This window comes from Rattus norvegicus, chromosome 2, assembly GCF_021556685.1.
Source record: "Rattus norvegicus strain SHRSP/BbbUtx chromosome 2, alternate assembly SHRSP_T2T, whole genome shotgun sequence".
In the NCBI taxonomy this organism is placed as follows: Eukaryota; Metazoa; Chordata; class Mammalia; order Rodentia; family Muridae; genus Rattus; species Rattus norvegicus.
In genome coordinates, this window is record NC_141535.1 from 155,102,218 (window position 1) to 155,246,396 (window position 144,179).

The 144,179-nt window shown below is 42.5% G+C and overlaps 2 protein-coding genes, 1 long non-coding RNA gene and 1 pseudogene across 4 annotated transcripts in view; 3 read left to right on the forward strand and 1 right to left on the reverse strand.

Annotated features, from left to right (window-relative positions):
• Positions 1-28,382, reverse strand: part of Kpna4 (karyopherin subunit alpha 4) — a 55,089-nt gene extending 26,707 nt beyond the window's left edge. Inside the window, exons 1-5 of the mRNA NM_001014793.1 lie at positions 28,311-28,382; positions 1,886-1,930; positions 961-1,050; positions 823-852; positions 676-728 (exon numbers count right to left, since the gene is read on the reverse strand). Coding sequence (NP_001014793.1) covers positions 676-728; positions 823-852; positions 961-1,050; positions 1,886-1,930; positions 28,311-28,379 — 287 coding nt within the window. The 5' untranslated portion in view covers positions 28,380-28,382. The remainder of the gene's footprint in view (positions 1-675; positions 729-822; positions 853-960; positions 1,051-1,885; positions 1,931-28,310) is intronic.
• A 19,715-nt stretch (positions 28,383-48,097) lies between these two features.
• Tox3l1 (TOX high mobility group box family member 3 like 1) lies at positions 48,098-80,533 on the forward strand. Its single transcript, NR_131117.1, is given in 3 exon segments — positions 48,098-48,171; positions 56,154-56,298; positions 80,055-80,533. It is a non-coding gene; the product is annotated as a TOX high mobility group box family member 3 like 1 (long non-coding RNA).
• A 13,589-nt stretch (positions 80,534-94,122) lies between these two features.
• LOC120100841 (guanine nucleotide exchange factor MSS4-like) lies at positions 94,123-95,137 on the forward strand (annotated as a pseudogene). Its single transcript, XR_015671842.1, has one exon. The product of XR_015671842.1 is annotated as a guanine nucleotide exchange factor MSS4-like (transcript).
• Positions 95,138-116,795: 21,658 nt separating this feature from the next.
• On the forward strand, positions 116,796-118,036 carry Arl14 (ARF like GTPase 14). Its single transcript, NM_001399763.1, is given in 1 exon segment — positions 116,796-118,036. A coding segment is annotated over 1 exon segment (579 nt). The 5' UTR covers positions 116,796-116,911; the 3' UTR covers positions 117,491-118,036.
• Positions 118,037-144,179: the final 26,143 nt, after the last annotated feature.

Below are 144,179 nucleotides of genomic sequence, written 5' to 3' on the forward strand. Positions count from 1 at the left end.
ATTTTGCATGAATAATCCATCTATATCAATATACAAAGAAATCATGTTTTTTAAAACAGTATAACTATGTTATCCTCGATATACTAGTTAATTCAGAGATCTTTCTCAATAATAAACCATGTGTGAGTGTGTGTGTGTGTGTGTGTGTGTGCATGTGTATTAATATATGTGTGGATGCACATATATGTGAAAGCCAGAGATCAACCTCAGAATCCATTCCTCAGGAGTCAGCCTTCCTGTTTTTAACAGGTTTCTCAGTGACTATGCTGACTGGTCAGGGGAGCCCCAAGGATATTCTATTTTCCACTTGCAGTCCTAGGATCACAGGTCAGCACTACATGTTCAGCTTTTGACATGGATTCTGGGGGCTTAACTTGGGTCCTCGTGCTCACACAGTAAGTACTTTCTAGACTGAGCTTTCTCCTTAGCTCCTCACTAAGTTTTTCTGACTTTTTCCAAAAAAAGTATGACAACACAGGTTTCACAACTAAAATGTGCAAAATGACTTGGCATTTCTGGCCTTAAAACAACAGCCACAACAAACCTAGCATATATGCAGCAATATATCTTAATGCATGCTTACGACTCGGTTCACTGTGGGGTGTAAGTACTGTTAGAAGACTTAGCTAACTTAAACAGGGGTCTGAAGAACTTGAATTTGATCATGTAACTCACCTAGCAGCTTGAACTGCACTTAATTGAATTCCTTGGTTATCACTTGAAGCATTCTGTGAAAAAAAAGTAAAGCAATTTATCACAAGGATATACAATTAGTTGTTTAGTTTAGAAAGTACAAAGAGAGGAGAATAAAACCCAACTTACTTGAACAATAGCTTCTAGAGAGGTATTTTGCTGGCAAGAAGTTAAAGAGAAAACAAAGTTAAAAGGTAATATTCAAATATTGTGTTTATAGAAAATCTTTCACTAAAAGTTTTAGATTATCAGAAAAGCATAACTTACCACTCTATAATCACCGTCTATATCAGAGTCTTCACAGATATCTTCTTGTGGTACATTCCTTCTCTTTAAGAGATGTTCATCTCTTTTATTCTGTAAGAGATAATAAGTCAAAGAATTTCAGAAAAGCAGTTAACTATTTTCATATAAAAGTAACCCTGTACCTACAAACTGAAAAAGCGCCTTTTAAACTTAAAAACAAATGCAAAAAAATGAAGTCAAACACCAACTTAACACTCATCTAAATGGATCCCAGTCACAAACATTCATTTCCAATGAACTGTGAACTATTGTAAAAACAAAATAAAATAGTTTTATTAAAATGAATAGTGTGCAGTTTAAGTCAGAATCAAATATATACATACATACATATACATTCATACATACATATAAATATACTCAAAAGTACTAAGCCATTTTACACATCATTTGGAAGTATGTCTTTATCACCTCAAAGCAAAAGTTGGGCAGTTGAAAATTAGGCAAAAATCAACAAAAATCAAGGATCATTTGAAATTTATTTGAAATGTTTTGGAGCAAACAAAAAATTATATTCAACTTTAGTCTACTTTCATATTTTAAAAGTAATATGATAAAATTAATATGTAATAAGTTACCAAGACAGAACTATTACCATTAATAGAACTACTTAGTTCAACTTGTATCTCATATCTATTATTGGGAAGTGGGTAAGCTCTATTCTGCCACTGTTTTCAATAGCTTTTCAGGCTTAGTTAAAACAGTAACAAAACTTGTTTGGAAGAAAAAGAAATGCTAAGCACCTGAGATTGAACAAAAAGCTTAACTATATAATACAATTTCATTATAAAACAGGTTGTATGTTTTACAAAAGATAAAATTCTTAGTATTTTCTATATATGCTGTTATTAGAATTATTTCTGAAAATACCAATAGTGGCTATACTTACCTTTCTTAATTCAACTACAACTTCATTTCGTTGTCTTCTCATAGTCTACAAAGAGTAAAAATAAATAAATAAAATATATATAAAACCCATATTAATCATCCAGAAAAAGCAGTTTTTTGTTTCCATCTCCTATACATTAACCTTTCTCTAACTGCATTTTCTGATCTTTCATAAACATATTCCAAATAGATGGTTGATTCATCCTTTCATTTGCACAGATACAAAATCTAAAGCCATGTTTTCATGGACTATGTAGTCACTTATCCAAAATCTTCCTACCTTTCATTATCTCTTCTGCAAAGTCTTCCAGCCAACTTATTCTCTCTCCAAGACCATTGCAAATGCCTCCTAATAAATGTCTCTCTTGTTCTTCTTTTTAAAAATATTTATTGTATGTGCATGTGTGCACATGCACACCTAAATGTATATGTATGTGTACCACGTGTGTAGGAGCCCAGAGATGTAGGAAGACTGTATCAGATCCCCTAGAACTGACTGGAGTTAAAGGCAGTTGTTAGCTGCCATGCCAGTGCTAGGAATAGACCCTAGGTCCTTTGTGTGTGTAAGCAAGAGCTCTTAACCCTTGGGCTAACTCTCTGATCCTGTCTTGCTCGTCCTTCCTAGCCTATGCTTATCAGAGCCTGTCATCTTTTGGTATAGTATTTTTAAACACACACACACACACACACACACACACACACACACGCACGCACGCACACCGGACACCGGGGGGGGGGGGAGCTCGCTCGCACTCATGCACGTTCAAGTGAGCAATATTGGTACACAGCATTTCCAGGATGGATCAAGATTGTTTTAGACTTAATATCTCTCTGTACTTCTGTTTCTTCATCTACAAAATGGTAGGATAGGAGGATTTTTTTTTTCCCTTCTATTTTTTTGGTGGGTGGATTTTTGCAACAGCATCTCACTGTGTATTCTTGGTTGGCCTGGAACTCACCATGCTGACCAGGTTGGCCTAGAACTCACAAAGACCTGCCTGTCACTACTTAGAGTGCTGGCATGTGACACCACTCTATCACTGAGCTTTATCTCCCATACTTTTTTGCTTTTAAGACAGTGTCTTACTTCCCAGGATAACCTTGAACTCACCCATGCCCACTCTGAAATGTTGTCCTCTCACCTTAGTCTTACAAGTTGGGATTTACAGGGCTGTGCTACCAGACCCTCAGCATACTTACATTTACAGTAAGGCTTAAATAAGTGAATACGTGACTCAGATGCTTCCTGTGAGGTGGTCTTATCATTACTGTTACGCCCTCAGGTTGGCATGCTCCCCCACCATCTGCACTGTTCAGTTTTTTGAGTCATTCACCAACTCTCCATATCTAATACGATCCTTTATCAATCTTATTTTCTTCATGTCATGTATCATATTCTAAACTACTACACAATTTAATTGCTTATTGGCAACCCCCACTACAATAGTAATCCTTTCTCCATGTAAGATAACAAGGATAAGCATTATTTCTTCTCAATTGTCTTAATTTTATTTGTGCAAAAACCTTGGTTCCAATTTTTGATCACATTACTTTATTCTGTGGTCTTCTGATTTTTTGGTACAGATAAGAATTTTAATAATTACTAAATTAAAAGCTGCTAACAAAATAAGTATTGCAAAATTAATAATAAGCTATGAAATACTGAGAATTTTAAGATCTAGCATCTCAACCTGAAAAAGAACTCTATTCTCTTACATATTCATACAAATGTGAAAACTGAAGCTTGTATTACTAGTTCCAAAACAGGATTAGAATCTAGTATCATACAAAGCCCTTAGCAGTAAGATGTTTTCCAAACATCTGGAAGTAAAATTCAAGTCAACTTGAAAGTCTAAGGCTCATAATTAAAGTAAAAGCAATTTCTGTAATGTGAAAATCTTGAAACCCAAAATCCTCTAAAAATCCAAATTTGGAATGTTGACAAGTCTGAAATGACAAACTATACACCACAAACTGTCTCATGTTCAAAATTATTTGACACATTATATAACTTTATCATTTAGCTAATGAATATATATCACATGAAATATAAATGAATTTCATGTTTGAATTTTGGTCTTATTTTAAATGTACACAAAATTTTGAAAAGGTAAAGAAAGATATTCTGGCCCCATGCATCTTGGATGAAAGATATTCAACTTGACCAATAAGCTTTGCTTATTGTAATACAAAACAAACAACTCTATAACAAAAACTATGTTCTCATGTAGACTATTGTACCTCTAACATGAATTACATAAAGAATGCATTCAAAATGGTTACTAAGACAGACTTCTGAGGGACAGTGGTATTAAATGCCTGGGAAGGTTTCATTAATAAGCACTGCACCTTAAAGAAAACAGGAGTGTAATGAACTTAACTTTCTTCATATTAGGGACTATCATATAAGTCCCTCCTATACCATAATATATTCTATTTATTAAAGTTTGAGGTTTTAATAATTTAGAATTAAAAATGAAAACCAAAATACCTCAAACTCAAGGCTAGCCTGGACTATATAATCAAATCTGTCTCAAAACCCAATTGATCTACTTGCCCCTACCAAACAAAACAAAACAAAACAAAAAAACAAAAAACAAAAAACCCCCAAAACAGAGAAAGCCACTGATAAGAATGGACTCAGTTTAACAATGCAGTAACAACATACAATTCCAAAAGACTACCAAACTTGCTAGAGGCGTATTTATAAACCATAGCGCTAAGCAAAGGATAAATGAGGAAAGGAAGAGGGACTGTAGTAGAAGGTTGCAGTAAAACTTTAGTTCAGAACTTTAAAATTTATAATTTTTAAATTTGTCATACAGTTACAAAATCTTAAATTGAAGCAAAAGAAAACAATTATAAAAAGTTTAAGCAATTGTTTCTTAAAGAATTCAAAGTGTTATTTCTTTCTCAAAGGTATGCATGTTTTTTTAATTAAAAAATATTGGGGGTTGGGGATTTAGCTCAGTGGTAGAGCACTTGCCTAGCAAGCAGAAGGCCCTGGGTTCGGTCCTCAGTTCTGGAAAAAAAAATTTTTTTCCATGTTTATATCATTATGCTTGGGATTTAATATGTTCCCTGCTCTTAATAGAATACAAGGTCTAATACCTTTCAGCTAATAGCTATTTAATTTCCAGTTAGTGACTACCTAACTCCTGTTAATTTTCAAGTCACTTTTTAACCACCCTTCTCTGAATCTCTAAAAGTAATTCATAGTATAACACAGTGTAAAAATTTTGGTATTTAAACTTTTCTTGGGCAAAACCAAGATTTATAGTAATTAGAACTTATTCTCTTTAGAGAAAAAAATTTAAAACATTTTAAGTTAGTCATATAAAGAATCAAAAAAATTATACTTTGATTTTCCTTCAGTATGTTACTCATATCTCAGGGAGGTTAACTTAGGTAATATTAAAACAAATGAAAACAAAAAATTAAAATATTAAGTCCAGACAGAAGTGGCCCACGTCTTTCATCACAATACTTAGGAGGCAGAGGCAAAAGGATCTCTGAGTTTGAGGCCAGCCTGCTCTATAGAGTGAGTTCCAGGACAGAGAAACCCTGTCTCTGAAAAAGAAGAAAAATTTTGTGTATAATGGAATACATTTTAATGGACTGTAATAAAGACTACATTATTCAAAATTTGTTAACCATCAAGCTTCACACTTAAAATTAACCAACTGTACAGCTACTAAAAATTTAACATATGTAAATATACATATGCCTCCCCACCCAAAACATTAATATATCACCATTTCTAATCTGTTAGAAAGGATTTATTCCACCAAGTATATTTACAGACACCTATAGTATCAGTAATCTGGATTCAAGGCAAGAAGGCTTGTAAGTCGAAGGCCAGACTAGGCTACATAATGAGAGTATCTCAAAAACAAAACCACAATTCAAGAAAAGCTTATTAACCTTCTTTTGAAAAGCACTAAAGGGGCTGGGGATTTAGCTCAGTGGTAGAGCGCTTACCTAGGAAGCGCAAGGCCCTGGGTTCGGTCCCCAGCTCCGAGAAAAAAAAAAAAAAAAAAAAAAAAGCACTAAAAATACAAAGATGGACCAGATACAGCCATACCCTTAAGAAGGCAGTGCTCAAGCTAGTGAGATGGTTCGGTGACTATAATCATTTGCCAACAAGCTAAGAATTTTAGTTGGATCCCTGGGATCTATATAATGGAAGGAAAGAATCAACTTCACAAGCTGTCCTCTGAAACAAGTGATGCACATGCACACATACAATATAAAAAGTTTTTTTTAAAGATGGTTGTATTTGTATGACAGAAAAATATAGTTTGCAAAGTATTAAGACCTAACATTTAGCAAATACTGTACCATGCAAACATATGACTCAATTTTATTTATTTAATAAATTAACACACATGCACAGGATTGTAGTACACACAATTAAAGTAGAAGAATTTCCAGCTCTAGAACACAGTAACATCTTTAAACAGAAACACAAACCTAAGGTAGTTTAACAGAAATACTTGCTCTTTTTATTCTTTGAGATAGCATCTCACTATGTAATCTTGGCTAGCCTCGAAAGTGTAAGAAATTCACCTGCCTCTTCTTACCCAGTGCTGTGATTAAAGGTTATCCATGCCTGGTCTAAAAGGTAAATAGTTAAGATGACAGATGAGCTAAATTCGTGACCAAATGATTTAGATGAAGATGTTCCAAACATATATGTGTGTGTGTGTGTGTGTGTGTGTGTGTGTGTGTGTATGGGTATATTATATACATACACACATATTTAATTATTATTATTTACAAAAAGAAGCTAAGATAAAATAAGGCATATGCAGCCAAGAGTGGTGTTACACACTGTAATCCAGCACTAAAAAGGCCAAGAAATCAGGAAGATGAGCTGATCTCAGTTCAAGACAATCTGGGTAACACGGGGAAATACCCTATCTCAAATGAAGTACACACAGACAAAAAAATAATGTTCAACATTCTTAACTATTAGGGAAATGCAAAAAAAAAAAAAAAATCAAGGTTACATTGGGATTCCATCTCACCCCATGGCTATCAACAAGAAAACCAAAACAACAAATGCTGATTAGGATGTACGGAATATGGAACACTTAATACATTGTTGGTGAGAATATTAACTGTCACTATGGAGGGGGTTGGAGAGATGGTTCAGTGGTTGAGAGTACTGGCTTTTCTAGAGGACCCAGATTCAATTCCTAGTGCCTACATGGTAATTCTTAAGTGTCTGTAGGTCCAGTTCCAGGACATCTGGTGCCCTCACAGAGATATACATGCAGGCAAAACACTCACGCACATAAAGAAAAAAAAAAACCTGACACTATGGAAATTAGTGTGGAGGTTCTAAGAAAAAAAAATCAACATACATGTTATATGATCTAGCTATACTATTTGTGGGTATGTACCCACAAAATCAAAGTCAGCTTACTATGAATCCCCAGGTACCCATGTTTACTGCTGCACTTTTACCAAATGCCAAGTCACAGAATCAGTTTCAGTATCATCAACAGATCAATGTATAAAGCCAAACTAGTATACATACACAATGAAGTTTGAGTCAACCAAAACAGGATGAAATTGTGTTGTCTGCAGGAAAATGAGTTGAACTAGAGATTATATTACATGCAATAAATAAGTCAATATTTGTCACAATGACAAATATTGCATGTTCATTTTTTCTCATCTATATAATTTAGGACAGAAGGAAAGGGACATGAGATTCAAAAGGGTATCTATAACATGGGAGAGGGAAAGAGAAATGAATGGGTAGTAGCAAATCCAATCAAAGCACATGTATACATTATGGAAATAAAGCCTATTGCTTTTACAATTCATATACACTAGTCTTTAAAAGGTGTTATGTGCAGGATCTATGGAAGAATGTCAGATGTGAAGAATGGAGGGAAACAAGAGCCCATCAGTTTAATGAAAAGTCAAGTATACTTTGTTTCATTGCAAGTCTCAGCCCAAAGAAGCATGAGCATAGAAACATTTTGTGAGCACAGGTTATTTACCCAATTAATATGGTCAACCAAGAGGTAGTGGAAGACTAAGTTTTTGATGCCTATAATTATACATAGATCATTTCAAAGTATGGCATGTAGAACTATTTCCTATATTGCTTTAATAACTTGCCAATGCTAAATGGCTTCCTGCACTGAACAAGCTCTATACTTTTATCCTTTCACTTTTATTGAGAAGAAATTTGAATTCGATCCTCATACTAATAATGTGCACTAATTAGAAACTTAGTATCTCTACCTATAAATACTATTTTTGAGAAATTAAACTATGGTCTGAAAATAACTAAACTTTTTCCTCATTGAATAGTCTTAGTGAAGGGTTACAGTGGGAGTTTTCTCCACAGTAGTTACCACTGACTCACCAGAGTTGACACTTAACACTATTGGAACTTGAAACTTGGAATACTGTGCTGTTGGAGAAACCAGAAAGTGGCCATGAAAGCAATGGCAGTGACTGAGGACAACAAAGAAATGCACTAGGCTAAACAGAGTAGGATGAATGGATGAACAAGACTTTACTGTTTGCAAGAATGTTCATTTTCTTTAACGTTTTCAATGTTTCTAATAGAAGAAACAAAAGTTAGTGAACTGTTATGACTAGTTGAAGAAAACTCAACACATGGGAAATGACAGTGGGAAAAATTACTACAAATACACTAGGAAGTGAAATCAGATTAATCAAACTAAGGAAGTCAGGGGAACCCAAGAACACAAGATGGACAAATCTTATTTCTCTGCTGATCTAGTGCATTCTTAGATGAGAAAAACAACTCTAAGTTTTAAAAAAGAAACAATGTTAAACTGTGCACAGCAGTTCATGCCTATGATGTCAGTACCAGGAAGAATAAAACAGGAAGACTGCCTTGAGTTCAAGGTTAGCCTGAGCAACATAATGAGACTGCTTCAAGAACAAAAAGCCCAACACTCTGAGAATGGAGAGATGACTCATCCACTAGAGCACTGGCGGAGAAGTCAGGTTTGATTCCTAGCACCTACTTTATCTCACACCCATGCCTAACTGTAGTTTCAGGAGATACAGTGCCATCTCCTGACTTCCACAGGCACTAGGCACACACATGGTACACATAAATACATAATAAATAAATCTAAAACAAAGAAACAAATCAAAAACATCCACTTAAACAAAACATTTAAAAGTCAGGCATGATGGCATAATCTCAGCACTTACAAGGCAGAGGAGGCAAGAGGACACTGCAAGGGTAGGGCCAGTCTGGTCCAGGATAAAATGGCTATCCATAACAAAACAGCCCTCACATTGAATAATTATAGTAAAATATGAAAATCAAGACATCAAGGAATGCTTCCCTCTTATAAGAACAAAAAAAAACTTAAATTCAAGACGCTCTTATGAAAAAGTATGTTTTAAGGCTTTAATATATTTACAGCTGCAAAACAGCAATGTGTCTTCTCTAGGTCCTGCTTTTAAGTGAACATATATAATAAAATCAATAAAGGCATGCATGTAAAAGGAAAAAGAAGGAAGCAAAAACAGAAAGCAAAAAAATATGCCATTAACAACTTGTAGGCCAGAGGTTGAGGAATCCCGTTTATGTGACTGCTAAAAGCCATACTGATTGAGTGATTTTATAAGGTGTCCCTGGTAACTGCTCTCATCTCACGGGTCATCTCAACCTGTTTCTCTAGATGGAGGAAATGAGCAAACTGCCAAACATAACAGAGTATTTCATGGGTGCCTCTGTGGTCTCCTCCCTTGGGATTTTGTTTTTTTTTCACTCAGTCCCTCAAACTTGCATTCTGTCCCTGAAAGTATGGTTTTTGGAGTTCCTGGGCAAAGCTGGTCATTTCCTTGGATAACCTTTCGGAATTGCTCAAAATGGGCTGTTGCATGTCCTAGAGACCTCATCAGAGTAAATTTTCCTTTCTAATTGCTTCTATTCATTATTTTTAAATAAAAAATAGTTTTAACTATTATGTGTATGGGGTTTCTGACTGCAGGTTTGTCTGCACACCATTTTCATGTGTGGCTCCTATAGAGGTCAGAAGAGGGTGCCTGACTCCTTGGAACTGGAGTTATAGATGGTTATGAAGCCACCATGTGGATGCTGAGAACTGAACCTGGATCCTCTCTGGAAGAGCAGCCAGTGCTCTTAACCACCAAGCCATCTCTCTAGCTCCTCTTAATAAATAATTTTAATTAAATAACACTATAGGATTTTGTAAAAGAATAAAAGTCATTTACTTTAAATTATTTCATTTTAGAGAGTCAGGAACAGATTTTCTTAAGAATATCAAGTCTTAGATATCCTGGATCTAGTCCAATATTTTTTATAACACACCACAACTCTTTCTACCCAAGGTCCACCTGTAGTATATATCTCTTCAAACAAGCTAAACTTTCCTGCTATTAGCCCTTAATATTCATCTACTTTTAAAACATTATTTATCTTTCTTTGTGATTTTACATCCAACTTTAATAGCCAAATCTTCATTAAGAGGTAAACTACTGAATTATTTTGTTTAAGAATGGTTTAAAAAGCATTCTACAGGAACTAGAGAAATGGCTCAGTGGTTATGAATATGTACTGCTTTTCTAGAGGATCCAAGTTCAGTCCCCAACACTCATGTCAGAAAGCTCACTACTGGCCCCTTTAGGATACCTGAGCGCATGCGTGTGCACACTCAGCTTTTTTTTTTTTTTAAGAGTACTTTTATTTTTCCATAAATGTTCATTAATCCTCTACCTATAAGTCAGCATTTAAGGAGTTATTAGGAACATAATGATAAAATTTATATTTTAGTGGGATAAGACAAATAAAATGGAATATAAAGTATATTAAATAGGCTAAATATTAGAAAAATATGAAGCTGAAAAGTTATGTGCATAATGACAGAGCATTCAGGGTAGATAGAGCAACAATAAGGGAAAAAAAGAAACTTATGAAAGAAAAAAAGCAAGGTAAGGAATCTAAGATAACCACCATGGAATAAATAGGGGAGAAAGAAAACAAATGGCCAACCACTGTAAAGATTTTGGCATTTACTTTGTACTAAGAAGCCAATGCTAGACTGTGAGCAACAGAGAGCTAAATTCTGTCTTAGGGGGTAAAAAAATCTAACAGGTAGCCACACCTTTAATGCCAGCACTTGGGAGGCAGAAGCAGCAGGATCCAACTTCAAAGGCCAGCCTGATTTACAGAGCAAGTTCTAGGATATCCAGGGCTACACAGAGAAACCCTGTCTCAAAACCAAAAAAGGAGAAAGAGATCTTCCTAGCTTCTATATTAAGCTGCAGTACTCCAGGACAGAGACCTGAGTGGGACCATGAAATCTAAAGTATTTACATTAAAGCACACCCACACCCCTGCTTCACATACACACATCATGAATGCAATGGGATGATGGCACTAATGTTTTGGCTCAAGCAACTTTAGACAGAAATGTAATTAACTAACATAGAGGAGAATTAATGATTACCAGTAGGTCCAGGGAGTGGTGTGGGTTATGTCATTTTTGAACTTGTTAAATTTAAAATGCTTACGATGCATAAAAATAACATGTCAAAATAATCAAATGAATCTAGAGTTCAATAAAGTTGGGAGTAGCCAGGCATAACAGTACCTGCCTGCATCCCCAGCACTCAGAAGGCTGAAGTAGGAGGACTGAAAGTTCTAAGCTAGCCTAGCCATTATAGTGAGACCATGTCTCAAAATTTCAAAATAAAAGAGTCAAAACAAAAAGAGAGAAAGGGAGACTGGATGATATCAATGTAGAAGGCTGTCAGTACAAAAATACTACTTAAGACCATGTAACTTAAGAGATCACCTATGGTACAAATACAGTACCAAATGGTAGGTATACCTCTTAAGAGGTAGAAGAGTAAAGAAGGAATAGTCAGGACTGTTCTGGAGCCACTCAGAAAAAAAGAAAAAAGAAAAGAGAAGAAAAGAAGAGAGGAAAGGAGAGATGGGTTTTTCCCATAAGAGCATAGTGATATCAAATAATTCGCTGATAAAGACTACGGGACCTGTGAGGTGGCTCAGTAGGCGAATGCTACACACAAGCCTGGCAGCCTCAGGTTTATCTCTGGAACCCATGCAAAAGTAGAAACAACAAACTCTGTAACACTGTCCTCTAACTTCTAGATGATATGCATGGATGTGTGGTGAAGCATGTGGGTGCATGTATATGCACATATTTCACATGCAAAATAATGTTTTAAAAATAAAGATGAGGACTGAAAACTACTCATTTCTAGATATACATTAAAAGTACCAAACAGATAATTAACATAAGAATAAAGATTCCAAACCCATCATCTGCCATGACTTATCGTCTATTTCTGCTATTATTTATTCCTACCACTAGACAGACATTCAAGTCCCTTAAAATATTGCTCAGGGTTTAAGAGTTGCCAACTCATATTCCATTCACTATGCTATAGTATAACTGAGTGAATTAGAGAATAAAATTTAGGTATCTGGAAAACACTAAAATTTTTCAATAAAAACACCCCCTTCACTTTCCAGCCTACCCTTGATTTCTTGGAACCACACTGCAAACAGAGTCTCATTTCACTTTCACTCCTTGAATACTGTGAACAGTACTGCTGTGGATATGGGTACACAGAAATCTTGCTTTCAGCTTACCTAAGTATATACACCTAGAAGCAGAATTGCTACATCATACGGTATTTCTATTTTAGTCTGAGGAACACCACCTTTCTAAAGCACCGTACCACTTTTCATTGTTATCAACAGTGCACAAAGATTTCAAATTCTCCATAACTTTACCAACACAACTTTCTTTTTTTTTCCTTTTAAAAATGTGTCCAAGATTATCTTTTATCTACTTGTTTTAATTTTTTTTCTTTTTTTTTTCTTTTTTCTTTTTTTTGGAGCTGGGGACCGAACTCAGAACCCAAGCGCTCTACCACTGAGCTAAATCCCCAACCCCTTTAATTTTTATATTACCTTTGCATGGGCACATGTCCGTGCCCATGCATGAACATGTGGCAGCCCGTGTGTGGAGGTCAGAGCACAACTTGTGGTCATTGGTTATTTCCTCTACCATGGGGGAGCTCATGGTCATTAGACTTGCTGCTCAGCATTCCATGGGACCCATGTTTGACTTTTTACAGTAGCAATCCTAGCTTCTTCATGTACCAAGTTCACCCTATAGATGTCCACTTGTAAATTCTATACCTTATTATTGTTTTAAATAAAAAAGATCCCTTCCAACTTTGATAGACACTATTTCAGAATAAAAGAAAGAAAAACCAAGTTTCTACATACTACCTTCTCAGAAAGAGGAAAATATAAACCTGATTTTTTTAAAAAAAAAATCTCATTTAATTACTAATCCTCACCAGACACATATTTTTTTCCTCTCTAAAAATCTTTTCATTCAGGCATAGCGGCATACAATTATAATACAGGTAATTAGGAGGCTAAGGCAAGATGATCTCGGATTCAAAACCAGCCTGGACAACTTAGTTAAGTCCTACCTCAAAAATGAATAAATATAAACTATTTCCTTTAGTGTTAACTCTATGGCTGGCTCATTAAAGCATGCTTCAAGTCCTGTTCAAGAGCTGACAGAGGAGGTCACTTGAACTCAAAAGTTCAAGGATGGTATTGGCAGGACAGGGAGTGCCACAACTGTCTGAAGCTTGACAACAATCGAGGGAAGCTGACATGGAGTAAGCACACAAATCCCTGTAACTTTAAGGAGAGGGAAAAGGCATTCTGACAGCTGAAGTAGCTTGTGTGAAGGGCCTTAAGATTACAATTGTCTAAGAGCTAGAGGAAAATAAAAGATACAGGTAGGAAAAGTAGATAAAGACCAAATCCGAAGGGCTTGAAGGTCTCAACTGGGCACTCAGAAGCTAAATGTGACACATACAAAACTATTAAAGCAGGGGAGCATGGTTTTGTGTTTGATTGTTTTGCACTGCTGGGTATGAAGCCCAGTACCCTAAACATGCTAGGTCAACACTCACCACTGAGGACTACTCCTCAGCCTGAATTTACTTAAAAAAAAAAAAAAAAAAAAAAAAAAAAAACAGCCCTGGGTATTTTCTGAATTGGAGAATGGCAATCTCAAAACAAACAAACCCCTTTGTAGACAGGACAGTAAAGAATCAATAACGATCTGCAACACTGTAACATTTGTAGCAAGTGAACAGAAAAGAATGAAACAAATCACCATAAGTATCAATCCTTTCTGAAAGAAACTACTTTTCACTGATGCTTCCTGAAGGTTCCTCATGTGAAATGCTCCCTGTACTCCCTACTTCAACTGACTGGCAGGGGATTAGGAGAAAAGTACCTGATAGCCCAGAAAAGCCAATCTACAAACAGAGCAACAGAAGACAGGCAAGCAGGCAGGCAAATTGATAGACTGGTCTGCTTTAACTTGGGCAGAGTTTATGATTCAGTTAAACTATCTTTAGTAACTTAACACATTTTAACTAATACTAAGACTAAGATAGTCTGAGGAAAAATGAATAGCTCACTTGGCAGCAGGTAAGCAGTATGCTAAACATACATGAATTCTCACAACCTTACTTTACTATCATAGCTAAGACCCCAATCTAAATAAAGGAGGTCTCCCTATTATTACTTAAAAGTTCAGTCAAAACAAATCCCAAAAAAGGTGGGATTCTAATTTTTTTAAAGCATTTAATTTTTTAAAAAGATTTATTTATTCGTTTTACTTATATGAGTACACTGTAGCTGTCTTCAGTCACACCAGAAGAAGGTTTCGGATCCCATTACCGATGGTTGTGAGCCACCATGTGGTTGCTGGGAATTGAACTCAGGACCTCTGGAAGAACAGTCGGGTGCTCTTAACTGCTGAGCCATCTCTCCAACTCCGGGATTCTAATTTGTTATGAAAATATTAAACTTTCCTAATGTTGTGTAGCTAGTAAGATGTAATCCTTAGTCTTCTAGTTCTAGACATCAAGCTTTCTATTCAAGGGAAGAGTTAACAAATAAAAAACATTAAGGACTGCCTTTCCCTTCACACTGAAGGTTTGTTAAGGAAATAAAGCAGTTTACTACAACTCTAGCCCACAGAAGCTAACTACTCTCACATGGTCAACCCAAGCCCAGGGCTGAGAGAACCTGACCTGAATACGAATTAAGCCCATGTTGTCCACTGCTTTTAGGCTCATGCTTCTAACAGAATCTCAGACACAGATGGTGAATAATTATCTGCAGAACGAATGCATACAATAAAGAAAAGTAAAAACCAGTGACAGAGCTGCTAGCACAAATTCAACTGTGACTACTAGGTAGTAGAAATTGTCATGACCCCAAAGTATTCTTTTAATTAATCTTTCTTTGTTATCATAATACCATTACTGGAATAACAGTCCCATACCATAGTTTACTCACCAAAATGCAATGCAGTGAGTTTTCATGACTGCTACCATCTAACTCCTAGTGACTTTCATCACCACAAACAGTCCTATACCTAAAGCATTTTCCTCATGTCCACTATCCTAACTTTTAGCAGCCAGTAATTACTTTCTGTCTTCATTGAGTTACTTATTCCAGACATTTAACACTATATTATGAAGTATCTGTGCTGTCCATGCCACCACCACCTTCTCAACACATCTTCCAAAATCTTTAGAATTTCTAGATAAGAGTGTCTTTAGAAGTCAGGTGGCATATATCATACCTACAACCCAGAAATCAGGAGACCGAGGCAGGGGCATCATAAGTTGATAAACTGGAGGCCAGCCTTGGTTACAAAAGGAGATTGTGCTCAAACAGAATGTCAGGCAAGTGTGGTGGCACATGCCATTTCAGTCCAGCAGGCAGAGAAACCCTGTTTCAAAACAACAACAAAACCAACCAACCAAGAATGCCATTAGAATGCTTATATGACAGTGGATTAGCATATGATGAGCATACTCAGAGGTTTGGGACTTAACTTCATCATCATTATTATTTGCAGATTTGTTAATCAAACCTAGCGCATTGCCCCGGCCAAGAGGCAGAACCTTTTCATCTTTACATCCCAGCTTCTGGGTAAAAAAGAGTTCTAAAGTGATCACCAACCACCAATAAACTTAAGCATGCTTATGTATGTAAATGATGTGTATAAACCAACACCCCCAACCCTAACAACAATTATCTGGTATGTTTTAGGAGCTGAGTATGCAGCAATACCTGAAGAGTAGCACATTGGCAGAGGTCATGAAAGCTCTGGCCCTTCTCATATAACTCTTCCGTCCACTTGGCTGTTCAATTAATTGTAGCCTTTTAATATATGTAACTATTTCCCCTAAGTCTGTGAGCTACTTTAACAAAGTAATTGAACCAGAGGAGGGTACCCATGGAAAACTGGATTTACAGCTAGGGGATCAATCAGAAGGCAAATAGCATATGAAAAGTGGAGCATATCTTTGGGGACAAAAGTGTGCGTGTGGGGTAATCTATGTAGTATATTCTAGACAGCTTCTGAAACTGATTTAGAGGACATCGAGCTGATATGTACTAAAAAAAATGCTTTAGAGATTAATATTAAAAAAAATCCCCTTCCCCCAAATTTATGAAATCTCAAATCTGGTACCAGAAGTATTGCATGTAGAGCAGTTATGCTGTATCTGTATTCATAAATGGGATTGTGGTTTGTTTGGTTTTGATTGACTTCTTACAGGAAGCATTTTTTAAGGTTATATCCATACTGTTACTTACATCAGCACTCATCCCTAGTCTCTGACTATAATCAAAATGCCAGCTGTTGCTTGGATTTATCTGATTATAAGAACAAGCTCTCCTATTATGCTTGGAACTATTTTCAGCTGGTTCTTTTCCCTAAAACAATTACATAATTTAAAATCAGCTTCTTCTGCTTGGAGCTATTGGGCATTTCAATTTTAATATCACCAAAAAGATCACATTAGACCACTAGAGCGCCAAGCCACTTGGGTTTCCATAGTATCTACTGAAGAACCAGGTATGATGTGACTATGTTGAAAGATTAGATTAACATTTTGCTTCTTTTTGTGGACTACCAAAAGTTAAAAGTGGTTAAACAGGTAGGTCAAATAGCAATAAGTCAGGGCCATCTATATTGACTATGCAGAGACCACTCGACATAGGAATTCCAGGGTACAACTCTCAAACAGATTTATAGAATTGCTACTTGGAGGAACTACAAACATACCCATTAAAATTAAAGCAGGCAACAGAAGCAGCAACAGGGTCAACTGACACAGCTTGGTTGGGAGAGTAATAATGGAAGGACACCAACACAGTTTACAACATCCTCCATTTTTGTAAAAGGGAAGAAGAATTTGTTTTGGTTCAAGAGATACAGCCCATCATAACAGAGGGCATGATGGCTAAGACAGACTCAGTAGGCAGCAATAAGAAAACCTGCTTTAAAAAAACAAAACAAGGGTTGGGGATTTAGCTCAGTGGTAGAGCGCTTGCCTAGCAAGCACAAGGCCCTGGGTTCGGTCCCCAGCTCTGAAAAAAAGAAAAGAAAAAAACAAAAACAAAAACAAAAAACCATACCCTTTTTAAAAGAAGATCAATAAATTTGATAAACCAACCAGGATAATGAGTGCAAGTATGTACACCATAGTGTCAGAATTGACAGCTGAAAGGGCAGGTGGGACTTGAAGGGGGCGGCAGAGATGAATTGGTCCAAAACACAAATTTGCCAGAATAACTAAATTGTTCCAGTGGGCCCCCACGTATTCAACACCTTGAGTCAATTACCTTCCTGAAACGTGACATCCAATTGCCTGGACAGCTGAACACAAGCCCTATCCAGTCAGATGCTTAAACTCAGGATGGGGGTGTGGCCTTTAAGAGTTCATGCCTAGAGTGCACAAAGCCCTGGGTTCAATCCCCCAGCACTTCAAAAATCTAGCATAATAGCACATACCTGTAGCCCCAGTCCTGGGAGGGGAAAACATCAGATTTCAAGCTCATCCCTATAACCTGGAATACCTGACCTGAGGCTGTCAAGATTTTTTTTCTAAAAAGATGTTTTTGAGATTTTTATGTATATTAGTGTTTGACTACACATGTCTGTGTGTGCAGTGCCCACAGAGGCCAGAAGAGGGCATTAGATTTCCCCCGACTGAAGTTACAGACGGTTGTGACCCACCATGTGTTTGCTGGGAATTGAACCCAGGCTGCTCTTAACTGCTGAGCCATGGCCCCAGACTTAAGTTGTTTTTCTTAAAAGGGAATAATCCTAGATCCATCAGAGATCATAAGAGCAGAGGCTTTTCTTCCAGTCTAAATCTGAGTGCAAGAGCCCATGTTCTCTTAACTGCTAAGGGTCTCTTCATGCCCCTCCCTCACTGCATTGTGAGAAGGAAGACCATTCTCAGCAGGCTGCAAACATTCCAGAAAATGTAGCCATTGCTTTGAAGGGAAGCATAGTTACTCTGAAGGGCCCCAGAGGAACTTGAACTGCAGAGACTTATCACTCAGGCTCTTTAGGAAAGGGAGAGTCGAGGCTCTGGGTTGCAGGGTGTTACAGAATGCTCTGGAGGGTGTTAACACTCTACACCCTAAGAGCTGGGAATGTTCTCTTCCCCATCAACATGGTCATGGAAGAGAAAGTCACAAATTTATCCACAGGGGGTGTGTGAAGACAGGTGTTGCCTGATCAGCCCTCAACCCCAGAAAGGTGAGGTGATGAAGTTCAGCAGTTACAAACAGATGGTCAGTGGAGCCTGCTGCCCAAGTCCCAGAGCCTATGTGGTGGAGAAAAAGAACAAGTTCCCTCTCCTACATGCCCACACTGACAAGTAAATGCTTTCAAATCATTTTTTAAAGAAAGAAAAAAGTATCACAAAAAATTGCTTTTTTAGTGTTAAAAAGTATGTTCATAATCAAATTAGGAAACACTATATTATCATAGGATTTTGGGTTTAGTTAATAAAAATTCAATGAAGCAACTAGTAAAATGTAATTTACATTAATATTACAAGTTGAAAAAACAAAACAAGAAGACAGGGTCTTAATTGTGTATAACAGATTGGTTTTCCCGTGTTCCCGTCTGTGATCTCCTGAATGCAGAGATTATAGGTGTGCACAGCACATGGAGTTTACATTACATTTAAAGTAAAAGTGAAAAGCAACCAAACTTTGTTCTGATATTATTTTTCAAGAGTCAAGCTACTCGTATTAACAGTAAATGTCTATGACTTGCAAATCATACTAGACAGTGTGAATTAGAAGTGTTTTCTAATGCTATACAGATGGCTCAGTGGGTAAGAGCACTAGCTGATCTTCTATCTAGTTCAATTTCCATCACTTACATGGCTCCTTAAAGCCATGTGTAACTCTAGTCCCAGGCAATCTGATGCCCTATTCAGACACTGTACAATGTGGTATGCAGACATACATGAAGTATAAAAAACACCCATACACATAAAACAAAATACTGTTTTCTGGTTAAACTTACACTCTTGTGGGAAAGCAGCAACAAAATCTACATAAAACATTAAGCTGGGTGGTGGTGGTGGTGGCAGCGGCAGCAGCAGCATATTCACTAAAATATCAGCACTGGGAAGCAGAGTCAGACCGATAGGATATACTGTCCAGGACAGCCAGGACTGTACAGAGAAACCCTGTCTCAAAAAAACACAAACAAAGCCTGATGATCTAAGACCAATTTCCCTAAACCCACCTGCTAGAAGGGGAGACTCAACTCTTTCAAACTGCCCACTGATCTGACATGCCTGCTGTGGCAAACATGCATCCATGTACATATATACACTCATACACATAAAATAAAGATAACAAAATCTCAAGTCTATAGTAATTACAAGTAACAGATATCTGTAACAAAAGCAATGCTAATAAGTTACAAATGTGATATAAAAGTATGGTCCAAGGGGTCAGGAGTCCTGAGACATTTAAAACAATTTTTTTAAAGGTCAAAACTATCTTTCTGACAAAACATACATTAATATGTGTGTGCGTTGATGTATGGGTACATATATAAATGTTAACATTGCACTGATGTAAAGGGGTTAAAACTGCTAGTGTTCTAGCATAAACTAGGATAAACCAGCATTATGGTGTAATGCTGTCACTGTATTTCAGTTAGGCCAAGTTACTGAAGAATGTCCTTGGGCCTGGAGAATGACTCAGCAGTTAAAAACTCTGGCTGCTTTTCCAGAGGAATTGGGTTCAATTCTCCGTACCCACACAGCTACTTATAAGCATCTGCCACTCCAATCCCAGGGGATACAACTCCCTCTTCTGGCTTTCAGCAGCACCAGACATACACAGAGCACAGACATAACATACATGGAGACAAAGCACCCATACTCTTTGATGCCACGTATGGTAGTATATACCTTTAATTTCAGCACTTGGGCGGTGAGGCCAGCCTGATCTACATAATGTACATAGTGAATTCTAGGCAAGGGAGGGCTACTTGGCAAGTTACATACCAGCAAAGGCTACACAGTGAGACCTTGCCTTAACGCGCACGGAACTTTTATCAACTACTGACCTTTTCTAACTATGTGACAGTAGTATTCATAAATCACTCCTGCAGCAATATCTACAATCAGATGTAGAAAAAGTAGTTGGACAATTAGATTGTGAATTGAACTAACCATTTTTTCCCCAAGAAAGACCATTTTTCACTTGAAAGAATGACAGAGAAATTATGGTTATTTTGATTCAGTGTCTGGCAGATTTAGTAAGCCTGTGGCTTCAAGGAAAACAATCTACAGTATTTACTGCTAATGATAAAATGGGGGCTTTCAAGTAAAGATTAGTCTTAGAAAACTGTGTCCACGACCATGAGCTTGACATGTTTTGAACAATAATGATTTTTCTGAATTGTACTAATATCAATTGTGAATTTCTTTTTTCTTTCTTCATTTTATTAAAAAAAACTTTTTAGGTTGGGAGGAAATCTTTTCATTGCATAACAAACTGTCAGCATTTGGAAGATCTGAATAACTTCAGTGTAGTTTTGTCAGTGGACTGTTTTCCAAATAACTCAATACATGTAACAAAACCATGAATAGAAGTGTAAGGCAGACTAGAGTCTGTGGTTCAATCAATATTTAACTTAACAATGTAAAGAGTATACTGATACAGCTTCAGACAAATGCCAACCGATCTTTGTGAAATAATCATCCACACTATAGTATCATTGATTAAGTATCCTAAAAAGGTTTTTCAAATCCTTATCTATATGCTAAATTCAGAAATTGATATGAAAATTCAGCTATCTTCTTTTTTTTTGGAAGATTTAAATATTTTTTATTGGTTATTTTATTTATTTACATTTCAAATATTCCCCTTCCCAGTTTCCCCTCCACAAGCCCCCTATCCCATCCTCTATCCCCCCTGCCTCTATGAGGGTTCTTTCCCACCCACCCACCCACCCACTACTCCTGCCTCTGCAGCCTAGTGTTCCCCTATCCTGGGTCTTCAAGCCTCCACAGGACCAAGGGCCTCCCCTCCCAGTGATGCCAGATAAGGCTCTGTTACAGATGCAGCTGAACCCATGGGTCCCTCCGTATGTACTCTTTGGTTGGTGGTTTGGTCCCTCGGAGCTCTGGGGGGGTCTGGTTGGTTGATATTGTTGTTCTTCCTATGAGGTTGTAAACCCTTTCACCAGCTGTCTTTTCTTAAAGATGGAAAAAGGTTAAATATGAAATTCTTCTCATTAAATAATTTTGGTTTGAGAAAGCCAAGTTAGTTTCCATTAAAATTTTTTCTATTCATTAAAAACAAAACAAGACAAAACTTTGAGGGGTTGGTTTCTCTTTTTCATCACGTGGGTCCCAGGGATTGAAACCAGGTCATTAGGTTTGACATCAAATACTTTTGTCTGCTGAGTTATCTTGCCAGTTCAACATTTAAAAAGTACTAACTTCAGCCCAGCATGGCCTTTAATCCCAACACTCAGAAGGCATAGGCAGGTAGGTCTATGAGTTCAAGGCCAGCCTGTTATATAGCCATGGCTACAAAAAGAATCCCTGCCTTAGAAAAACAAACAAACAAACAAACAAACACCCAAAAAAGTATTGATTCTAATTTCCAAATTGGAAAATATTGAAAGAGACCCACAAATAAAAACTAAAAGTCTGTAGTGAGTCTTTGAACCTCAAACATCTACAGACTTCTGAACTAAAATACGGGTTGTTCTTTTCTTTTTTTTTTTCTTTTTTTTCGGAGCTGGGAATCAAACCCAGGGCCTTGCACTTGCTAGGCAAGTGCTCTACCGCTGAGCTAAATCCCCAACACGGGTTGTTCTTTTCTTCCTCTCTTTCTCCTCTTCCTCCTCAGTCTTGCCATAGGCCAGGCTGATCTCAAATTCATGGCAATTCTCCTGCCCCAGCCTAGCCTGTCCAGACAAGATTGCCTGCGACTGGAATTATGAATGGACATGAGGAGTCATGTGGGTGACAGGAACTGAACCAGAGAGAGGATCACCGAGTACTCTTAACCACTGAGCCATTGCTTCTGCCGAGGAAAATATTTCAAATTCACACTAGTTAGTAGCCAGAATGATTCTTAGGTCATAGATACTTACTGGTAATATGAGCAGCTTGATTAGTGAAAATGCTAAAATCTCTATGTGCTTCTAAGTATGTGCCACCATACTATGCCCAGCTCTGATGCATTCTGTAGAAGCCACTTAAAAGGCTAATCTCACAGTAGTGCCTAGTGTCTCCCTGAATACTGACTTTACCAGGCGTGTTTTTAGTGTTAGAAGTTCATAAATGATACAAAATTCCAAGAATCTCTGTGCAGAAAGGAATAGTAATACCTCACCTATAGACTATGCTAGAAGTACATTAGGTTGAGAAAAATTAAAGATAGTAGGATATAGTATTAAAAATAAAGAAGATTTTGATACACAACTGATATAACACCACTCCCTTGACTGTTAAGCCAGAAGCACATATTTCTTCTTAACCTCCAGAATTGAGATGAATTAAATGTTAAACATGCCTGTAATAGGTGCTCATTCAAGCATGTTCCTGCCTCTGGCCAGCACTAAACCAGATGGCCATCAAATCAGCAATGCATGTCAAATTCTTATTATGCACTCTCATTCAGTATAGGCCTCAAGTAAATGTCTACTACCCCCGAAAACGCTGAAAATATTTTAATAACCCACAAATTTGTTAGGGATAGCTATCCATGGAGCTGAAGAGATGGCTCAACAACTAAGAGCATCAGTTGCTCTTCCAGACCCTCATGATAGCTCACAATCAACCACCTATAAACTGAGATCCAGAGACTATGACACCCTCTAGCCCAGCAAACAACAGGCAGACATGCACTACACAGACATACATGCACGCAAAATGTCCATACACATAAAACAAAAATGCTAAAAACAAAAACCCAAACAACTATATAAAGAGTGTAGTGGTAGTGGGGCATGTCCTTAATCCCAGCACTTCAGAGGCAGAGGCAGGCAGTTCTCTGTGAGTTCAAGGCCAGTTTGATCTATACAACAAATTCCAGGTTAGCTAGGGGCTACATGATGAGATCCTGTCTCAAAATAAAAACACCTGAAACCAAATGATTATATTGGGAAAGTTTGGGCTCAATTGCCCCCCCCCCCAAATTAAACCAAAAGTTGTTTCATTCTTTCAAAACCACTCATACATTCTTATCAATAGTGCATATTTATTTGGCCTAGTAGTAAATCATGAAAAACAAGGATGTCTTAGTATTTTAAGAAAATTATCAATGACACAATTCTGTAGTTGTCATATAAACCAGAAAAGCTGATAGGAAGCTAAAGCAATAATTTAAATCCTAGTGATATTTCTATCAGAGATCTTGTATTGTTTCATACTTGAACTATTATTTGAAGAATTAGACAGTAGTTATTTTAAGCACAGTAAGTATGTTCCAAGATTTGTGATGAGAGAGGTCAGTCTCTAAAGTTGTAAGACTTACTAGCTTAGCAATGTTTTTCACTGCGCATTTTGAGCCAACAAAACTATTTCCCCAATACAAAACAGCACAGCACCTTTATTAAACCTTTCCAACCTGACTTCATGTTTTAGACTCAAAATTATGTATTTTAATACTCATACTTAGCATAAGTTGTTTTCACAAGATCGTGTTACTTTTCTAACATTTTATATATGAACCAGCAAACTATTAGAATTTTTATAAGAACTTTGAGAGTTTACTAGAAATGCTACAAAAGAACCCCTCTCTACTACCAAACTTAGATGATCTTAACTTGCTTACTCTTGAGAAATCTCATTGGCAACTTGGTCTCTACCCATTTCCTATATTGTACTGCATAAATTTCTTTATGTTAGTCCCCTCAAACTGGCACTGAACCATCCTCTACCACACTACAGGGAAAAAGTCAAGCTTTCATGAATATCATCTGGTAACTCCTTAAACATTTCAAATAAATACTCACAAACACTTCCTTTGATTTCTGCCTTTCAAAAAAAAATCATGAGTATTTTTTGAAGGAGCTGAATTGATATACTGAAAGGTACTAGTGAATATTAAATAGAAATCTATGAGACATAAAATTATGACTTCAGAAGGGTCACATCATTGTGCCCAATTGCCCTCTAGTAGGCAATTCCCCAATGACTCTTTAATGTAACAAAGTGCAAAGTAACATAAGTTTTATATATATACAAACAAACACCTTAAAAACCACACACACACAGCTGACTGCAAATAAGAGAGCAAGAGATTCAATCATACTGAATCCTATTAGAGTCCTCTCTCTCCAATAAAAGATAAATTAGTGAGTTGTCAGGCATCTCACTACTAACCTACTATGTCCCCAGCATTCATAAAGCAGAGGTCGAGCACTATCATTTTTGTAGATGAAAAGAATCCAAGACTTAAATGATTCTTCCAAGGTCACACACAAAGTTAGAGATCAGGTAAAATTAAATTAAACTGGCAGATTTTGTCCTCATTGCAATCAACCTCTTCCCCACATGTTTCAATGACCTCATTCTGCATACAGTTGTATATTTTATACATACAGTGTCTAATAAGGTAGCTACCATCCACATGAGACTATTACTCACCTAGGTTATAGCTGGTCTAAACAGAGAAATGGTAAAACTGGCTTTTGAAAAATAAGAAGGGAATCATATCATGTCAAATATTTCATTTTTAAAGCTGGATTAAGTGGCCTTTAGGGAATATTAGGCTAACTCTCGCTGTACAGCAATAGCCCTGCCTTCTCATAAATAATAAATACATAAATAATAAAACTCAACCTAAAAAGCAGTATTTTCTTAGAATCTGTTATATTTCACATATATTATATATGTAACACAATGAGGTAACTACATCATGTTCTCTCTATACATTATATAGATTACATATATAACACAATGCAGAAACTATCTGGAGGGGGAGAAAATGTACATACAGGCTTTGGAAAGATTCAGGCAGGAAAGTAACAATACAACAAACAGACTGTCTAGAAGTAATAAAAGATGTTTCTGTCTCATTACAAGAACTCATCATTTCTAGAAGCTTTTGTTTTCTTTTGTGGTATTGAGGATCAAACCCAAGGCATTGTACATACTATGATTTACAAGTGAACAACACCCACTTATGTGATCTTGAGTAAGTCACAGAAATAATTTTTAGTCACATCATATTTATAGGTAGAAAAATGAAAATATTCTAATTTCTAATGCACATACATGGATCCAGTCATTAGATAGTGGCTACCGACATAATATCAAAATATGTCTAATATGCATTTATACCTAACTTTAAGTCACCTATCATAGTAGCCAGGTAGATTCAGTATTTATTAGTCTGTAGTGGCAAGAAATACATAGTAAGGGTAATATCGTGTGTATGTGTTTGTGTTTGTGTTTGTGTATTTGTCAGGTAGTCACAAAAACTTAAAACAGGGTGGGGTGGCACATGCAATCCCAGAACTTGGGAGGGAGAATCAGGGATAATGCCAATAAAATATAGTATTTAGGAGGATAAGGGAGAAAGATTGAGAGTGTAAGGCTATCCTGGGCTACAGCTACATAATGAGACCTTGTCCAAAAAAAAAAGAACAAGAGGGAGGGGTGGAAAGGGAGAAAGTAAGTCTGGTAACCCTATAAAACGTTAGATGTAAAGTTCCAGTATCATCTAGCATTCTAGGTTTGTAACCAAAAGAAGTAAACATGTTACACAAGAATGTGTATATAAATGCTTATACCAGTAATATATACCTGATAAAAAGGGTTAACCACAGTTCCATAGAGATGAACACATATAAACACAATGTGGTATAACTATAGGCAAGCACATTATTCAGACCTAAGAAACATTCTTGTTACAGTATGGATGAACCTTCAAGTCAGGTAGCCACAACATATCATAAAATGTACATTCTATTTACATGAAGCATTCAGAATAGGCAATCAAAACATTGTTTTGAGCTGGAGTAGCTGAGAAAGAATGACTTATATCAGGGGTTCTTTAAAGAGCAGTAAATATTTGGAGATTTGACTTAGGTGTTGATTGTGCAACTATTTAAACACATTAAAAACGACTTTATGGACTGGAGAGATGGGTCAGCAGTTAAGAGCACTGTGCTCTTCCAAAGGCCCTGAGTTCAATTCCCAGCAACCACATGGTGGCTCACAACCATGTGTAATGGAATCAGATGCCCTCTTCTGGAGTGTCTGAAGACAGTGACAGTGCACTCATACATACAATAAATAAATCTTTAAAAAAAAAACCCAAACACTTTATCTGGGTGAATTGTATAGCATGTAAATCACATTTCAAGGAACCTGTTAGAAATAGGAAGCAAAAGAATTAGATTGGTTGGCTACCTGATATTTTTCTGAAATTTCTAACTTTGCAGTATTTATCAGTTTTATATTTCCTAACTTGTGATTTTCCCATTCTAAATATTTTTATTAGTAAAAATAAATCAGCATTGTTCAACATACAAATTTAATGACAACTATGAATTATACATTTAAAAAGTTGGCTTCTGTTACATATAAATTACTCCAATAAAAATATTAAATTTGGGAGCTGAAGAAATGGTTCAGTGGTTCAGTTCTAAGCACCCACATAGCAGCTCACAATTGGCTGTAACTCCACTTCCAGGGGATGGGCCACTGTCCTCTGGCCTCCTTGGACACCAGGCACACACATGGATGCACACACACACATCCGGACAAAACACCCCTATACATAAAATAAATCCAAAAAAATTATTTTAAAAATTTCTTTCACTATAAAAAATGATCACAAAGCTTCATTAACCGTCAAACGAGCTCTGGGAACACACACCCTGGAACATACAGTTCTAACTACTGCAATAAGCTAAAACAGTGCAAACTACATTAAAAGACTGAATGGCATTGGGAAAAGTAAACAAAAGTTGCCATCTCTAGCCCGCAAATGCTCAAGTTCAGAAACGGACCACAGCAGTCTGAAGATCAGTTACAAGAACACATGGGGATAAGAAGCTAAACTCTAAGCTTAGAACGCCTTGTGTTTTAAAAAATAATTCCCTATGTTTAAAAAAAAAGTCACAATGGAAAGAAACTGTGTGTTTAATACATCGAACCTTGGAAGTAGCTGTGTCTATGACAACGAAGCCTTCTTTTCCCTTTTAAAATAATACGTGATGGTGTCAGTCCACAGCCTACCCGATTCCTCACTGCCATCACCACCAGGAGGTGGAGGGAAAGAATACTGAAGACTAGAGGATGACAGCTTTGAATAACCCTTTGGGCTTTCTATGTAAGAATGCAAACTGGTGATCTCTTCTCCGAGAGGAGTAAAAAGATCTGTGGACAGGCTCAAATAAGGGGTTGGGGATAGGCGATCCTTTGACTGGAAAAGGGCACATCGTGAGCTACATCTTGAATCAGCTAGGACCAGAGTGAAACCCAGGCCGCTGGAAGGCACTGCTAGCATCACCAGGACCGCCGCGAGAGGCGGGGGTGCTTTTTTTTTTTCTTTCCAGCGGAGAAGTTGACTCCTGTAGTTTGGACGTTGGAGTAAAACCAGAGTCGGGGTGATTAGAAAAACCTCCTGAACGTGGAAGCGTCTTAGGCCCTGAGAAGTTACGAGGTCGCCGCTCGCTCCCCCATCGCCCTCCGCCCGCGACGCTTGGCGTCGGGGCCGGAGCAGAGCCGGAGCTTCCGCCGCTGCTGGGCCTCCGCCGCAGCCGATATTCCGGCCGCCCGCACTCGTGTCTGGCCGGCTCGGCAGAACAGGCCTAGGCCGCACCCGGCGGGCCCGGGCGCTGTCGCCGGCGGAGGCGGAGCAGGCCCGGCACAAACTTCCCGGCGCGGCGCCCGCGTCACGGCCGCTCGCCCGCCCGCCCAGCGCCATGCCGGCCGCCGCGCCCGCCCGACTCCGTACGAACCCCGCGTCCCGCCGGGGCCGGAGGCCGCAGACCCCACTGTACCTCCAAGTCGCGGCCTTTGTTCTTAAAATTCTTGAGCCGTTGGTTGTCCAATTTCTCGTTGTCCGCCATGGCCGGGCCGGCGACTCTCCCCCCCCGCCCGGGCCCCGCGGGATCCGCCCCAACCACCGCGCCGCACCGACGCTCCCAGGAAGCCGGCCGCCGCCTGCGCCGCCCGCCCGTCCGCTCCCTTCCTCTCGCCCGGCCTCCCCGGCCTCCGCTCCTTGGCTGCCCTCGCCTGCCCTGAGCCCGGGTACCACAGCAGCTCTGGCGAAGACGACTGCGGGGCCGGCGGCGGCAACGGCGGCGGAATGTGCTGCCGGCTGAGAGGGGGAGGCAGCCTCGATCTGAGGGCCCGGCTTTGCGGCCACGCCCATCGTCGCCAACCCGGTCCGCCTATTGGCCGGCCGGGCTCCGGCGTGCTTGGCCAATCAAAAGGGGCGATGGAGAGCGGGGGCGGAAGAGCGAAAGGAAAGGGGAAGGGAGAGTCTGGGGCAGGAAAGGGCCGGGGCGCAGAGGCTTGGGAGGGGAGGGGCCGCGCGCCAAGGGAGAAACCGGAGGCAGCCAAAGAGAAGCAGACCCGGGAGAGGGTGGTCCTGGGGAGGGTATAGTGGTCCTGGTTATGGTGGTACGATTGTCCGGGTAGCCTTGGGTACTGGGGTTCTGAACTTCGTTCTTTTCTCCTCCGGTGTTACTTGAGCGCTTCATTCACTTTGGAAGGCAAAGAGGTGTGTCTAAGCTCCATGCCGAGTCCTAAACCCTGAGTCCTGTCCAGGGAACTGCGAACCATCCTAGGGCTAGGCGTCGGGACTAGGACTGGCTAGGGCGATGTGCATTCAGAAAACTGAAGGGAAAACTAGAGGGACCGGGTAGGAAAAGGAAAGGGGCCTCTGACCAAGTTCCTGCAACAGGTAGAAACTAATTGCCTTTTTGGCCAGTTTCTCTTGGAAAATTAAACTGCTTGATCACAAAGTATTAATTTATAGAGAATGACGACTATGATCCTTGACATAGCAAATGCAACATTGTGACTCTTGATAAAGGAAGTTAATCCCAAAGATACCTCTTAACCAGGAACATTGTAACCAAAGGCGGAAGTAAAACAGATACAAAAAAGCCTCTCAAATTTTTCAGAAGAGCTCCGGACTGGTGACGCGGTTTGTAATCTTAGCTACTGGGCGTGAGGAGGAGCAGTTAAAGAAGTATCCCAAGAGCAAGGCCAGCCAGACCAAGAGTCCAAAGCCACTCTGAGCAGTTTAGTGATACTCCCCCTCTCCTCTCCCGCATTCATGTCAAGATAAAAAATAGAGCTACAACTCATTAGAAGGGGCTAATTATGCTGGAGGCTCGAGGTTCAGAAAAGAGTGAGGAAATGCTTTCAAAATTATATTTAAGCTGAGCATGGTGGTCCATACTTTAAACCTAGCAAAGGCAGGTGAATATGAGTTTGAGGCCAACCTGAGCTACATCATAATACTCTGTCTAAAAACAAACAAACAAACAAACAAACAAACGAATTTGTGTTCATTTACCAAATATTAGTTCCTCAAATGTGTGTGATTTTCTGAAGCAGTGGCAATTCGGAGTCAGAAGGAACGAGGAAGCTAAATGTGTTTGAACTTTGCAAAAGACCCTATTACAAAACCCCTTGGGAACTTTTGGCTTCTGGTTCTTTCTGGCATATTTTGTTTGGGCAGAAATGAACGTTTAGGGTGCAAATATTTCATAAACACGTTTAAAGTCAAAGGAGGGTGTTTTTTTAAAAGTATAATACAAAGACAATGGATTAGACAGGATAAAGTTCTTTCGGGAATGAGGGATAAAGAGAACCACAGGATAGGAGTCTCTTGAAGATTAGTTATAATGGGAGGAATGGTGGAAACTAAACCCTTTAGATACAGAGTAATGCCTTTCAAATAGTCTTTGGTATTTTGCATACTTTCTGCTGGCCTTGGCAAACAAACTCTTTGGAAGTAATTCACACCAAAGGTTAATTTGAATGTAAGTTGAATTCAGAACTTAAAATTCAGACGAAGTTCATTTTGTGTGGGTGGTATGTAGACATATTTCGGTATACACATCTTTGTGCAAATGAGGACAGAGAAAGAGGTCCCACATTGGGCTGGAGAGGTGGCTCAGTGGTTAAGAGCACTGACTGCTCTTCTATAGGTCCTGAGTTCAAATCCCAGCAACCACCTGGTGACTCACAACCAATGAGTAATGAGAGCTAATGCTCTCTTCTGGAGTGTCTGAAGACAGCTACTGTGTACTATATATAATAAATAAATCTTTAAAAAAAATGAGGTCTCACATCGTTACTACTCTCCACCCTATGGCCCTGAGACAAGGTTTCTCACTGAACCAGAAGCTCATCATCTAAGATGAACTGCCTTGTCCACTTGCCTCCACCTCCCAGTGCTGGCCTCCCAGTGCTGGGATCAAGCATAGACGCCTGCACTGGCTTTGCTGTGGAACTAACTCAGGTCCCATACTTGGGGACTCTCTCCCTCATATATTTTTATACTCCAAAGATTGATTTAGTTGAAATAATACTGGATTTACATGCTGGGCACTAGTATATTTTAAAATATAACTAAACCAGTTAATAGTTGTGTATGCTATAGTCCCCAGATGTAGGAGACTTGGACAGTAAGCTCCAGAATTCTGAAGCCAGTCTGCAGACACTTGAGAGATCCTGTGTCTGAAAGAAAACACATGAGATCTAAGTGTGGTAAACCATACCTGTGATGTCAGCACTTGGAAATATATGAGTCTGAGCTCTCTGTGAGACTAGGTTACAGAGCAAGAGCCTGTTTCAAAAATAAAATGAAAGAAGGGAAGGGTGGGTTTAGGATAAGAAAATTTTGGTGTAAAGAGGAGAGAGGGGGGGTGGGTTGTCCTAAGGGTTTGTGATTATTTGAGCAAAACAAGAATGGCACATAGTATTATTAAGTAAAGGGAAGAATCCATTGCTAGATCTTACTAAATTATAGTTTATATTCGTTACAGTTGCGCTGGTTTTTTGAAGAGAGAAAAACACCAAATCATAGTCAGCCACTATAGTTTGTGTGTACTATGTCAGTGATCATGTAATGAACCATGGTTCCCTCTCTCAGAGGAATTTTCCTAAGAAAAGATGAAGAGAGTTCTTGGGAGACCCTTTGTACTTCACAAGAGAGAGTTGTTATAAAAAGGACAAGCCCGACTAGACAATTTTGTTTCATTTACTGTCTAACCGTAAGATCTTCCTCTCACACCTCCATCGCTCCATCACTGATTCCATCGGTCATAGTGGGAGGAAAGTTTACCAGAATCAGTATAGTGCATTTGAATGGCTCCAAAACCATGAGACCTCTTTCCTTTAGGAAGAAGCCAGGCTAAAATATTTTGTTACAGTAGCAGAAAATGGGATAATATAGTGGCATCTTGTATTTTCTCTGGGGGGGGGGGGTAGGGGAGTGTGTTGACTGGGCCTAGGGGACTTCATGTCATTTTATTCCTAGAAGCTTCTGACTTATGACTTGGGGGGTCTGAAGAAAATGGCTGTTTATTTTGAAATTGATATTAATTCAATTGAGGGAGGAGAAACTGCCAGGATTTTGTTTGTTGGCCTAGCAATGCATGCAGTCCAGACTGGCCTCAGTCTTTTTATGGAGACAAAGCTGGACTTGAATTCTGGATTCTCCTACTTCTGCCTTTCCAGGGCTGCCATTGCTTGTATAAGCCTCCACACCAGGATAGCTTATTACTCAAAATTAGTTTTGACTATTTAATCAAAGAAAAAATTGAATTGGATTTAGGCTTAACCCTCCTCCTAATGCCTCCCACTTCAGACAAGCTCCCTGCCCTGATTTTTGAAACTTTTTAAAATTTTAAATAATTACAAATTCATAAGAATTACAACAAAAAGGTACTAGGTGATTTGCTTCTTTTTATTCCACACTTCCAATGGCAGTGCCTTATATAACTGTCTATCAAAATAAGGCATGTAGGACTGGAGAGATGGCTCAGTAGATAAGAGGAACACTTGCTGCTCTTGGAGAGGACTGGAGTTCAGTTCCCGGCATTCAGGTTGGATGGTTCACTATTATCTTTAACTCCAGCTCCAGGAGGTCTAACATGCCCTCTGACCTCCAAGGGCACTGCATGCATGTGGTACACACACACACACACACACACACACACACACACACACACACACACAGGCAAACAGTCATACATATTCAATAAAAATTAATAAGTCTCTTCTTGAAATTGATTTTGATATAATCCAAAGAGGCTATTTAGAAGCCTGAAAAGACAGTAGGTTGCAAAGCTTTCTATAACCACAATAATGATGTTACTAGATACTGAGCTATTGCAATCTAGGTCTGGGTATTTTGTTTATGTGAGATATTTTAATTATTTGTGTGCTTACTCTTATAGCACTAATCCAACATTATGTGACAGCCATTTTTTTATGGACAGGTTCTTACTATGTAACTAAAGTTTCCTATAATTTGTAATCCTGTTTCAGCTTCCTGAGTGTAGGGTTATAACCCTCATGTATCTATAAGACCTCTGTTTAGGGTCGCTCAGTTTAGATTAAGCTGGCCTCTGGCTTGCTGTATAGCCAAGAGTAGCCTTGAGTTCCTAATTCTCCTGCCTCCACCTCTCTAGTGCGTAGATGGTAGGAGTGAGTCACTACACCTAGCAGTATAAATGCATTGACTTCCTACAATGATCCTATGAAGTAATTGTATCCACCTTGCAAATTAGAAAATTGAACCATAGAGAGGTGCAGTAATTGATTGAAGTCACACAATGAATGTTAGAGGAGCAGGCACTGAGCTGGTCCCAGGAAGGTCGTGAATGTGTGCATTCAAAGTTCAGTTTGAAGGGATGTCTTATTTCCACTTCCTGTATGAGAAGCCTAAGGTATAGTGTGGCGAGGTGACCTGCTGAGCCTCACACCACCAGTAAGTGCTGGAGCCCTAAACATCACACTCCTGGTAGAGGAACCTGGCGTCACTCTGGCTTCAAACATGGATCTCAGCTGGATCTCTCAAATCTAGTTCTGAAATGTATGAGACAAAACTCCTCAAACCTCAGTACATGAAAATCCCCTGGGAGGAGGCATAAGTGCCACGTTGGTGGACCCTTCCCCAAGCTTTCTGTTTTAGAAAGTCTGAACTGAATAAAATCAGGTGTCCTCCCTCCTGGGGCAGCTTTGAGGTCTATCAGATCTGGCATGACAACCAATTTTAAGATTGTTTCAACCTTAATGAAAAAAATTTCAACTAAGGGCATCACACCATAGTGATGGATCATGTGTTATGCAAAATAACATACAGGCACACCGTGGTACATAGCTCTAACTCAAAAACGTTGCCAAACAGCCAGTGTTCTGAGGACTGAAATCTTCAAGTTAGAAAAAACCAGTTTCATATTGCTGAATGGATTTATGTTGTATTTTTCTGCATTTGTTTTTGTCTCCTCTGTTCTTTCTCTTGAGTTTCCTCAAGCGACACTCTCTTTGTGTCTTCTTCACAAGGATTGGCTCCCAGTAAAGTGTAGTTTACTTTTCTTAGTTCAAATCTTATGCACTTGGCACCTACTGCTTTTCTACCTCTTTGAGGACTCAGGGCTGTTCAGTTCTGGTCAATCTAGAAGAGTCGGGAGGATGTGTCTTCATGACTGTTCCTCTGCTCCTAAATGCCAACCCCTCTGCCAGCCATTGGGGTTTCCTTCTTCAAGTGTGGTTCTCAGACTTCACCCTGAAGATTTAGCCGGGACTCTTGCCCTGGACTTAGGTTTGTAACCAATCATCTCTCACACCAACAAACAAGACAGAAATGCAGATTTAGCGCCTCTATTTTTAGTTGTCCTGTTCAGGGAGATTGCTTTTCGGTCAAATCAATGAAGGAAAACCCCCAAGTATTGTACACGCAACCCTTTATCAACTCTGCTAAAGGTGACACTTTGGTTCTTCAGCTGAAAACATTAGATATCCCAGATTCTTTATCCCATTCTCCCAATTCCTATGCTTAATAGCAAAGCATATGGACTAACTAGTGTTCTCATCAAGTCCTCCATTCAGCTGCCTGTCCATTCCCACCCAGTGCTACTACCTCCTGCCCTCACTGGTAAAGTCGGAAGGGCCGTTTCTTATTTATGATGGCAGGAGGAGAGGATGACTATTACCTAGAGAGTTCATTCTCCTGCTCTGTGCTCAGTCTTTCCTCCAGCATTCTCTTCAACTGGGCTTTTCAACCTCAAAATACCTTGAGATGTTCAGATATGTTAGAAAATGACAGCCAAGGCCAGGCAACGTAGATCTATAATTACAGGTTCTTGGGAGCACTAAGGCAAATGGATGGAGAAGGTTCAAGGCCATCCTGGGTCACTTAGGAGACTATGTCTCAAAATGGAAAGTAGAATAACAAGTGGCTGGGGACAGCTCAGTAGGCAGCATGTATGAAGCCCTGAGTTCCATCCACAGTGACACACACCACACACACAGAGACACACACACACCACACACACACAGACAGACACACGTGCACACACACACCATACACACAGACACAGACACACACACCACACACACAGACACAGACACAGACACACACACCACACACACAGACACAGACACACACAGACACACACACCACACACACACAGACACACAGACACACACACCACACACACAGACACACACACAGACATAGACACACACAGACACTCAGACACACACACACACCACACACACATAAACACACAGACATAAACACACAGACACACACACCACACACACAGACACACAAACATACATATACACACCACACACACAGACACACAGACACACACACAGACACACACATGCACACATACACACCACACACACAGACACACACACATGCACACACACACACCACACACACAGACACACACATACACACACACCACACAGAGACACACACATACACACACAGACACTCAGACACACACACATACACACATACCACACACGCACACAGACATACAGACACACACATACATACACACACACATAGACACACAGACAGACACACACATGCACACACACACACCACACACACAGGCACACACACACACACAGACAGACACACACACCACACACACACCACACACATGCAGACACACACACACACACACACACACACACACACACACACACCACCCAACCAGTCAAACACTTGTGTGGTGTTTGATATAATTATTTGAAAGAAAATGTCACAGCTGGACATGGTGGTGCATGCCTTTAATCCCAGCACTTTGAGGGCAGCAGTAGGTAGATTTCTATGAGTTCCAGGCTAGACTGGTCTCCATAGTGAGTTTCAGGGAGGGCTACACAGGGATTTTGTTTGTTTGTTTGTTTGTTTTTTGTTTTTAAAAAGAATGTTATAAATCTTAAGGAAAAAAACAAATGTCTGTGGAAATGAAAAGAATAAACATATTAACTGTCTCTGTCTTTCTGATTCTGTCTCTGTCTCTCTCTCTTTCACTGCCAGTGTGTGTGTGTGTGTGTGTGTGTGTGTGTGTGTGTGTGTGTTAATGTGAAAGTTCCCCATCTCCAGAAATGTTTTGCAACTGCATTATACATTCTGTTTTGAAATTGAGAATAGTAAAAACCAACCAGCCTAGTAAAAATTCTCTTGAGATGAGCGGCTCCAATAGTGTCAGTGAAGACACACCGGTGTCCTGCAGCAGGTCGCTGCTTTAGAGAGTCACACAGAGATAACACAGTAGTTTATGGCATTTGTTAATTTTTGCCTCTATGACTGAGCATAGACTCCCTGTGCGTGGTGTGGTACTCTGTATACACATATAATTCTCAAATAAAAATTAAAAATAATGTGAGACTGAACGCTTTCAAAGCACATGAATTAGTCTTGAAATCCACACCTCATAGGATTTACCAGCACTCCATTTATACTTCATCCCGTGTTACACAAACCTCTGAGCTCTCCAAGGCAAAGGGCTGGAGCCCCTGGTGTACTGCATAGACTTGGTCACCGCAGGTCACCTTATGATAGACTTCAGAGAAAATTTTGTTAAATATTTAACACTCGATCACACATTTAAATGCTTATTCTAACACTCACTAGAACCTGTAAAAGGTTGCTAACCATATAACTCAGGGTACGAACCTGGGAAGCGTTAGAGCAGCTTATTTGGAATCAATAAACGGGAGAATGTCTTGTCTTTTTGTATTCTGGCTACAACCTTGAGATCTGTCTAGTCAAACCTTGGTGTTCTTCATGGCAGAACATAGGCTACTTACTATACTGATCCCAAACCAGAGTTCCCAGGATTCTAGTTCTCCTTATAAATAGGAGCACTGGAGGGCACACTTTTTTTTTTTTTTTTTGGTTCTTTTTTTCAGAGCTGGGGACCGAACCCAGGGCCTTGCGCTTCCTAGGCAAGCGCTCTACCACTGAGCTAAATCCCCAACCCCTGAGGGCACACTTTTAACTTGGAGGGCACACTTAACTTGGAGGGCGTGATCAAACAAACTAATAACTAGCAATACTTCTATTTGGCTAAATTTGAGGATATTAGAACCATTGAGAGCAGTGGGAAAATATCAATACCCTTGTGATATGTAAGAACAGTTTAATTTCTAAAGAAATTCATTTTTTAGTTTGCTTGTTTTAAGAAGGATCCCTCTATGTAACCCAGGCTGACCTAGAAGCAGCAATTCTCCTGGTTCAGCTTCCAGACTTCTGAGATTTTAAATGTGCCACCAAATCTACCTTTTTTCCCCCTGTATGAAAAGAAGGAAAATTTACCCTGTATTTGTATCTCTTAATAGGCAGTGGTATGTGAAAATCTTTGAAAGTATTTGGCAAGGAATAGTGGTACATACCTTTAATCCAGCCTTTAATCACCACACTTGGGAGGCAAAGGTAGGCATGTCTCTGTGAGTTCAAGGCTAACCAAGTCTACATAGTGAATCCCAGGTCAGCCAAGGTTATATTGTGATGCTGTTATACATATTAGATAAGCATTGTGTCAACTGGGTTATCTATCCAGACCTCCTTTTATCGGTTTGTTTTTGAGACAGAGTCTCACACTGTGGTCCAAGCTGTCCTGGAACTCACTCTGTAGCCCAAACTCATGGTGATCCTTTTGTCCCAACGTCTGAAACTCTGGGATGACCGCACTTAGCAGAAATCTCTCTGAGGAGCCACCGACCTCTGACTTCCTCATCCCGGGAGTCTTGGAGGAGCTCCTTTGGAGTGATCATAGGGTACACTGGCAGATAATGAATTTCAGTACCCCCATGTGCTACTTCTTGTAGGGACACTTTAAATATACTCTGTGCTGCCTATATTACAAAATGTATTGCCTTTGTCACAACCCCTGAAATAAGAAAACAGAAGGGAAGGGAAAGAGACATATACTTTCCCATCCCCACCCCATATACAACCACTTAGTGTAATGTGCATCTCACTGGGTTCTGTGTAGTGTGATATGTAATGACATATAGTATAGCATAACACGCATCTGTATGTGTTCTCAGAGTTGACTTTATGAACACGTGACCCATACAGTGCCCTAAGACCCTATGCTTAGTTTAAATTCTTCTGTCAACCATCTTGAAACTCTTAGGTTTTGAACAAGATCTCCCCATTTTCATTTTATACTGGTTGTAGCAAATGTTTATTGCCTGGTACGGTGTAGTGTCTAATCTTTTGAAATTATTACAACTTCCCCTCATGCATTGCTTTCATTTGTAAAGAGAATGCCCATATAGTGTCTCTATTTTTTTTTTCTTTTCTTTTTTTTCAGAGCTGGGGACCGAACCCAGGGCCTTGCGCTTTCTACCACTGAGCTAAATCCCCAGCCCCTAGTGTCTCTATTTTAAATGTAAGTAAGCACTATAAATAGTGTCATATTGTACACCATTTGGCAACCTGCCTTTTCATTTGGTGATGTTTCTCCCTGTCAATAAATTTCATAGTTTTCAGTGGCTAAAGAAGGTTCTTCTATGTGGAAAAGTCATAATTTGTCTAATCAATCTAGCAGTCTCCTACTGCTGGGCCTTTGATTAATTTGCTATGACAAGGAGCATGCACACGTTAGTGTGACGTCAGTGTGTGTTGTGTACTTGCCCCACTAACTTTCTAGGATACATTTCTAGAAGTAGAGTTGCTGTGTCAAAGGACATGGTTGTTTCAAAGTGTGAGACACTCGACCTGATTGCCTTTCAGAAAGATTATGCTAGGTTAGACCACTCCAAATCCGCCACCAGTGCACAATCGGGACTGTTGCCCTGCCTGCTAATGGGCAATAGGTCAATGTCAACTCTGCCGATCGTATGCCGTCTTCTCCTTCTAATGGTCTTGGCTTGCTGCGATACCACTGACCCACTGACCCTCCTCACTTGAAATGACAGTTGATTAAGTTAAACTCTTTGCTGCTGTTGGAGTGAGTCCTTATTAGGTAGAGATTTTGTGAGGTCTTTCCTGGCCACATATGTGTGAGACCTTATAGTAAGCCCCAGCTTGTCTTTTTTGTCTGTTTTTGTTGGGTTTGTTTGCATTTGCTTGTTTTGTTTTGTTTTGTTTGAGGCAGGGTTTCTTTGTAGCCCTAGGTGTCATGGAACTTAGTCTGGCCTCTAACTCAGAGATCCTCCTACCTCTGGCCCCCCTGAGTGTTGGAATTTAAAGTGTTCACCACCACCCCCAGTTTGTCTTTTAAGGCATTTTTTTTTATTTCTATGGTCAACCTGTGTTCAAGGTGCTGTATGTGCTGACAGTCTCCAACAGGGACCTAATGGGCTTTCTTTATTGAAACATGGTTTCATATAGACCAAGATAGCTTTGATCTTAGAATGCGGGTGCAGATGACCTTGAACTCCTGATCTTGCCTCACCTCCCAATGGTGAGACTGCAAGTGTGTGCCACTATATACAGATTTCTTCTGATCTTACCTAGTCATTAAAATCAATTCTAACTTTGCAACAGTTCCAGAGTTGTAAAAGTATAGTATGGAGAGTCCCCCTGCACTGCTCACCGTGCATATGGTATGGTATTCCCCAAACCATAGCATCTCCTTAGTCAGCGTTCACATCCTCACTTGCTCTGAACTCAGAATAAATTGTTTGCATCCTTACTGAGCCCCCTCTCCTTTAGGGACAATGTACAATGTATGACAAATGCTTGAACTCATAGGAAAACAGGTACAGAATTATTCTGCCTGTACATTATTTAAATGTCATCATTTCCCCCAATTCACTGAACAAAGATGAAAAAAGAAATCTGATCTGGGTTCAACCAAAGGCCACTTTCTTTTACTTTTACACTCTCCTTTTGACTCATACGCTTTCGGATAAGTCATAGACTGGTGACGAGAGATACAGCTACGATTCCACAACTCCAGCTCGGTTCCATTTTTGTTCCTTTGAGTGGCTTGTTTGCCGTCGTAGTTACATGTCTAAAACTAATCAAAAGTCTCTTTAAAAGGAAAAAAAAATAAGACCCCGCAGGTTAGAGAAGAGGCATTTATCTACAGACAATAGAGATTTGTAATAGTAAATTAAGCCATGAAAAATGAAAATTCCCAAGGTCTTTGTTGTTGTTCATTTATTTACTCATTTTTATTTATGCATTTCCACACAACTGAGGTTGATGGAAACACAGTAACACAGTATCCAAAGAGACCACTCCTCTCCAGGGCACGGGGCAGAACTGAAACTTTGTTCATTCTTGTGTTTATTTAGACAGCCTCTCATGTAGCCCAAACTGGCCTCAAAGTAACTACGTAGTTGAGGCTGGCCTTGATCCCTCTGCAGGTATCTCCACAGGTATACACTGCTATGCCCAGCCAAAACCCTGTGTAAAGGCCCCGGACTTGTTTTCCACAGCGATTCTAAAGAGATTGCATTCCCTCTTTCCCAGTCGTGGGGAGTAGATTTGATTATATGCAAATAATGTTAGCTCTGATTCACGTAGAAGAGGAAAGGGAAAACTTTGGAGAAATACCCTTCATCCTCAGCACTAGACATGAAGGCATCTGTGTATTTAGAAGCCACCACCCTTTCTCTTGGATCTTTTATTAAAAACTTGGACATTGTGAGGGTCGCTGGTAGAGTAAATTAAAGCTGTGGCTGCTAATGCTCAGGTGTGCTCTGCACTGGACCCAGGTTCCTGTGGAGCACGTTTCTGAGTGAGGTGCATGGAACTCAACTGATGTGAGCTCACACCACTTCAAGGTGAGTTAATTAAAAAAGGCCCGGACGCACTGGAAAAAATTTCCTGAACAAAACACCAATGGCTTATGCTCTAAGATCAAGAATCGACAAATGGGATCTCATAAAACTGCAAAGCTTCTGTAAGGCAAAGGACACTGTGGTTAGGACAAAACGGCAACCAACAGATTGGGGAAAGATCTTTACCAATCCTACAGCAGATAGAGGCCTTATATCCAAAATATACAAAGAACTCAAGAAGTTAGACCGCAGGGAAACAAATAACCCTATTAAAAAATGGGGTTCAGAGCTAAACAAAGAATTCACAGCTGAGGAATGCCGAATGGCTGAGAAACACCTAAAGAAATGTTCAACATCTTTAGTCATAAGGGAAATGCAAATCAAAACAACCCTGAGATTTCACCTCACACCAGTGAGAATGGCTAAGATCAAAAACTCGGGTGACCGCAGATGCTGGCGAGGATGTGGAGAAAGAGGAACACTCCTCCATTGTTGGTGGGATTGCAGACTGGTAAAACCATTCTGGAAATCAGTCTGGAGGATCCTCAGAAAATTGGACATTGAACTGCCTGAGGATCCAGCTATACCTCTCTTGGGCATATACCCAAAAGATGCCTCAACATATAAAAGAGACACGTGCTCCACTATGTTCATCGCAGCCTTATTTATAATAGCCAGAAACTGGAAAGAACCCAGATCCCCTTCAACAGAGGAATGGATACAGAAAATGTGGTACATCTACACAATGGAATATTACTCAGCTATCAAAAAAAACGAGTTTATGAAATTCGTAGGCAAATGGTTGGAACTGGAAAATATCATCCTGAGTGAGCTAACCCAATCACAGAAAGACATACATGGTATGCACTCATTGATAAGTGGCTATTAGCCCAAATGCTTGAATTACCCTAGATCCCTAGAACAAACGAAACTCAAGACGGATGATCAAAATGTGAATGCTTCACTCCTTCTTTAAATGAGGAAAAAGAATACCCTTGGCAGGGAAGGGAGAGGCAAAGATTAAAACAGAGACTGAAGGAACACCCATTCAGAGCCTGCCCCACATGTGGCCCATACATATACAGCCACCCAATTAGACAAGATGGATGAAGCAAAGAAGTGCAGACCGACAGGAGCCGGATGTAGATCGCTCCTGAGAGACACAGCCAGAATACAGCAAATACAGAGGCGAATGCCAGCAGCAAACCACTGAACTGAGAATAGGTCCCCCGTTGAAGGAATCAGAGAAAGAACTGGAAGAGCTTGAAGGGGCTCGAGACCCCAAAAGTACAACAATGTCAAGCAACCAGAGCTTCCAGGGACTAAGCCACTACCTAAAGACTATACATGGACTGACCCTGGACTCTGACCCCATAGGTAGCAATGAATATCCTAGTAAGAGCACCAGTGGAAGGGGAAGCCCTGGGTCCTGCTAAGACTGAACCCCCAGTGAACTAGACTATGGGGGGAGGGCGGCAATGGGGGGAGGGTTGGGAGGGGAACACCCATAAGGAAGGGGAGGGGGGAGGGGGATGTTTGTCCGGAAACGGGAAAGGGAATAACACTTGAAATGTATATAAGAAATACTCAAGTTAATAAAAAAAAAAAAAAAAAAAAAAAAAAAAAAGGCCCGGACGGATTCTTTACTTACTGATCTTTCAAAAATACGGTGCTAAGCCATGTTTTCACCCTTCTCAGGAAAGGTGAGAACCCTCCTTGTTGCATTCTAGGTTCTTCTTCCTCCCCCCCTTTTTTTTTTTTCTTCTTATTTTACAAACGAAGGAAAGGAACGCTGTTTCGCAGCACAGCTAGGAAACAGAGAGGATCTCCTAGGAGGCTGGCTGGCACCTAAGTGCTTTAATCTCAGGGCATTTTCCAAGTGACCCACTCTTTTAGTTACTCCACGTTGGGATCTTTCGCTAAGGAGAAATGACGGTCAAAATGAAGTCAAAATTCAGTAGGAATGAATATGAGAAAAGAGTCAAGGCTAAGGCAGGGAAGGAGACAAAGCCAGGAGCCAAGGCTGTCGTGTTTTAGAAAATTATAATGTGCGGGACTGCGGCGTGAACTCGCTGTGGCATGTGCATGGAGGTCAGGGGCCAATTTGCACAAGTCCTTTAGTCCAAACTCTCTTTTCACTACGTAATCCTGGAAATTGAACTTAGACCATCAGACTGAGCAGCGAGGCACTTATATCTCCTGAGCAACCTTGGCAGTCTCAAAGCTGTTTTTAAAAAGGTTTATTTTATTATTTTATGTGTATGAATATGTGCTGGTGCCCTTCATGGTCAGAAGAGGATTTCTACTCCAATGAGATTGGAGTTATTGAGAATGGTGAGCCCTCTTGTGGGTTCTGGGAATCAGAACTGGGTCCTGTGCAGAGTACCAAGTACTCTTAACTGCTGAGCCAGCTCTCCAGACCCAGCTGTCAAAAAAAAAAAAAATATATATATATATATATATATATTCAAGGTTGTTGATACTATCTGAATCAAGCTTTCTTTTTAAAATCCAGGAAAAATAAATTCACATAAAAATATCTAACGTGAAAAAACCTAACGTGAAATTATTATAAGGAAAAAAAGAATAAATGGTCAAACAACATTCATCCAGACAATAAAGTTGTGCTAGTAAAAGTCTCAAAGCAATTCTTGCATACTCATTTTATTTTAAAAAACAAGGTGAAAAATATTAAGAAAATTACATAAGAAATGAGAAAACTAAGAATTCACATGCAAGGCAGTAGAAACACGGAAATTTTACCTAGCAGAGCTTGACATGGGCTTCTGGGGCAGCTTGGCATGGTTAACAAAGAAGCTGGGTTTCTTTATATGGTTCACCCCGACGCCCTTCTCCATTTTAATTCTTTTTAAAAAATTATTATCTGTGGTGGTGTGTGTATGTGAGCACATGTACCAGAGCATGCATGTGGAGGTCAGAGGACAGCTTTGTGACATTGTTCTTCCATCTTTACATAATGTGTTAGCCAGCATTCCCCAGAGGGACAGAATCAGTGTGATGAATACATACATATCACATATACACATACACATATACATTGTATACATGTATACACAATACTCATGTACACATGCATTGTCATGGTTTGCATATGCTTGGCCCATAGAGTAGCTCTGTTGGGAGGTGTGGCCTTGTTGAAGTAGGTGTGTCACTGTGGGTGTGGGCTTAAGACCTTCACCCTAGTTACCTGAAAGTCAGTCTTCCACTAACAGACTTCTGATGAAGATGTAGAACTCTCAGCTCTGCCTGCACCATGGCTGCCTGGATGATGCCATGTTTCTGCCTTGATGATAATGGACTGAACCTCTGAACCTGTAAAGCAGCCCCAATTAAGTATTGTCCTTATAAGACAACATGCCTTGGTCATGGTGTCTGTTCACAGCAGTAAAATCCTAAGGAAGACACACATACGCCCGCATAAAATCAACCATAATGAAAGGGACAAACTGAGGGCCACACACCTGCAAGGCACCCATGAAACCATGTTGTAGGCTACTCTTTCTAGTTTTCTTTTAAGAAACAGTCTACCTATACACCCAAAATGACCTGAAATTCATGGGACTCCTGCTTCAGTCTGAGTGCTGGGATCGTAGGTATCCATCGCTGTGGCTGACTTTGAATTTCTTGACATTTTTTTTTATTAACTTGATTTCTTATTTACATTTCGAGTGTTATTCCCTTTCCTGGTTTCCGGGCAAACATCCCCCTAATCCCTCCCCCACCCCTCCCCATCCTCCCCCCATTACCGCCCTCCCCCCAACAAGCACCTTCACTGGTGGTTCAGTCTTAGCAGGACTAAGGGCTTCCCCTTCCACTGGTGATCTTACTAGGATATTCATTGCTACCTATGAGGTCAGAGTCCAGGGTTAGAGATGGTGGATCTTCACTAAGCCTTGTGGAGCAATTTTATATGCGAAACTTACTTCAAACGCAGAGCACTTTAGAACGCTGTCACTGCTTCAGTGGAGAATTATGATGAAATCTAAGTCCCGTGTCTCCACAATCCAGACTACACAATCTCACTCAATAACTACATTAATCACATTAACTATAATTTTGTGAAAGAGGGATAATTAATTTTTTAGAAGCCAAAACTATAAAAGTGTTCAGTCAAGTGATAGCAAGTGTCATAATAGATTATGGAGACATTATGCTCATGTGGAAACTCACCCAAAATTTATTGGAACCATCTTTTGTAATGGCAAATATATATTACTATAAGTTGGAATTTCACCACTATGAGGGTATAAAGAAATGCATCCAGAGGGATGGAGAGATGGCTCAGCGGCTAACAGCACATGCTGATTTGCCAGAGGATCCACGTTCAGTTTCCAGCACCCACATGGTGTTTCATAACCATCTGCATCTTTATTTCCAGTGAATCCAAAACCCTTCTCTGGCCTCTCAGTTTATGAGGCAAGCAGGTGGGGCCCCTATACACATGCATGCAGAACACTCTTACACATAAAATAAATCTATTTTTTTCTTAAAGAAAAGAGCACTTTAGCAGGAGAATCACATACTCCTTATCTGATTCTTATAACAGTCTCCTTATCTGTAAACTTATAACAGTCTTCTACACAGTGTAATTTTAAAAAGCTTGCTCAATATGACTGTTGTTTTCCTAACACAGAATAAGAAAATCATATGTTCTACTGTGTGACCATTAAAGAGGGTAAGGCTGAACCTACCTGTCCCATAAAGCTCTTAGAGCCAGAACCTTGGGCCTGTTTGTTGTCTAACCTAGGTTCAGTCTCAGAGTGCTTCACCATGGTTAAGCATTATCTGTGGTTTATTTCTAAACTCCTTAAAGTTCTCTCTTTAGCCTAAATGTTTATGATGGGGGCCCTTTTCTGATGTGGCCCTTTTGGGAACCTGAAAAAATGTTACTCTTTGTTGGAAGAGGCTGATGGGGGTCTCGTAGAGTGACTTTAGTGTTTGTTTGCTTTTATTCTTAGAAGTACCAATGTTCACTGTCCTACCCAGTCTTTAAAGTGGTCACTTGGCACATTATCCTTCCAGCCTTATTGTCTCATCTGTGGTCCCTAACAATTGTAAGGTATTCACTGAATCATTTTACAACGTTGAAAATCACAGTGGCTCTCTCTGTTGGTAACAGGGAAGGTGCTTTGTCCTGTCTGGGACAGGAGGAATCCAGAAATAACTCCCCAAATGTAGAATGTGGGTTTGTGGGTAAGTGTGTGACTTTCCACAGGTCAGGCCTATTGAAGACAGGACAGTGAATGTCATTACTTTTAATAATAAAAGCAATCAAACACTAATGTCGCTCTAACCAACACTCATCAGCTGCTTCTAACAGAGTAAAGAGTTAAATTTTTTCAGGTTTCCAAAAGGGCCACATCAGAAAAAGGCCCTCATAATACACATTTAGGGTAAACAGAAAACGTTAAGGAATTTAAAAACAAACCACAGGTAATGCCTGCACAGGCCAAGCACATCCATCTCTGTGAGACACATGGCCATAGACTGTCCAGGGTAAGCGCATTGACATTTAAGCCACATTCAGAGGATATTAGCTTTGTTATAGATCACCCTAGATAACATTCCTACCCCTCTTTTTATTCATTGGTCAGAAGCAAAAAAGAGCTGAAGTCAACAGATATTAAAAACTCTGAAGGAAAAACAATCAGCCAAAAAGTTATTTTAATTTTTATTTTTAAATCACATCCGTTTACATGTATGGATGTGACTGTGCACTTGCCACGGTGTGTGTGTATGAGGAGGACTTGCAGAACTCACTCACCTTCTTCCCCATGTCTGTATCAGAGATCAAACTCTGGTAGTTGTGCTTGACAAGTACCGTTAAACAATAGGCCATCCCATTAGCCCTAGTTTAATAATAAAAAAATTGTTTCTTTCCCTCTGAGTGTGCACACTTATGTGTATGTTCCTGTGTGCACAAGTGCATTCATCTGTGCAGGTACATGCATCCATATTTAGTATGCGTGTAATGTCTGTGTGTTTATGCTTATGTGTATATGCGGGTGCAGACACCTGATGTGGGCAGGGGACAACATCTCGCTCTCCTATTATCACACTCCACCTCATGTTTTAAGACAGTGTCCCTCCTTTGCCTGGTGCCCATCTATTGTAGAGTCTGGCTAGCAAGTCCTCTCCCCCAGCTCTCCTGCCTTTGCCTTTTGGTTCTGGGATTGCAGCTATAGGCCTCCATATCAGGTTTTAAACACGGTGTTCTGCCCCGATTGTGAGGTCGTCATAGATCACCAGAGACCATCAGAAGTCCAACTCGTATGCAAAAGCAAAGACTCTTTATTTAAATCTCAGCTTGGACCCTCTAACCTCCCCAGCACAGTGGATGGTGTGGAAGGTGCTGAGCTGGTACAAGCTTTGCTTATTTATCGTAGTAGCAGGATGAGGGACTTTCCAACTTGGCAGATGATTGGCTGACATTTGCTTGGCGTACTTCTATTGGCTAGTAATGATTTCAGCTTGGTATGAGCAATGGTTGCTAGCTTAATAAATCTACTTTAGACACTAGTTACTTTCCCCTTAAGAACTGATTGGTTGTTGCTAGGAGTGGAATGGCTATTTGCCCATGGGAATTGTGATTGTTACCAGGGTGACTCCTGGAACAAGTTGGGTTTTTTCGGTAGCTGAATTCATTCAGAGGGCAAGTTAATCATATGGAGTCTGACAGCAAAATGGCATTTGTAATGTTAAGCTGGGCCCTTCACATGGTCCTGGTAGTCCAAATTCGGGCCCTCATGTTTGCACGAAGCAACATACTTTACCCACTGAGCCATTTCTCTGGCCCCAGAAAATTGTTCTAAAATTCTGTATAGTTCATTCCTTTTCTTTGAACCAACATGGAGCTGAAGGCGAGAAACATACATGAGCCACATTTTTTTTTTATAACTGTGTAAGTCTCAGGTCCTGATTTGAACTTCAGAGCAACCTTTGGTGTGGAGTTTGCAGGCCTATTTTGATCTACTCAATGAAGGACGATAATATGGGAGACCCAGGGCTCTCTCTTCATTACTCTTCAGTAGGTTTATTTACTAATGCAGCACAGCTGTAGGCACACTCAGACAGCATTATCAACGTCCCTAAGTCTCACTTCCGGGTAATTTGGATCTAAGACGAGTACTGCACGCCCATTGCTTTCTAGCTTTATTTTACTACCTGTCTTAATTTCTTCCTAGCCACATAGATAGATTATTTTATTATTTCTTTCTAGTACATTTGCACTGCGTATGGTGTTCACTGGAGCTTGGAACCTAAGAAAAAAGACACGGTTTAACCAAATTCAATTTAGCCCCCACTTGGTTTCTTGTTACATTTCTTGCTTTTTGTGCTCTAGCAAAAAGTCACCTGGGTGAGATCAAAATTTTGCTGGAACAGAGACAGGGGTTTTGACGCGTTTGGTTTATTTTTGGAACCATGGTACTGGGAACACACAGAATTAGCTTGTTCCTGTTGAGCAGACAGAGCTTCGGCTTTGTTTTTATGTAATAGAAGGAAGTACGTCTTACTCAGAAGTGAGGCTAGGACCACGCTCTACGGAACTGTGCGGACAAGGCCCAGACGAAGTTCGGCTTAGGAGGTTTGGCTTTGCGTCTTCCTGTAAGTATCTTGGTCTTACTGCTGTGGTTCATGGTGATTGTAAGGTCATACACTTGTGTGATAGGAGCACAGACATACAATAAAACAGACAACCCAATGCAAACAAACCTGTTGCTAGACCTGCTTCCAGGAAGGCTGGTTCCCCTCTCAAGAGAACTGTGGCTCCGGAGCTATGGGTGATGAGCGAGTGTGAACTGGTATCTTCCCCCACCCCCAACTCGGCCTGTTTTCTTCCTTCCTCCCAGAGTGCTGGGATTAAAGGCTGGCTGGCTTGCTTATCTATCTATCTATCTATCTATCTATCTATCTATCTATCTATCTATCTATCTTTAATACAGTGCCCTTCAATTTAGACCAGCCATGCTTCAGATACTCAGCAAACATACGTGGCTGGTAAGTTAACATATCAGACAGTTGTATGAGCATGTTAAAGGAGGCATACTGCCATCCATGTAGGAGTTTACTGGAGGCAGCTTGAGTTTCTTATTTTAAAAAAGATTTTATTCATTCATTTATTTATTTCTCTGTCTCTGTCTCTCTGTCTCTCTGTCTCTTTCTCTGTGTGTGTGTGTGCGCATGCGTGTCTGTGTGTGTTTGTGTGTGTGCGTGTGTGTATGTGTGTGTGTGTTTGTGTGTGTGTGTGTGTGCGTGTCTGTGTGTGTTTGTGTGTGTGTGTGTGTGTGTGTATGTGTGCGCGCGCGCACAAGCAAATGCATATCAGAAGAGTATATTATTGGGTTGGATCCCTTGTTTGTAAGCCAGACATGGGAGCTGTAAACCAAACTCTGGGGCTCCAGAAAAGCAGCAAGGGCTCTCAAATGAGCCATCTCTCTGTACTCTAGCTCAAGTTTTCTGGATTGAAAATAGAGGTCAGTAGCTAAAGAGATGAATGGTTGAGAGCACTTACTGCTTTTTCCAGAGGACCCAAATGATAGTAGTGGTTCCCAGCATCCATATCAGCTGTCTCACAACCATCTGTAACTTCAGTAGGTCCAAAGCCCCTGGCTTCCAAGGGCACCTGCATTTATGTGCACATACCCACAGGCAAACACACACCTTCACATAATTAAAAATAATAAAATGTATCATCACCACCACCACCATCATGTTTTTGAGACAGGGTCCATCTGTGTGGTCCTGGTTGTCCTAGAACTCAGTATGTAGATCTGGCTGGCCTTGAACGTATAGAGAAGCTCCTATCTCTGTCTCTTGAGTGCTGGGACTAAAGGTGTATGCTGCCGGGCCCATGTAAAAAAATATCTTTTTCTCAAAAAAAAAAAAAAAAAAAAAAAAAAGCAAAGCCAGGTGTGATGGTGATGCAGCCAGCACTCGGGAGGCAGAGTCAGGAGGGTCACTGTGAGTTTAAGGACAGACTGTACTGTGTAGTAAGGTGGATGGACAGCCAGTCTAGACAAAGGGGTGAGTTTGCATTTCGGCGAGAAACCTTGCAGCAAAAAATAAGATGGAGAGTGGATGGGGGCGGGTCACTGTTTCATTTACGCTTGTGTTATTGCTTTTGCAGAATCACATCTACTGAATGCACAGGTCATGTTCACATAGGCACACAATGTGAATTTGGTGGAATATTTCAGAGAGTTGTAAGGTTAGACTAGGGTCCTCCCATTTGACTATGAGGGGAGACTCACTATGCTATAACCCACTTCCGGATAGTTTTCATCACAGCATGCTACAGGTTCTCTGGTTCTGGACATGTTCATTAATTAATATTAATTAATAAAAAATTAATATTGCTTAATGAGTCAAGTGGAAAATTCTTACACTATTCAATAAATCAGTCCTTTCAGAAAATTCCATTTTAAAGTCCTGTGAAGGGGAAATGAAAGGCCTTGACCTGGGCATGCTTCAGCCACTTCCTCAGACAGAGACCGTGCAGCCAGTCACGGGGCCCTTAGTGTTTCCCAGTGCTGTTCAGACTTGCAGCCTCACTTCCTTCTTGACACACTTACGCTGCTGACGTTCTCATTTAGTGGGAAGCCCGCGCATGTCTGTTTTATGTTTTAAGTATGTTTTCAATGTCTGTACCTTAACAACTAATCATTCCAAAAGGCCCACAGACCCAGATAAGGTCCTCAGGGGCAGCCCAGACTATGGACATCCACATGGCCTTTGGTGGCAACAGTGGCCATGAACATCAAGACAGCCTCTGGCTGCAGCAGGACCTCAGCCCCAGACCTGACTCTCAGTGAAGTCTCCAACTTAGACATCACCATGGCCTCGGATGGTAGTGCGGGCCACTCACTAGCCTGGTTGTGTCCCGTAGCCTCTGCGGCTGTGACTCTCTCCACGCACACTCACAGCTCTGTTTTTCTATCGTTCCCACCTCTCCATCAGGTTTTTATTGATGGGAGAAGTGGCCGCCACTCCTGCTATGAAGGCAGAGGCCTTAAAAACTAATTTTAAGGGGTGGGGGGAAATGTCATACAAATTGTTCTCTGACCCCTATCTCACTAATAAGGTTTCGTCCCCAACCTTCGCATCAATTACCTAGGGCTTTTTGTTTGGTTGATTTTTTTTTTTTTCGGAGCTGGGGACTGAACCCAGGGCCTTGTGCTTGCTAGGCAAGCGCTCTACCACTGAGCTAAATCCCCAACCCCCATTTGGTTGACTTTTATTTGGGGGGATTTTAAGACAGAATCTTGTGTAGTCCAAGTTAATGTTGAACTCAATATGTAGCTGAGGATAACCATGAACTTCCTGTCTCTACTGGATCAAAACTGGGCTTACACCTGAGTGCCACCAAGCATGGCTTAAATTTTGTTATTTTATTTTAAATGTGTTTGTTTTTATGTTTTGGACCAGTCTCATTATGCAATCCTGACTGGCCTAGCATCCCTACGTAGACCAAGCTGACATAGTAACAGTGCTCAGTTAACACATGTATGCCACGATGCCCAGTCAGCACCATGGACCATTCTGAGGGCTGCCATTCACATCTTAGGACACCTGGCCTCTGCTCACCAGGGAGTATAATCTAATGTTTGTCCATTCCTTTCTGTTCCATAATCATTACTTTTTTGGTCTTTCATTACTTCTTGGTCAGCCTTTGCATCAGCCTCTGACTTAGGTTTCTATGGCTGTACTAAAACATCAGAACCGATAGCAACGTGAGGAGGGAAGGGTTTATTTCAGTGTATACTTCTACATTACAATCCATCACCAAAGGGAGTCAGGTCCACTCAGCCTGCTTTCCTAGTCTTCCCTAGTCAGGTTGCACTATCCACGTCAGTCAGCAAGCAAGAAAACGTACCATAGGCTTGCCCACCAGCCAATCTGGTGAGAGAATTTTCCCAACTGGGGTTTCTTCTTCCCAGAGTCTAGCTCATGTCAAGTTAACATGATACTAGCCAGCACAGCCTCTCCACTCGCCCATCTCTTCAGTTTCTTATCTTGACCATATACTGTGCACGTGGCCATAAGAACAACTCCTGTGATTTAGCTATCACCGTGTGGGGTTGAGCGCTTTCACTGATCAAATCTAGTCTGAACTGATGAACTTGCATACAACAGAACTTGAGGGACCTGCTCAAAGGGTTCTGCTGATGGGTACAAGGGAAGAGTCAAATTTAGTTCTGCTCAATCTCAAAGCCTGTGATCTCTTATACCACCATGCCGTGTCATGTCCCTAAAACATGGCGAGGTCTTATTTCCTTTTCCAAAGTCATTGGCTCCTCAGTGCACGGCTCAGGGTGATCTTCAAGGCAGTGCGACCCATCCATTGCTTACCCATGCTGTGCCACTAAACGTTTTCATGTACACTGTATTACTACTACTACTATTACCACCACCACCACCACCACCACCACCACCACCACCACCACCACCACCACCACTACTACTACTACTTTGAAGACAGTGTCTTACTATTAGCCCTGACTAACCTGGAACTCAGTCTGTAGACAAGCTGGCTTCTGCCTCCCGTGTGCTGGGATTAAAGGTGCACTCTACCCTATGTTCTTATCTAACAAGTCTACATGGCAGTCTCCGCACTTTCAGAGGTAGAACTCTTAGTCTCCCTCAACTCATATGTTGACATCTTTATCCTCTACATGAGAGTAGGGAGCATGCATGGGACAGACCTAGGCACATGTGTAACACTTTGTGCAGTTTGGTCTTCACGTGGGACTCCTAAAGTGGGAGCAGGGGCTGTCTCTGACTGCATTGCCTGCCTTTGGACCCCTTTCCCCTAACTTGGCTGTTGTGTCTGGCCTCAATAGGAGGAGATGCACTTAGTCTCACTGCACTTGATATGCCAAGGCCCGTTGACATCCATGGGAGTCTCCTTTTTTCTGAGGAGAAGGGGAGGAGGAGAGGATGGAGTGAGGTGGGGGTGAGGGGGCCGGAGGAGAGGACGGAGGAGACGAGGGAGGGGAAAATTTGGTTAAGATGTGAAGTAAATTAGCTAATTGGTAAATTAATTAAAAAAGAGTCCGCCGTTTAAAAAAGCAACACCTGTTCTTGTATGTATATGTGCTGTGTGTGTCCGTGTGCACAAGCGGAGGTGTCTGTGAAAGCCAGAGGTGTTAGATTCCAGCGAAGCTGGAGGTGTGGGCAGTTGTGAGCCACCCGGTGTGAATATTAGGATCTGTATGTGCTCTTACGCACTCGGCCATCTCTTTAGCCATGAGGACCCACCTTAACAAATGGAAGGAAAGAACTGACTCCCCAAAGCTGTCTTCTAACCTCTTCAAGTGCACCACGGCACAAGTGCACATATATGTGCGTGGATACACTAACGTTTGCACATAATTCACATACTATTTATGCCAGACTAGATGTGGTGGTGCATGATACATGATTTTAATCCCAGCACTTGGGAAACAGAGACAAGTGGACCTCTCTCTCTCTCTCTCTCTCTCTCTCTCTCTCTCCATTTCTCCTCTCTCCCCATTCCTTTCTTTTCCCCTCTCCATTTATTTATGAGTTCAAGAGTAGTTTGGTCCACAGAGAGGGTTCCAGCACAGCCAGAACTCCAAAGTGAGACCCCACCTCAAAAACAGCAACAAGAAAAATTACATTAAAAAAACTCTCCATATATGCCAGGAATGCAGATTCCACATAAGTTCAAGGTTGACTGCCCCACTGGCACTAATTTACATCAAGGTGTAATCATTTAACACATTTGCTGCACTGTCCGATAGCTGAACTTCGTAGATCAAGCTACCTGCCCTACAAAGTCAGGCAGTCACCCAGAGGCAGGTTGATCGCACAGACAGACACATTTCCAAGGAGATGGTAGCAGTCTGCCTAACTGTAGTATGTGTCTCCTACAGATAGAGCTTTATCTTTCCTCCATGTCAAATTCTTACCCCCATCAATATAGACCTACTAAGTTCCTAACTCTCTGATATCACTTTAACCACGCTTCTGGCCTGAAACTTTATTGCTGATGAACAAGCTAACACCGTTGTAAACCATCCATGAGTTGATGGGCTTTTAGGTCCCTTGGGACACTCAGTTAACAAAGCACCCAGGGAACTACAACTTGTCAGTTAACCAGCGTGTGTCTCCCATGACCACAATGGCTTCAGAACTAACACACAGGAAGTGTGACTGACAACCACTAATGACCTAATGACTCACTTCTAAAATTTTGGCTCCCTATGTCTGCAAGGTTTTTGTTGTACTTTGGGTTTTTTTTTTTTTTGTTGTTGTTGTTTATTGAGATAGAACATCACTGTGTAGCCCTGGCTGGTCTGGAACTTGTTACATAGACCAGGCTGGCCTCAAACTCACAAAGATCTGCCTGCCTCTGCCTCTGAGTCCTGAGATTAAAGGTGTGCAGGCACCACCATGCCTGGCCCCTGCAAGTCTGAATAATTTTGTTCTAACAGTTTTGCTACTGGGATGAGGACTCTTTCTGTAGAGCATACAAGAGTAGTCTCATTGAACTGGGGTTTGAGGCTGACCTGGTGCTTTTGAATTTCTCAAGCCTCCTGGACAGGTTGGGTGTGTTGGAAGAAACAGGTTGGGTGTGTTGGTCCAGCAAAATGGCCCAGCAGATGAAGCACCTTCCATAGCGATCCCTGAACAAGATCCCTGGAACCCATGTACAGGTGGAGGAAGAGGACCAACTCCACGAAGTTGTCCTCTGACCTTCACACGAGCGTCACAGCATGTGTGCACCCCACACATCACAGTGCACAAGAAACAATGACAAACAAAAGTGATTGTGCATGTTGTTATAGATGTGTAATTCTGATTTTAAACGGGGAAGTAGGTTTCTGGCGTATGTCGAAGGAGTGAGAGAATATTTAGATGTTAGAGTGCCCTATACAGATCATTGATATAAGTGTCCTATACTTATATCAGTCGAGTTGGGAGACAGGTGGCCACGCAAAACCACAGAAGTCTGCATGTCAAGTCATAAGAGGCTCAGACTCTTTAGGAAGGAGGGTTAGGTCATCTCCTCAGGTCGATGATACTAACTGTTTAAGCCTCTGGCTGAGGGTGTGGGCAGCATTGCGTAAGTCCCAGAGGAAGGAAGTTATAAGGACCATGCATGGCCTCATGACCTCACTTTCTTCTCCTTTCCTTCCTCTCTCCCTCCTTTTCTTTTCCCTTTCCATTTGTGGTTAACTTCACAATTTAGCTGACACAAATGAGGGTAGCAATACTTAGTTGTAGCAGGTGAGGACAAAACATGCCTTAAAGTTAATGATGAGGTTCTGTGTCTCACAGAGAATGGATGCATGTAGTTTCTTATGTACCAGGAATGATCGCCTAACAAGAGGCAGGAACATGTCGCAATATTGGTAATTTGTGGCTTGTTATTTTATCATGGGATAATGGTGAGCACATGAGAAGAAAAGTGTACTGGGTGGTTTCTTTTTGGCGACTTGTCACAAGCTGGACCTGTCTGGGAAGAGGAACCTCAGTTGAGGAAATGCCTCCAGCAGATTGACCGGTAGATAATTCTGTAATGTAATTGCTTGATTAAAGGATTGACATGGGAGGATCCAGCCCATTGTGGGTGGGGCCATGTCTGGGCTACTGGCCCTGAATGATATAAGAAAGGAGGCTGAACAAGCCATAACGAACAAGCCAGTAAGAGGCACTCCTACGTGCCCTCTGCTTCAGCTCCTGTCTCCAGGTTCCTGTCTCGAGTCTCTGATCTGACTTCCCTCGATGTTAGACTGCAACCTGTGAGGTGAAACAAAGCGTTTCTTCCCCAAGTTTTAGTTGTGGCCTGTGTCACAGCATCAGAAAGCAAACTAGAAGAAAAAGAAGAGAGGCAGACGTTTCACATGTCTCCAATCTCACTGTAGCTTGGCTTTTCCAGCTTCAAAAGCTGGGAAGCTAAAGAAATACATCTCCATGACTCCCTTGGAATGTAGCTGGGATCACGCTTTTGCCATGCAGAAAACAACCCCACCTGACACGGCAGATAGGTTGAGAGTAGTGCAGAGGTCTTGCCGTTCTTTGGTTTGCACAACTGAGGAGGTTTCTGCTTTTGGAGAGGTTCTGCTGACAAGATCCCAGACCCACGAGCACCCAGCACAAGGTGGTGGCAGCAGCAGGGACATTTCTGCTAGGTAAGTCCCATGGCATAGTTAGTCGTCCCTCCTAACCGTGTGGTCAGTGGCTATACAAATGGTAAGCATTGTTTCTTTGACCCTCAGAGCCATGCTTTGAGTTAACTAGAACCCTGTAAGAAATCCCTTTATGGGTAAATAGGTGAGAGGGTGCTGCTGTCTAAAACTAGGATATGAATGAATTTGTTTCTAAATTAGGAAGGGGACTTGGCTGTGCAGCTCTGAGGCCCAGGAATGAGGTGGATACTTGAGAATTAGACACATAACCATTGGCCTTTGTTTCAAGCCAGTTTTATCTCTGAGGTTTGGCAAATACATCTCCGCTGGAGTCTTTGTTGTTTTGCTTTTGGGATTTATTTATTTTCTTGTATATGTGTGCATGTTTTCTTACATATGTTTATGGGTACCTGTGCATGCTGGTGTCCACAGAGGCCAAAAGAAGATGTCAGATCCCCACAATCCAGAGTTACAGACAACTGTGAAACCAAACCTGGATCCTGCAAGAGCTGCAAGAGCTCATAACTGCTGAGCCATCTCTCCAGCCCCGTGGTGTTTGTTTATTTGTTTACTTGAGGTAGGATCTCACTTTGTTTCCTTGACTGGCCTGGACCTACTATGTAGTATAGACTGGCCTTGAACTTGTAAAGATCTGCCTGCCTCTGACTTGGCAGTGTTGGGGAAAAGCTGTGTACCACTGTACCCAGCCTGTGAAGGTGATAAAGTCTTCCCAGATGCAACCTCCTGGCACCTTTACATTCTGTTTCCTGACACCAGCTGAAAGATGTCCCTTCCTTAAGCTCCCGTGTGTAGTGTTCTGGCTTCCTTCCTTCTCTGTGCTCCTCCTTCCTGTCTTTTGAGAAATACTCCTTCCTTACTGCCACTCTATTACCAATGAGGATTCCTAGGTGTTCTGAACTCAATCTGCTTCTCGCTGTTCCTATGGTTTGAATTCATCTCTGCGCAGCACTGGCTCCTAGACTGGTCTCTTCAAGGACCAACTAAAGACTGAATATCTCCACTTCGGCATCTCACAAGCACTGAAGACACAGCATGGATGAAACTCATTAGCTCCCACTCCCTGACCTCCTCAAAATCGCTCTCAGTGGCAGGCTGCTCTTTCCGTCTACTCTCTGTACAGGCGAACGTCACCACAGTTCACAGGCGCTGAAGCCAGAGGCTGGAAGTTAGCCGTCTTTCCTTTGCTGAGCCAACCCGTCCTGCTACTTCAGAACATTGCTCAAGGTGCATCTCTACTGCCTTAGTTTAAATACCATCATCTACAGCTTGCTTTGTTGCAACAGACCTCAAGCCAGATCTCCCTTAATCTTCCCTCCCTCTCTCGTCCTTTCTTCACACTGAAGGCAGACAAACATTCCTAGGATATGTGGCGCCATGCCTTTCTCCTGCTGGTGGAACTGCTTTGTAAGCCCTGCACAGGGCTTAATGGATCTCCTCTCCGTGGGTGTCTCTTGCAACCTTGTTGCGTTCCTTGGGGCCTCTCCCGTGTACCTGTGTGCTCAAAGCTTCTCTCCCACCCTTCCCTCCTAACCTAGAATGTTCAGTTGTCTTCAGCCCTCGGAGCATAGCTGTAGGGACTTATCTCAGCTTCTGCTTCTAGTATTTTATTCCGGCTTCATTCCGCGGGGTCAGAGAACTTACTTCTACTCCCACTAGAAGTCTCAGCTGTTCGCTTTTGATTGACTTTCTGTCATGTCCCAGCAGACCTGGCTCTGTGGGTCAAGAGCTATGTCTCATTTGCGCCTTGATAGTACGGCTATCACCACAGAGAGTACTGGCGCTTAAACGTTTTGGAAATAAGTGAAATTGGCACAACTATTAAAGAACAAACCCATGGCTCTTCTCTATCACTCACTGCTTGGCAACTCTTAACTATAAAGATTTAGAATTGGCAAAATGAAACTTGATTAGCCCTCAATCACTGTCAAGGCTCTTTCCTTGCCAGCCTATGTTAGTGTTATCAGCAGAGGGTTTCTTTATATCACTACTCTTTCTGTGTGTATACAGAGTATATGCACACTTGCTGCCTGGTTTTATGACATCTTGACAGCAAGCTAGAGTAATTTTTGAAGAAGAAACCTCATCAGAAAAATTGGCCCTATTGGATGGGTCTGTGGGTAAGCTGGGGTGCATTTTCTTGATTGACAATGGGAGGATCCAGACCACCTAGCCACTCCTTGGCTTGGGTCCTGTCTGTTATAAAAGAAAAAAAACAGGCTAAGCAAGCCATGGGAGCAAGCCAGTAGGCATCATTCCTCCTGGTCTCTCTATATCTACTCTTGCCTCCAGGTCCCTGCCTTGACTTCTTTTGATGTGACCTTTTCCTCCCCAAGTTGCTTTTGGTAGGGGTGTTTTATCTCAGCAATAGAAAAGTAACTGAGAAAGTGTACACACATGTGCATATCTCTCTGTGTGTGTGTGTGTGTACACCTATGGAAAACAGAGAACAGTATCCAGTATCTTCTTCAACCAATTACTCTCCACACTTAGTTTTGACACGGTCTCTCACTGAAACCCAGACTTTACCAATTGGCTAGACTGGCTGACAAGCAAGCCCCTAGTGTTTTCCTGTCTCCTTCTGGGATTACAGGCCTGCTCCATGCCAATCCAGGTCCCCGTGCTTGAATTCGAGCACCTTACAATCAGCTACCTCCACAGCCCAGCCATTACTTTTGTTTTGTATTGTTATAGCCTTTAAACTCATAATCCTCCTGTCTCATGTTTCCAAGTATGGGGAATACAGGAATCTGCCATCACACCTTGGCTCCATCACTAACTTTAGAATGGGCTAGAAATCTTCTTAGTACAGATTATAATAAAATATCCAAATCTTAAATTGAAAGATTGATTAATTTTTAATCCCCTCCTCAACTCCTTCTCGGTCCTCCTCACCTCCCTACTTGTGACGGCTAGTTTTATGTCAACTTGACATAAGCTAGAGTCATCTGAAAGGGGAAAACTGCAGTTGAGGAAATGCTTGCATGAGATCCAGCTCTAAGGCATTTTCTTCCTTAGTGATCAATGGAGGAGGCCCAGTCCACTGTGGGTGGGGACTCCCAAGGGCTGGTCATCTTGTGCTCTATAAGAAAGCAGGCTGAGCAAGCTACAAGGAGCAGTGTTCCCCCATGGCCTCTGCATTGGCTCTTGACTCCAGGTTCCGGCCCTGCGGGGAACTCTTCAACTTCCACAGTCAGCAGAGAGATGAGCCATGGAAGGCAAGAAGGCCGTTCATACCAGCATGACTCAGTAGCCAATGTTGGTTCAAACTTCAGGAATCTGACACTGAGTTGTTCATTTTAGCCACATTTAGACACAGCACAATTGGATGAAAATTCTTCTTGGGATGATTAACTCAATCCCACTTGCACAACAAAACATACCTAAATCTCGTTGAGGACCAAAGTCAGCTAAATATAGATTAGATGTGAACATCAGAACTCTGTGAAGTGCGTGTGACATCTTCCATAAAAATAAGTTCTGTAGATTGACTGAGATCAACAAACTTACGAGAATGGGTCTGGAGGAGAATCTGGTGCCGGAAAGTCTTCAGATATACATACTGTGCAAAGGTCACCAGGCTAGAAAGCCATTGCGCTGCAGCCTTCTGGGCAGAAAACAGGTTTTGCATTCCTTCCCTTGAAGGAACTACCCTGAGTGCTTAGCATTCCAGATCCCCTAGAGCACAAAGACCTCTGTACAGCCCCACACTGCCCTCCTTGAGTTCCTGTCCTCACAGTTCTTGAGGATGAACCATTCTATGGAACTGTGAGGGAGATAAACCCTTTCATCCTCAAGTTGCTTTGGTCATGGTGTTTCATCACAGAAATAGTTACCATGACTAGGTCACCACCCAACTTTATACCCCTTCCCCTCATGCTGAACTATCTGGGTTTTGTTTCTGGACTCCCTTATTCAACATGATGTTGATGAGATTGGTTCTTTTCATTGCTGTATTCATCTCTCCTCATTAACATGCTGTACCATGTCAGGGGGCATTTGGATTGTTTCATGTTGGGTTAACATGAATAAAGCCATTATGAATATTTCCCATATGCCTCTTGGTAGATGCTAGCATAATTGCTGTTAGGTTTACAACTAGGAGCAAAGTTGATGTAGGATGTACATACAGTTATCTTATGTGGATACACTAATAAACACGTTACCAAAATCATCATGCCCATGTATATTGCTACCAGGAAATGCTTTTGTGCTCTAGAGGTCTTTATTATGAGTTCTTGTCATTGTTAGCAGCATATACAAATGTATGCAATCATCTGAAGTGAATACTGAAATTACAACTTGCTGTAATACTGTGAAAGACATCCAAACTTGGCTTCCTGAGGTTAGTGAGTTTTCAGAGACTCAATAATAAAAACAAATAACACTTACTGTGCAAGTGCTGTGTACCAGACCCATTCTAGACACTTTGGGAAGGTTATCTCAGTCATTGCAACTGCTCTCTTCATCTCTTGAATAAAAACTTTGAGGCACAGAGAGATATATAATTAATTTATAGACTTGGTACCTATTCAGATAACTGAACATAACTCTTCTGTCTTAGGGTTTTATTGCTATGAAGAGACACCATGACCAAAGCAACTCTTATATCTGTACAACATTTCACTGGGACTGGCTTACAGTTCCAGAGGTTTAGTTCATTATCGTCATGGTGGGAAAGCATGGCAGCATCCAGGCAGGCATGGTGCTGGAGGAGCTGAGAGTTCTACACCTTGTTCTGAAGGCAAACAGGAGACTGACCTTTCTGCACTGGACAGGGCTTCAAAGCCCACCCCCACAGTGACACACTTCCTCCAACAAGGCCACACCTTCTTACTCCCTGTGGGCCAAGCATATTCAAACCACCACATTCCTCTCCCTGGTCCCCATAGGCTTGTTCAAACACATGAGTCTATGGGGGCCATACTTAGGCAGAGCTTAATGCAAAATACATTTAGTCCAAATTCAAAAGTCCCATAATTTATAACAGTTTTAACAATGTTAAAAGTCCAGCCAGCCCAGAAAGCACTTCATAAAAGATAAAAAAAAAAATCTAATCTGGATTAGAAGCCAATGTGGTAGTGTACTCTTTTAATGCTAGCACTCAGAAGTCAGAGACAGGGGGATCTCTGAGTTCAAGTCAGCTTTCCCTACATAGAGAGTTCAGATTTACAGCCAGGTGTACATTCATAAGACCCTGCAGAGGGTGAGAGAGCAAGAGAGTGAGTGAGAGAGAGAAAAACAGATAGACAGACAGAGAGATAAGAGAGACAGAGAAACACAGAGAGACAGAGAGACACATAGAGAGAGAGGGAGGGAGGAAGAGAAAGAGAGGGGGAGAAAGGGGGGAGAGAGAGAAAGAGATAGAGAGAGAGATAGAGAGATAGAGATAGAGATAGAGATAGATAGATAGAGAGAGAGAGAGAGAGAGAGAGAGAGAGAGAGAGAGAGAGAGATATTCCTATCAGGACTTCACACTATGGTTTTGGTTTGGTTTATGAAGTAATTTTTACCAAGTTCTAAAATAATTTACAGAGTGTCAAGTAAGATCCTATAAGAAAAAAGATATATCTAATGGGACTAAAAACTAATATGATTTTTGGGAAAGAACATAGAGATGTCTTAATTTTCTAAATATTGCAAAAATATATTATGTGAACACATGTCTAAGGCCTAGTGGTTAGCTACCTTCCAACTATGAAGATTATCTGTAGCGTCTGGTATTCACGACCTTGTGTAGTTCCTCTTACATCTTGAGCTGATGTTGTATTTTACCAATGGAATGCAGCAGATACGACAGGGCGTCACTTCTGTGGTTAGGATATAGAAACACCACTAACTTCAGCTCCCTTGGGACATCCGCTATGGGGAAACCCAGTGACGGACGGTGTTATGAGAATACTCAAAAGAAACATGAAGAAAGAACCAAGACCTCTAGCCTATGTCATGTGAGCCATCCTGGTCAGGTCTTCAGATAACTGCAGCTCTGGTGATGACTTTGTAACCTCCCGAGATGGCCCAATACAGACCACCCAGGTAGGCTGCTTCATCCCTGATTTTTAGAAGTGGCACGAGAGAAATAAGTGTAATGTTTTAACTGGTGTGCTTAGAGCAGCTTGTTACAGAGAAGGTGGTGCGCATGGGCTGCAGATGTAGCTTAGTTGGTAGCGTGCTTGCCTAGCATGCACAAAGCTCTGGGTCTAATCCCTATCACCAGAGACTGGTCCTGGTGGTTGGTACAGCATGTGGGAGGTGGAGAGAGTTAGCAACTTTGAGGTCAACTTGGCATGCATGAGACCAACTCTTCCTTCTCAAAAAAAAAAAAAAAAAAAAAAAAAGAAGAAAATATGGGACCAATGACACCCGAGTTCAATTCTTAGAAACTCCTGTGGAAGGAGAGAACTGAGTCCTGAAAGCTTTTCTCTGACCTCCATGTACATGCTTTGGCACATGGGTATCCGCATTCACACAGATGCATACCATATATAAATTCAAATAATAATAATAATAATAATAATAATAATAATAATAATAAATGTATTATATTTTTAATAATTGGTAGTTAATACAGACTCTGCTTGGGGCCTTAGGAGACCTACACTAGTGAGAGGCCCTAAGAGGTAAGTTTCAGAGCCTTAGGGATATCATGATAATTAGCCTCTGCCTAGGTTAATAGCTGAGACTCCTAGGTAGTTATAGCAGAGATGACTAGCTTTTTTTTTTTAATCAAAAATTTTTCCATCATACTTTCACTGCATCTATTAGGATTCACTTTCTGTCTCTGTAAGAAGTGACCAAGATGCTCCACTTAGAACGATTTGTTTGGATTCATGGTTTCTGGGGTTTGAATCTGTGATTAAATTGGCCCTGTTGCTCTGGGTATCACAGGACAAAGACAGACAGACAGACAGACAGACAGACAGACAGACAGACAGACACACACACACACACACACACACAGAGAGAGAGAGAGAGAGAGAGAGAGAGAGAGAGAGAGAGAGAGAGAGAGAGAGAGAATCTCCCTCTCTTAGTAGCGCCAAGCTGTGAGCCAAGCCTTCAGCACATGAGCCGTAGAGGGACCCAGATCGGAACAGTAGCACCTGTCAACCTCGGCCACGTTGCCCAACTTCCTTGCAGCGGTTTCACCGAAGCAGAACTAAGGCCCATCTGGACTGTGCTTTCACAAGATCTGTCCCTTCCGTGCTGCTTTCCGTTTTCTTATAGGCCAGGCATGGGATATACAAAATGACCTTGGCGACCACACATTGAAGATAGCAAGGACCTCTGTCCCAGCATCCCTAACAGCTTCAAGGACCACCACCACCACTCCCTGAATTGGACAGACCATTCTCTTAGACCGAAATTACTTCCACTTGTGTTCAAATGAGGTCTCTTAAGATTTATGAATTAAAATAAGCTAGACTACCCCTAAAAAATTACGATTATGGTCTTCTACTTGAAATACTCCATTTTCTTCTGGAGTCTGGCTTTGATTTTAACAGTATTTATTTCTTCATTTGAATTTTCTGAATGTATTATTAGGGCAGGAGTCACATGTCAGAACACATGTGCAGAGATCAGAGTACCACCTTGTAGAGTCAGTGCTGTCCTTCAACCTTGACCGAAGTTCCAGGGATCAAACAGATGTCACCAGGATGGGTGGCAAATGCCATCACCTAGTTACATCTTAGCATCTCCTGTTTCTCCATTTATTTTGTCAGTTTATTAACATTTTAGTCTTCAAATTGCAAACATATTAAAATAAACAAACTTAAATGATGCCTTGTGTGCTCATAACTGATCCTCACCATTCCTCCTGCGGAGGCCTTTCCTATCCCTTGAATATTTATTCCTTTTCCAGTACTTTTACCTACTCTCTTAGGGCAAATGTCAGGATAGCAAACTTTTACATGTCATGTAAGAAATTTCCTTTACCTTCTCTGGATCCCGTGTTTCAAGAGGCTGTAAAAAGAGTCAATTCCCTGGCTCACCCCAACATTTACCCCATTGATGAACTCCTGGAGTACATGAAGGGGTCAGACCTCCAGACCCAAAACTACAGGATCTCCATGACATAGGACAACAGGATGTCCAGAGGAGTCCCAGGGAAGTATTGATAGCATAGCAGAAGCCAGAGGCCTTGTACCAGACCAACAAATCATTGCAATGAACATTTGCAAGCAAAGAAGTGTGGAATAAAGGGTACACTGTGGGACACCCTGTGACACATGACAGCTTTCACAATGAGATTTTTTTCTCTGCTGGAGGGGGGAGGTAGCAAGGGTGAATGGTAGGTCTGAGAGACAGAGAGATGAGTGGGGTTGGGGTTCATGATGTGGAATTCACAAAGAACCAACAAAAAGTTAAAAAGAGAGAGAGCGTGAATTCCCTTTGCTTCCCGGCATCTGATGAAGACAGGAAGAGCTCTAAGAGTGGACTTCCTGCTCCCGTTCACAACTCACTCACTCCCCTGAGGTTTCAAACCTCCCTTCGCTCCAGTCAAGCTCGGAGTACTGCTTCTATAAAATGATGCTGGGTAACTGGCAGGCTGAGATTCCCAAAGGTCAACATGGGAAAAACTGGGAAGCAATAACAGAGCCCTGAGCTGACACCAGCTTGGTTTAGCTAGCTGTGTGCCTTTGATCTTTAAGTTAATTACTTTTATATCTTCTCATTCATAAAAGAGATAATACCTATTCTGTGTGCCTTATTGGATAGATAGAGCAACAGAAGCTGCCAAGGTTTTTAAAACTTTAAACACTAGGCGAAGAATGCAGGTCTGTTGAGCCCTTGCCTAAGCATGCTCAAGGCTGTAGGTTCGAGCCCCAGGGCCCATAAAACTAGGTATGGCGATTCACCCCAGAAATGGAGGCGGAAGCATCAGGAATTCAAGATCATCTTCAACTTTATCTAATTACCAACTTTTAACACGGAAGGTGATGTAAACTGTGTTTTCAATTCTTATTTAATGTTTGCCTCTAGAGCACAGTTTGGAGTCACTTAAACTGCAGGAATTATTAAAACCAGTGCTAACAACTGGAGCGATTTCTTTCCAGCTAGTTTTTGAATGTGAATCAGTCCCACCATGCGTGAAGGGAAATGGGTACTGCAGTGCTTATGTTTCTAAACTTGTTTCATTTGAGAAAACCAGGCAGCACTGTAGTGAGCTTCTGGAAGGACAGGGAAATAGAGTCTTAACTTGAATTTTGTCCTGAGTAGCGTTGCTTCTCTCCACTCCCCACTGGCCAGATTTAACCCCAATAGCTGGATAATTTGCCTTAGAGAGAGGTAGTCAACATTGCGTCCTCAGATTTCAGTGACTCCCCTCAAACATCAAATGTTTCTTTCTGGATTCCTGAGCTCAGCACCAACAGGACCGGACTGTCAGGAAGGTTGCCAGGGAAAGGTGGAGCTGGCTGCACTGCTTCCTGTGGCTTTCCGAGCTTGCTGTGCCTGCTCTGCGGCTGTGAACTTGCACACAGGCAATTTTCACCTCATCCCAGCCTCTTATCTTACCTCTTCCTCTTTGCCCTCTGTCTTCCCTGCTCATTTTCAACATTTCATTACCATCATCATAGAAGTTTTTTAAAGAAAATGTACAATGAATCATATGGAAAATAAGCAATGTATTTTACACACACACACACACACACACACACACACACACACACACACACTAGACACACACAACACACACAGAGGAGAGAGAGTGGGGGAGACAGAAAAATACCCACACAAACACACGGGGGGGGGAGTGAGAGAGACAGAGAAACACACACACACAGAAGAGGGAGATTGGGGGAGACAGAGAAATACCCAGAGACAGAGACAATGATAGAGAGAATGGTGAGCACAGAAACACAGATGCACAGACACACAGACACACAGACACACAGGACCAGAGATTGATCCTTATTGATCTGGGATTCTGTCTAACTTTTAACAGTGTCTCTCACTGACCTTGGAGATAGCCTGACTGCCAACAAGTGCCAGCAATAATCTTCCTGTCTCCACCCCCATAGCTCTGGGAACGCTCTCCTATGGCCAGCCTTTTACCTGGTTCTGGGATTTGAACTCAGATCCCTGTGTTTGCGCAGCAAGAAGTCTTGTCCCCTGGGCCATGTCCCTAACCTCAGATACAGAGATTTAGTTTGTTTTCTGAGATCTGGGCTCACTATGTAGCCCAGGCTAGCCTTGAATTTGACATCTTCTTGCCAGTCTAATAGTTGTAAAATATCTTTTTGTAACGTATGAAAAGCATTGATTTATTTGAATTCTGACATGTGGTAATTTAACATTGTCAAATTTAAGATCCGCTTTGTTATTTTTAAATTATGCATGTATGTCAGATATGTCAGAACTTCCTGGAGCTGGAGTTACATGTGAGCCACTTGACAGTGGGTGCTTGGAACCAAACTCAGGTCCTCAGCAAGAGCAGTTTGCATTCGACACCACGCAGTATACCTCAGGTGCCAACACTGCAAATTTATTAACTCGGATAATTCTGGATTAACCTATATGTTCGCTTCCTACTGTAAGTATAAAATCTACTGTTGTAATAATCTCCAGGCGTCAGGGCATAACACTGAAGTAACCTGGTCTTCCTCAATAAAGACGTAAGGTGACAAAGGGCAGATGTCCCCGATTTGCTTTAGGAAAAACATAAGGAGAAGAAATTTCAATGGCTTCTGGAAAGACGCCCAGCCTGATGAATAAAGTGTGCAGTTAATGTGGACATTCAAATGTAATACTAGCATGGGAGGTAATCCTAAGTAAACAGATCTCCAGGGCATATGGAGTTTCCATGGCTAACTTTCGAGGATCAGTTGGACTAGAAACAAAGAGACCCGTGGTGCTGCATTTATTTATTGACTCTTAAAAAACAAACATTTTTTTTCTGCAACTGGGGAGAAAATATCTTAAACTACGAAAGCAAATACCGCAGTGCTTCAAGTTCCATTGGACACTTGTGTACATTGTACAAAAAGAATGGACTGGATCGATTAAAATTTTCTGCTCCTTCTGACTTGAAAATTTGACTAGTCTTCAAAGAGAGAGAATGTAGCAGGCAGACCACCCCCAGTTTAACCCCCAGACATGGAAAATAGAAAGCAAAAGAGAAGACAGTTCACTGAAGCTATCACAGGGAGGCTGCACGTTCCCCGACGTTCCTGCCTGTGAGAACTGGTTTCAAAGTTAGCTCTCAGTTCAACTCCTTGCACTGCACTGAAGCAGAAAGGTCCATCCAGAGAGATGCTTGAACTCCTGATGACAGCTCTCATACAGATCTACAACGATCCAGACTGGGACCGGAGCGAGAGAGGACGAGAGTGCTTGTTCTTGCAAAGGACTCGAGTTCAGTTTCAAGTGCCCCCTGTGGCAGCTTACAGCCACCGATAAGTCTAGTTCCAGGAACTCCGACACCTTCTTGGATGCCCTGCTCTCCCTAGGCACCACGTGGTGCACATACCTACGTCCAGGCAAAACGCTCATGCACATAAAATAAAGTAAATATCAAAAGGTATTTTTAAAATTTAGAGCTGAAAGAACTTCCTGTTGTCTGTGAGGCTTTGGGACTTGAGGCACCTTCTGGGATCATCAGCGGGACCCCCGGGAGAAGCATTTTGGCAATAGTTGTTAAGTTTCCATATGCATTGATTCTAAGGGCCACAGGTTCAATTTGCAGTCTGTGCTTAAGTTTTCCTGCAAAGAGCGAGATATAAATCTCACTAAAAGCCACAGTCTGGAAGGACAGCGATGGTGTCTTTGCAAAGCTGAGGGTACCCAGCATGGGACCACCCCAGGGAGGAAGCTAGCAGCAGATTCAAGAAAATGTGTGTATAGCACATTCAAGAAATAAACCCATGGCCAAGGAGATGTCTTATTGACTCTTACTGAAGCCAACCCTGGTGGATCACACTTTCATTCAGGTTTGGGGAGGCCAATGCATATAGAGAGCTACCAATCAGTTCCAGGCCGAAACTACAAAATGAGATTCTGACTAAAACAAAAACAAAAAACAAAAAAATGAAGCTAAATACTAGCAGAATTTCAGAGTTCAAATTTGAAATGTATTTTGTCTGATTTTAAGGAAACAGTTATTCCCGGACAAACTGGTACATATAGAGAATCAGGGAAACTTTAATAATTGAAACAGAAATCCGCTTGAAAACAGAAGCATTTCCTAAGAATCCCATCTTTCCTTCAGTGGGAATCAAAACTACGCTGAGGTTGCATGGGGGTAAGAAAGACCCTGTGCACTGCAAGTGGGAATCTGAATTAGTGTATCCTCAGTGGGAATTACTGTGAAAAGCTAAAGCTAGAATTACTACACTGGCCAGCTACGCCACTCCTGGGCACAGAGCTGGAAGAACCAAAGTCTGCACATCTGTATTTATTGACTCCAGCAAGTTTCTCTCTGACCTCCTATCACACACACACACACACACACACACACACACACACACACACACACACACACACACACACACACATTCACATACATGCATACATGGGTTAACAAACCAAAACACATGCTAAACAAGTGCAATAAAAATCTAAACTAAAAAGTATTTTACTGGCTGGAGAGATGGCTCAGCAGCCAAGAGCACTGGCTGCACTCCCAGAGGACACAGGTTCAGTTCCCAGCAACTACACAGAACTCCAGTTCCAGGGTATCTGACACCCTCACACAGATATAATACAGACAGAACTCCAACCAATGGTCATGAAAAAATAAGTTATTTAAAAATATTTATTATTTTATGTGTATGAATGTTTTGCCTGATGTGTGCCTGTGCACATGTATACCTGGTGCCCGTGGAGGCCAGATGTGGGTGTTGGGTTCCCGAGGACTGGAGTTAACAGCTGGTTGTGAGTCACCATGTGGGTGCTGGGAATAAAATCCATATCCTCTGCAAGACCAATAAATGTTCTTAACCAACGAGCCAACTCTCCAGCCCTGACATAAAAAAAAATTAAATAAAATTATGTCATTTGCAGGAAAATGCCTGAAATGAGATCTCCATTCTTATCATAATAAACCAGACTGATCTATTATGCTAATCATAATGAATCTTTTCTCGTATATGTGGAACCCAGGCTATAGTCATTATATACATACATGCATATAATGTGCATGTATGAACGTGGCATGGGAATAGAAAGAGTGCTATTTGGGAAGAGGAGGGGGAAACTGTAAAAGTTAGAAGAGGAGGGAAGGGAGGCAGTGGGGACCAGGATGGGGAGAATGCATAATGCATTTATATAGAAGTCCACAAGGATCTGTTAATATACAGTAAATATATATAAGTAAGGGAAACCTTAAAGAGAGGATTCTCATGATCTCTTCAGTCAAGAGGCATTGAAGTACAGCAGAACGCCTTTGCAGTTTCTGTGGCAGTGTTAGGTGTGAGTATAATTAGTGAGCCACTTATGTGCTTAAAACTGTGATCTGGCCCATTTCAAGTGGTAATTGTGTTGTTTTTATAAAGCCCCAAGATTAAGATGCTTCCCCCCCAAACACACACACACACACACACACACACACACACACACACACGCCCTGGAACTGTCATGTGTAATGATCAGGGCTGGTTAGACTCACTGACATTGCAGCTAATTGCCACATGAGACCAGGTGGCCCTGGCAGGAGGCTCCCCATTGTTCCATCAAGAATAGAGCCTCTGAGTTAGTGGCCCTGAGCCAGAAGTGGTGTTCATTATAGTGAGCAAGTGAGTGTCCCCACAAGAAATAGGATGTCACAATTAGTGCCTCCCCTTTCAAAAGAAAAGGAACATGTAATTTGTGAGAGTTCGTTTCACATAGTGAGATTTTTAAGGTTTCCATGCTCTAAAGAAGTACTTTTTTTAGTATTACCCAGGGGCTGGCCTGATAGCTCAGCAGATAAAGGTACTTGCCACCAAGCCTAAGGAACTGAGTTTGATGCCTGGCACCCGCGGCAAGGTGGAAGGAATGAAATGACTTGCACAAGTCGCCCTTTGACCTTCTTGTGCACATGAAGGCACATGTGAGACCCACTCCTCAAGTAAATGTAATTAAAAAAATTTTAACATATGCAATGCGGTTGAATTGCCTAGCATGATGTTAAAATTGGATTTGTGGGTCCCGCTGTAGACATCCTGATTCAGCACGTTAGGAGCGCGGCCCAAGAATACACACAGCAAGCTCCCTGTCGTGCCACATCCCTGTGTGTCTCTCACTCCTCATGGTCTCAGAATAGTACCGTGAATTACTAAGCGACATGTTAATAGGATGTTTACCGCACCAGTCTAATGTCCCTCCCTGTGCCAGAGTCTCTCTGGACCATTCTGCTCCATTCCCGCAGTGAAAGGCCAGTAATAACCCATCCCCAAGTCAGAAGCTGTAGTGGGGAGCCCCTCTTGACCTTCACTCTTCTCTTTATTTAAAAATGTATTCTTTCTGTGTGTGCAGAAGCCAGAAGAGAATGTTGGATATCCTGGAGCGAGACGTACAGGGAATCATGAGCCGCGCTTGGTGGGTGCTGGGAACCAAACACTAGTACTGTAAGGGAGCAGCGAGGGCCCTTGCCACTGAGCCATCGATCTCTCCAGCCCCCTTTCCTTTTGTTAATGTCTTCCTTTTACTTCCCAACATCAATATGTATAAACAATTATGAATAGTGCATGGCAGAACGTAATCGAGCTCATTTGTATTTTAGGAGTTCAAAGAAAGGTGATCAAGAAAGGCTCATGGTGGAACTGAAATGTGAGCTTGTCCTTTAGAGAAGGCTGATATTTGACTAGCCAGCCAGGCGACAGGTAGCCAAGTCAGCATCATGGAAGCAGGCCAATGGAGACACAGACCCAAAAGAAATGGTGTGATACAGGTCAAAAGGGAAGACTCAAATATGCAAATACTTTATTTAATGAGATATGGCAGGGTGATGATGGTTTTATAGTGATTGAAGGTCTTAACCATGGAGGTCACCTAGCAGGCACTGCTGGAAATCCAAACCTGGACAATCGGTCGTTAGGCTCCACCTCCACAGCCTGAAATGTGTCTAATTCCCACCCTAAGTCACACTGGGGTTCTTACCTCAGTGTGTCTGTGGAAGTTTGGCCCCATAGTGTTCTGCTCATTTGCTTACATTTTCAAAAGTAGAGACATTTTCATTGTCTCTATGAGCTCACAGCCATAACTCTAGTTTTCCAACTAGTCTTTTGATTTTAAAAACCACATTCGAAAATGTGAGTACTGGGGGCGTATGGTGCAGAGGCAGAGGCCAGAGGACAGCCTGCGGGTCTTTCATTATAGCAGGCAGTCTCGGGGCTTCCCTGGGGTCCTCAGGTCTCCCTACCAGAGCTATCTCCCCGCCCCACACTACCCACTGATTTCCTTGTACCACTTCAGGTCCTCGCCCTTCCACTCTTTCCTCAGTGATCACTTAAACCTAAACTAGATTTATGGATTTCCCCCAATCTACTTAGTTTACAGGCATTTTCTTTTGCCTGCTGTTCAAACTCACCAGAACACACAGTGACAGATGGCTTTTCTCCCAGCGTTCCTTCCACTCGGTTCATCTCACACGTGACTCATAGATCATCTCAGAATTACAAGAAGGATGCATTCCTCATGTGAAAAAGGAGACAGTGACGCTATTTTCTATGTTCTGTGTGTAACCCATGTGTCTCATCACGTGCCTCAGTCTTCTCCAGAGAAATGCAGAGGCCAGGTTAGACCCTTTTGCAGGGATCTGTGGCAGAATGTGCTTTCCTGAAAGCCTGGTATGCCACCGTGTGGTTCCCACTATCCCGACGTGCCCCATCTCTCTGCTTGCCCTCCTCCTTGGCCACAAAGCAGATGTGCTTGTGGTTCACGGGTGTTTGGTTTTTTAGTACTGCTCATCTGCAGGAACAAAGCTTGAGCCCAGAGGCTGACCTCAGCAGATCACAGGAACACCCATCGGGCTGCCATAGCCCCTCTCTTTGATCTCTTCCTGGTGCCACAAATCCAGCAGCTGACTCACGGGGGAAGCAACAGAATTTTGCATTACCCTGCATTATTTATCTCGATAATTAACTTACTTTTAATAATTTTGACATTTTCAGACACATATGTAATACATTTTTATATTTGCCTTTTGTTCTCCCACTCCCACAGAATTCTCTTCTTCCTGCACCATGTGTGTGTGCGCATGTGCGTGTGTGTGTGTGTGCATGTGCATGAATGTGTGCATTTATGAGTGTGCATGAATGTGCATGAGTGAGTTCATTCATCAGTGTGTGTGTATGAGTGTCCGTGCATTCATCAGTGCATGTGTTTCTTAATGAGTTTAATTAATGTTGCCTACTGAGAGGGGTTATTTATGAAAGCCTGGGTAACTTTCCAGAATGAAATGTTTCCCACCCCCTCGCTCTAGCTGGTTTTGTAAACTTTGGGCAGACTTAACAGTTTCTACAAGTTTTTCAGAGATTTGGAAATGCTGGCAGAAACCTCTCCCCCATCCTTTTGTTTCTCACCTTCCCGTGGTGGCCTAATGTGTTTGGGATGGTGGTTTCCGGGGTCTTTATTCCAACACATGAGTTGTCAGCACTTAAATACCACCAAAATACCAAAGCATTCAAAATACTCCAGTGACGTACTCTCGATTCATTGAAATCGCTTCTGATCACATGCTCGGTGCCAAACAATGCGGTAAGCTCTTGGATTAGGGCAGTGAACGAGGCAGACTGAAGCTCAAGCATTCTGTATGTGCTCATAGATGAGAAAGCAAATAAGCAAACACACAATTTCAGAGACTGATAAGTGCTTTTGTATTAATTAGGGCTCCCAAGGGGAACAGCAGGAACAGAAAGGATATGTTTATAATTACTAAAGGAGGTTTATTTTATTGGCTTATATGATTAGAGGCAGAATGATCCCTCAGAGGCCATCTGCATGCTGGAGAGCTCCTCATCCCAACAAGCTGGGGACCTTAGAAGAACCACAATACAGTCCTGAGTTAAAGCTGAAGAGTTTGTTTGGCTGCTGGTGGTAGAGCATCAGCTGACCCATCGCTCAGGAAGAACACAGCTTGCATATATAAGCTAGTGTTGTTCTCCCTTAACTGCCATCCCATCAGCCTTCAGTCTATTGGATGATACCACCCACACGGATGGGGTGGGGCTTCCATCCCCTCCAGTATCGTAGCCAGGCCTACTGTCTCTGGAGACAGAGCCTCTCACCAGGATGTGCTTTACTAAACTCCTGGGCATCTTTCAATCCAATCAAATTGACACTCAAGACTAACTGTAACAGCTACACAGAAATACAGGTAGCATGAAAGATAGTGATGGGACCGTTTAGAGAAAAGCGTTTAAGAGCCTCTCAAAATGGGTGTGAAGGAAGGGAACCATAAGGTGCCTGGGGTAGCTAGTGTTTCAGGCCGGAATATTAAGTGTGAAGACCTGAGTTGAAGATGAAAGCCGGAGGAGGAAGATATGACATGTCAATAGGGGTCATTTTATATAGGACTGTTAGAGAAGAAGCCTGTACTCTGGTTGCTACAGGAAGCCACTAAAAAGCCTAACTAGCAGAGAACTATGATCCAACGTAAAAGATTGTGGTGGTTTGACTATGACTGGCCCATGGGAAGAAGCTCTATTAGGAGGTGTGGCCTTGTTGGAGCAGGCGTGTCCTTGTTGGAGTAGGCGTGTCATTGTTGGAGTGGGTGTGGCCTTGTTGGAGTAGGCGTGTCATTGTTGGAGTGGGTGTGGCCTTGTTGGAGTAGGTGTGGCCTTGTTGGAGTAGGTGTGGCCTTGTTGGAGTAGGTGTGGCCTTGTTGGAGTAGGTGTGGCCTTGTTGGAGTAGGTGTGGCCTTGTTGGAGTAGGTGTGGCCTTATTGAAGTAGGTGCATCAGTATAGGGAGTGAGCTTTGAGGTCCTATGTTCAAGCTCTTCCCAGTGCAGGAGACCCTCCTTCTGGCTGCCTGGGGAAAAGAGTCCTTTCCTGCTTGCCTTTGTATCAAGATGTAGAACTCTTAGCTCCTCTAGCACCATGTCCACCTGCACGATGCCTTCCTTTCTGCCATGTTGATAATGAATTAACCCTCGAAACTGTAAGGCAGCCCCGATTAAATGTTGTCTTTTATATGAGTTGCCTTGCTCATGGCGTCTCTTCACAGTAATGAAACCCTAACTAAGAGTATGTGTTCGTATTGTGTAGGTGTGTATATGTATGTGAGTGCATGTGAGAAGGCCAGGAGTTGAGGTCAGATATCGTCCTCCATTGATTCCTTCCTTATTTTTCTGAGATAGGTTCTCTCACTGAGCTTGAAGTTCACTGATTTGTTTGGAGTGGCTGGCCAGCAAGCATCCTCCTGTTTCCACGTTCTCAGAGGTGGAGTTACAAACAGCTTTTTTACCAGTGCTAGAAATCTGAATTAATTCCTTAAACTGGGGTAGTGAGCACTTACCTACTGATCCCTTTTCCTAGCCCCTGATGTAAGTTTTTTTTTTAAACTAAGAATACTATTTGCTATTTTTAAAGGATGTATTTATTTTTAGTTTATGTGTATGAGGGTTGCCTGTATGTGTGAAAGTATACCCAGTGTGTGCCGTGCCTACGAGGTCAGAAAAGGGTAGGGAATATGATCCACCGAAACTGGGATAACAGACAGTTGTGAGCAGCCTCGTGGATTCTGGGAACCAAACCTCAGGCCTCTGCTAGAGAACAGTGTTCTTAACCACTGAGTAATCTTTGCAGCCCCTCTTACTAATTTTTTTAAATGGAGATATAATTCACATTATATAATCTACCAACCTCATTTTTTTTGTTGTTGTTTTTATATATATTTTGTTGGATTTTGTTCTAGGGTTTTACCATGGTTGCAGTCACAAACACAAATTCCAGGACATTTCCATGAGAACCCTGGTCCCTGTTGACAGTCATTTCCCTACTTCCTTTGAGCCCCTGGCATACTCTAGTTGTTACCTGGTTGGGTGGATTTGCATGTCCTGAGTATTTCAGGAAAATGAAACATGAAGCCTGTTCCAGTTGTTTCTCTGTTCTGGGATAAACACAGACCAAAACCAACTTCAGGGAGGAAAGGATTTATTTGGCTTACAGTTTCCAGTCTGTCATCAAGGGAATCCGAGGCAAGAGCCTGGAGGCAGGGGCTGATGCAGAGACGTGGAGGAGCACTGCTTCTGGCTTGGTCTTCATGGCCTCCTCAGCCTGCTTCCTAATACAACTACCCGCTGAGGAGTGACATTGTTTCTGGTATGAGCCCTCCCACATCGACTGCTAATCAGGAAAAAGCCCCCTGTGTGGGTACCCTGAGGCCAGTCTGACACAGGCAACCCCTCAACTGAGGCTCCTTCTCCCTAGGTGTGTGTAGGTTTGAGTCAAGCCGACAAGACTAACTGGCACAACCCATTGAGTCCAGTCTCTTTCACTAAGCAGGAAGTTTAGGTTCACACACACGAGTGTTCTGCCTGTATGCCTGTCTGTGCACCACTTGCATGCCTACAGTGTTGATTCCCATTATGGAGTTTCAGACAGTTGTGAGTTTTGATGTTGGTGCTTGGAATCAAACTTGGTTTCTCTGGAAGAGCAGAGAATGCTCCTAACCATGCAGCTGTGGAACTGTGTCTGCAGCCCTGAGCATAACATTTTTAAGGCCCCCGTCTATGTCACAGCATGGAGCAATACTTTGTTCTCTTCAGGGCAGAGTAATATTTCATTGAGTGTGTGTGTGTGTGTGTGTGTGTGTGTGTATATATATATATATATATATATATATATATAATTTTATTTCTCCATTGATCAGCTTGTGAGAATTTGGGCTGTTTCACTCCTTGGCTATTGTGAATATGACCATGAACATTCTGATATGATCTTTGTTTCTCTTTGTAATTAGAGGTAATCAATAGATTACATATAGTAACTGTACATTTAACTTTTTTGAGCAACTGTTGGTCTCTTTCCCAAAATGGCTGCATCATTCTATATTCCCACAAACAACTGACTAAGATCCCAACATCCTGACTCACTATTTTCTGGTTGTGCGACGTGTAGCCATTCCAGTGGGTTTGAAAGAGCATGTCAGTGTCATTTGAGCTTACTGTCAGAGTTAGATTGAATCAATTTGACTCAAGCTGGAGTCATCCAGGAAAACGGAATCTCAGCTGAGGAGCTGCCTCCACTAGATTGGCCCGTAGCATGTCTGTGGAGTATTTTCTTGATTAATGATTGACGTTGGAGGGCCCAGCCCACTGTGGGCGGTGCCATCCCTAGGCAACTGGACCTGGGCTGTATTGGAAAGGTAGCGACAAGTCAGTAAGCAGTGTCTCCCATGGTCTCTGCTTTAGTTCCTGCCTTTATTTCCTGCCTTGGCTTCCTTTTGTGATTAACTGTAAGCAGCAAGCCAAGTAAATCTTTTCCTTCTCCAAGTTGCTTTTGGTCATGATGATTATCACAGCAATATAAAGAACACTTGCATTTCTCCAATGACTAACCATGCTATCATTTCCTATGCTCAGAGGTTATGGTACATCATTTCTAAAAAATTTCCACAGTCATTTGCCTGAATTAAAATTTGAAAAGAAATTGTCTTTTGCTATTGAGTTACAGAAGTTCTTGGCCCGTATCAGATATATTATTTTTAAAAATTAATTCTTTAAGAAAATAAACAAACAGGGTTTGATCTGTGCAATGTTGGCTGTCCTCAAACTCATTATAAAGACCAGGCTGGCCTTGAACTCTCACAGCTCTACTTACCACTGCTTCTGGAGTGCTGGGATTACCATCATGCACTCACTCTGCCCAATTTAAAAATAATTCTTATGGTTAATGAGCTGTTGTTTAAATTTCTTCAAAGAACTTCTGTAACTCAATGTTCTTTATCTTCCAAAAATTTCAAAACAAACAAACATAAAGATGAAAAATAATAAACAGAAAACAAAACAAAACAAAAGCACACAGAAAACATGCAGCACTTATTGGATTGGCCCATTACTTCTGAGCATAAGGTTTGTCCTAAAGTGTGGTCCGTACACCTAGTATCATTCCATTTGAGAAAACTGGTTTTCTCCTCTCCCAGCAGGCATTACCTGCAAATAGCTTCTTGGTTAGGGGTGGGCTTGTGCCCACTTCCTCTTCTCTGTGCTGGGGTTTTGAAGGGCTTGAGCCTGTGCAGGTTTCATGTGCATTGCAGTCTCTGTGAGGTCATGTGTGCATCAGCCCTGCTGTGTCTGGAAGATGCTGTTTCCTTGGAGTCACTCACCACCTCCGGTCTTACAATCTTTCCACCTCCTCTTCTACATAGATCCCTGAGCTTAATAAACATATCCACTTAGGACCGAGTGTTTCAAAGCCTCTCCCTCTCTGCACATGGTCCAGTTGTGGGTCTCTGTGTTAATTGCCATCTACTGCACAGAGAAATCTCTATGGTGAGGGCTGGGTGATGGACTGATATTTGCATATAGCAATGCCATTCAGAGCTGTCTTACTGCTATGATCATTTAACAGAATAACGGTATTAGGTTTCCCCCGCAGCCAATGGCCTACCTCATCCCAGGTTCTTGATCACGTTAGCATGTTGAGGATGGTTTCCATCTCAGGAAATGGACCTCAAGTCCAATAAAAATGTGTTTGGTCACTCCCATAACGTTTATGCCACCAGTATGCCTGCCGGTAGGTATGTTTTGCAGGAAGGTCACTATTGTAGGTCCAAGGGTTCACAGTTTGGTGTTATCGATGATTACTTGTCTCCTCTGGAAGCATGCATAGTACCTTCTAGAATCATGGACACTGATCTGTAGAAGTGAAGCTTCAAGGGGGTATCAGCTCAACTTCTCTAAGTTTGATCACATAATTGAATGCTGCCTTTATAGGGCCTTCCCATCAGGATTTGGAGGGTAACACTAATATTTAATAAATGGGGCCCCATGAAGCAAAAAAAAACCAAAATAAAAACAAACAAAACAAAATAAAAAGCCCCAAATACAAACAAACAGAACTTCTATATAGCAAAAGACGCTGTTATTCAAGATAAGCAGCAACCTACAGAATAGAAAAATATCTATTATACAATTATACATCTGACAGAGGATTAATATCTAGAACATGCAAAGAACTCAAAAAAATAAACATCAAGAAAAGAAATAACCCAAATGTAAAATGAGGCAGACAGCAGAACAGAGTTCTCAAAAGATGAAAGAAAAATGGCCGAAAAACACTTCAAATGTTCAACATCCCTAGCCTTCATGTATGCCCGTCCATCCAAATAACAAGAGAGCTTATGGAGCTAGCAAGAGACTGGCAGGAAGGAGGGGACCTTCCAAGGAAGGAGAAACAAAATGCAGTGTTCCAGAGATATAAAGAGGCAACTAGAATAGGATTACATGGGGTCACAGAGGAGAAAGGCCGGGTAAAGAAGGGAAGATGGACAGGGACAATTGGCACAAAAGGGCTCTTAAAAAGCCATGTGGAAACCTACTGCTGCTGAAGTGTATGTGTGTGTATATGTGTGTGTGTGTGTATGTGTGTGTGTGTGTGCGTGCGCATGTGTGTGTGCATGCGCATGTGTGTGTGCATGTGTGTGTGTATGTGTGTGTGTGTGTGTGTAAATGTATGTGTATATGAAAGGAATCTAAATGGAGTCACCATATGGTGAGATAGATAATGCACAAGTATACATCTTATGCCCTCAGGTAGACCCTCCAGTGCCAGGAATGGGTTACATCTGGCTGAATCATTGGTCACGAGGTTCCCTTAGTCATCATTCCAAGAATTACAGCTACTGTATTTACCAATGGTACAATGAATGACGTTTTCCCCTGAGTAGAGTTCTCCAAACAGAAGTGTTCAGGCTGCTGTGGGGAGTTGAGTGTCTCTGGCTCCTGCCTCACAGCTGCTGACAGAACCACAATTTCTTTTTTCTTTTTTCTTTTTTTTTTTTTTTTGTTCTTTTTTTTTTCGGAGCTGGGGACCGAACCCAGGGCCTTGCGCTTCCTAGGTAAGCGCTCTACCACTGAGCTAAATCCCCAGCCCAGAACCACAATTTCTGGCTCAGGCTCCTAAGAAGGTTTGCTTATGGGTTATTGATGAGGCCCGAGTTCAGTCAGTACCAGGGTGCTGGAAGAACGGTGTTCAAAAGAATAAAGGGAATTAGAGATTACAGATAAATTGAAAAACAAGGAGAAAGCAAACGAAGCTTCATGATGTATGCTTCAATCTTCTAACTTTGCAAGAAGATGGCCTTGCCTTGAATTCTATTATCTTTGAAAGAGAGTGAGATAGAGATGTCAGCCTCAATCCCACCACCAGATATGTACATACATGTTAGAGCAGGCTGGGATTCAGATTATCAATGCAGAGGCTGGACATTAGAAAACTTCCCTGGACTGGCTGGCATCACGGAGAGGTTAATCAAAGCTCCTTTCCTTAGTCCGACATCTTTCCATCTAGTACCATTTAATTATTGCCAGTGACTTGGATGAAACAAATCCTGGGCTCCATAAACATTCTGCTTTAGACAATGATATTTCTTTGTTGCTAGATGCAATAGGTTTGGTTCAAGTCTGTGATAATCTTTAGTGCACTGTAAAACCTTCAAACAAAAGAAAATGAGGTATTCATCATCCAAAAACCCTTCAGGACTTTGATCTGTGCTACTGAAGACAGGGGAGGCTGAGCCTACTTAGTTCTACCTACAGCCAAACCTTCACGGCTGAGACCAGGCAGAACAAGAAACCAAGATGGATAACACTTGGATCGACGTCAGCTTCTTTGAATTTCCAACCCCCAAGCACACAGGAATGAGATTTTTGGACTTTGATTCTGTTGACCTCTGAAATGTTTGGATCAATTTGAATACAGCTTTAATTTTTAACTTTAATTTCCTCCCAGGAAAACCCATTTAAGAAGGCAGCTAGCACTTAAATCTGGAGCTTTGTCTGTTGCTGGCATTTTTATGATTAGCGTATTTTTATTATTTCCATCTCAGTGCCAGTGTTTGATGAGCTACGCTGGATAATGAGGGAGGAGAGCGGGCCAGGGAAACAGAGCAGAAGTTCTAGTTTGGGACAAAGGTTTTAGAATTAATTTAATTAACACATTACTCTGACCCATTTTAGGGCCTTCTCCTTAATAAATGCTAGCCAGCAGTTTCCCAGAAGAGTCAGGCCTGGCTTCAAGGGAGAAGTTGTGTGAAGGTGGGATAAAGATTGTTGGGGGGGGCGAGTTTTAATCACGTCCCCTGAAGAGAAAAGCCATACCACTAGTTAATGGTCAGAGCTAATGGAGTACAAGAACGGATTGGACAAAGTCTTGACATCTTTTTCTTCACAGTCCCCTTTCAGAACGTGTCAGACAGATGGCAGAGAAGGCAGTACTGGGGAATGTCATCACGCTGCTCCCGCTCACCCTTCAGGTCTACCCACACACCACTACATGTCAAGAATATGTATTTGGCCCTATTCCTATGTTGTGAAGTATCGAAGGATACCGTTTGGCTCTGCTCAACACGGATGTCCACGGTGGTCCACGCTGTCGGGACCGAACAGAAGCCTGAAATATGTTGTTGCCTTCTTACCTTCAGGTAGAAGAATGGGGTGTGGATACCAGCTCTATTGTCAGGTAATGTGTTGTAACAGTAATATTTTATTCCTATTTATCTTTTTGTTTGTTTTCAGCTGGTTTTTAACTTGGAGTGGAGTCGTAAGGATTGTTGATTGGGCTTTCTAACTCTACTGTTTCTTCTTCATCGTCGTTGTCATCATCGTTGTCATCTCATGTAGGTCAGGCTGACCAAGAACTGCCTGTTTAGACAAGGCTAGCTTTGAACTCTTGATCCTCCCACATGTACGTGCTGAGATCACAAGCCTGGCTCCTCTCTTAGCTCTTGTAAGTGGAGCTGACAGGACTCCCTGCTTAAGTAGAGTGTGTAATTTGAAGGGAAAATGGCAAAGTAAAAGAGACTCCAAGCTTTGTCTTGAGTGAGTAGGAAAAGTGCTGCTGCTATCAGTCAGTGAGGCAGGAGCCCTGATTCTGAGGGGAGAGGTGCACCCTAGGTGAGAATGGCTGCCTTGGAGGAGCCTGTGCTCTGGAGAATGTTTGACTGGGGGTGGGATGGCCAGAGAGAGTCAGGCAGTGTCCACTGATAAGATGGATGTGAATAGAGTGCTATGCATAGGGAGGGGGTTGGCCACCAGGAGGTAGATTACTAAAAGTCCATGACCAGACGGATATGCTTAGGATGATATAGACGGTGAGTCAGAGGAGGTGTATGGTTTCCAGTGTATGGACTCGCCCATAGAAAGACCAATTCCATAAAAGTGCTCATTTTTCTAGATCCTGCCATCTTCAGTAAGACAGCTCTATCCTCAATGCAGGCATGCAGGTTTTCGGAAAGAGAAATGAAAAGACGAGTGTAGCGAGAGCCCAGGTCTCCTGATTGTGAGACAGCAGAGCAGGAGTTTGGGTTGAGGTGGCCTTGATTTTAGGCAGGAGAAGCTGAATGAGAGGTTGACAAACTTTTCCTATGAGGAACCAGCCCACAGGTCACTAAGGCAACAATGTAACTTAGCTTTGAACAGTTGCGCTCTGGGAAAACTTATGAAACAGGCAAAGGGCTGGATTTGGATCATAGGCCATAGCCATTGCGCCGACCTGTGGCAACTGTGTGTGGGTGACGCTGTCTTTTTTCAACCCTCCATGGAGTGCAATGGCTAGTTCTAAGGCTACTTAACAAAGCAGGCTAGGGTTGAGGGAAAGTGCTGTTAGCTGGTGTACAGGTCAGAGGGGCAGGAAGAATATGATTTACATGTAACAACCCATTGAGACCTGTCAGTAGAGATGAGCTCTCTGGGGCAAGGCGTCTGGAGTTTTCAGTGCTGTAGCAAAGCAGAGGAGGACATAAAAGAAAAAGAAAAGAAATTTGTCTAGGCCATGTCTTCTTGCTACATTAGCATTGAAGGTCCACGAAGGGAAAACTACTGTCAAAAGAATAGAGTCTGTCTCTGGAGAAAGATAAACCACTCCCCACCCCGAAAGAGTTAGTCCAGTTGGATCAGTCAATCATCAGGCCAAGGGTCACCCTCAGGAAGGCAGGCTCACCTTAAGCAATACTAAAAGCAATATTAAATAGAAAATGGTATTAAATAAAAAAGATAGGAGAGATAATTATCCCTTTAATGAGATAGCATTCTTTTCTTTCCCAGAATTCCTCTCTGCTCTAGCATGTAGCATGGTCCTTACAAGCCACCATGAGATTCTATTGAGTCTGCCTGATGTTCAGAGTCCTGCCTCAGAAAAGGTGTACTTTTTCCTTTTTCTTCTCTTCTGTCTTTAGTTGGGTGCTGGCCAGAGCATAAGCTTTCTTCTTCTCCTGGTGCTTCAGGCTTTATTCTGTCTTTCTGAAAGTTCTCTCCCTGCCCTGTGGCCTGGGTCTTGTCAGAAGCTGTGTGCACTACGTGGTTGATATCCAGGCCTAACACAAACTGATATTATGACTCTTTCTCTCTTAGGCTCCAATCTATGACTCTATAATAAAATCTCTAAAACACACTCTCTGTTCCACAAACTTTGCTTTTGGAATCTGTGAGACAAGCCACTGGCTTGGGTCATCTTTGGTGGCCACTGAGTTTCTGGGACCCTAGATGTTCAAGAAAGGCACCTGGACATTCCTATATCACGTCTGGCCAGGTACCTACCTTCACGATACAGACTTCCCATCTTCTCTTATTCAACAATAGGAGTAAGATTGAAGAAAGAGAACTTGTAATAGGGGCCGGTGGATTGCTAGTGCTCTGGACAGGGAAGCTGGACACAATAGATTGGAGGTGGAGTAACTGATTACTCAGGCAGACTAGGATAGAAGTAAAAGGTGGGACAAGAGGGAAGAGCTAGAGAATAGCCTACTGCTGAGGGGATGCCTAGGGGACTCCCTCAGTTCTCCTCAATGTGGCCTCCGCTCATAAATCCCTCAGAAATGGGGCAGTTTGATGGACAAGTCAATAGTGCATTTCTATCTGTTGTTGGGTCCACAGAGTTTGTAGTCTGTCTCTGGGAATAGTTTATTAAGAGTTTCTTAATGAGCCCAGAGAGACTCTGAGGTTAAGAGCACTTACCGCTTTCCTGAAGGGTTAGTTCTCAGCATCCATATGGTGGCTCATAGCCATCTGTTACTCTACTTCCAGGGATCGTAAACTCTCATTCGGCCTCCGTGGACACTAGGCACAGAGATGGTTCACACATACACCCAGGCAAACATGTGATATTTATCTTCCAAGTATAAAACCACAACATCAGGAAGGGCCATACGGCAGCTTTTGACCAGCCTTTCCCCTTTAGAAAGGTTCACCTTTCTTAATAATATGCCTGACAGATGGGGTTGGGGATTTAGCTCAGTGGTAGAGCACTTGCCTAGGAAGCGCAAGGCCCTGGGTTCGGTCCCCAGCTCCGAAATAAAAAAAAAAAAAAAAAAAGAAAAAAAAAAGAAAAAAAAATGCCTGACAGATGAGAATTCTTTCAATAATCAAATTAACTAATTTTTCTTTTCTTTCTTTTGGTTTTTCGAGACAGGGCTTCTCTGTGTTGGCCTGTCTGTCCTAGAATTCACTCTGTAGACCAGCCTGGCCTTGAATTCAGAGATCCACCCAAAGTGGATCCCAAGTGCTGGAATTGTAGGCGTGCACCTCCACTTCCAGACTCCAATTTCAGTATTTTTCATTCTGGAAGCTTACAAGAACTTTATATGCAGAAGGACTCTCTCCTACTTTACTCCTATTCTCTCATATTGAACTGTCCGTGCTATAGAGCAAACAAACCCAGCTGTTCTAAGAACTCCTTACAGCTATTTTGGTTTGCATGCAAATTTCCCACATAGACTCCTGTGTTTGAAAACTCAGTCGCCAGCAGGTGGTGCTGTTTTAGAAGCCTGGCGACTTTTAAGAGGTGGAGCCTCTCTAGTGGAAGAGGGCCACTGAGGACAGATCTTCAGATTTCATAGCCTGACTCTGCTTCCCTTCTGCTGCCTCCTGGATGCAGGCTCAACTTGACCAGCTACCTAAAACTCGAATTTCTATGCCTTCCCCATCATTGTGGGCTCTGTCCTTTCTTAAACTGTGACCCAAAGCAAACCCTCCTTTGCATAAGATGCTTTTGTCAGGTGTTTTGTAATAGCAATGCAAACACTGACACACAGTTTAGGCACCGTTGTTGTCTCTGTGTCTTGGTGAGCAACATCAATCCCAGTAAAGGGCCATCTTTGGTGCAGCATGAAAGCCATCACACCCCGATGCTGAACCGGAGGCAGCAGAATGAACATCTGAAAACATTCATGCTCTTTCAGGAGGTTTCTGGTCATTTACCAGGGCATTTGAACATCGAGGTTATGCTAATCACAGAACTGTGAGGATGGTTCTCTCCACCATTGTTGGCTTAGTCATGGGGATCATTCTCTGCAGACAGTGTAGTGTGGATTATAATGAGCAAATGCAAAATAACCTTGTCAACAGGCATTGCAAGTGAAAGAATTTTACACACTATAAAAGAAGGAGCAGAAAAAAAAAAACCCTTAATGTTGTCCAGGCCAAAGCAGGCACTTTAGGAGGAAAGGGGCCGTAAAAGCAAGCAGATACTGAAGGGTATGTTCAAATGTTACATTCGTATCTCCTGTAGTTTTATCAGAAACAATTTTGATAAATTCTATGTTTAAAATATATTTCTTTATTTGTGGGTAGCATGGGGAGGCAGGGTGGGTGCTGTTTTGTACCTGTGGAAATCAAAGGACAAGTGACACTGAGAGGTTGAACTCTGGAGAGGTTCTTGGGTGCTCATCCACTGAGCTGTCTCTCCGGCCCCAATTTCAACAAATTCTGCTATCAAAGTTTTCATACTTTTCTTTGCAGACAAACAACTCCACAATATTTTTTATTTATAATTTTTTGGAAATAAGTTTTTATATTGCATTTTTTGTTGAGGAGTTACTTTATAGCAAATAACATGTGGCATCATGAATTGTTTTTTAAGTGGGAGAACTAAAATGCATGACTTATTTTTTTTGCTTTGCTTTGAGAAATTTCGTGTGGCCTTCAACTTGCTTTTTAACTAAGGATGACCTTAAATTACTGACCCTCCTACCCCTACCTCCCCACAGTCGGGATTGCAGTCTGGACCACTTGCCTGTGACTTCTGTTGTTTAAAGATTTATTTTGTTTTTAAGTGTGTGTGTGTGTGTGTGTGTATGCACACATGTGCATACATGTGCACATATGTATGTATGTACATGTGAATGCAGGTGCTCTCAGAGTCAGAAGAGGGAGTCTGATCCTCTGGAGTTGGTACTCCACATTATTGTAAGCTATACAATATGGGTGCTGGAATCTGAACTCAGGCCCTCTGCCCACAGTGGGCAGGTCTTTCCATCTCACTTAACTTAATGCAGATAATTCTTTACAGGCATCTGAACATCTGTCTCCTAGACCCCAGAAAGTTGATGATTAAAGTTAAACAGCTTGCATCCTAGCACAGCTACTATTCTTATTTGTGTATGTTTTCTGTTTTCTAAGATAATGTTTTTGTTAATTCTTAGAGGATTTAAGTATAATGCACTTTGACCATTTGTGTATTTTCTTTTTGTCCCATTATCTGTGCAAAATTTTTACATAAAATTATATTAAAAGACATTTCCTAGTAAGTTATTAGAATATAACCATTTTCTCATGTTGTTGCAATTGAATTTCAGTATCTGGGCAGTGTTGTAACAGTTGGAATAGTTACTATGTAAGTGTTGTGACAGTTGGAATAGTTACTATGTAAGTGTTGTGACAGTTGGAATAGTTACTATGTAAGTGTTGTGACAGTTGGAATAGTTACTATGTAAGTGTTGTGACAGTTGGAATAGTTACTATGTAAGTGTTGTGACAGTTGGAATAGTTATTATGTAACAGTTGGAATAGTTACTATGTAAGTGTTGTGACAGTTAGAATAGTTACTATGTAAGTATTGTAACAGTTGGAATAGTTACTATGTAAGTGTTGTGACAGTTGGAATAGTTACTATGTAAGTGTTGTGACACTTGGAATAGTTACTATGTAAGTGTTGTGACAGTTGGAATAGTTACTATGTTACAGTTGGAATAGTTACTATGTAAGTGTTGTGACAGTTGGAATAGTTACTATGTAAGTGTTGTGACAGTTGGAATAGTTACTATGTAAGTGTTGTGACAGTTGGAATAGTTACTATGTAAGTGTTGTGACAGTTGGAATAGTTACTATGTAAGTGTTGTGACAGTTGGAATAGTTACTATGTAAGTGTTGTGACAGTTGGAATAGTTACTATGTAAGTGTTGTGACAGTTGGAATAGTTACTATGTAAGTGTTGTGACAGTTGGAATAGTTACTATGTAAGTATTGTGGTGGTAGTCAGTAGGTATAACCTCTCTGATTAGAAATGCAATTTTTACTTTCATTTATTTTGTAATTCACCCAACATTTTATTTTACCTTACTTTCCAGTTTTCCTCAGAATATATGGCTCTCTAGAAACACAAACCAACACTGAGTATAAACAGCTAAAAGAACATGAATATTTCATGAATATTTAAGGTGATCACTGTGTAAGAACCAAAAAATAATCGTCATACTCCACCCACAAACTGAAATGTGTTTTCCGGTCATGATATAAAACACAAGGTAAAATCTAATTTTGTCAACTAATATCAAAACAGAAAGAAAGAAAAAGGAGAAAAATGTTGAGAAACGTCTGTTATGAGCATCCTCCTATATCAATGAACTCCCCTAGGTTCTCTGTGAATGCAAACATGTGTAGCATCATCCCGCAAGGAAAATGCTCAAAATCTCATCACAATTCTTCCCCTTAAAATAGTAGTTTATTGGACTAAATTTTTATTCAAAGATATTAGAAAAACATTATATTAGGGAGTCACGGAGGGTGGTTAGAGTGATAGGTTGTCTCGTTTATAGACAAAGAAACTGAAACTCACGGGTTAAATAATGTGTTGAAAGCCACAGCATCATCAAGGAAGAGGCCCAGTTTCCCCACCAGGGTCCATCTGATTCAAGAGTCTAATTTTATCCACCGCAACCTGTTGTGTAGACTTCTCTGTGCTTCTAATATTGATTTTTTTCCTCTTACCATGACAACCGTATCTTATCTGAGATAATTTAGCAAACCCTGCTATTGCATGTTGGGTGTGGCCAACTAGTAAAACCCGGTAGGGAGTTGATCTCTCAAGTAATTACAACATTTTAATTAAATTGTTTGGATTTTTATGCAGAACTTTATTTTTAGGCTCTATTAGCGGAAAAACATCTCACTGAAATGTGACTGGCCAAGGAAAACTTACCATCATTTAGGGGATAGCTGTTCTCCACTTGTTTTGCTCCTTCCCATGCTCTCTCTAGACTGAGAGGCAAAAAGACTCTTCCCTCGGAATGCCTAACTGCTCCACTGAGTAAAAGCTTTCTTCTGGAAATCCTCAAATGGATCCCAAAGTAGTTTCTGTTTCTTTCAATAATATCCTATTTTAAGTCATGAGGTAGCTTACAAACTACAAGTACATTAGGCTTTCTAATACAAAAGCCTTTTATGATTATTAGCCAGCAAATTCTTTGAATGCCTAGCAGATGGGAGGCCAACATTTACAGAAGAGCAGAGTAGCGTGGAGATGCATTAGTTTAGTGAGCTGCTGTGGTTAATGTAATGTTTAACAGGTGAACCCATCCCATTTTTTTCTCTATGACCCTATAAATACAGAACAGGCCACTGCACATAAGCACCGTGACATACAGACACCTACACATTCACCATATTGCTCTAATAATAAATTAAAAATGTTTAAACTGAGACATGCAGGGTTCTTACATATTCTATAGCCTGCCTTGCTTCTATCTTGACTTGATCTTTTTTTATTATATATATTTTTTATTGGATATTTTTTCTTTACATTTCAAATGTTATTTTCTTTTCCTGTTTCCTGTCCATAAGCCCCCATCCCATCCCCCCTTCTTCTATGAGGCTGTTCCCCTCCACATCCACCCCGCTTCCCCCACAACATTCTCCTACACTGGGGGTCCAACCTTGGCAAGACCAAGGGCTTCTCCTTCCATTGGTGCCCAACAAGGCCAGTCTCTGCTACATATGCAGCTGGAGCCATGGGTCTGTCCATGTGTAAACTTTGGGTAGTGATTTAGTCCCTGGGAGCTCTGGTTAGTTGGCATTGTTGTTCTTACGGGGATGCAAGACCCTACAGCTCCTTCAGTCCTTTCTCTAGCTTCTCCAACAGGGACCCCATTCTCAGTTCAATGGTTTGCTGCTAGCATTCACCTCTGTATTTGTCAAGCTCTGGCAGAGCCACAGAGACACTATATCAGGCTCCTGTCAGCATGCACTTCTTGGCATCAGCAATATTATCTAGTTTTGGTGGCTGTGTGTATATGGGCTAGATCCCCAGGTGGGGCAGGCTCTGAATGGCCATTCCTTCAGTCTTGGCCCCAAACTTTGCCCCCATATCCCTTTCCTATGAATATGTTTGTTTCCCTTTTAAGAAGGAGTGAAGCTTCCACACTTTGTTCCTCCTTCTTGAGCTTGTGGTTTGTGGATTGCATCTTGGGTAATTCGAGGTTTTAGGCTAATATCCACTTTTCAATGAGTGCATACCATATGTGTTTTCTGTGATTAGATTACCTCACTCAGGATGATATTTTCTATTTCCATCCATTTGCCTATGAATTTCATGAAGTCATTGTTTTTGATAGCTGAGTAGTACTCCATTGTATAGATGTACCACATTTTTTCTGTATCCATTCCCAACTTGATCTCTTTAATGAACTTGACTCCAGGTAAGAAGCATGGAGGAGTGGTTGCTCTCTCCCCATAAACTGATGCTCAGGCAGACTTCAAGGTAGGGTTCCTGGTTTTGAATCAATACTTTTTGATTTATTTTTCTGTTCACTTCTTGCAAGAACAGCTTCTGTCTTTTAACCTTCCTGATGACTAAGGCACATTTGCCTTTGGTTTGGATCAATAACTATGTGGCTAAAGGGAGGCAATAAATCTTTGCTATGTGGCTAAGAAATAAGATTTTACAATCCCATATTTAATTTCTGAATGCTCCGAATTTGGAGTTGAAACACAGCCTCTCCAGCGTCCTATCAATGAAACGCCAACTTTGTTTAGAATTCTCCGTCAGGTCAGAATGTCATCTGACAAGCATTTCCAATAGCCCCGAAGGAAAGGCAACAGTAGCAGAATCTCCTCAAGAAGCTGTGTCAGGACACTTACCAACAATCATTTGCAATCAGAAAAGGAAAACTCCAGTAATAGAGGCATGCATGTGCTTTATTAGATACGGTCTGAATAAACAGCCTGATTAATTTATGGTAATTTTACAGATGAGACATTTATTCATTTCTCTGAAATATAATTTAGGAGCTCCAAAAAACAGGTACTATTTTATGCGTCAAAGAATGGAAGCCTCCTGAGGCAGGTTTGCTCTGAACTGTCCTTTGTGTGTGCGTGCATGTGCGTGTGCATGTGTGTGTGTGGGTGCGTGGGTGGGTATGTATGTATGTATGTATGTATGTATGTATGTATGTATGTATGTAGTACTATGTAGCTCTGGCTGGCCTAGAACTCTATGGAGTCCTCCTGCATCTGCCTCCTGCTGATGGAATTGCAGTTATGAGTTCATAACTGGATGAATTTTTTTAAATTTTATTTTGTCAAGGTAAGAGAGGTTAAGAGCATGTGCGGGTCTTGCAGAGAAACAGGTTGGGTTCTCATCACCCTTCCAAGTGGCTCACAACTGCCCGTAACTCCAGCTCCAGGGATAGCTGGTACCCTGCACACACACAGACACACAGGTAAACACAATTTGTTAGTGTAATACAATTATTTCTCCTTGTGCTATGATCTTTTTTCTTACCCCCTCACAGGTATGGGTGGGATTGTGAATGGGATACTACCACATTCATGACTACAGTGTATGACAAAGGTGGGGGGAGTTTGAAGATATAAAGTCTTGCATTTGGTGGCTTTGAGGCAAACAAAAGGGAAGTTATCTGGATGGGCCCACTTTACCAGGTGACTCCTGTGAGGGACTGGAGCGTTCTAAAGGGGAAGGTCCACAGTTTTCCTGTTGGCCTGAGGAAGCTTTCCTTGTAAGCTGTCTATGAAGAGAGAGGCAGCCTTGCAGCCTCCTCAGTATGAGCTGAAGCCTCCTGCCTGTGACCCTGAGAAACTGAACTCTGCAAATGCCATCAGAGAGAACCAGCCTGGCCAGAGACCCAGCTATCGGCCTGGAGACTCTGGGCAGGGTATTCGGTTGAGTTGCTTGTGGACTTCCACCCAATTCAGGGAAACCAAGCACACAATGTTCTGCCTTAACTGCCTTGCTCTACAGTTAGAGCAGCAGTCACCTTAGAAATGTCAGCTTTAACATCTTTAATGTTTGGAAATCCTTACCTTTAATTGCAGAAAGTTAGAATCTAGGAACAGGTCAAGTCTCAACGCCTTACTACATAGCCCTGTTGTTCTCAACCTGTGGATCTTCACAGGGGTCACTTAAGACCATTGGAAAGCACCTCACAGATCATGACAGTAGCAAAATCGCAGTTATGAAGTAGGGACAAAAATAATTTCATGGTTGGGGGTCACCACGTAAAAAACCGTAATGAAGGGTCGCAGGAATGTCAAGAAACACTGAGCTAGTTACAGCTAGTTTGATGTTCTAACCCACAAGACAGACATTGCTGCCATGGTTTTACTTAGCAAATTTGCTAAGATTTCGTCACATTCACCATGTTGCTTACCATTCCTTCTCTCTTTCTCTCTCTCCCCAGGAGCTTTGAATATTTATCATTCTTCTTTCCATTATTTTTATTTTATTTAATCTATTTAACTTAATTATTATTTCCTGTGTGCAGGTGTTTCGTCTGTAGGCATGTCTGTGAACCACTTGCATGCCTAGTGTCTAGGGAAGTCAGAAAAGGGCATCAGATCCCCTGGGACTGTAGCTCCACCTGGATGTGAGCACCAGGTAAGGACTAGGAACTGAACCCAGGTCCTTTGGAGGAGTAACGAGTGCCCTAACCACTGAGCCATCTCTTTATCCCCTACTTAAACGTTTTTATTATTCTCATGTTCGCATAAGGTGAATGTGGGTTCATGTGCTACCCAGTCCACTGCAGAGCTCTCAGTGCTCTGTAACTGTGGAGTTGGTCAGGTCTGTGTGCCAACACTTCGCCTGCTGAGGCAGCTCACTTGGCCATTGGTTCATTTGTAATAATAGCATGGTTTAGGGGACTTGCAGTGGCGAATATGGGCTCTCCCGAAGAGGGACAAGTCAGCTCCCTAACATCTTTGCCTTGAACCTCTAGGAGGCAAGACCACAGTGTCCATCCTATGACCCTCAATGTACCAAGACAGACAGCACTAGAGAGTCCCCGGACTATGTTCCTGAACTCTTCTGGAATATCCGTAGCAAAGACAGGGAAAGGAACTCCGAGGCTGACTGCTCTTCTTTACTTTAACTATGAACTTGGAAGAGAGAAGGAGAGTTGCTCTCTGATTCAACCTGTCTCCTCAGCTGAGAAAAGCTGCATTCTTTTTTCTCTTCTGCACTACTCCCTTGTGCTGTGATCCCCCACTCCCGACCCCCAGTTCCTGGTACAGAAGGTGGTTGTTTCCACAATAAGCAACAGAACAGCCAAGTCAGCCATTGCAAGTTTCAAAATAGCTTTGTATAATTCCTGCACAAACCATAGACTCAAAGACTGTGTTATTCCTCAATGACCCAGATCAAGAGCTAAAATTAGGGGCCAGCAAGACGGCTTAAGGGGTAAACTCACTGCCACCAACCTGAGTTTGGTTCCCAGAACCTATAAGCAGCCGGAAGGAGAGAACTGACTCCTAAACGTTTACACACGTTCTATAGCACATGCATGCTTAAATTAAATGCCATAAACATTTTAGTTCAGGAGAAGATATGAATTTCCCTTCTGTAATAGTCTACTGGATTTGACGAAACAGAAACGCCACAGATTGGGCAGTTTAAATGGCAGAAATGAAATTTCTCGTGCTTTTTAAGCCTTAGAGACCAAGTTCAAGGTGTCTGCCAGGATGGTTTCTGCTGAGGCCTTGCTTCCTGGTGTGCAGACTGGGGCTGTGAATTGCGTGATAATTAATCTTGCTTATTCACCTGATGTGATTTAGAATCTCCACGGAAACCTACAGCTCTAGGTGTTTCTGTGGGGGATGTTCCCAGCAGTGTCTAACCAAGGAGACCTGCTGTGAATTTGGGCAGCTCTAGGCTATGGGCTGAGGTCAGTCTGAACAAAAAGGGGAAAGGACAATTCACTCGATGGATCCTGTGCACCACTCTAGGTACCTTGCTCCTCCCCTGCTGTTTCCTCACACCCTAGGATTGTTCCCCTTGAGCACTCTGGGAATGGGAAGAGGTAAGGAGCCCATTTGGACTGTGAAACTGCTGAAATTTAATGTCCTGAAGAATCCACACAGCAGAGACAAGCTACTCAGTGTCTTCATGAGAGCTGGTTCACTGTTCCTCCTCAAACTCTCCTCTTCCAAAATTCCTGGGTTCTGAGCTTCTGAGGCTGGTTGCCTGCTTTTAGGCACAGACCTTACTAACAATCCAAGGCTGGCATTCCTGGGAAGCAGGAATTTAAATGGATCTCTCTCTCTCTCTCTCTCTCTCTCTCTCTCTCTCTCTCTCTCTCCCCAACCCCCCAATCTGTGTGTGTTTCTGTCTGTATTTTCTCTCTTTTTTCTGTGTCTGTTTGTCTTTGTCTCTTTGTGCCTCTGTCTGTCTCTGTGTGAATGTGTGTGTGTGTGTGTGTCTGTCTGTCTGTCTCTCTCTCTCTCTCTCTCTCTGCCTCTGTTTCTGTGTATGTCTCTATCTGTGAATGTGTGTGTCTATCTGTATGTCTGTCTCTGACTCTTTGGACCTCTATCTCTATGTGTATGTCTGTGTATATCTGTCTGTCTGTCTCTGTCTCTGTCTCTGTCTCTCTGTCTCTCTGTCTCTCTGTCTCTCTGTCTGTCTGTTTCTCTGTCTCTCTGTCTCTGTCTCTGTCTCTCTCTCTCTCTGTCTCTCTCTCTCTGTCTCTCTCTCTCTCTCTCTCTCTCTCTCTCTCTCTCTGTGTGTGTGTGTGTAAGCCTATTTAAAGTGTGGGTCCAGATACCTTGGTGAATTCATCCTAGCCTAGGCATGGAGGCTTTCTAGAACCTGGAAGTAAACTTTTTTCTACCCCAGGACCGTGCTCTGGCTGTTACTGCAGCAAGCTTGTTGCCCCTCACAGTGCCCACAGAATGCTGCAGACATCACCAGGGAACTGGACAACCCTGGCTGTCATCAGCAGGTCACAGGCAAGGAGACAAGGAACTGCCAGGAAAGCTGGTTTGCTGTTGGTTTAGAACGAGGAGGCACTTCAGATCACTGCAGTTTCATTCCATTGCAGACAAAAGCAATGCAGGGGAGAAACCAGCTTGTTTGGCTCCTGCTGTCATTGAGAGCAGTCAGCAAGAACTATGGAGGAACGCTGCTTCTCGGCTCATTCTCTGACTTTCCTTTGGCTTATACAGCCCAGAAACCCTACCTATAGTGGACTGTGCCTTCCCACATCAACCGAGACAGTCCTCCACAAATATATCACGCTTGTGAGCCTAGTGCCTCCAGGAGGCCAGAGACGGTGTTGGGTTCCCTGGGACTGGTCTCACAGATGGTTCTGAGGCGCCATGGAGATGGCTGGGGGAACTGAACTTTGCTCTTCCAGAAAAAGCAGCCAGTGCTCTTAGCATCTGAGCCATTTCTCCAGCTCTAGTGATTATATAATTTTATGTGTTGCTAATTTTCAGGATTTTTGAGGCTTTACATTTACTCCTTGCTGTGTTTATCTTACTTTGGGCATTCTCAGGACGTTAAAGAAGACGTCTGTAATGATGGCCTAGGAAAGAAAGGCCATTTCCAGGAGGTCATGTTTTTGGGAGAACTGTAACCATATCAGCTAAAATCTTGTGTGTTTCTGTGACTGAGTTCAAGTAAGTATCTGTCTGCTCTTAAAGACTCGATGGGACCAAAGGAATCTTAAGATAAATTATATGAAATTAAACCATGAAATCTGCAGAGGGAGCCAAATAAGTAAAATTATAAAACATCCAAAGGGTTGAAGTCAGCAGTCTCATAGTCTACATGCAAGGAGATGTGGGTCTAGCAGGCTATTGTACTCCAGGGTACAGCAATAGCTTTTCTCCTGAAGGCCAACACATGGGCTCTGTATGTAACAAACTCAAAGAATGTGATAGGAAGGCAGACTTTTATCATTTTATATTGCATAAAATATCATATAAATATGTAATAGAATATTATATAATTCAATGGAACCCTGCGAGCTGCAGAACGAGCTAGTGTCAGCCGAAGGCCGAAACCGGAAGGCGGTGCTGTGCCAGCGTTGTGGCTCTCGGGTGCTGCAGCCAGGAACTGCTCTTTTCTCTCGCCGGCAGCTTTTCCTCCCCTCCATGAGGAAGAAGCCGGATCTGGTGGACGGCAGCAATCCTGATGGTGATCTCCTCGAGGAACACTGGCTGGTTAATGACATGTTCATCTTTGAGAACGTGGGCTTTACCAAGGACATGGGCAACGTCAAGTTTCTAGTCTGTGCAGACTGTGAGATTGGACCCATTGGCTGGCATTGCCTAGATGACAAGAACAGCTTCTATGTGGCCTTGGAGCGAGTTTCCCACGAGTAACTGAGGGGATTGGGACTTGGCTCCACCCTAGCTATAAAGCTCTGCCCACAAGAACCGACACTGATGTGTCAGCAGTGCTGGCAGACTTCTTGGTACTAATATAAGCACCGGTGTTTGCCCTTGAACTTGCAGAGGGCCGGTCCTGTTTCCTCAGGCCTCAGAGCATGTCTCCTACTTAGTCCTCTCTGTCACATGTGTCCTAGAGCCCTTTCCCCTGACTTGGAACATGGAAGAACACGCGAGTGCTCTACCAGTGTAGTCTGGTTCCCTGCACTCTGCCTCCGCACCTCGATGCCAAGCTCTCTTCTTCTCAGCAAGAACAACATTCATCTTTAGCCATCACCACGGGAACTAAGATGCTAATATTTGAAACTCCACCTTTCCTCATTCTAGAAGCCAAGTGTGATAGGGTGCACATCTGTAATCCTAGGTCTTGAGGGGGTAGAGGCAGGAAGATCAGGAGTTCAAGGGCAGCCTTAGCTACATAGCCTGGGCCAAGTGAGATGTCTCAAAAAACATAAAGCATACAAGTATTTGAGAGTAATCTCATTGTATGTGACCTACTTATCTACAGTAATTTATTCTTTTTAAAAGTAAAACATTTACAGATGTCAGTATTTAAACCTCACTTTAGATACATTTTTAGTACTGTGTTTGAGAGCCTTTTTTCCGGGTCTATAGTGGCATTTTATAATGAGGATGAACACGACTCCTCTTCCCTCAGATCTTGATCAGGTTTCTCTTTTTAGTCATTCCTTGCCACTGATGTCAACCCTAAGGAAAACTCAGCCCTAGCTGTGTGCCAGACTCTCTTGTAAACCTGTTCCATGGACATTTCTATTGTTATGGACAAGGTGTTACCTTTTCTTATTATTAGCCAACTTAAATCTTCAATATGATTTCCAGTTACTCTGTCATTTCTCTTCTGGAGTGACTCAGTAGCTTAAAAGGACTCTGTGTAAACAGGTTCAAATACTGTGTCATCATCCCCTCCTCTGAGGGCCTAAATTGAGATAAGTAGAGACTTCATTATTCCTCATGCCAGAGCTTAGGAAGTAGGGGCAGATCAAGAGTTCAAGGTCAGCCTCAGTTACTATAATATCAAATTCAAGGCCAGCCTGTACTATGGAGATCTTGTTTCAAATGAACAAAACACAAAATAAACAAGTAGGACCTGAAAAAGTGACACGTAGTTAAAAATGTTTGCTGCTCTTTCAGACGACCTGAGTTCAGGACCTTGCACCCTCATGGGAGGTTTACTCCAGTTCAAGGAGATCTGCGCCTTCTGGTCCCTGCAGATGCCTTCATGTGTGTGGCACCCATACAAACAAGTGAGCACACACGCACGCACATGAATAAAAATTTTACAAATGAAAAAACAAAAAAAGAATATTATATAATTAAAATGTTACATAATTATATAATTAAATTATTGTATTATATACTATATATAGCTACCCATCTGCCTTGGATGTTGAACCTCCATAACATTCTATAAACACTTGAGAAATGCCCTTCCCAGACCACTAACCTTGAAAATGCCATGGTAACATTTTATGGGTGTGGCCCTGATCCACAGACATCAGGTGACTCATTAGCACGAGGACTAGAGTCTGGACTCAGCCATGCCAGGTCTCCCGTCCAGCAAATGCTTCCTGTGCACAGCTTTCTGCCAAGAAGTGAGTCAATCAACAATCTGATGGCAGAAACATCACTTTACTTATTTGCTTTTTAATTTGCATGAGCATGTGCATGTGGAGGCCAGAGACTGCCTACAGGAATAACTATTCTCCTTCAACTGCATGCATTCCCAGGACTCAAACTCAAATTCTCAGGTAAAGGCAGCAAAAGCCCTTACCCACTGAGTCATTTTGCTGGCCAAGAAGATAATTTTAGAGGCTACTTAGAGTTCTGTCTTCTATAGAAAAAGAATCTTTCTTTTCAGTTTTCCGAGACAAGATTTCTCTGGTAGCCCTGACTGTCTTAGAACTATCTCTGTGGAGCAGAGATGTGCCTGTTTCTGCCTCCCCAGTGCTGGATAAAGGAAGGCATCTGGCCACAGCTGCCGCCGCTGCCGCCACTGCCGCCACTGCCTCCACTGCCATCACCACTGTTGTTGCCACCACCACTTCCGGCCATCAACAGTGATTACTTAAAAGCTAGAATTAGGTTACTCAATCTCCAAGCCAGCTAAAATTTTAAAAAGGGGAAAGAAGAAGGAAGAGGAGGAGGAGGAGGAGGAGGAGGAGGAGGAGGAGGAGGAAGAGGAGGAGGAAGAGGAGGAGGAGGGCACTGTGAGGGGCTATGAAAGGCCATTGGTGAAGGTATAGCCTCAGTTGCAGTTGAAGGCCCAGGACTGAAGGAGCCATGCAAAGAAGTTGAGGCTTGGCACCATGAGGAGAGCCTGTGAAAAGCTATTGGTGAAGCCTAGTTGCAGTGAGAAACCCCAACGTGTTAGAGATGCCAGTACCATGACATGACCACCAGGAACAGCAGCCACAATGGAGTCAACCAGAGCCTAGAGTGGTACAGAGGGCAGAGCTAAAGTAATTCAAACCTTTTTGAGAAGCCCAGAAGATCATGTACGGATCCCAGACACTGGAACAAGAAGATGTGAAGCTGAAATTGTCTTGGAGACCCCAAGATGTTAGAGATATCAGAGCTCTGGCCTATCTGCTGAGGAAAGCTGCTAGCTAACAGGGAGTAGAACCAGCCCAGAAGGAAGAAGTTTATTGCAGTCAACAAAGATTTAAAAAAAAGGAGTTGGAGATCTGAAGACTGCTTTGACATCAGACATGGAGATGCGGAGTTTGGCGTTTGCCCTTCTGGTTTCCTGTCCTGCTTTGGGGATTACAGTTATGTGATTGGATGGATCTCAGGAGAGACTTAGAACTTTGAACTTTTAACATTGTTGAGGCTGCTATAGACTATGGGGACTTTTGAAGTTGGGCTAAATGTATTTTGCATTATGCTATGTTTAGATATGGCCCCCATAGACTCGTATGTTTGAACAAGCCTATGGGTGCCAGGGAGTGGAAAGGTGATGGTTTGAGTATGCCTAGCTCAGGGTGTGGCACTATTTGTAGGTGACCTTGTTGTAGTAGGTGTGTCACTGTGGGCATGAGCTTTAAAACCTCATCCTAGCTGCCTGGAAGCCAGTCGTCTAGTAGCCTTCAGAAGAAGATGTAGAACTCCCATCTCCATCCACACCATGGCTGCCTGGATGCTGCCACGCTCCCATCTTGATAATGGACTGAACCTCTGAACCTGTAAGCCAGCCCCAATTACATGTTGTCTAATTGTTGCCTTGGTCATGGTGTTACTAAGACAGTAACACTTAGGAAAAAGTTAAGGTGAAAACACTAAAGTAAGTAGGCAAGGAAGTCACACAAAAAATAAAATATAAATTTATATATGTGTGTGTTATAAATCATATATATATATATATATATATATATATATATATCTCACAGTTGATAACAAAATGAAATGGCAAGTTCCTCCATATGTACCTAAGACTATCAAAGTGCATTTCAAGAAATGGTCCAATTCCACATTTTTAACAAAAGGCATGCCTAAGGAAAAGGACATTGAAAGTTGACAGGGCAAGCAAGCGAGCCCTCATCAAATGGCTAAGAAAACTGAACACATTTAAACCGATGCAGAGAGCACTGAGACTGTCTTACTGGCTGGCTTGCTCCGGCTTGCTCCACTGCCTCTTTTATTCAGCCTTGGAACACTTGCCCAGGAATGACACTACTCCCAGTGGGTTAGGCTCTCCTATACCAACTAACAATTAAGAAAATACCCCCACAGACGTACCCATAGTCCAGCTGAAGAAGAAATTCCTCAACAGAAGGTCCCTCTGCCCAGGTGACTCTACTCTGTGTGAAGTTACCAAAAACTAATCAGCATAATACTCACATAAATTTAAAAAGCAGTGAAAGTAGGTAATACATTACGTAAGGACTTGACTTCTGCAGAACCAGCTGGCATGTTTACTTCCAGCACTTGGGAGGCAGAGGCAGGTAGATCTCTGTGAGTTCGAAGCCAGCCTGAGCTATAGATCAAGTTTCATGACAGCTATAGCTACATAATAAAGAGACTCTATCTCGAAGAACAAAACAAGCAAACAAATAAAGAGAAACCAAGGTGGGGGTGGGGAGAAGAGAAACTAAAACCTTAAAGAAGGAAGGAATAACCAACACTGACTTTGGGTTAGTCATGAGGCATCTGGAAGAAAGGGAGGCACATGGGGTCATATAGAGGTTGGTGGTGGTATTAGTAATGTTTTCTTTCCGATCTTATGTATTATACATCACATATACACACAGACACACATGCACACACACACAGACACACACACACAGACACACACACAGACACAGACACACATACACACAGACACACATACACACACACAGACACACACACACAGACACACACATACACACACAGACACACAGACACACACACATGCACACACACACAGACACACAGACACACACACATACAACACAGACACACACACATACAACACAGACACACACATACAACACAGACACACACACATACACACACATACACACACATACACACAGACACACACACACATGCACACACACAGACACACAGACACACACATACAACACAGACACACACACATACATCACAGACACACACACACAGACACACACAGACACACACAGACACACAGACACACACAGACACACACATACACACACATACACACAGACACACACACACACATACACATACACACAGACACACACACACAGACAGACACACAGACACACACATACAACACAGACACACACACATACAACACAGACACACACACACACAGACACACACAGACACACAGACACACACAGACACACAGACACACACATACACACACATACACACAGACACACACACACACACATACACATACACACAGACACACACACACAGACAGACACACAGTACTTTAGATAAGAACTGTCCCCCTAGGCTCATCTATTTGGAAACTTGATCTCCAGAAGGCAGCGCTGTAGGAGGCTCTGGAAGCTTTTGGAAATGCAGCCTTGCTGGAGGAGCCCTCACTAGGGGTGGGCTTTAAGGGTTTCTAGCCTTGCCCTGCTTCCTGCTTATTCTCTCAGCTTCCTGTGTGTGGATGAGTGATATGCACAGCCAGTTTCCTGCTCCTCTTGCTCGCAGCTCTGCTGTTCCCCCATCGTGGACTCTAACCCTCTGGAAACTAAGCCAAAGTGACTTTCTTCTACAAGTTGCTCTTTTGTCTCCATAAGTTCGCACACACATAATTTAGGATCATTTACATTTTTTTAGTGAAAAATCTGTTCTTAAAATGTATCTGCACATCTGCAATTTTCTTTCATATATGACCTTTATTTGGTGTGTGGGGGTGATTGAGACAGGGATCCTCTACATAGCTCCAGTTCTCTGAAACTTACCGTGTAGACCAAGCTGGCCTCAAATGCATAGAGAGTTGCCTACCTCTGCCTCCTGAATGCTGAAATTAAAGGTACTTACCACCATGACTGGCAATTTTTATTTTATTTTTAAGTTATAAAATCCCAAAACACAGACAAAGCAAAGAAAAAAAAAGCCCAAATAAATGTGATTAGGAACCATTTATTTTACTCTTCCCACCAGGCAGAAGAAGGGAGGTCACAGTAACCTCCTTATGCAGCCTGCTCCTTGTGAGCTGATGGTCTGAACTGCGTCTCCAGCCTCCGGGACTCAGCTGTGTGCCACAGCCACTACTACAAACATCGCTCACCCTGCGACTTAGGGGAAAGAGCTAAGAGTCTTAACCAGGCAATTAAGTGTTCTGAGTCAGAAGCTCCCCCTCCACTTCCATTCACAGCTCACTGATCAGAGGCAGCTGCATGGTCCTAATTTAAGCACTAGGAGGTGGGAAGCAGATTTTCTTCAGCACCCAGAGGGAGCAAACCAGGCCTGCTTGGGCAATGGCGCTAATGACTTCCTTACCACATTGATAATATGATGCTGCCCCCTTTCTTTTTTCTAATTATTTTAACTACACATGTATGTGCATGCACATGCAGGAGTCTGTGGAGACCAGAAGAGAGTGCCAAATCTCCTGTGAGCTGCCTTATGTGGGTGCTAGGAATTGAACTTGGGTCCTCAAGGAAGAAAAACCAGTGCTGTTAACCTCCTGAGTCATGCCTCCAGCCTGGTCTACTTTTATCATTGAGCTTTCTTAGGATTAGATCTGCTGTTTCATCTGACTCCCAAACATCTGGTAGACATTTGCTAACACTAAAGACTGAGAAGTCTCCTGTTTTCTTAAGAATTCTATGTGGCGGGCCAGAGAAAGCTCAGTTGGCAGCGTGTCTACCATATGCACAAAGTCCGGAGTTTGATTTCAAGCACAACACTTGCACTGAGTTGATGGAGGCAGGAAAATCAAATGTTTGAGCTCACTTTCGGCTAAATAGGAAGTTCTATTCCACCCTGGGATCCATGAGACAGGGGAGAAGGCTCAGAGCTTAAAAGTGTAGACTCCTCTCAGAGGACTTGAGTTCCCGGTCACCCACTGGGCAGCTCACAGCCACCTGTAACTTCAGCTCCCAGGAATCCAACACAGTCTTCTGGCCTCTGAGGGCACCACCACACTCAAGAAACACACACACACACACACACACACACACACACACACACACACACACACACACACACTCAAAGATAATATTTTTAAAAAAAAGAAGAAAAGAATTCTATTTGGTTTCAAGCAGTACAGACCACAATGGTGAAAGCGGACCACACACGCCAGAGTTTGTACTTGCTCTCCTATGAAGAAACTAACGGGAGGGGAGGCCAGCTAGAAATGGCACCTGTCAGGACATCAAACTCCCAGTCTCCCTTGCCTGCTGAGCAACCATCATTACTTACTGTGTAATCACTTCAAAGGGAAGATGGAGACAAAAAATTCTTTTAAGACCACATCACCATATTGGCATAGAGAGAGAGAGTTTGTGTCTGAATCTGTGTCTATATAATTGTTTCTCTGAACTTTCTGTCAATATTTTCATGAAAAGTTTTGTGGGGGGGTGCACACATGTGTCATGTGTTTTACTTGTCAAATATTTAATAGAAGGCAGGTAGACTTCCTATCTGGCTTGATTAAAAAAAAATACTGTGTATTTTCCATGGGTGCATTTGTTCCTCTTTGTCACTGTTTCTTCTGTCTGCTTGCCAAGATTTTATAAAGACCTACCTAGCATTTTAGCCTAGAGATTTAGCGTTTTAAGGTTATTCCTCTTAAAGCCTCCTCCTCTCTTCTCTCAGTAAGCAGTGACATCATATCCCTGTTGTTTAGATAAAAATCGAAACAACGCCTCCGTCTTTCACCCCTCTCCAGCAAGTCCCCCACCCGCACCCCGAGGTCCTCCCAATTTATTCCTTGAGTCTGATCAGAAGTCTTTCACTTCCTCCTTCCTGCTCCCTTAGTCTGAGATGTCATCATCTCCAATGAGGACAGCTTTGAGAGTCATCTACCCAGCAGCCAGGGGAGTCCCCAGAAGGCATTTCCTTGCTCACCACTGCCCAGTGGCTTCCCAGAAGAATCTAGAATAAACTCCAAGCTCCTCCCTGTGGCCTACAATTTCTGTACACTCCCTGACCTTTCTAAAAAAATGCTGTCTCATCTTCCCCAGAATTCTCCTTGTTGACAGCTGGCTATGACCAATGCAGCATGAAGCTCTGATCTCACTTCTGTCATCTGCCACCTCCTCTGTGAGGCTGATGCTCATCAGGGTAGTCTCGGGAGAGTCTGTCTCCTGCCTACTACTTTGAGCCAACCATATCTCCCCCACATCACTTTCGATTACCAGACATGATACGGTTTGTCTACTTCCTCTCCTGCTTCCTGCTTGCCCTTGAGAGACAGTCCTCCCCACATCTCCAGAGCTTGGTAATTTGTATGATTAAATGCTCTATAAATATTTACAAGCAATTATTTTCTTATTAGGACCGAATTTAACTCGTACATTAACAGTGAGCTGGCATTATTTTTCTTTTTTGGCCATGCTAGCTATTCAGTTATTTTTAAGAACAGCTATAAAGATGTGTTATTTTCTTCATACGGATTCTCTGCATGTATTAGTGAGAAAATGTCTAGATGATTTACAGTTAACACCACTACTTTGTTTTGTTTTTACACCCCAGATTTTATTCCCCTCCCAGTCCACCCTCCGACTGTTCCGCATCCCATACCTCCTCCCCACACCCCCTGTCTTCACGAGGATGTCCCACCCCACCCACCCCACCAGGCCTCTAAACTCCCTGGGCCTCCAGTCTCTTGAGGTTTAGGTGCATCTTCTCTGACTGAACACAGACCCGGGAGTCCTCTGCTGTTTATGTGTTGGGGGCCTCATCTCAGCTGGTGTGTGCTGCATGGTTGGTGATCCAGTGTCTGAGAGATCTCGGGGATCCAGGTTAATTGAGACTCTGGTCCTCCTACATGGTTGCCCTCCTTAGATTCCTCCAGCTTTTCCCTAATTCAACCACAGGGGGCAGCAGCGTCTGTTCATTGGTTGGCTACCACTACTTTGACTGAGCATCTTCCCCTGTTATCACTGCCTAAGAGGAAAGCTACTTTCTATATTGGTGGGCGTGGCTAGCTGCAATGCAAGCCTGTCATCCCAATCTCTGGGTTTTCTAGATAGATGTGACACTTGTAATTTTTATAGTCCCTTTGATGTAGAACTTTTTGGTGAGTCCCTTACATTTTTGGGCTCAGTGGGTATTATTAAATTTAATAGAAATAGTAAATTAGTGGCATTTTAAAATTAAAATTTGTTTATATGGGCCTGGAAAGATGGCTCAGCAGATAAAAGCATGCACTACTCCTTCAGAGGACCCAGGTTTGGTTCTCAGCAAACCATTGTAACTCCAGCAGCAGGGATCTGGCATCTCTGACTTCTGCATTCATGGATATATGCTCTCACACAGCTATGCACACACACACACACACACACACACACACACACACACACACGCACGCACGCACGCACGCACACTACTCATCTTTAAAATTTGTGTTTGTTTAATGTTCTGGTTTACAGCTGGGTAGATGAGTATCTCTTCTTTCCTTTGTGAAAATCACATCTGATGTTTGAAGAGGCAGTGTCAGGGTTGGCTCCTGGACACTAGGAATCCAGAAGATAGGATTCTAGAGACCATTTGTAGGCAAGCAAGAGAGCTGTCATCGGTAAGAATGTGAGAACGTGTATTGAGCTGACAGTCCAAGCTGAGGAGAATCATGGCTGGGCTGCCATCCTGATTCCTGTATATAATCCAAGGAACAGAGGATCCCCTCCACCCAGAGTTGAGAATCCAGCTGAAACAGCAAGTGTTGAGACTCCTTCAGGGTCCTTTCTGTTCAAATCCCCAAGGAAAGGAGGCACTGTATCACAAGAAGAATGTTTCCCAGGTAAGGAGAACTGTGGACTCCAAGAAGCCTTCACCAAGGTCCAAATAATCACAGAGGTGTTGAATTTCCCTGCGCCTCTCCTCTGCATAATTTGCTGGACTTAAACTTAGCGCTGAAACAGCCTCCAGGAAAATTTTCCTCCACCTGAGGCTGAGTCATAGATTCTCCACGAGACTTTCTCAACAACAGTGACCACAATTCTTCTAGGTCCTGGATCATGGCAATTAATAAATATCTGTCTAGTTTCTTGCATAAAGGTATTTCCTTAATACATGGCAATTTCTGTCAACCCTTTGAGCTAAAAAGACAAGAATGTCAACAATGGAATAGAGAGACAGCCCTATGATACAAACTTTTCATGAACTTTAGATCTTCCTTTTAAATGTTTGCTCTTTCAGCCAGGTGGCTGTGGTGTAATCTCAATCCAGAAGAGGTGGAGGAAGGAAGACCCTGAATTCAAGGTCATTGTTGACTAGGTAGTGGGTTTGAGGCTACCTAAGACCATTATTTCCACAAAGTAAACAAAGCTCGTCATACTTTACAGTAGGGTTAGTGTAAATATTTTTATAATAAACTTTATTATGTGTTTCACTGAGAAATATTGAGTAAAGTGTTGACATACAGAAAAAGAATGGAGAAGTCAGAATGGGCAGTAATGAGAGAGCTCTAGACAACAGATAAATTCTGGATTCTGAACACAACTGGTGCATCCTTTAATCCCAGCACTGGGGAAGCAGAGCCATGTACTCTCTTCTCTGTGAGTTCAAGGCCAGCTGTGAGTTCCAGGAGAGTTTTGACTACTTAGGGAGTCGCTGTCAAAAAATCAAAGAAAGAAAAGGGGAGAAGGGGGAAGGAGGGAGGGAGGGAGGGAGGAGGAAAGGGATAGCACATTATGTTGGACTTATCGCTGGGATTAGATCTTCAATATTGGAGCTGTTTAATTGCTTGTCTCCTCAGATCATGATTGAGCATTAACAACAAGAAGAAAATGAACTTTTCTTTAATTCCAACACTACAGAGGCAGAGGCATATGGATCTCTGGGAGTTCAAGGCCAACTTGGTCTACAGAATGAGTTGCAGAACACTCAGGGATACACAGTGAAATGCTGACTCTAAAATCAAAAGAAAAAATTAAAAAGGAAAAGTTGGTCTTAACTACAGGGAGGAGGGATTATAAGCTACATGGCACCCTCGCTGGCACAGACTAAGCTACTCTCTTCTCTGCCTTTTAATAGACTGAGATACCCCGAAACTGTGATTCAGAATAAATCCTCTTCCTTTAGGTCCTGTTTCTGCCCTGTCCAACAGAGTTAACTTTAGACTCTCCAAACAGCCTCCGCCAGTAAATCTCATCTGTGCAGAAAATATGAGCCGATCTGCTCTCCCTCTGACTATTTATTGACATGACACATACTTGGCTATTTAATGCCTCACTTATTCCTAATTATAACCCCCAGGGGCAGGCAGATTAAGTAACTTGTGCAGATTCGTGCACAAGGAAAAGGATACAGTTGTGACCAGAAACCAGGACTAAGTGTGAAGTCTGTGCTGGATTTATTAAGCGGGAAACACCTTGCGCTTCTTCCCAATGAGTCTGCTACCCTCGTTTATTTTCAAAGTACTTGATCGGAACTCTGAAAGTTTCCAGGATTCAGTTATTCCTATGTGCACACCTATGTCTACGTCTATGTGTAAGCGTGTGGGTGCTCATGGAGGCCAGAAGAGGGCAGTGGATGCCTGCAGCTGAAGTTACAGGTCCTGCCCTGAGTAGACGCTGGGAAATGCTCTCGTGTCCTAGAGCCCAAATGCTCTTCAGCACTGACCCATCTTTCCAGCTCCACACGGTCTGGGTGGCCTGCCTGACTGACTCAGCGTCTCTTTAATGGCAACAACATTTGCTTTTCCACCACGTGCTGCCATATCACTAGTTAGTTTGAAATTCCCTTTGCAACGTCTTATCAGAAGCTGTGCTCTAGGTGTGCATGGGCCATTGTTTATATAAGTGTTTAACTTGGCTGTGGACTTTGGCATATTCTTTATGGACTTTATTCAGGACTAAATGATATTAATCTTTTCATGGCCATTACGTTTCTGTCACGCTCCTCATAGGGAATTTTGAAGGTAAAGAAGTAAGAGAATAATCGTGTCTTTGTTTCTGTAAGTTCTAACTTTTGCTCAGATATAGTTACTTTTATTTAATACTTTTATGTAATTGAGAATACATTAAAAATGACCGAAGATGAGCTCTTCATGCACCATTGTATGAATGAATACTTCATCTTTCATGATGGAACACTGAGATTCGGATGGAATCAACTACTATCTTCAAGTTTTAGATTATTTAATTCAAAATTTCTCAGAAGAGATAAAACAGAAAACACTAATGGTCTAATCAAATGTACAGTTCAAAACTGGGAAAGATGGGGTTGGGGATTTAGCTCAGTGGTAGAGCGCTTGCCTAGCAAGCGCAAGGCCCTGGGTTCGGTCCCCAGCTCCAAAAAAAAAGAAAAGAGAAAAAAAAACTGGGAAAGAAAACTACAGGGTCACCTTCAACTGGGCAAACAAGTCCTCATTGCTAAGTCTGTTGTTCTACTAAAGCAAGAATCTAAAACTTAACTCTCCTGACCATATAGATGGTTCACGACAACCTGGGAGTCATTCTTCTGCGTATTTTAGCTCCTATATGTTGTGGCTACTATTTGATGATAGATGTCTGTGATGGTTTATAGTTTCCAAGTCTTGCTGCTGAGAAGCTAAGATTCTAGTGAAATCACATGAGCATAAGAGAAATATACTTTTGATTTTGTTGTAGTTTCCTTTTCCCCAGCTAATATGCTGGTGCTCTTCAGGCCTAGTGAGCTGGAGAGGTGGCTCAACTGTCAAGAGCGCTTCCAGCTGTTGTTGAGGACAAAGGGCCGAGTTCAGTTCCTAGCACCCACAGGAAGCAGCTCACAATCACCTGAAACTCCAGGTCCATGGAATCGATGCTTCTGAATGTACATGTGCATACCTACACAGATACAACACTCACATGTGCATACCTACACAGATACAACACTCACATGTGCATACCTCACAGATACAACACTCACATGTGCATACCTACACAGATACAACACTCACATGTGCATACCTAAACAGATACAACATTCACATGCACATACCTACACAGATACAACACTCACATGCACATACCTACACAGATACAACACTCACATGTGCATACCTCACAGATACAACACTCACATTTGCATAACTACACATAGATACAACATTCACATGCACATGCCTACACAGATACAACACTCATATGTGCATATCTACACAGATACAACACTTACATGTATATAACTACACACAGATACAACACTCACATGTGCATACCTAAACAGATACAACATTCACATGCACATACCTACACAGATACAACACTCACATGTGCATACCTCACAGATACAACACTCACATGTGCATACCTCACAGATACAACACTCACATTTGCATAACTACACATAGATACAACATTCACATGCACATGCCTACACAGATACAACACTCATATGTGCATATCTACACAGATACAACACTTACATGTATATAGCTACACACAGATACAACATTCACATGTGCTTACCTACACACAGATACAACACTCACATGTGCTTACCTACACACGGATACAATTAAAACAAACAAACAAACAAACAAACAGCCTAAAATGTAAAAGAGTCTTTTTACAACACTGTAAATTTGGACCAAATTGTTCGCTTTTGTTGGTATGCATGTTTGTGTTTTTTTTTGAGGCAGAATCTATGTAGCTTAGGTTTGCTCAGACTTACAGTTCTCCTCCCTCTGACAGCGCAGTGCTGGGGTTACTGACTTACATCAGTCAGGGTGGAATAACTTTTAAGTTACTCAGTATAAACAGCCAGGAGCACATTGACACTACATCTTCCACAACCTTAAACCTGGTGTCGGACACAGTCCAGCTCAATGGAAAGGAGAGTGACTGCTTCCAAGAAAAGACAACATAAAGGGGGAAAAAAATCCCAAAGTCAAGTTATGGGGTGAAAACCATGCTTTGTTTTTTATTATTGTTGTTGTCAGGCTTTTTCGAATAATTTTTTCTTGGATATTTTATGTATTTACATTTCAAATGTTATCCCCCCCATATCCCTCCCCCTGCTCCTATGAGGATGCTCCCACTCCACCCACCCACTCCAACCTCAACGCCCTGGCATTACCCTACACTGGGAAAACAGGACTTCACAGGACCAAGGGATTTTCCTCCTATTGATGCTGGACAATGCCATCCTCTGCTACATATGTGACTAGAGTCACGGGTCCCTCCGTGTGTACTCATTGGTTGGTGGTTTAGTCCCTGGGAGCCCTGATAGGGTTTGGTTGGTTGATAATGTTGTTCTTCCCATGGGGTTACAAACCCCTTCAGTTCCTTCAGTCTTTTCTCTAACACCTCCATTGTGGTTCCCTTGTTCAGTCCAACTGTTAGCTTCAAGCATCCTCATCTGTATCAGTAGGGCTCTGGCAGAGCCGTTCAGGAGACACCCATATCTGGCTCCTGTCAGCAAGCACTTCTAGGCATCAGCCATAGTGACTGGATTTGGTGACTGCATATGGGATGGCAGGTAGGGCAGTCTCTGGATGATCTTTTCTTAAAAATGGGGTACAGATCTAAACAAAGAATTCTCAACTGAGGATTATAGAATGGCTGAGAAGCACCTAAAGAAGTGTTCAGCATCCTTAGTCATCAGGGAAATGCAAATCAAAACAACCGTGAGATTTCACCTCACACCAGTCAGAATGGCTAAGATCAAAAACTCAGGTGAGCGCAGATGCTAGCGAGGATGTGGAGAAAGAGGAACACTCCTCCATTGTTGGTGGGATTGCAGACTGGTACAATCATTCTGGAAATCAGTCTGGAGGTTCCTCAGAAAATTGGACATTGAACTGCCTGAGGACCCAGCTATACCTCTCTTGGGCATATACCCAAAAGATGCCTCAACATATAAAAAAGACACATGCTCCACTATGTTCATAGCAGCCTTATTTATAATAGCCAGAAACTGGAAAGAACCCAGATGCCCTTCAACAGAGGAATGGATACAGAAAATGTGGTACATCTACACAATGAAATACTACTCAGCTATAAAAAACAATGACTTTATGAAATTCATAGGCAAATGGATGGAACTGGAAAATATCATCCTGAGTGAGGTAACCCAGTCACAGAGAAACACACATGGTATGCACTCATTGATAAGTGGCTATTAGCCCAAATGTTTGAATTACCCTAGATGCCTAGAACACATGAAACGCAAGACGGATGATCAAAATGTGAATGCTTCACTCCTTCTTTAAAAGGGGAACAAGAATACCCTTGGCAGGGAATAGAGAGGCAAAGATTAAAACAGACGCAGAAGGAACACCCATTCAGAGCCTGCCCCACATGTGGCCCATACATATACAGCCACCCAATTAGACAAAATGGATGAAGCAAAGAAGTGCAGGCAGACAGGAGCCGGATGTAGATCTCTCTTGAGAGACACAGCCAGAATATAGCAAATACAGAGGTGAATGCCAGCAGCAAACCACTGAACTGAGAACAGGATCCCCGTTGAAGGAATCAGAGAAAGAACTGGAAGAGCTTGAAGGGGCTCGAGACCCCATATGAACAACAATGCCAAGCAACCAGAGCTTCCAGGGACTAAGCCACTACCTAAAGAGTATACATGGACTGACCCTGGACTCTGACCTCATAGATAGCAATGAATATCCTAGTAAGAGCACCAGTGGGAGGGGAAGCCCTGGGTCCTGCTAAGACTGAACCCCCAGTGAACGTGATTGTTGGGGGGAGGGCGGCAATGGGGGGAGGATGGGGAGGGGAACACCCATAAAGAAGGGGAGGGGGAGGGGTTAGGGGGGGATGTTGGCCTGGAAACCAGGAAAGGGAATAACACTCGAATTGTAAATAAGAAATACTCAAGTTAATAAAAAAGAAAAAAGAAATCATACAAAAGTTAAAAAAAAAAAAAAAAAACAATGGTCCTACCTTCTGTTACCTCTTAAAGGGCGGGCTTTCTCCTACTTGGCAAACAGCAGTTAGCTAGTGCGTGCCACAGAGTTAACTAATATTATAGAGATGAACAGCACTAAAGCAATGGAGACCTGAACCAGCCACGCTTTTGTTTTTGTTTTTGGGTTTTTTTTTTTTTTTTTGGTTGTTGTTTTGTTTTCCCAGTGAAGCTGAACTCAGAGGTGCCTGAGTCACTGTTCTTAAATAAATCCTTCATTTTCATCATGGTAAGGGGCATGATGGGCTCTCTTCTGTTCAACCATAGACTCCAGGCTGCCTCTCTTGTGTTTGTATTTTCCTCCTGTCCATTTTAACTTTATTGGAAGAAGGGTGGGTGAAACATCCGGTGCTAGAGGGAGAGCCAGAGCAAAGGGACATATTCCTCAAGAAGGAAATGCTCAGGGCGATCACCACATGGCTCCTCGATTGGAAAAGGCTAAAAACCAGGGCCATTTTTAGTTATCTTCAAAATGATTCCTATCCACTGTGCTGCTGCTGCTGCTGTTGTTACACCATCAATATTGCATCCTCCCCCAGGACTCCTCTTGATTATCCTGTTGCCCTGTGTCACAGAGATCCTGCAGCTTTGGATCAGCAAGATTGGTCCCTTCTTATGCCCCAACAGTTCATAGATGAGGTAGATTTTGGCATGGGCTAACTCAAAGCCCCGGATCTGGGCCTGGGCCTGATATAGTCAGCTCTCCCTTATCTCCGCCACTAAGCTGAGCTTTTACTACAGCTGGTAAGAGGTGGGACCAGCTCTCTAGAGTGGCTCAGCCAGTGAGAGTCAAGGCCAGTTCTGCACAGTCTTTGGACATCTACTTGGTCCCAGGCAGCTGCCCAGACCAAGGTCTTTGGTGCTAATTTGAGACACTGACATGGTGGGTGGGGATAGGAAGGAGGGGAGAATCTCTAGGAAGTCCCAGAGACCTGGGATGAGGGAGGCTCCCAAGAGTCAATGTGGGCCGTCTTAGTGGAGGATGCCTAACAGTGGGGTCATAGAACCTGAAGAGGCCACCTCCTGTAGCCAGGCAGGAACTCCAGTGGAGGGATAACGACACCAACTCACCTTTTGACCCAAAATTTGTTCTGTCTAAAAGAAATGTAGGGATGGAACAGAGACCAAAGGGTCATGGGTATTTTTAACTGTGAGGATTTACTGAGTTGTTCTCAGGAGGATCATATCTTTCTATAAGACATTTTTCAAAAAAGAAAAAAAAAAAAGACCAGGCAGTGTTCTAAGTCTGTAAGAGCTAATATATGTAGATATACATTCTTTATTTGTGGGGGGGAAAATAAAGGGGAAGTGGCCATTTTCTTCCAAGAAGTGAGTCTCTCTTTCATTTGGTTAGCCCACCAGTATGTATAGTACCAACTGATCTTCTAGCTTAGGACCTTTTGTTTCTCCTCTCCAAGGTAAGAACAACTTTTTTTTTTTTTTTTGGTTCTTTTTTTTCGGAGCTGAGGACCGAACCCAGGGCCTTGCGCTTCCTAGGTAAGCGCTCTACCACTGAGCTAAATCCCCAGCCCCTAAGAACAACTTTTAAAAGTTTGGTTTTTTTTTATACCTGCATTTAACAAAACATTTAAAAATACTTTTTAAAACTTACTTGTGTGTTTACATTGTGTGTGTGTCTAGAGGTCTAGTTATCCCAACTTTCAAGAGTTGGTTATTTGTCTTACTGTTTGGATTACACAGCCTGAAGACAGAAATGCCCTTACCCGCTCAGTCACCTCATGGGTACCCAGACTTTCTGACAGCACAAAGTGGGCCAGTGACTCACTCACTCATTTGCATAATCTAAAAACAACTTGCAAATAACCAAATTGCTTGCTTTCCCTTGGGTTTATCTGGAACAAGAGAATTCCTATGTGTTTCGAAAGAGAATCAAAAGATGTTAAAACATTTGTAAACAATAAACAGAAATTGTTCTATTCCCTTGTGTAGAAGAGAAAGCCATGTGTTCATTAAACTGTGATATTCACCCAACTTACCACTTTTTCTTTAATTACACTAAAAAAGGGAATTGTGCTTTGAAGTAAACGAGTATAAAGGAATGGACATAGCAGCCTTAACTGTAGAAGATTTTTAATCCAGCGACAGGCTACAGAGAGGCCAAGACCTAGGTCTGTGTGATCCAACTAGAATGCAGACCCACCACACCTTTGATCTCTCTGACTGGAAGGCAGACACACCCTTAGTATACAACATTGAGATAAAATTAGTTTGTAGAAGGAAGCATCCATGTTGGAAAGTAATCTCTAATTGAGGGGTAGATAAAGTGGTGAATCAAAGATTTGATGGAATGAGTCAGATATAGGATGTACCCAACTCTTACTCTATAGGAACACTCTAGGGAGAGAGTCAGTCAGGAGTCCGGGCAATGAGGGCAGCCTGTGGAGTTGAGTTCATTCATGAGTTCGCACAGTTTAGTACAGGTCAGCAGAGGCAGCTGAAGCCAGAGAATGAGAAGGAGCTAGAGGAACAATTTCACCAGAAGCTGAGAGAAGCCAGATTGAAATCAGTCAGTTTGGAGAGGAGTTTGAGCGAGAACAGCTGAGTTGAATCAGCCAGCCAAAGTTTAGAAAGAAGTAGAAAGGGTGAGCTTATTCAACAGTAAGCACACAAGATGACAAGTACATCTGGCGAATAAAAGATACTTTTACAGTCATTGTGGCCTAGATAAACAAACGGTGTCCTAGCCCCAACAGTGGACTACAGAAGATCACATCAGTAAGTTTAATATAAAGTAGATGTTTAACTTTCTGTTATGCTCAGTTTTTTTCAAAATATGGAGCAGAGAGGCCTTAAGTGGCATTCAGTGTCTCCAAGTTCCCCTTTGAAAGAAGTCCACTCACTTCTGAAACTTGGATTATGTCTGTGAATGCAGCCTGATTTGATCAGCTCAGTCCAATTCAGCTCCTTACAGTAAGGCTGAAAATTGTCAAGCCTAGGAGGAAGTTGGAGGGAAAAATAAAGCCTTCAACAACAGTACAAAGAATCCAATACTACTCACCTTACCCCGCCAGCTGCAAACTGTGGCCATATTTACCCAAACTCCTCCCCCTTACATAGATGCATATCTGTGGCCTGTCTGTTGGCTCAATTGGTGCTATTATTCTTATCGCCTATGTTCTTGGAACAAGGGTGTCTTATTTCATAACCACAGTTCTACCACTGCCCTCAAGAAATTTATCATTGATAACCAATGGTTTTGTGTGTGTGTGTGTGTGTGTGTGTGTGTGTGTGTGTGTGTGAGAGAGAGAGAGAGAGAGAGAGAGAGAGAGAGAGACAGACAGACAGACAGACAGAGAGACAGAGAGACAGAGACAGAGAGAGACAGAGAGAGAGACAGAGAGAGAGAGCGCACATGTGCACACACAGACCAGAGATTGATTTTGGGTATCTCCCTTTATCGCTTGCTGGATTATTTTTCAAGATAATCTCTCACTGAGTGTGAAGATTACTATGTTAGATAGACTGGAAGGCCCGTGAGCCCCGCACCCAGTTTCCCCAAGGGATGGAGTTACAGACATGCACATGTACTTGGCCTTTCTGTCTGAGGAACTGAATTCAGACCCTCATGCTTGCACACCAAGACATCTCCCCACTGAGACATCTCCCCAGACCCAGTCAATGCACGGTGCTTTGAAATGAACAGCTCACAATCAACTGACCCAATAGTTAAGCTTACTTATGTGTTTACTTATCCTTCCTTTCATGAATCTTACTATGTGTCCCTTCATGTCTGAGAAGTTAGATTTAGCTGGTTTCCGTGTGACACTTACAGGTTTATAGAAAAACATCAACAACCTGATATGCATGCGGTTTTCCCATCTCTATCCGGTGTTTATCCAAATTTGAGATTCACACAATTCCCTGTTGCTCTCCACCCTGAAACAATCCTGGAAGATCCTGACACTTAAGTTTAACTATTCTTATGGAATGTATCATTTTCCCGTTTATGTTGCTTTCATTGTTTGCATATCTTTCATCTTCTCCTCAATGAAAGTCATTTAAAGGCTGATCTAACTTGTCTTTGTTGGTTGGCACCTACCAAAGCATGGTTCACAGAGCAGGCAACCTGTCTATCAATAACACATCTGCCTACACATCCATCCGCTGACCGGCCAGTGGGACAGTGTGAATGTCTTTTACTGCTGAGGCGTAGGGAGCTGGTTAAAATCTAAACTGCAAAACCACTCGTGTGTAATTTTTTATTTTAACTTTTGTGAATGTACATGTCACCGTATGGGTGCTGGGGGAGGCCAAAAGACACCAGACACTCTCGAGGTGACGTTATATGTGGTTGTGAACTGAAGGAAGTGATGGGAACAAAACCCCATTCCTTTGCAAGAGCAGCAATTGTTCTTAAACGTGGGGTCACCTCTTCAGATCCTGATTTCTTTGACTGTGTATTTTTTTTGTGTGTGCATAGAGTAGTCTGCCTGAAAACTTCTTTTTAAATTTTCAGTAAGAATAAAACATGTATGCCATTTGCCCCAAGTTCTTTCATAAAAATCACATCGTTAAACATTGAAGGTGGCCTTTCCATCTAGACTTCAGTTCTTCATTTTAAAATATTTTTAAAAAATTATGTTTCGGGCACACACACACACATGCACACTCACACACGCACGCGCACACACACACACACACACACACACACACACACACACCCTCATGCACTTGTGGACATCAGACAGAAACTCTGTGGAGTTGGGTGTCTCCCTCCACCTGTCCATGGGTTTAGAGGTCATGCTCAGGCCACTGATGTTTGTGCAACAAGTGCCTTTACCCACTGAGCATCCCAGCCTGAGAGTGCATCCGTTAGCACCAGGGAACACTTCCATATTTTTTATTTGATAGTGTTCTGTAAATGTCGCTTTTATTTCCTTAGATGGAGGGATGGGATGAGAGCCTTACCCAAGCTGTTCGAATACACTACACGGCTCAGGCTGAGCCAAGAGCATTTCTTTCTCTGTTCTAACCATCTCTAGGCCTAGGCCTGGAAGCTTCTAGCCTCCATACAACCTAATTTTCTAAGCTGACTGACTCAGTCTGGCTTCTCTAGGCTTCTCATTGGATTGGTCTGCTTGGCTTCAAACTCACTTTGGCAATGACTTCTAATCTTCTGGCTCCTCTTTCTCTGCCTTGTTCTCTTTGCCACCTGTCCCTATAAAACTGCCCCCCACCCCTCACCACACCACCCCTTCTTTCCCTGCTCTGCTCCTAAGTTGCCTCCCTTTGCCGTCTGTTCTCTTGTGAGTTGGACATATCCTATCTCTGACTCATTCTGTCAAATCTTTCTCTCATTCGTCACTTTGTCTGCCCCTCAACTAGATGTCACTTCAAACATGGCTGCTTCCCTCTACCAACTAATCTTATCTTCATTCTTAGGGATTTAAGACGTGTATTAAGGGCATGTCTATATTTCAGCCAGATCATACCATAACCCAGAGTGTGTCTGCATCCTAGCTGAGTCACATAGACCTAGAAGGTCTTTGGATGTGAACCTTTGCCAGACAGCCATGTTGCTGGATTAAAATTGCTCTTCAGTGTTCTGCTGGCATGATTTCTGTCTTCTGAGGAATAAGACTCTGTCGTTGAGAGGTGACTCAGGGGACTCTTCTTTTTTCTCATTCTCTGCCTTCTGATGCATTCCTTTAGTGTTTGCCTTTAATGTATCATTGAGCTTTTAAAATATCTACTTCATCCCTCCCCCCAAGGTTTCTCTGTGTAGCTCTGGTTGTCTTGGAACTTGCTGTGTAGACCAGGCTATCCTTGAACTTAGAGAGATCTGCCTGCCTTTGCCTCCTGAGTGCTAGCATTAAAGGCGTGCATAAGTACCTGGCTTTAAAATATCTACTTTTAGAAATACGTTCTCAGGAGTTTGTCTTTGTTTTCTGAGTTCCTTTTTATATTACCTGCTTCTTGTTTTAAGAACATATTTATTTTCTGCTCTTCCCAATCCAGTGCACCCCTCCCCCGCCCCCAGCCTCAGTTCTATCCCAAGTAGGCCTATTTTCTGTTTTCTAGAATATTTGTCAAAATCTCACCCTCTGATGGACTCTCTGATGACTTTGTTCCTTTTATCATGATGCGTTGGGAAGGAGAGGAGATCGACTCCAGTGTGTACTCAGTTTCCCCGTCCTTGAAAGGTCTGTTTTATTGAAGTGTTTGTGTAAAAAATTTCCATGGGGAAATTTGGTCTTGAAAGTGGTTTAAGTTCCCTGCCCTGAAGGTTCAGAAGTGATGCTCTGCTTCGGAGACTAAAGTTACGGTAACCAGGAAGAGCTCAAAGTTTCTAGTGAGTAATCTGGTAACAGGGAAGCACTCAGATACCACGAGGGAGATAAACTCTCCAAGCCTTTCGGCAACCCTGACACTTATTAACAGCTGGGTGAGATAGATCTACAAAAAGTTCACTTAAAGTTGGTTACAACAAAAGGTTGTGTTCATTCTGCAGTGGGGTTCCTTCCAGGCTTTAGTCTTTGATTTCCTCCAAACTGTTGGACCTGAGAGAAGAAATAAGGCTGCAGCACCGGGCCACTCCTAATCCTACTCACTCACAAAGAATGTCCCCTTTGAGCCACTGCGATACCTGCTGGTTACTCCCACAGATTCTTCAGGATTGGCTGGGACTGCAAATAAAACACTGTTTGCTTATAATCAAGTCGATAAGCTACAATATAAACGAAGACAGGCACCTGCTACAACTGTAGCACTTTAATACTCTTTTTTTTTTTTTCTCCTAAACATTTTCATGCAAGACCTGGGAAGGACACATTGTCTCGGGCCAAAAGAAAAGGTCTTTAAAGAAGAAAAAAGCCTAAAATGGGTCTGCTGAGTTCTAAAAACCCTAAAGACAAGCAAGCCCACATTCTTCTGCTGGGACTTGACTCAGCTGGGAAATCTACTCTGCTTTACAGGTTAAAGTTTGCTGAGACGCTTGCAACCATCCCAACCATTGGCTTCAACGTGGAAATGGTCCAGCTGCAGAGCGGTCTTGCCCTCACGGTGTGGGATATTGGAGGGCAGGAGAAGATGCGAACCGTCTGGGACTGCTACTGTGAGAACGCGCACGGGCTGGTGTACGTGGTGGACTGCTCCGAAGGCCAAAAGCGACTGGAGGACTCTCGCAAAGAGTTCAAGCACATTTTGAAGAACGAACACATCAAAAACACTCCGGTCGTCATCTTAGCGAACAAACAAGACTTGCCGGGAGCTCTGAGCGCCGAAGACATCACCAGGATGTTCAAGGTGAAGAAGCTGTGCAGCGACCGGAACTGGTATGTGCAACCCTGCTGTGCCGTCACTGGAGAAGGGCTGGATGATGGGTTCAGGAAATTAACTGAGTTCGTGAAAAGCCACCTGAAGACAAGAGAGACCTTAGCATTCTTCAAGCAGAAATGAGACAATTATGAAGAAAAGTGGAATTCTGTTTTATTTTCCATGCAAAGTGGTGGTGGTGGCGGCGGTGGGGGATAAGTTGCTGAGTCAGCAAACTTTTCCGGAAGCCCCCCACTCCCCCACCCCCGCTCAGCTAAAGAAGGAACCTCAGAAGCAAACTATGGGGCGATGATCTCTGAGAAGAAAGAATTTATATTTTGAAAAGGTTAACGTGCTGGATGATTTTAAAGTCATATTTAGAGCTGCATAAATGTTTATTAATTTTTGTATGACCACTGAAGTTTAAATAGCTTGTCTGCTTATATAGTCAGGATTTTTTCATATCGTTCTCAGCTGTTACAGACATTGAATTTCTACCCTGTTCTTGGGTAGTGATTGAGTGGTGAGAAAACAACACAAGCTTAGATTGTGGAAAGGGAAACAGTTGATGTTAACCTTTTGAAAATCTTTGTTTTGTAAACAGAACCCACCACACCCCCAAATGCTGTTTGAAAATCTATTGCTGGTAACTTCTTTTATATTTAAAAATATATTTTTTAGTTAATTCTTCGAGCATTTCATGCAATGTGTATTACACACACACACACACACACACACACACACACACACACACACACACAACACTGCCTTAAACAAAGAACTTCAGATCAGTGGCCTAGAGGAAGTATTGTCCTGCGGGTAAACTCTGAGTTTAGTGTTTCACTTTAGGCTGCCACCCCGGGACCAGCTTGAGTGGAACTCAGTTCAGCAGTCCCATTACCCAGGAACACAGGTGCTCTGGTTCTGACCAAGCAGGAAGTCAGGCCAGACTTTGTTCTCAGAGATCTTGGAGTTCACTGGGTGAAGTGACATGAAGCCGGTAGCTGAAGGACGGCATGCTATTGCATGAGAGACATCCAGGGAAACAGGAAACACTTCTTAGGAGAGATGGAATTGAATGGGGGTATCTAAATACCAGGGACCCCCACAGGAGTGCACTAGAAAGGTAAATTTCCCATAGTTAAATGAGTCTCTAAAGCCAACGTGGGGTGGGTGGGTGAGCAGCAAACAGACTGAGGGTGCAGGGAATGTTTGGGATATAGATCGGCTGGCACAGTGCTTGTCTAGTGATCTGAAGTGCTGTGTTTGCTCCCCAACGCTGCATACTGTGGGTACCGTGGTGCATACCTATAACCCCAGCACTTGGGAAGTGAAGGCAGGAAAATCGGGAGCTCAAGGACATCCTTGGCTACACAGTGAGTTTGTCTCTTGGGATACATGAAAACTTCCAGAGAGAGGGGGGGGGAACCCTCACAGGAATATAACAACTATTACCAACAGTATTAGCATACAAGGAGACTGATCGAGTAGCTACCCACCCTTGTCCTATGACTTCCAATCTGTTAATAAAAGATAGCTATTAAGTATTATGAGTGAGTTAAGCAATATGTGGCACATAAATCTTTTTCCATTTAATCAGGTTCTACAATCCAAATGGGGCTATGACCATGAAGCTGTTTGGCCCTCAAACCTAGAAGATAGCTTCTCCCCCCTCCCTTACACCAAGCAGCAGATAGTGCATTTGAAACTCATGTCCTCTGAACACTTTGTTCCCACCATTACTACAAACCCCCATTCATTCTCCACTACAACCCCATCCACTCTCAACTAGGGAACTTTATTCTGCACAAGAGTTCTGCCCAGAAGGTTTTCTATAATTGGAAATCAGATCATATCTTTTAGTTTAACTGCCTCCCTTTATTTACTTGACCTCTTATTCACTCCTGGTTTTTTAATCATCGCCCTTCAGCCCTACCCATCTCCACCCTTGTCACCTCCAGCTCCTGACTGCCCCAGAGCCCTTGAACTTCCGGCTTCCCCAGCTTAGGGTACACTTCCCTTGAGACTTTAAACCGTTTGTCTGTCTGTCTACCTGCCTGTCTGCCTGTCTGTCTGTCCATATCCATATCCGTGTCTGTGTCATTGTTCATGTCCATGCACACGAGTGCAGGTGCCTACAGAGGCCAGAGGGCTAGCAACTCCCTAGAGTTAGAGTTAGAGGAGTTGGGAACTGCCTGATGTGGGATCTAGGAATTGAACTCAGGTTTTCTGAGCCATCATCTCTCCAGATCTGAGCTGTATATCTAAATTGTTTCGTTATACAACTAAAAGTGTAGAGATATTCCCAAAATCCTCTTGAAAGGAATCTCATCTCCACATCTCTGCCCCGACCTTCTATTGACTAGTTTCTGTTTGCTTGCTTTGGACATTTTGTTTTGTTTTCTCGAGACACAGTGTCTCTGTGTTGCCCCGGTTGTCCTAGAACTCGCTCTGTAGATCAGGCTGGCTTCAAACTCACGGAGCTCCGCCTGCCTTTGCCTCCCCAGGGTTGGGATTAAAGGCTCGCACCACCATTGAGCAGCTGACTTACTTATTCTTTATTCTTTTTTCCTTCCTAGAAAGTAAGCTGTAAAAGCTGGGACGTTGTCTTCTATTGCATTCCAGAATTGTGTACAGGGCAAAAGGTATTTACAAAATGTTTGTAGAACATAAAAAAAATGCTCGGGCTGGAGAGATGGCTCAGCGGTTAAGAGCACCCGACTGCTCTTCCAGAGGTCATGAGTTCAATTCCCAGCAACCACATGGTGGCTCACAACCATCTGTAAAGAGATCTGATGCCCTCTTCTGGTGTATCTGAAGACAGCTACAGTGTACTTATATATAATAAATAAATAAATCTTTAAAAAAAAATGCTCTAAACTCCAAAGTAAGGTCTTGCTGGTCTTCAGAAGGAGAGCGTGGGAGCAATCGTGGTCCACTCCAGCTCAGGACACCAAATATGGCTGCTCTACCCAAGGGCATTGCGCTCCAACATTAGAGTCCAAACTGGGTGGGAAATCTGCTTTGTGGCCATTTGTTTTTTAAGGCAGATCGTGATGCCTCTCTGAGTACATTTTCTCAAGTAGAGCTGTGACTTGAACAAGCATAGCCCTTCTCATGTGAGCTGTTTAGTTCTGAAAGTTGCTAAAAGCCCTGCTGTTAAATTACCCCAATAAACTAGATCATGATAGATTTGCTTCTAACACACCCAAACCTCCCTTTCCTCAACCTCCTGTTTTTCACAGATGCCTTCTGACCTTTCTTCCCACACCTATCCCAGCGCCTGCATTTGAGTCACCTTAGAACAGGTAATAAAAAGAAGATTTAGTTCTCCTTTAACTTAAAAAAAAATCCAAATATTTAGAGAAGTCAAAACAAAAGTAAATTTAGCATTTATTTTCTAACTCTATTTTCCAACATTACAATTTTGTCATAATTTGTGCTGTCCGTCTGCCTGCTTGTCTGTCCATCTTTCTTTCTCTGTCTTCCCCACTCCTCTTACACACGTGAGAGTGCCCACATACACAAACACACACACACACACAGATACACACACACACAAATATACACACACAGACACACACACACATAGACATACACACACTAGTACACACCTGAGCGTGCACACACACACACACACACACACTGGCACACACATACACACGCACACTGGCACACACGCACGAACACACACATACATAGACATACACACACACTGGCACAGGCACTCGGAGTTGCAATGCTGCTCACTCCTCATGGTGAAATACAACACCACAGATTTCCTCAGACAACCTCTATCTGCAGTGCCACTGTGACATAAAAAAGAGTTATATATTATTAAATATTATCTATTAGTCCATGATAAAATTTTCTCTATATCATCAATTATAGGATTAGTTTGACCAAGAATCTACTGTAATCAGTTTTTTCATTTGTAATATTCTCTTGGTTTTTTACTACCTGGAAACTTTTGAAAAGTTTGGGCCATGTTTTCTTTGTTTTGGTGAGTTTTGTTAGGTTGTCAAGATTGTCAGGATGGTCAAAGATAGATGATACTGCCTCAGGCTCCCAGTGGCAATTGCTGCTGGCTCTGGCTTCTCAGATTTTATAGAATGCCTCACAGCATGAATTTGTCTGATGCTTTAGGATTAGATTCCAGATAAGCATTTTTAGTGAATATTCCACAAACAAAGTTGTGCCTCCCACTGCACGCGTAAGGGAGTCACAGTGTCCATCTGTCTCAACAGTGGCACTTACACTAAATTACTTAACTAACAATAGTGGCCTCTGACTTTCTCCATACTGCAAGCAGTTCTTCATAAGTAGTTTTGAAGTTCATTTGATATGATAAATATTTTGAGACCTTCTGGGTATCTTGTTCCTCCAAAGCCCATCACCAAATAACCTGAATCTCTTTTATTCTCCGTTATCTCTCCTCACTGAGTATTCATGGGCGCACTTGAAAACGCTTCGTTGTCAGAGATCCTTTAAATCAGAGCTTTGTAATCTGGTGCTGTTAGAGCTCTGGGCATGGGTGAATACCTGCAGCAGTGCCTGAAACCTGCTTAGAAAAGTGAGATTTTCAGTGGCCACCCAATACATTCAATGGAATGTATTGTGTGTGGGCATGTGTGTGTGTGTGAGAGAGAGAGAGAGAGAGAGAGAGAGAGAGAGAGAGAGAGAGAGAGAGTGTAAGTGTGTGTATCTACATGTGAGTGTGAGTGTATGTGCATGTGTGTGTGAGTGTATGCGTATATGTGTATCTGTGTGTGTGAGTGTGCGTGTGTATGTGGGGGCGTGTGCGTGTGTGTGCATGTGTGTATGTGTGTATGTGCCTGTGTGTGCGTGTGTGTGTGTGAGTGTATGTGCGTGTGTGTGAGTGTGAGTGAGTGTGTGTGTATGTATATGTGTGTGTGTGTATGTCAGGGAACTCACACTGCACCCAACATTGTTACCCATTTCTTTTTTTTTTTTTTTGGTTCTTTTTTTTTCGGAGCTGGGGACCGAACCCAGGGCCTTGCGCTTCCTAGGCAAGCGCTCTAACCACTGAGCTAAATCCCCAACCCCATGTTACCCATTTCTAATGTTCATTCTCATTCCCCCTCCCTTCCTCCCTCTCCTTCCATCTCCCACCCCCCCTTCCTCTCCCTTTTCCTCTGCTCCTCTCAGCTTCCTTTCTCTCTTTCTCAAGAGCAGTGGTTCTCAACCTGTGGACTGCAACCCCTTAGGGGGGCGTTGCCTCAGACCACTGGAAAACACAGATCTTTCCATTACAATTCATATAGTAGTTACAGTTTATGAAGCAGCAATGAAAATAATTTTATGCCTGGGAATCACCACACCATGAGGTGTGTATGAAAGGGTCACAGCAGTAAGAAGGTTGAGCACTGCTGCTCTAGGGTGACCAATAATGTGCACTAGCTAGACTACATTGACATTTAAGCTACATCCCCAAGACTTACTACTTTGAGACCAAGTCTCACGAACTTGCCTAAGCTGGCCTTGATTTTACTCTGGAGCTTTGAACTTAGGATTGTCCCTGCCTTAGCCTTTGAAGTACCTGGGACTATCAGCCTCTGTCACTTGGCCCACATACACAGAAGAAATAACTTTAAAAAATGTATCTACTTGCGTTCGAGAAAATGTTAATAGTCCCGGTACAATGCACTTATCCTCATATACACATACCTCTTAATTTACACAAAATGGTTCAGTGTTTCTAAATCAGGTTAGTTGTTTTTTTTTTTCTTTCTTTTTTTTTTTTTTCACCTCAAGGTATTTTCCCCCTAGAGTCCTCTATGCTTTACTTGTCCCTTAATAAGCAGCATGCGAGTGACATTGTGGCCACAAGAAACCATCTTATTTACCACAAAACCCCCCTCCTAGACGTGTAGTTTCATTCCTGGCGATCTAAAAGCAAAAGATATAATTTACATTCATTCTAAAATTTAATCTCTGTAGACACACTGATTTTGATTTGTGAAATTAATACCCATAGTCTATAAACACATGGAGGTCAACCCATTGCCTAGGACCCAGATATGCCTTTGCAGGTTCATGTAGAGGGAGCAATGACTGGACTTCTATGGTTCCAGTCCAGCAGCAAAGGCTTGCAAATCCTTCTTCTTGGCAGAAAAGCCTTCTGATTTCCTTATTTCTCTTTTTTCTTTTGTTCAAAGAGCCTACAGCCCACAACTTCGCTCTGTAGCTGTTCTCTCAGGCTGGCTCAAAAAAGGCTTGTGGGAAGGCTACAGGGAGGCCTCCATTCACTGGGCTCCCAGCTGCTGCACAGGGCTCATTTTAGCCTCTTTCTGAGAAAACATGTGATAGATCTAACCCTTCATTGTAGGCCATGCCCAGTGTGCTCTCCGACACGATTCTTAGATATTCAAACTGTCCCAAATTTCCCCAGTGGAAAAACCCTTTAAGCTAGTTTCTATGTCCAACCACTGGGTCCTCTGATCACTTCCTTGCTTAAGAAACACTGAGGCTTCTTCCCAGCTTAACCTTGTCCTTGCCTGGCTACCTCGGTGCTGAGATTACTTATTTCTCCAAAGAGCCTTGCTTGATCTCTTTTGTTAAGGAACATATCTAGAAGCCAGACATTACAAACACACTATCTGTTCATGTTTTACTGAACACCCAACACTGATTGAGGGAGACGTAAAGCAGGATCAAGGACTTACTGTCTCACACACACTTGCACAAGGCTTGCACATATGCACACACACACACACACACACACACGTGCACACCTATGTATGTGCATCTGTATGTATGAATAACGCTGCACTGAATCCAGAGTGACAAGTTTTCCCTTAGTTAGTCCATTGATTATCTGTTTCTCCCCCTGGATTACAAAGAACCCAGGTTTCTGAAGGTGTCAATACCTTCTCTCTGCGTTGTCCTATAACACAACAGAATATTTATGGAACCACTGTACCAGCACCCCAGCTCCAACCAGCCTACTTAGTATTCTTTCTGTTTGTACCCACGATGCTGTGTTTTAAAATCACATGCATTGATTTTTGCGGGTGACTGAGTTTATGTTGATTTTAGGCTTTTTTCTATTAGAATCTTAAGGCTGAATACTACCTTTTTGCGTCAATATTATTTAAATTTTTGAGTCTAGAATACACACACACACACACACACACACACACAAACACACACACACACACACACACCCCTCCAAAGTCCAAATGAAAACTGAGTGTAATGGCATCTTCATTTAGTCTCAGCTCTTGGGAAGCAGAGACAGGTGAGTCTTTGTGAATTCCAGTCCAGACTGGTTTATTTAGCAAGTCCGAGGCCAGTCAGTGCTTCATATTGAGACTCTGTTGTGTTTATAAAAGGATAAAGAGAGGGGGGATATGTTCTATGGAGGTCTGGGGAAAGGGGGTGCCTCAGCAGGCCCATGCTGAGACAACCCTTCCCCCTGAGGGACCAGCCACATCTTATAGTATAGAAGAGTTTATTCAGGACATGGGGAGGGAAGTTAAGAGAGTAAGGAGGGGCAGAGAAATAGAAGAGGAGCAGAGGAGAGGAGGAGGGGAGGAGAGGAGAGGCTGGACATGAGCATATGGAGAGAAGTGGAGAGGGGAATGGGAAGAGAAGGAACAAGGGGGAAAGAGAGAGCAAGAGGAAGCCGGAGCAAGAAAGTGAGGAGGGGGCAAGCAGCCTCTTTTATAGTGTCAGGCCCAGCTTGCTGTTGCCAGGTAACTGTGGGGGTGGAGCTTAGACAGAATGCTAACAGACTCTATCTCACAACAAAACAAAACAAACAAACAAATGGATGGATGAACAAAAGACCTCCTAGAAAAACTCCAACCTACGGGGAGAAGGCCTTTTAGAGATGTTTGAAGCACTTCTCCGCCTGGAACCCAGCCCCTTCCCTTCTCTTATCTTTGCTCTGTGTTACCTTTCAAGGGTTGATGATTACAGGGCTGGAAAAATGCCTCAGGGGTTAAGAACAGTTATTGCTCTTGCAGAGGACTTGGTTCTTATTCCCAGCAGCAGCATGGCTGCTCACAACTGTCAACAACTCCAATTCTGTGTGTGCGTACCATGTGTGATCATTCGACCAGAAAAGGGCATCAAATCTCTCAGAGATGGAGTTATAGATATTTTGCAGGTTGTTTAGCTGGCGACATAGTCCCTGGAATTGAAACATTGGTTTTCATAATTGTGCAACAAGTATCCTTAACTACTGAGGCATCTCTCATTCAGGGTGTCTCTCACTGAATGGAGAGAGCCCCCAGTTCACTTAGACTGGCTGGTCAGTGAGCCCCAGAAGTCCTGTCATCTCAGCTGTCACTCGATCACAGGAGAGCTGAGTACACCACTTTGCTTTGCTTTCCCTGCTGGGTTCTGGGGATCTAACTCAGGTTCTCAGCAAAGGCTTCACTGGAGGAGCCATTGCTCTACCCACTGTCTTTCCCCTGCCATTCCTGTTGTTCTTGTTTTTTGTCCTTGGATAATCTTGAATTCAGGACCCTTTGCTTTCTGTGTTTCTGTGCTCTGATTTTTTTTAAATTACTTTTATAGTCAGAGACAAGACATATTTTCTTAAAAAGCGGTTTAATCCTCACTTTCTATGTAAACTACGAGTGTAAATGGCATTCCCTAACTTTTTCATTTGAAGTACATTAATGTGAGAGATCCCTTTGTCAGAAATAGTACAGTGCATGGGCACACGGGGGCGCTGTGGCCAAGTTTTAATGAACTACAAAAGCTAAAATAACCAACATGCCTTAAGGCTTTGGAAACTTTAAAACTTCTGCCCTAGACTTTTCTATATGCTGTCTCATATCCTCTCACAGCTCTATATAGTAATTATCACCCCCCCCCGAGTTACACGGAAGAGATCTGAACTGCAAAGCCACCACCAGCCACTTCAATTGTTTTTGTTTTATTTATGAATTTTCCTTTTTCTTGTTTTTTTTTTTTAACGCTTTTTTTTTTTTTTTTTTTTTTTTTGGAGCTGGGGACCGAACCCAGGGCCTTGCGCTTCCTAGGTAAGCGCTCTACCACTGAGCTAAATCCCCAGCCCCCTTTTTCTTGTTTTGAAACAAGGTCTCTCTGTGTAGCCTTGGGTGGACTGGAACTCACTATGTAGAGCAGGCTGGCCTCAAACATGCAGAGCTCTGCCTGCCTCTGTCTCCTGAGTGCTGGGGTAAAGGAGTGTGCCACAGCCTTTATATTTTAGTTGTGTGTATTTCTTTGTCACTGTGAGGGTCTGTGCTTGCATATGCAGGTATTCTTGATGATCTAAAATGCCCTAGAGCTGGAGTTACAGGCTGTTGTGAGCTGCCTGAGGAGGGTGCTAGGAACTGAACTCAGGTCCCCTGCAAGAACAGCATGCATCCTTCACCACTGAGCCATCCTTCCACCGTCAGCTACCTTATTTGTCAAAAACATGAACTGTGGCCTTAGAATACAGCTGAGTCCCAATTCCTGATGAGAAGTCTTCACCATATAACTCTGCAATGTAATTCTCTCTCAAGCCACAGAGTAATTCTGCCTCCTGCTGTACTGAAGAGTCTAAGCATGGCCAAGAAACAGAATACGTTGTTAAACAAAAGCGAGCCTTTCATCAGAAATGCATTCCAAAATAATAGAAAGCCTGGGAAATAGAGAAATACACTGCTGACATCGATGCATTTAGTCAATAAATCATTTAAGAGCGTATGGTGGGACTGGAGAGATGGCCCAGAAGTTAAGAGCATTTGTTGCTCTTCCAGAGAATCAATACCCACACCAGGTGGCTCGACTTCATGCAGCTTCAGCTCCACTGGATCAGACACCCTCTTCTGACCTCTGGATTCATGTACACACACATGCACACGCGTACACACACACACACACACACACACACACACACACTCGTCCATACACACTTACACACGTGCATATATATAATTTTTTAAAATAAAATGTAAAGAGCCCACAAAAGCTTTTTTAATTGATAAATGAAAGCTCTACATATTTATGATGTACACCATGTCTTGAAACAGGGGTAGGTACACCGTGGAACGGATGATCGAGCTAACTGACACATTACTCATATAGTTTCCATGATGAGAAGAACACTTAAAATCTATCCAGTGATTTTCAAGTACATAGTGCCTCATATAAAAAAGTCATTTTGTTGTGCAGTCACTGTCGTACACATTTTCCCAACCTCGCCCATGAAGGGGACTTTGACAAAATGGAGCAAAACTACATTTGCATTTTCCTTTACTCTAACACTCTCTCCTCTGGGAATTTAATTCAAGAATCGCAAACAGACCTCAGGCAATGGATGTGCAAAGTTTCTCATTATATGAAATAGAAAAATATTGGGATAACAGAAATACTTCTCCCTAGGAGACTTTTAAAGGTACATCTCCAGAGTGAAATACTGTGAAGCCAAACAAGTGGATACAAAAAAAAAAAAAAAAAAAAAAAAAAAAAAAAAAAAAAAAAAAGGCCAGGGGCGGTGGCATCTGGTGATAACAAGCAGACCTCAAGTACAAAGTGTGGTTTCTCCATCCTGTTCTTCACTGAGCAGAGCCGGAGCTCCTGGACGAAGTGGTGCTTCAGATCTCGGCCAAGGGAAGAACAAGGTGAACCTGAAATATTTGTTGTGTAATAGAACAGAAACCAAGGGAGAGAGGCCAAACGTTTTGGGGAGCAAATAAAAGGGCCTTCCATCAGCCAAGCCTGACACAGTGTTGAACATCTGAAAATAAATAAGTAAGGAAACAAACAAACAAAACGGTAGTGGATCACTGTGCGTTAATGCACAATAAAACCCACTAAGCCTATGGTGATATTCATTAGAAATGTAAGAGGAAGCAAAAGGAAGAACACATTTAAAGTGGGAGGAAGAAAAGGTTCCTTTTCAGCCAGTCCCCAAGATAAAGCCTCCTGACTCCGGTCAAAAGCACTTGTTGCTGGACGAAAGCAAAGCCTTTGAGTCTTCTCTTTGATTTTGAGGAGACAGATTAGAGAGCAAAAGTCCACAAGAACTTTGGTCTTTCTCTAGGTAGGGTTTGCAGAGTCAAGAAAGGGGGTGAGCAGAGCTTCCAGGGACTAAGCCACTACCTAAAGACTATACATGGACTGACCCTGGACTCTGACCTCATAGGTAGCAATGAATATCCTAGTAAGAGCACCAGTGGAAGGGGAAGCCCTGGGTCCTGCTAAGACTGAACCCCCAGTGAACTAGACTGTTGGGGGGAGGGCGGCAATGGGGGGAGGGTGGGGAGGGGAACACCCATAAGAAAGGGGAGGGGGAGGGGGATGTTTGCCCGGAAACCGGGAAAGGGAATAACACTCGAAATGTATATAAGAAATACTCAAGTTAATAAAAAAGAAAAAAGAAAAAGAAAGGGGGTGAGCGGTTTTCTGCCATCATAAAGGGTTATGGCTGACAGCCTTATACCAAGGGACAGGTTAACATGAGAAGAGCGTAACACATTTATTCGGCCACAGTTTTAGATGCATGTTTAGACTGAGGACCCAAAGACTCTAGAAGCAGGGATCCCCAGGGAGATATCTGGATAAAAAGGGTCTGGCTCAATGCTACAAGACTGAATAGAAAATGCAGCAAGTCTCATCTATTCACATTCCTCTTGGACACTGGGCAATATTTCTTCTCTAAGTACGGAGCAAGATCTTTCCTGCACCAGGTATCTCAATCTGCTACCAGACACGGTAGGTCAGAGAGTAGCTTTATAGCCAGCTATAAGGCAGAACCATGGGGAGAGCTAGGACACATCTAGTTTTTATCTTTTGCCTTGGGAAAGAAGCTCTCCTTTTATGACTCATGCCAAGAAGAAGAAACTCCAGTTCTGTGCCTTGCCTTGCGGGGAGGGTGTGGAGCAAGAGCCAGGGATTGGAGATTCAAGAAAAACTTTGCTTCAGTGACCTTCACTTTCAGATAGCAGTGTCTGCAGACCACACCCATGACAGCTGGCCCTTTCTCTGGTGACCACCCGAGTGCCTTGGCAGTGCACTCCCATTTGCTCTTCAGTGTTTCAGTCGGAGCAATGATTTTTAGGGAACTCTTCCTGTGGCCAGTGTTGGGGGTAAACCAGGTAAGAAGGCACAACTGTGGAGTGTGGTGGGCAATGCCTGCCCCTAGCCACACCTATGACCCAGCTCTTAGAACTGTGAAGGATAAAGTGTTTAGAAAAAAGTGTTCGAATCCAGGACCTTAAAATAGGGAGAGTAACATGTCTGTTTCAGGGGATCCATTGGTTCACTTTAAAATCACATAACTGGGAGGAGATGGCTCAGTAGATAAAGACACTTGCTGCTCACTTCTGGCGGCCTGCGTCCCTTCCTTGGAAGCCCAGGTAAAAGTGGAAGGAGAGAACCAACTCCAAAACATTGTCCTCTGACCTCGGCATGGGCGTTGTGACACACGAGTCCCTCCCATGCATGTACACACATTTCTGAGTTAACAGGCACCAACGATAGAAGCATGGAGGAGAAGACAGAGGAAGAGGCAATTTGCCAGCCTAGGAAGGGACGTATGTGGGCACAGCAGGGTGTGGGTGGTCTCCAGCGGCCAGCAAAATCAGGTAGGCATTCTCGTTAGGGCCTCCAAAGCAAATGCAGCCCCGCTCACACCTGCAGACTCGGAAGACGCGACCTGTATGTTGTTTGAGTCTGTAGCAGGTACAGTAGGAACCCTCACTTGGACTTGGCTGCACTTCACTGATTGAAGGTCCAACAAGCTAGCTCTCATTTAATCGTGAAGCCCTCATACACAGCCCAGGGGTAGGATGTGCCCGGACCATGTAATTAAGGTTTTGCAAGGATGACGAGAGTTAGCAGCAGGTATCATGAGAGGTGCTTTGACAAGCCCAAAGATCTAAAGGGGGGATGTGCAGAAGCCATCCCAGGCTAGATGTATAGAATGGATGTATTGGAAGGGACTTGAAAACACGTGAATTTGCATATGCCTTAGTTGGGTTTATATTGCTATGATATCAAACCCAGGACAACTTGAGAAGGAAAAAGTTTATTTTACTCATATTTCCAGATGATAGTCAATTACAGAAGGAACTCAAGCAAGGTAGGAACCTGGAGAGCCATGGGAGAGCACTGATGACTGGTCCCCTCAGCCTGCTTTCTTATAACACCCAGGACCCCTATCCAGGAGTGCCACCCTCCGAGGTGAGCTGGGCCCTTCTGCATTGGTCATCTATCAAGAAAACTCAGTGCAGGACAGTATCATGGGGACATTTTCTCAACTGGATTTCCTCCCTCAAAACTGACTCTAGCTTGCATCCCATTGACATAAAAACTAGCCAGTACATACAGTAAATAGCTAATAGGGACCATTGGCTATAATAGAAAGAAGGAATTGATCCTGAAATTTAGGTTTGGGCAATATGGCAAAGGACCTAAACAGAACTTAAGAGTCAAGGTTTGGAGCCTGCAGAGGTGACTCGTTGGTTAAGAGCACTTGCTGCTGTTTCAGAGAGCCAGAGTTTGAGTCCGAGAACCCTTGTCAAGTGCATCACAAGCCCAGCTTCAGCATAGCCTGACACCCTCCTCTGGCCTCTGCCAGCATTGCCATACATGTGTACAATACATGTGTACATTCACATAGACACCTACACATAAATGAAAAAAAATCTTTAGAAAAAAAAAACACGGAAGGAGAGTTTAAATTTTTATCCTCTAATAGCAGAGAGATGATTGAAAGCTTTAAGTTAGGAATAGAACATGCTAGATCCCCATTTATTTATAAGGTCCACCAGGCCAGGGATCAAATTTGTTTCTCCTCACATCTGTAGGCATCTGGGATCAGTTAGAAGACACTAGAGTGTGCTGTGATATCATTAGCCACGTAGGTACACAACAGTCCGTGTATCTACACAACAAAGTGTGTGTCTTTCCTGAACCACGTGTCTCCCACAGGCCAACACAGGGGCTCCTCCCCGCCTAACCATTCAGTGCCCCTGATGACTTTACAGTACCACCACTGCAGAAGTCACCTTTGCTAGTCAGCAGAGGGGGAAACAGAGTCCTGGCACTCAGTCCTCAAAGTGACAGAAGAGCATTGTGTTGGAGGTGACAGAGCCAGCGGAGTGGGACACATCTAGGCACGCCAGGCAGTCTATTCCACCATGTGCTGGAAATGGGTGGGACTGGAAATAACTCCGTGAGCTACTGGAGTGGTGAGCACCAGTGAATAGCATTTCTTTTTTTTTTTTTTTTTTTACATACATAACACATTTTAAAAACTATATCAAACTTCTTTTGATATAGTTTTTTATTTTTTTATTTATATTTCAAATATTATCCCCTTTCCCTCACCCAACCACCCACCCCTTCCCTGACATTCCCCTGCACTGGGGGATCCAGCCTTGGCAAGACCAAGGACTTCTCCTCCCATTGGTGCCCAACAAGGCCATCTTCTGCTACCTATGCAGCTGGAGCCATGGGTCAATCCATGTGTATACTCTTTGGGTGGTGGTTTAGTCCCTGGGAGCTCTGGGACCCCATTTTTAGTTCAACGGTTTGCTGCTAGCATTCACTTCTGTATTTGTCATGCTCTGGCAAAGCCTCTCAGGAGACAGGTATATCAGGCTCCTGTCAGCATGCCCTTCTTGGCTTCATCAATATTGTCTGGGTTTGGTGGCTGTACGTATATGGGCTGGATCTCCAGGTGGAAAAGGCTCTGAAGGCTCCTTCAGTCTCTGCTCCAAACTTTTTCTCCATGTCTCCTCCTATGAATATTTTCGTTCCCCCATCTAAGAAGGGCTGAAGGTCTTCCTTCTTCTTGAGTTTCATGTGGTTTGTGGATTGCATCTTAAATAATCCAAGCTTTTGGGCTAATATCCACTTAGCAGTGAGTGCATACCATGTGTGGTTCTTTTGTGATTGGATTACCTCACTCAGGATGATATTTTCTAGTTCCATCCATTTGCCTATGAATTTAATGAAGTCATTGTTTTTAATAACTGAGTAGTATTTCATTATGTAAATGTACCACATTTTCTGTATCTATTACTCTCTGGAGGGACATCTGGGTTCTTTCCATGGTCTGGCTATTATAAATAATGTTGCTATAAACATAGTGGAGCATGTCCTTGTTATACATTGGAGCATCTTTTGGGTATATGCCCAAGAGAGGTATAGCTGGGTCCTCAGGTAGTACAATGTCCAATTTTCTGAGGAACCTCCAGACTGATTTCCAGAGTGGTTGTACCAACTTGCAATCCCACCAAAAATGGAGGAGTCTTCCTCTTTCTCCACATCCTCTCCAGCATCTGCTATCGCCTGAGTTTTTGATCTTAGCCATTCTGACTGGTGTGAGGTAGAATCTCAGGGTTGTTTTGGTTTGCATTTCCCTGATAACTAAGAATGTTGAATATTTCTTTTTTTTTTTAAGAGTATTTATTTTTTTATTTTTTTTATTATTAACTTGAGTATTTCTTATATACATTTCAAGTGTTATTCCCTTTCCTGGTTTCTGGACAAACATCACCCTCCCCCCTCCCCTTCCTTATGGGTGTTCCCCTCCCAAACCTCCCCCCATTGCCACCCTCCCCGCATAGTCTAGCTCACTGGGGGTTCAGTCTTAGCAGGACCCAGGGCTTCCCCTTCCACTGGTGCTCTTACTAGGATATTCATTGCTACCTATGGGGACAGAGTCCAGGGTCAGTCCATGTATAGTCTTTAGGTAGTGGCTTAGTCCCTGGAAGCTCTGGTTGCTTGACATTGTTGTACTTTTGGGGTCTCGAGCACCTTCAAGCTCTTCCAGTTCTTTCTCTGATTCCTTCAACGGGGGACCTATTCTCAGTTCAGTGGTTTGCTGCTGGCATTCGCCTCTGTATTTGCTGTATTCTGGCTGTGTCTCTCAGGAGCGATCTACATCCGGCTCCTGTCGGTCTGCACTTCTTTGCTTCATCCATCTTGTCTAATTGGGTGGCTGTATATGTATGGGCCACCTGTGGGGCAGGCTCTGAATGGGAGTTCCTTCAGTCTCTGTTTTAATCTTTGCCTCTCCCTTCCCTGCCAAGGGTATTCTTTTTCCTCATTTAAAGAAGGAGTGAAGCATTCACATTTTGATCATCCGTCTTGAGTTTCCTTTGTTCTAGGGATCTAGGGTAATTCAAGCATTTGGGCTAATAGCCACTTATCAATGAGTGCATACCATGTATGTCTTTCTGTGAGTGGGTTAGCTCACTCAGGATGATATTTTCCAGTTCCAACCATTTGCCTACGAATTTCATAAACTCGTTGTTTTTGATAGCTGAGTAATATTCCATTGTGTAGATGTACCACATTTTCTGTATCCATTCCTCTGTTGAAGGGCATCTGGGTTCTTTCCAGTTTCTGGCTATTATAAATAAGGCTGCGATGAACAAAGTGGAGCACGTGTCTCTTTTATATGTTGAGGCATCTTTTGGGTATATGCCCAAGAGAGGTATGGCTGGATCCTCAGGCAGTTCAATGTCCAATTTTCTGAGGAACCTCCAGACTGATTTCCAGAATGGTTTTACCAGTCTGCAATCCCACCAACAATGGAGGAGTGTTCCTCTTTCTCCACATCCTCGCCAGCATCTGCTGTCACCTGAGTTTTTGATCTTAGCCATTCTCACTGGTGTGAGGTGAAATCTCAGGGTTGTTTTGATTTGCATTTCCCTTATGACTAAAGATGTTGAACATTTCTTTAGGTGTTTCTCAGCCATTCGGCATTCCTCAGCTGTGAATTCTTTGTTTAGCTCTGAACCCCATTTTTTAATAGGGTTATTTGTTTCCCTGCGGTCTAACTTCTTGAGTTCTTTGTATATTTTGGATATAAGGCCTCTATCTGTTGTAGGATTGGTAAAGATCTTTTCCCAATCTGTTGGTTGCCGTTTTGTCCTAACCACAGTGTCCTTTGCCTTACAGAAGCTTTGCAGTTTTATGAGATCCCATTTGTCGATTCTTGATCTTAGAGCATAAGCCATTGGTGTTTTGTTCAGGAAATTTTTTCCAGTGCCCATGTGTTCCAGATGCTTCCCTAGTTTTTCTTCTATTAGTTTGAGTGTGTCTGGTTTGATGTGGAGGTCCTTGATCCACTTGGACTTAAGCTTTGTACAGGGTGATAAGCATGGATCGATCTGCATTCTTCTACATGTTGACCTCCAGTTGAACCAGCACCATTTGCTGAAAATGCTATCTTTTTTCCATTGGATGGTTTTGGCTCCTTTGTCAAAAATCAAGTGACCATAGGTGTGTGGGTTCATTTCTGGGTCTTCAATTCTATTCCATTGGTCTATCTGTCTGTCTCTGTACCAATACCATGCAGTTTTTATCACTATTGCTCTGTAATACTGCTTGAGTTCAGGGATAGTGATTCCCCCTGAAGTCCTCTTATTGTTGAGGATAGCTTTAGCTATCCTGGGTTTTTTGTTATTCCAGATGAATTTGCAAATTGTTCTGTCTAACTCTTTGAAGAATTGGATTGGTATTTTGATGGGGATTGCATTGAATCTGTAGATTGCTTTTGGTAAAATGGCCATTTTTACTATATTAATCCTGCCAATCCATGAGCATGGGAGATCTTTCCATCTTCTGAGGTCTTCTTCAATTTCTTTCCTCAGTGTCTTGAAGTTCTTATTGTACAGATCTTTTACTTGCTTGGTTAAAGTCACACCGAGGTACTTTATATTATTTGGGTCTATTATGAAGGGTGTCGTTTCCCTAATTTCTTTCTCGGCTTGTTTCTCTTTTGTATAGAGGAAGGCAAAAGATTTATTTGAGTTAATTTTATACCCAGCCACTTTGCTGAAGTTGTTTATCAGCTTTAGTAGTTCTCTGGTGGAACTTTTGGGATCACTTAAATATACTATCATGTCGTCTGCAAATAGTGATATTTTGACCTCTTCTTTTCCGATCTGTATCCCCTTGATCTCCTTTTGTTGTCTGATTGCTCTGGCTAGAACTTCAAGAACTATATTGAATAAGTAGGGAGAGAGTGGGCAGCCTTGTCTAGTCCCTGATTTTAGTGGGATTGCTTCAAGTTTCTCTCCATTTATTTTAATGTTAGCAACTGGTTTGCTGTATATGGCTTTTACTATGTTTAGGTATGGGCCTTGAATACCTATTCTTTCCAGGACTTTTATCATGAAGGGGTGTTGAATTTTGTCAAATGCTTTCTCAGCATCTAATGAAATGATCATGTGGTTCTGTTCTTTCAGTTTGTTTATATGATGGATCACGTTGATGGTTTTCCTTATATTAAACCATCCCTGCATGCCTGGGATGAAGCCTACTTGATCATGGTGGATGATTGTTTTGATGTGCTCTTGAATTCGGTTTGCCAGAATTTTATTGAGTATTTTTGCGTCGATATTCATAAGGGAAATTGGTCTGAAGTTCTCTTTCTTTGTTGGGTCTTTGTGTGGTTTAGGTATAAGAGTAATTGTGGCTTCATAGAAGGAATTCGGTAGGGCTCCATCTGTTTCAATTTTGTGGAATAGTTTGGATAATATTGGTATAAGGTCTTCTATGAAGGTTTGATAGAATTCTGCACTAAACCCGTCTGGACCTGGGCTCTTTTTGGTTGGGAGACCTTTAATGACTGCTTCTATTTCCTTAGGAGTTATGGGGTTGTTTAACTGGTTTATCTGTTCCTGATTTAACTTCGATACCTGGTATCTGTCTAGGAAATTTTCCATTTCCTGAAGATTTTCAAGTTTTGTTGAATATAGGTTTTTATAGTAAGATCTGATGATTTTTTGAATTTCCTCTGAATCTGTAGTTATGTCTCCCTTTTCATTTCTGATTTTGTTAATTTGGACGCACTCTCTGTGTCCTCTCGTTAGTCTGGCTAAGGGTTTATCTATCTTGTTGATTTTCTCAAAGAACCAACTTTTGGTTCTGTTGATTCTTTCTATGGTCCTTTTTGTTTCTACTTGGTTGATTTCAGCTCTGAGTTTGATTATTTCCTGCCTTCTACTCCTCCTGGGTGTATTTGCTTCTTTTTGTTCTAGAGCTTTTAGGTGTGCTGTCAAGCTGCTGACATATGCTCTTTCCTGTTTCTTTCTGCAGGCACTCAGCGCTATGAGTTTTCCTCTTAGCACAGCTTTCATTGTGTCCCATAAGTTTGGGTATGTTGTACCTTCATTTTCATTAAATTCTAAAAAGTTTTTAATTTCTTTCTTTATTTCTTCCTTGACCAGGTTATCATTGAGTAGAGCATTGTTCAATTTCCACGTATATGTGGGCATTCTTCCCTTATTGTTATTGAAGACCAGTTTTAGGCCGTGGTGGTCCGATAGCACGCATGGGATTATTTCTATCTTTCTGTACCTGTTGAGGCCTGTTTTTTGACCAATTATATGGTCAATTTTGGAGAAAGTACCATGAGGAGCTGAGAAGAAGGTATATCCTTTTGCTTTAGGATAGAATGTTCTATAAATATCCGTTAAGTCCATTTGGCTCATGACTTCTCTTAGTCTGTCTACATCTCTGTTTAATTTCTGTTTCCATGATCTGTCCATTGATGAGAGTGGGGTGTTGAAATCTCCCACTATTATTGTGTGAGGTGCAATGTGTGTTTTGAGCTTTAGTAAGGTTTCTTTTACATATGTAGGTGCCCTTGTATTTGGGGCATAGATATTTAGGATTGAGACTTCATCTTGGTGGATTTTTCCTTTGATGAATATGAAGTGTCCTTCCTTATCTTTTTTGATGACTTTTAGTTGAAAATTGATTTTATTTGATATTAGAATGGCTACTCCAGCTTGCTTCTTCTGACCATTTGCTTGGAAAATTGTTTTCCAGCCTTTCACTCTGAGGTAATGTCTGTCTTTGTCTCTGAGGTGTGTTTCCTGTAGGCAGCAGAATGTAGGGTCCTCGTTGCGTATCCAGTTTGTTAATCTATGTCTTTTTATTGGGGAGTTGAGGCCATTGATATTGAGAGATATTAAGGAATAGTGATTATTGCTTCCCGTTATATTCATATTTGGAAGTGAGGTTATGTTTGTGTGCTTTCATTCTCTTTGTTTTGTTGCCAAGATGATTAGTTTCTTGCTTCTAGGGTATAGCTTGCCTCCTTATGTTGGGCTTTACCCTTTATTATCCTTTGTAGTGCTGGACTTGTAGAAAGATATTGTGTAAATTTGGTTTTGTCATGGAATATCTTGGTTTCTCCATCTATGTTAATTGAGAGTTTTGCAGGATACAGTAACCTGGGCTGGCATTTGTGTTCTCTTAGGGTCTGTATGACATCTGTCCAGGATCTTCTGGCCTTCATAGTTTCTGGCGAAAAGTCTGGTGTGATTCTGATAGGTCTGCCTTTATATGTTACTTGACCTTTTTCCCTTACTGCTTTTAATATTCTTTCTTTATTTTGTGCGTTTGGTGTTTTGACAATTATGTGACGGGAGGTGTTTCTTTTCTGGTCCAATCTATTTGGAGTTCTGTAGGCTTCTTGTATGCCTATGGGTATCTCTTTTTTTAGGTTAGGGAAGTTTTCTTCTATGATTTTGTTGAAGATATTTACTGGTCCTTTGAGCTGGGAGTCTTCACTCTCTTCTATACCTATTATCCTTAGGTTTGATCTTCTCATTGAGTCCTGGATTTCCTGAATGTTTTGGACCAGTAGCTTTTTCCGCTTTACATTATCTTTGACAGTTGAGTCAATGATTTCTATGGAATCTTCTGCTCCCGAGATTCTCTCTTCCATCTCTTGAATTCTGTTGGTGAATCTTGTATCTACAGCTCCTTGTCTTTTCTTTTGATTTTCTATGTCCAGGGTTGTTTCCATGTGTTCTTTCTTGATTGCTTCTATTTCCATTTTTAATTCCTTCAACTGTTTGATTGTGTTTTCCTGGAATTCTTTCAGGGATTTTTGCGATTCCTCTCTGTAGGCTTCTACTTGTTCTCTAAGGGAGTTCTTTATGTCTTTCTTGAAGTCCTCCAGCATCATGATCAAATATGATTTTGAAACTAGGTCTTGCTTTTCTGGTGTGTTTGGATATTCCGTGTTTGCTTTGGTGGGAGAATTGGGCTCCGATGATGCCATGTAGTCTTGGTTTCTGTTGCTTGGGTTCCTGTGCTTGCCTCTCGCCATCAGATTATCTCTAGTGTTACTTTGTTCTGCTATTTCTGACAGTGGCTAGACTGTCCTATAACCTGTGTGTCAGGAGTGCTGTAGACCTGTTTTCCTGTTTTCTTTCAGCCAGTTATGGGGACAGAGTGTTCTGCTTTCGGGCGTGTAGTTTTTCCTCTCTACAGGTCTTCAGCTGTTCCTGTGGGCCTGTGTCTTGAGTTCACCAGGCAGGTTTCTTGCAGGGGAAAAATTGGTCCTACCTGTGGTTCCAAGGCTCAAGTTTGCTCGTGGGGTACTGCCTAAGTCCTCTCCGCTGTGGCAGCGACCGGGAAAATCTGTGCCGCTCCTTCCGGGAGCCTCCATGCACCAGGGTTCCAGATGACGTTTGGTGTTTTCCTCTGGCGCCTGGATGTGCACAGAGTGCAGTCTCTTCTGGTTTCCCAGGCGTGTCCGCCTCTCTGAATGTTCAGCTCTCCCTCCCACGGGATTTGGGTGCAGAGAACTGTTTATCCGGTCTGTTTCCTTCAGGTTCCGGCAGTGTCTCAGGCGCAGGGGTCCTGCCGCTCCCGGGCCTTCCCCTACGGGAACCCAGAGGCCTTATACAGTTGCCTCTTGGGCCAGGGATGTGGGCAGGGGTGGGCAGTGTTGGTGGTCTCCTCTGCTCTGCAGCCTCAGGAGTGCCCACCTGATCAGGCAGTGAGGTCTCTCTCCCACGGGGTTTGGGAGCAGAGAGCTGCTGCAGTCCGGGATCCGCCGGTGTGGGACTTCCGGTAAACACAGGAAGTGCCCGGCCTTAGAGGAATTTTGCCTCTGTGTGTCCTGAGTTCACCAGGCAGGTTTCTTGCAGGGGAAAAGTTGGTCCTACCTGCGGTTCCAAGGCTCAAGTTTGCTCGTGGGGTACTGCCTAAGTCCTCTCCGCTGTGGCAGCGACCGGGAAGATCTGCGCCGCTCTTTCCGGGAGCCTCCGTGCACCAGGGTTCCAGATGGCGTTTGGTGTTTTCCTCTGGCGCCTGGATGTGCACAGAGTGCAGTCTCTTCTGGTTTCCCAGGCGTGTTCGCCTCTCTGAAGGTTCAGCTCTCCCTCCCACGGGATTTGGGTGCAGAGAACTGTTTATCTGGTCTGTTTCCTTCAGGTTCCGGCAGTGTCTCAGGCGCAGGGGTCCTGCCGCTCCCGGGCCTTCCCCTACGGGAACCCAGAGGCCTTATACAGTTGCCTCTTGGGCCAGGGATGTGGGCAGGGGTGGGCAGTGTTGGTGGTCTCCTCTGCACTGCAGCCTCAGGAGTGCCCACCTGATCAGGCAGTGAGGTCTCTCTCCCACGGGGTTTGGGAGCAGAGAGCTGCTGCGGTCCGGGATCCGCCGGTGTGGGACTTCCGGTAAACACAGGAAGTGCCCGGCCTTAGAGGAATTTTGCCTCTGTGTGTCCTGAGTTCACCAGGCAGGTTTCTTGCAGGGGAAAAGTTGGTCCTACCTGCAGTTCCAAGGCTCAAGTTTGCTCGTGGGGTACTGCCTAAGTCCTCTCCGCTGTGGCAGCGACCGGGAAGATCTGCGCCGCTCTTTCCGGGAGCCTCCGTGCACCAGGGTTCCAGATGGCGTTTGGTGTTTTCCTCTGGCGCCTGGATGTGCACAGAGTGCAGTCTCTTCTGGTTTCCCAGGCGTGTTCGCCTCTCTGAAGGTTCAGCTCTCCCTCCCACGGGATTTGGGTGCAGAGAACTGTTTATCCGGTCTGTTTCCTTCAGGTTCCGGCAGTGTCTCAGGCGCAGGGGTCCTGCCGCTCCCGGGCCCTCCCCCACGGGAGCCCAGAGGCCTTATACAGTTTCCTCTTGGGCCAGGGATGTGGGCAGGGGTGGGCAGTGTTGGTGGTCTCCTCCGCTCTGCAGCCTCAGGAGTGCCCACCTGATCAGGCGGTGGGGTCTCTCTCCCACGGGGTTTGGGAGCAGAGAGCTGCTGCGGTCCGGGATCCGCCGGTGTGGGACTTCCCGTGAATAGCATTTCTTAGCATCCGAATAGTTCTAAGGAGTAAGAGGTCATTTGATGAGGCTGAATCTATGGGAATAAATACCATGGAAGAAATATGAGGTAACTCAACGCCTGATCAGATGTGAAGCTAGGGAAGTACAGCTGGATTCCAGACTTAAGGTCTGCACGAATTAAAAGAGTGACTTTGATTAATAATAATAATAATGATAATGATAATGATAATAATAATAATAATCCAATAAAAAGACTGTGTAGGTTTGGGCAGGTGCCAATGAATGCGCTTCGGAAGCTGCAGCTGCGTGTTTGCCCTCACCCTATCAAGATAAGGTCTCCAGTAGCAGAGGATGACTTTGAACTATGTAGCCTGAACTCTAAGGATGATCCTGAATTCCTGATCCTGCAGCCAGAGTCCTGAGGGCTGGAATTACAAGCACGAGCCCCTGTGTTCAGCTGTACCCCTCGTTTGCGTGGTTAGCCCTACTGTCTGGGCCTACCTCGGGCTTTGACTCCTTACACTGGCTCTCTTTTTCCTACCTAGAAATCAGAATCAGTCCCTGCTGTGCCCATTCTGGAACGGAGAAATTTTAAGGCTATGTAGATGTGCGCATTACTTGTTTGCTTTTCAAATTTTTCTCACGAGTGAGACGATTATGCTACTCTTATAAACAAAACAAAAAACAAAAAACAAAAAACAAAGTACGTGCTTGAGTGCTCGCGCACAAAGCACCAGTGGAAGTCACACCAGTCCCTACATCCACCTACAGCCTACAGCCGCGGACAGTGATGTCACGCCCACTCGGCCTTCGCTAAGTGCTGATGTCACCCTGAGGGCGTTTCCATCTCCTTGCCCCAAGGTCCCGGATGCTGCTTCCACTGAGGTCCAGACAGTCCTTGAACTTGGTGTCCGCGGTGCCCAAATGATACCAGCCTAGCGACTGCTGTCTTTGGCAGCTCCCGGTGGGCCTGGCTCAGGCTGCGTGCAGGTGCGGCTCCTGTGCACAGGGCGATGGAAGGCATGGTCTTCTCCCCAACTTCTGGATACCTGTGCTGTCCTTACCTCTTTCTATTCATTCTCCAGCCTGTGTCATCTCACGGATTATTTGAAATAGGCACCGTTACAAGTTTATGTAGCTATAAAGTGAGCGCATGTAAGAGCCTACGTCGTTTGTAAAGGGATCTGTCCGATTTCGAAGAATCTTTATACTTAAAATATGCATATATACGCTGGCGAGATGGCTCTGCCGGTAAATGTACTTGAGTTAGTGGATTGTTCTTTGACCTCCACAAGCATGCTGCACTCCCTGACACACACACACATAAATTCAATAATATATAAAGAAAAGAACAAATAAACTATATTTTGTTCTTTAAATTTCCCAGGGTCTTGCTTGGGGATTTGAATCCACCGTGCGCTTGCTTTATTGTGCTCTATCTGTGCCTGTCTGTTACACATACAGTCCCACTTTTTTCTGCCTTCCCCACAGTGCTCAGGAGCTTCGTCCAGGAGTGCTCCCGAATTCTTCACTGTTCAGCTTATTTATCTGTGCTCTGTCACTAGAAGACACTACCACTTCTCCAGCTTCTCCATTCTCTATTGGGCACTCAATGTGTTTTGCTTACGAGCCTTGTGTATGTGGGCAAACTGCTATTTTCATTATCACCAATATGACTATGTCTGGACAACATTACCTTCTGAATATCCTCCTAGAACCAAAGCTGTTATTAGATGCAGTAGTTGGTTGATAACCACCTTGGCAACTCTATGCCAGTGCATTAGTAGGTAGTCGCCACCTAGGACTTTGCAAAACTGACATGGGGAGCTAGGGTAATAAACCTTCTAGAACTCTAAAAATTGATGCTTTTGACTGCCATCTGAGACATCTCACTGGGATCCACCCTTTTCACACAGTAGCTGTGAAACCAAGGAACCAAGGTTCATTCTGCGGGAGTGAACAGTCCTTGCTTCTTTCTGACATTTTAAATGTGTTTGTTAACCTTGAAAGGACTGCCCTCCCACAGCATTTGGGCAATGAGAGTTTCTTCAGTAGTACCCTAAGTACTCCTGATTTTCTTTTACTTATTTTGTACACACACACACACACACACACACACTCTCTCTCTCTCACACACACACACTCTCACACACACACTCTCACACACACACTCACACACACTCACACACACTCTCACACACACTCACATACACTCACACACACACTCACACACTCACACACATTCTCACACACACTCTCACACTCACACTACACACACTCACACACACTCACACACACATACACACTCACATACACTCACACACACTCACACACTCACACACACTCTCACTCACACACTCACATACACTCACACACACACTCACACACTCACACACACTCTCTCACACACTCTCACACTCACACACACTCACACACAGTCACACACTCACACACACTTTCACACACACACACCCTTTGCTTATATTTGCATATTCTGTTTTTGTGTACATTGCAATAAAATGACCAATTCATTGTTTCACTTGACATGCCATTTGACTAGAAATGTCCTTCTTGGAGGAGTTATAATCTTTGGGGTTAAAATCATTTGTTGCCCTTCTTGACCCAGCAAGGCACAATGCAGTTTTGGGTTAAAGAGGAGGCTTATTAGTCAAGAGAGCTTGCTGTTCTTCCAGAGGACCAGAGTTTAGTTCCCAGCTACCTCACCTGCAGCTTGAAACTGCCTATAACTCCAACTCAGGGGATCTGTCGCCCTCTTCTGGACACCTTAGACACCCACACTTGTATCTGTGTATAATACACATACACATAATTAAAATTTTTTTAAATAAATAAATAAATTGTAAAGTTCTCCTTAGATATGATTGCTTAGATACAAAACTTACTTATTATCCATCTCTTTACCTCCAGTTAAAGTAAGAGTACAGGAACTCAGGGAGAAAAATCCCTGATCCATGCTACTCACAAGTGTATTTTACTTGTGACAGAATAGTCAATGAGTTCTGTGTGTTATTCATACCTTATTTGGGGCTTTGGTTAAGTGATCAATTGTCACAACATATCTAAGTAAGTTCTTCGTGGGATAAGTTTATAGACTACATACGTTAACATATATATAATTTATAGACTTGTATAGACATATGTGTATGCATGTGCACATGCACACGTGTGTGTGTGTGTGTGTGTGCAAGTGCGTGTGTGTGAAAACTGGCCCCACCACAGTCTACAGAGTGAACACAGGACCTTGCATACGTGAGGCAAGTACCTTACCAATGAACTCCATGTGAGAAGCATTGTAGATTAAAGAATAGAAAATATCTTCAGTACTTGATTCCCAAGGACCCTGGTTGAGAGCCTCCTGAAGATGCCAGCAATCTTTTGTTTTCATTTGTTTGGATCATAACTAGGTTAATATGATTTAAGGTGTCAATTCGATCTGAATTTCTCAGAATGAAACATAAAAGTCACTTATTCAGGAGGTCCTCTCTCTGGACAGGTAGGTCTTCTGTTCTGAAAGCTGAAGGATTCCCAGCTGAGTTGGTAGAGGTGACATCTGGGGTCAGCCTTCCAAAGTGAGAAGGAAGTACAAGGCAGAGGAAGGAGATGCAGGCACTTTAGCCACAGCTGCAAATTCAGACTGTGCTCTGGGGACAAACATGAATGAGCTGGGCTGGCAGTGTGGACACAGCCAAATCACCAAGGGCCAGAGAGTGGAGGAATGTAGGTCTTCTTTCACATGGGAAGCAAACTGAAATTTTATTAACAAACCAAGTGTTGTGGTCCTGTTTTGG